Below are 121896 nucleotides of genomic sequence, written 5' to 3' on the forward strand. Positions count from 1 at the left end.
ACTCAACGAGACACTCTTACTTTTCAAAGATGTCAAAATGGGGCACACAGATTAATAAAATGAAAACCTGGAACTAAATATGGATGGCTTGGGGTTTTTTGTGTATAGTCATGATGCTTCTTTCCATTGCTGTGCACTACAGTAGCCTTTTCCACATTGAGACCCACCTGGATATAATCCTTGACTCCACTTGCCGTATCTACTAGGTTGAACAGTTCCTTCTGCATCTGTTCCACCCATTCTTTAATTCTGAGAGGGGAAGAATCAAGGGAGAGTCAAGTCAGAAAGAGTGCAAACAGATGACCCCGGCACCTTGCTGGCCAACCGCTGGGGTCCTAAAGTCAGTAGGCCTCAGCCCTGACCAACCAATCACGGGGACCCTCTCAGCCACTGGCTCGTCATCCACATTCATCAGCCTGAGTTGGCTTGTTTCCTTTTGGTGCCAATTATCTGCTTATTTTCTCCACTAATAAAAGTGCCACATCAAGGGGACGGGTAAGAACATATGGCAAATTAGCAAGCACCTCACTGGTAGATGCAATTCCCAAGGTGCAAAGCAGACAGATTTCCTGCTGCAGATCTGTGACTACAAAGAGACGGAGGATAACCAGGCATCTTATTTTAAGGTTCTGCTAAGTTTACTTTGTTGGTCTGGCATTTTGCCAATGAAGAGGGTGATTTCATTCTTTTGTAATATTTACTCTTCTGCATGGCATATATTAAAACAGCTCAGAAGTGTAGGAACAGCTAGAGAGATCCCAGTGTCTTTCCGCTCCATCTCCCTTCGAAAAAAGCGAGATCAGTGCAGCACAGCGATGGGACCGGCCGCTTTTGTTCACAATTCCCAGATCTCTCCCCTGAGAAATCACTTCTGAAATTCGTACCGAAAGCTCAAGCGGACCCAAAGAAATCTCACTGCTGGGTCTTTAACTCACTTCGACTCATTTCTGTCTCATTTCATCTCTGTCTTCGGGTATTCTGAGAGGAGATTACCATGGGACGTCGACAGACTCATGTCCAGACAGCAACCGATCATCCATCTCCCTCCAAAATCATATATTCCCCACTTATTTACTATTTTTAAATGCTACTTCTTCTCCAGCGGCAGTTCTATGAGGAATAATACAAACAAGAAAAAGAACAACGTCTCTCACAGAATTATTACCGCATAATACATAGAATATCCTGTTACCATGACCAAGCAATGCAGTCAGAAATTGATGAAAGTCATTCCGGACATCCACTCCTTTTTGGGGAATCCATGATCCTCGCAACCATATGACTCACTCAGTCACTAATTAATTTATATACAGACTCACACTGCATCCAAAGCAACGGTGACTCAAAAACAAGAGCGATATGATATTAATGAGCAGGACTCCTGTAAATGCACATTTCATTGGAGACAAACGTACAGTATGTGTGTCAGTATGTCAGACAAGGGGGGCTTTTGTGGCGTTTATGTTAGCGCCTTTGAAGTTAAACCAGCCTTGAATCAGCACAAATCGTGCCGAGGGGTCATGCCTCTGAAAACCACACACAGCACAAACCGTGATGAAGCCCCGCCCACTTCCTGACGTAACACCTGCCATGTTAACAAGTGACGCCTCACACTCCCGTCCCGGGCAAAAGTCACAGCCTTCTTTCCATTACGCGGACGTAACGGAGCGGAAAACGATATAATGGGAATGCAGGATGACAGCGAGAATAAACTCCTCCCTATTTTAAGCGTCTGTCCTCGTTTCGGTCAGCGTTTTTAGAGATTTAGAAACATGAGTGTCCAGAAGACCCAGAGCCTGCTGATGCACAAAGGCACTAGATCACAGACACAATCGTGATGCTAGTCACCTGGTGACTTGGTATCCACCAAAGCCTAACATGGATGGCATTTATACCCCTTTACTCAGGCAATCTGAGCAGCGACGATGTTTACCAAAATGCATTTGCTTGGGGCCCCTGAGCTTTAGGGGCCCCTGTTGGCCACAAGCAGTTACTACACTAAAAGCATATTCCACAATTCCCCAAATCAGGCGTCTAGCTATGGTCTTCTGACTCTACTTGGTAGCTATTTATTTAGTTTCTGAAACATTTGGGGGGCGGGGGGCATTTAAGTGGGAATTATAAGGAATGACTTTTTGAGTGGGGCCCCAGATACGAAAAACTGGCCCCTGATGCTCTGTCCATTTGCTCTTGATGATCAGCACAGAGGTAATTGGTGCTGCAGCATTAGGTGGACATGGGGCAGGAGAAGGAGACAGACATCTGCATCATTCTCCTTAAACTCCCGTCGTTCTCCAGGGAATCCTGTACTCAGCCAGCATTAGACATTAAATGACAGTCCTGTTCCTCCAGACAGCTTCATTTCTGGGAGAGCTGTGAACACCCACTGCGGAGTTTTTGGATAGCAGTGCAGAAAAGTAACCAAAAAGCACTTTCACACCTAATCACTTAGCTTCACAAAATTTCATGAAACCGTAACATCCTATCTCTACTGAGTTATTAGTTTCCTATTATAGCTGTAATTAATAAAGCTATAATTCCATCTTAGCTATGAATTTTAAATAAGTACAAATGGAATAAGGTCTATATAAATATATTTCTCATTATATCTGGAAATAGGCTACATAGCATGTTATACACAAGCTCTTACAGGTTATGTATGAAAATCCCTTAAGTGAAGAAACACAGTAATTCTTAGATATGTATCAGAGTAGCATCAGCATGACTTTGTGTCGTTTTTGTAAGTTAAGCATCGGCGTTAACCGTATAGCATTAAGTGACAGACGTCAGACAATCACTTGGACATGTGTGGCTTCAAAGGAGAAACCCCCGGGCTGTTTCTGCATTAACAATCAGAGAGAATACAAAAATAGCTCCTCATAAATTTCCCATGATTCCTTACTTCATATGTCGACCATCAGAGAGAAAAGCTAGCCTGTTAATAAGTTAACTAGCGAAACGAAAGTCATATTCGGTGGTGCCAAAAAATGTCTATCGCATCATATACGAAGTTACCAAATAAGGAAGGTTCAAAGCAAAACCACTCGTGCTATATTTTGGTTCCTCTCCTCTTCTGTCTTCTCGCATTCCTTCTTTCCCTTTTCCACTATTTCATGCACAATTTTATATAAACAATGCAGAAATTGTGGTGACTGTGAAAGGCGCTATATAAAAATAAATCGAACTGAATGTTCTGCCATCGTGACCATTATCTGCCGGTGGGTAGAAAAGGCAGCTCCGCTATGGACAGCCAGGGCAGTGTGAACAAAATCACTACTGACCTTAAGTCTGAGGACATGAACACGTCCCTGTAGGACTGATGTCCAGGCCTCCCCACCCCCGTGCCACACATGTGCCTCCCCCACCTTCCCGGGGGCATTGCTACTCATAGTTGGGGGTATCTCATCAATCGGGCTGTGCTACTTCACCCCACCCTCTTCGGAAAACTTCGTACAGATTCCCATCAGCTACACGTGCCACGATTCCTCAGATCTTAAAAAATGAAACGTACCATCATCCCAAGGGCGTGCGACGAGTGGGAGCTGATGTCGGCTTTGCTGTTCCTTAAAGGGAACTTTACCCTAATTCCACGATAGGGTGACTCCTAACAATTAAAGTGCCCCAAGGATTCATGGGAAACTGAAGATTATGTAGGGGGGAACCCTTGTTTAACATAGACATCTCAATATACTGTAGATGCACTGCCAAATAATTAAACCAATTAATAATAATAGTTGACAGCTATCACAGGTACAGGTTTTCCCACAGTCTGAAGGAAACATAATCCATACATTTTCTATAACCTCTTATCCACCTCTGACGGGATGCCAGACCAGGGCTGAGCACTCAGCCTCACGCACACAAACTATGGATGATTTAGCCACGTCAGTTAGGAAAACCACATAGTTCATGGAGGAACTGTGCAAATGTATCAACATGAGGCCACGACGATTATATAGCCTGGGAAACATACAGTGTGTTGGGAACTTACTGTAAAATTCTTCACAAAACAGGCAGCCATGAGAAATATGTGGTATGCTGTTTTGATGCAAAGTCTGTGAGATGATGATGAGCAAAAAATATGAAAATATGTCAGTTATGAAGCTTTATCCACACCACACCGGCACTGAAAGTGACAAATCCTAGGATGTTTTTAGCATGCTAACATGCTAATGCCACAGATATAAACCCGGCCTGTCAGGGCGGATGGAGCGGAGATGGTGTCTGTTCTGTCAGGGTTATTTCAGACCAGAGAGGGTGGTCTAACATCCCCTACCAAGAATGTGGGTGCATTATCATTATCATCATTATTATTATTATTCAAAACTATTTTTATTTTTTTCTGTAAATGCTTATATTAATTCCTTTCTTTTAACTGTCTGTGAAGCACTTTGTAAACCATTTGGTTAGAACAGTGCTATATAAATAAAGACTGATTGACTGATTGATTCATATTTATTCAATAAATATGTACCAATGCAGTTCCTTTGTGTTCTTTTTGCTGTCTAATTCTGCTATATGTTGCATGTTAGTGACTGTGTGGTGGAAGTACGAATTCCAATAAAAAGTCTTGAGTCTCGAATCTTGACGGGGTGGGAAGGACCCCCCTAGCCAGCGCTTGTTAAAGGTCTTCATACGCATGACAGCTGGAAAGTGCTTTCGAGAGTCACCTGACTGAAAGGGGTTCCTGAGCTGCAGCACAAATCCCTGACTACCCGGGGGGCCGCCGTCCAAAGTGGCCCTTAGGATGTGCCAGCCGCCCCCCCCCCCCCCCCGCCCCCCCACAGACAGGAGCTCTGCACTTCATTACCAGGCACACAGCCACAAGGAAATACAGCCCCAATCCCTAAGACTAAAGTCTCCTCAAAATGTTACAGGATGCGTAATAAACACAGCCCTCTCCCCTCTAAAGTCAGCAACCAGGGGCATGGTGGGGGGGGGGGGGGACAAGGTGAAAAAGGGGATTCGGAGCAACAAAAGATGAAAGGTGAAAGGCTTTAACCAGAGGCGTCGCAGTTACCGCTGAAACGTGACGCGCCTCGTTTAAATCATAATTGCAAAAAATAATTCAATCTCACTCAATTACATTCTAATTTCGGCCGACCTGGATTTGGGGACAAGACGGATGGTAGCAGCGGCTTGGGGGGCCACTGTGAAGCTCTCATCACTCAGGCATGTGTTAACGCTTTGCTCCCCACCCCCCCCGTACTGACTGCGGGAGGGTAAACGAAAACAACATCACTGCCCCACCCCAACCACAGCTGGGAAGTGCCTTTGTATAAAAGCGCCTGTATTAATATTGCATGGCCGGGGAGTAGGTAGTGCTGGGGGGGAGGGGGGGCTTTGTGCAGCATACGCTCACTCGCTCCCCCGCCCCCCCCGCGGTGGTGCATGCGTGACAGAGCCCCACTGAACATGTGTGCAACATCCCAGCAGCTCTCTACGTGTACGATGCATATAAACACCTGCATATAAACACCTGCATATAAACACAGGATTTTACATTACAGTCACATTGCACCCATTTTTTTTAGCCGTTTCTTGTGAGTACAGATAGTTTCTGCAGCAGTCTGGCCTCCTGATTACACACCCAGCAGAGTGCTGGGACTCTCATCTGATCTGAGCCTGCAGTCTGCTGGTCCGACGCGCAGATCCCCGGCCACGAGGGCATATAGTACCCAGACTCTGCAAGACAGAATAATTAGGTCTGCAGGGGAAAAAGGGGTGGGGGGTAGGGGGGGGGGTGCTTTCCCCCCTTGCGCTCCTCCTAATTAAACCTTCACAGCCTCCTGACGACAAACCAGCTTTTCCATATGAGACGGTCACGTGGCGTGTAGTCGGCCTTTCTGGGTATATCAGGACCGGTGAGGAGCGTGTTGAACGTTCCGATACTGTATCCACCCGCGATTCAGGGTGCCACGTTCCCACTCGAACCCAAGTGTCATCGGCTGTGGTGTGACCCAAAAGCAGCAACGCTAATGTTCCGGAGCGCTGGGCTGCCGGAGCACATTTACGATTTTTAAAAGCAACACAAACAAACAAATAAAAAGCTAGTGGGAATGTGGAACGGAAAAGCAGATAACATCTCATTTCCGGACCATTCTGCCCCCTTGGGTCATTTCCAGCACCCCTCCTCCAATGGAAATTAAAGAGAAACACACAGGAAAAAGTCATATGGACCAAAATTATTCACTGGAAGTCAGTGGCACCAGCTCCATCCCATCTTGCTCTCTGTGAGACACACAGACTGTTTGGGCATGCAGCACTGCGGTATTGGGCCTTGCTCAAGGGCTCAAACGGTATCAGTCTGCCAGCCAAAGGATTCAAACCCACAACCTTCTGATCACACACCGTCCCCACAACAACATATGAGACGGAAGCAGGTTAGACTGATTCACACTGAAGCTCAGTAGCTGGACGATGACTTAGCGAGATGCATGACCGTGGAGTCTCTACGTCGCTTAATGGCTTAATCTCGTTAACGGCCCCGTCGTTCCAGTAAGTGCAACATACCGCCCTCGAGCTACAGCCTTAAATAACTATAATCCCTTAAAGAACAACACAAGACTACAAGTTTGGCAGAACCTTCACAATGGTGTAAAATGCTCCTTAGGGCTCAACTCTCACACAGGGACAGAGAAACTGAAACATACATCCATCCATCTTCTGTCTGGCCATCCTGGTCAGGGCAGAGGGGGGCCTGAAGCCGAGCTGAAGCTGAGGACACGCAGCAAGCTTCACCACCCGCACCCCCCTACACAAACTGAAATTGACTGATTAAGTCGGCGCCCCCCTAAGAAGATGGCACCTAGGCAGCCGCCTATGTCTCCTGATGTGTTGTGTTTCTAGTCTGGGGGAGACTCATGATCGGTGGTTAATACTTGTTACCGGTTAGACTAAATTGATCAATATTTCCATAACTATCAAGAAACACGACTAAAATGGTGCTGTGTCAGAGGTTTAAGAGATTTTTAAGAAACAAGAACCCTTATTCTGTCATGATGTACCAGTATAGAGGAATCTATATTGCTTATGGACAAACAGCTTTGAGTGCTGGGTGGGGGATTTGGATGGACATACTGAGGCAGACTGTAGCGTGACACCTGGGTGTGTGAGGTGAAAGGTCACATCCAAGAGCGAGAGAGTGAGTCTTCAATGGGAGGGCCCTAAATTGCAGAGGCTTGCAACAATCTCATGTCTGTCCAAACACAGATATTAACGTTAGTGAGCAGAACGTTACTGAGTCTGAATCGATGCTCACTATAGGGACAAAAAAGCCTTGGGGAAATAAAGCCGATGTGTTCCAGCTTTGAGGTCAGCCCCTCCCCCAGTGCATCCGTGTCCAGAAGCAAGATACTCCAATAATTACTTCACCCGGCCGGGCCCACGGCCCAAGAAGAGGCACCGGTGTGGATGGAGAAATCGATAAGACATTAATAGAGAGGCGACGACTGTGCTTAATCGCTCATTAGCGGCGAAGGGCACATAGCATTTCCGAACACCAGGTGCATTGGCTCCGGAACATCGTTATTCCGAGCGGCATCAAGAAAATACAAATAGTTCCATTAAGCTGCAGATTTCGTTTTCATCCTGGCCCGATTAATTACCGCCAAGTGCCTCAACTAAAGCACTAAAGTGATAATGTCGATGTGCAGGTAGCTGAATCGCTTCAAGAGTCGGATTCTGTCTAAGACAGGACAAAAAAGTAGGGGACATCATTGACGGGATGCCAGATCATGGCTGGGCACTCACTCACACGCACACAAACTCTAGATGACTTAGAGACATTAACTCGACAAGCCGGATGCTCTCTGATACCATAGTTCATGGAGGAATTGTGCAAACGTGCCAGCTCTATCAGAGGTGGAAAGTCCAGGTCCAGAAAGTACAAATCCAGACCAAGATTTTTTTCCAGCCAGCCACTTGAGTCCTCTGTGACTGTGACTCGTAATACTCAGCTGGTTGGTTGGAATAAAATCTTAGTCTGGATTTGTACTTTCTGGATCTGAACTTTCCACCTCTGAACTCCATACACAAAGAATCGAACCTACAACCCTAGAGGTGTGAGGCCCCGACATTAGGAATAATCCAGCTTGGGAAACATACAGTATGTTGTGGTCAGCCATCTTAAGGGACTGACTGTAAAACTCTTCACAAAACAAACAGCCATGAGGTATATGTGGTTTGTTGTTTTGGATGCGATTCTACCAATGGAGACGACGTCACACTGGAGATGGAGTGCATCATCCAGCAGACACCGGGACCAGGATCCGCGGGTGCAGAGTGACTCGCCGCTCCGTTCCCGCTGCACTGCCTGCGTCTCCGAACATCACGTCTCTGCCACCGCCACACGCTGAGCACCCTGTAAGCCGACCCGACCAAAAGTGGATTCAGGGTGGCGCCACCATTGAGTCATTTTAATTATGTTACCATGGGATACCAGGTGAGTGTCACGATGCACGACAAAAGGGTCAGCTGAGGGCAGCTGGAAAGCGTTACACTAACGCAAAAAACACAGGCGGGGTTCCTACGGGATGGTTGTGAGAGTAGTTAGGTTTTGCCGATATAAATATCCACGCGACTGCAAGCCAGGCTGGGAGGTCTTACGTCTCATTGAATAGCCATCAGTCTGGTGACGTCCACACAGCTTTAAAGAAGCAGGGTAGGACACACCAGGGATCGACACGACGTCCTTTGTGAGATTAAAGCTTCGGTTTTTAGGCTGAAGGAATGAACACCATCATTCGTAACATTCACAATAGCGTATGCTGTTTGGGCTAGTGCTGATTATTTGGGCATAAATCAACTATATAAAATAAACTACGCATAAGAATTATCGGGTACGCACCAAACCAGCACGCGGCAACGTTGTATTAATTATAGAGAAGAAACTGGAGCTCAGAGGGTTATTTACGGACAGTGGTGTAGTATTCAAAACATTATTCCTTTCTTTAAGCTGTGTCCATTCTGGAAAGATCCACTCATGACCGGCTCAACCCAAAGGCCCACTGTGGCGGCCATTAGAGTGCTACTCTGTGCCTGTGGAAGATCGCCGGTTCAAATCTTGTGGCCGGCATAGCGATTTCACCATTGGGTCCTTGAGCAAGGCCCTTAACCCGATTCGCTCAAAGGATGCTGGTTGACCCTGCTATTTAATCCTCGGTGGTACATTGCTTTGGAAAATAAAGTGTCAGCTAAATCACGGTAAGATAAATTTATAGTAATCAGGAACAATAAAGGCTACAAGAACTAAGTCAGATTACGTAAATAAAAACCGAATTTGGGCTACACAATATGGACATCTCCTGCTCTTGTCTGTCTGTTTCTGAGGTTACACAGTTCCTCAAACGGCATTTATCTGACCTGACAAAGCTAACATCTCCCACAGTATTAACGTCTCTTGGTGCCACGTCCAATTAACTCCACCAACTATTAGGCGAGACATCTGAATTAAGGTCCACAGTGACTGTCAGTATAACAGGCAAGCATAAATGCTCCGTCCCTTGGCTGAAACACTAGTAAGACACCAAGGTCTGAGAGCATGAAGTATGCATGCGTTTCTGAAAAATCGTGACGTCACAGCGATACATTTACCAGGGTAGTGAGATCAACGTAGCGCCGACGTCTGCTCGCTGCTTAAACGAGGAGAAAGGCATTCGGCGTAACCCGGATATCACATGGAAGATGTCATATTTAGAACGGAGTCCTAATTTCACAGCCCCTGTGGCGTCAGATGCCTGACGATTAAATCTTATTAGCGACTAATCACTTCAGGTAACGAGACAAAAGTTTTTAATAGAAACTGATTTGTGTCAGGAGTAGCTGAAAGCCCCAGGAGATTTAACTTCGTCTTTAACAAAAACAGCGTCACGCTACCATAAATCCTGCAAAACACAGTAAATAATTTGGCAAAAGTTTTGTTTCAAGGATACTGGCTTGACTTATAAGAAAGGACATTATTTACACATAGGATCTCCCTCATGGATTCTGGCTGTCTCCACAAATCTTTCTCCCTGGACCATGATGAAAGGTGAGCTTAATTCAATCTGATGTCAAGGTGAGCACCCCCCCCCCCCACCCCGACAAAAATCAGTGTCACCCACTCTGCCCTCCACCCAAAACCACACCTTCATGACCGCAGTCTCTCCATGTTGCCCAGCGTAACCCGACTGCGAGAAGATTTTTTATAATAAAGACATCATCCGCAGGTGAGACAGCCAAGACAGGCTCAACAAATCAAGAGCTTATCACCATGAGACTAACTGGCATTTTGCTGCATGAATAGTATTTCAAATAGTATTTTCCCAACAGGAAAATAAAGAACTATTTTAAACAAAGACACTCTTACTGTGTGACAGGCCTCAAACATTTAATAACTGTGGATCTGCTTCCAAGACCCAAAAGATAGACGACGAAACCCTAACTAGGGTTCACCAGGACTGAATGTGATGCGCGAATTCAAAAATGATTCTGAGCTCAGCACTTCATCACAATAAACCTTACTAGTCAAACCCACGCCCTGGGTTTTTTATGGTGTTGGTGGTGACAGATTTCACCTGTGCTCCAGGCGTGAGGCACTGTGAAGTCCTCTAACAGCAGTACTATGCCAGTACCGGCAAAGCGAGTACTCAGCCAGCTGCTGGGGATTCTCCAGGGATGCCAGGGAAGAAGGCGGAGCGCAGCGTAAACGTTTGTTTGGCAAACACCGGCTCGTTAAATGCGTGATGCATTGTAGTCGTGGCGATGCTCGTATGTGGCAACAAAACCCGCAGCCTCTCGCTCGACTTTTGAGATGATATTCATCTTTGCGTTGGTACCGAGATCGACGGGGCCCTGAGAGAAACATTTCTGCAACCGCCGTTGTACATTTGGCGAGGATACAGGACACAGGATACATGGGGGGTGGGCAATCCTTTAAATTTCCAGCAGCACATCAGACAGCTATATAAAGTGGAAAATGAATAAGATGCAGCCGCTGCTTAGATTGACAGCATTATCGACCAATCAGCGCCGAGGCTTCATTGATCACCGTTAAAACCGCTGAGCGTCTGCATCATTATTCCATGCAGCTGCGGTCGATCACGCTTTTTCAAAATTCCGACATTTGCAGGCAGGACAGCAAGGCGAAGTGAGGCCAAGCCCCACAGACGGATCGATGGGATCTATATTTCATTCACTGAAACTGGAGCGTCTGCAGGGAGGCCAGGGACCAACCGGAGAGCCAGGTAACGGCAGATCCCAGGTTGTCTTATCCCAAGATTCGTATTAAAAAAAAAGGCAAACCATTGACAAAAGAGCAAAAGTTCTGCACATTACTTCGCAGACGCTAAAGCATACCAAAACACGAGGTACACATTTTGTAAACCTCCTTGCTCAGACCACACCCTAGGAATAACTGCAGCAAATCAAAGATGGCCAGTAGCTTGGACTACCACTCATCCAGATTTTTCTGGGACTTCCCAGGAGTGGGAAAGAAAAATTTCATTCTGGTACACAGAATGTTCCTATCAATGTCCCAATCAAACAGACTTAAACCTTTGAAAAGGTGTTGCTACGTGCAATATTTTTCGTCAATGACTGGGTGTCCAGGATTTTACAGGACTGAGGTGGCAACCCCCTTCGCCTTGGATTTACGGCTCCCAGACTCTGCTTCACTGTGCCCTGCTCCTTCGCCCTTCTCTCGATCGCAAAAAATTGGACCTAACGCTACCCAGAGTCAGGATGAACAGTTGCTCCAAACTGGACAGGTATCACACATACGACTTGCACCAGTTTGGCCCCAACCCAGATATGCCTTTTTGAGGGTGGGGTTGATATGCTGGGAAAGAAAATACAGCCAGCACTAGGTGCACCTGGTACACCTTGCATTTCAGCATCTGTCAGCAAAACCAAGTGGCTTTTTTTTTTCTAAAGAGCTGGGGGGTATATTAATAATGAAGACTACCCCGACTTCTGTTGGAAGGCCTGTTTACCGATTCTGTGAAAATCTGCCTCTCCTCAAGACATACATCAGTTATTGCTATTAATACAGATTAAACGCATTAATGACATGCATTAACAACTTTCCTCACTGTCCTCTTCATGGAAACCATCGATCATAAGGGTCACGCTGCCTTCTGAAACGTGACAAAATATATAAAGAGATTACATGACGCAAATCTGGTCGTATGCTGCATAACTGAGACATACAAAGCGACGGCCTGACCCTCATCCCGTTTCCTGCCGTGTTCAAGGTGTGTTCCTCTCTGGTCGTCTGTAGTAAACCTATCTTCAGAGACGCATCTCAGCCTTCCTTAGTGACTCACCCAGCAGAGACATTCTTAGTACAGAGAGTCCTAAAATACACACCAAGTTTTGACAGTTTTATAAATGGGTAGGAGCATTTTTTTTTAACGCCTACCAGGGAGCTGCCAGGTTTACCTTTCCCTCTTCAGGCGCTATCGTTCCTGCGTCGCAAGAGAGAAATGCGACCAGTAAAGGCGGCCATCAGCCTGGATAAATGCGACTGATCCGGGGGTCACAACAACGACCCGACATCGGACTGTTCTCATTCATCAAAAAACACACGGTAGAACATCCTCAGAAGTCCAGGGCTGTGGGTTTGATTCCCATCGCTGCCTCGAGGTGAGGAGTGGGCATGACCTCCACATGTTTGTGTGGGAGTCCTCCCTCGGCCCAGGAACATGTGGTTAGCTGGTTCTGTGCTCATGGCGTGTGACTGTGTGCTGTGATGGACTGGCACCCATTCAGGATGCCTTACTGTTCCTGTCCAATCTGAGTCTATTTGTATAGAGGTACTTTTTTGGCAGTTAAAGGAAATGGACTAATACTGTAGATTGTTGGATGCACATGCAAGTGCCAGCTCATGTCTCCATCACTTGAGATCACTCATTCATATACAGTACACCTACACAGGAGGCTGCCACCCCATCACCCCATATCATGTTGTTTATGTACATATGTTTTTTTTCCAGAGACAAGTACACCATTCCTTTCTTGCTTACTCCTTTCACAGTTAACTAGGCAGATATCTGCTGACTGGCATCCTGTCAAGGTTGTTGCCCCAGGCTGTGAGTGCCCCCCCCCCCCAACCTGACCTGGATAAGCGTTTAGTAGATGGATGGACGGATGGAAACCTGCTGAAACACCCACAGAAATATGCTGAAACAGAAGCCAGAGGTGATTTTTCTGAGACCTAACACCAGCACCCGACATAAAATGTAAATATGCAGGCTTCTTGACCCCAGGATGAGCTCCTACTCTGCTCTACACTGGAGGTCCCTTCCAAGCCAGCTGGCCCGAGCCCATCATAGCTGGCTTCCTTCCACCGGCACCCACAGATCCAAGACCCTGAGCCAGCCTGCGATGAACGACGCCTGAGGACCGCTGAGCGGTGTCCGTGGTGACTGGGACGCTGACCAGAATTGCAGGAGGCGGGACAGCCAGCGTGAGGCTGAGCCTTTGACCCAATGAAGATGGGGGGGCAGCAGTGGCCACACAGGTGACCGGCCTCATGAGGCTGGACCTCAGCAAGAGGGCAGGAGTCACACCGCAAAGGGCATGGCTTGTGTCAGATCCCCGAAATGATAAACTGTAATGGAGAGGTGGATTACAAAGGCTGCACTGCAGCAAGATGAAAGAAGGGGGCGCCGTGTGCAAAGCAAGATGCTGTGCCCAGGTGGACCCCTCCTGTTGTCACCCTTCTTGGCATCACCGAGGAGATTACAGCACCGTATCCGTGTCACGAACAACGTTATGGCTGGGGCGCTAATGACGCCAAGCGCAGGGAACAAGCAGTCCAATCAGTGTGCAGATACCATGAAGATTCCAGATCTTTCCGGCACGCTGGACAGTCATCTTCTGACTGCTGATTTCTGAGGCAGATCACCAATCAGGACCCTTTGACTTTTTATCTCAGAATCACCGTTTTAAGAAACACAATATCTAAGAGCCGTAAAATGCGTCCGAAACTTTGTTCCCCTCCCCCGCATAGTAAACACCTGCTCTCCCAGAGGGGGCTCTCACCAATGCACTGATTGGTCATACATCAGATTTCACAAACAAAAAGACGCCTGGTTTGGTCCAGCAGAATTAATTAGTCGCCAACTCCCCCCCATGCCCAATCGCCACAGACATACAAATTACTCACTGATGGGAGAAGCACAGTGATCATAACCCTCAGACAGGCATGGATAACAGAGAACAATCTAGACACTCAAACCTGCCCAAAATCAAAATCCAAACTGAATCCGAATGAATTTGTGACAAAACAGCTGATTACAGATACATTACAGCACCAATGTTTCCTTATTTCAATAATGGGTGGATTAGGGAAAGTACGATGTACTTTCATCCAAAAAGGCAAAATTCACAAAAATGTATTTTCCTATAGGTATGGTGTCAGTGCAGACAATTATTTATCTGCTGACGCAATTAAAGGTGATTATCTGTTTCAATCGATGACATGTACTGTGATTATCAGCTCACTTAAGCAGACAATTTTACAATAAAAAAATATGAAAAGCTGTAACAACACTGATGACATTTTGTTACTATTCCATTGCAGTTTCAGTACCATTCATCTTATTAATTTTCACTTTTGTCCTATTTTCATTGCTATGCGACATATCTGGAATTGCACTGTCAGATACCGAATCACACGGCTTATTTAAAAAGGGCGATACACGCTTGCAACAAGTTGAAGACACTGTGACCGTAAAGACACCCAAGTTTATGTCTGATGATGTAAGGTCACTTTATTCTAACGCTGTGATTTCATAAGCACTGAGTGTTATTTCATTCGCTATAGCTACCCAACAATCACATAACGGAAGTAAAATAGGCTACCAGAGACGTTAGACACATTACGCTGGATGTTACTGAAAAAAGCCTCAAGTCTGGTATCTGCTATATGAACAAAGCGTTACAAGCGAAAGTTACCTGCAAACGAAGGCGCTTCTGATTAAAGTAGTTAACTAATGCGCTCATATGGCGTTCTGTCAGTTAAACCGGTGTTTACACACGCCGTGTTCACAATAAGCGAAACAATGGGGCCGTCATTAAAAAGATATTTTATCCCGATCGAGTTCCGCATCCCCATCATCCCAGGCTGCGTTAATACGCCCTGACGGAGACCAACGCGTTCCCAGTTCATCCCCAGCCGCACGGACCTGTGGCAAAGCCTTTAACAAACATCTGGGATACACAGACTGGGGTCTCTCCAACACCAACCCACCCCACCCGGGATGCTCCTTACTTACATAGCTGGTGTAGGAAACTGTGCTGAGGAAAGGCGACTGAGAGCCACAAGGAGCAGCAGCGCGGCCACAGAAATCCTACAAGTATCCATGGCTGTCGGTGGGATCCCACGCAGAGCGCAGTACGCCCCGATCCCGGCAGGAAAAACGCGTCCACCTCCCGTAACCACACTTCGCTGCCCCCGCTAGCTCGTCTGATCCGCCGCCATCGAGGCTACTTTGAATCAAATGTCAGCTGGCTTTTTATCGTTTGCTTTTCGTCTTCACCGCCGCCTTTCCGATTTCCATGCGAGGGACCCGGCGTCAAGATTTGGCGGCTGATCTCCTTATCTCTCCAACCTCTGCAACGGGAAGCCCATCTGAGACAGCGGCGGATCAGTTTGCATGGGTACCTCCACCCCCCTTCGGCTGATGATGTTCAAGCACTCCCTTCCATACAAGGAAGAGAGAGCGGCTCCGCAAGTCCGTACGAGCGCCGCCTTATCTGATACAGCACCTCAGCCTCCTGTACAAAAACGTCGGCAAACTTGGAGGTGAGAAAAACAAGTAAATCTCCCTTCCTCCTTCCCTTCCGACGGGCACTGTACGTTAATACATCGTTCGAATAATCTTTAAATGACATTTACGTGCTGCAAGAAAGCCCCTAATTTAGGGTAAGATGTGCGGCTTTCGCTTTTATATTTATAGGGCTGGGGAGGGTGAGTGGGAGGAGACAATTTGTCGTCAAACTATAATGAATGCAGTGAGTTACTCTGAATGAAATTAATTTTAAGTCACAGGTGTCAGGCTCTTTTTTTGCATCGCTGCCTCACTCGAGAACATTATGAAGTCCTCGCGATTAGTATAACAGTAGTAGGATATTACTAAAAACGCCGTGGTCCATTCTCGCAGAGTAATATTTTTACGCTGAGTCAATAAAATGAGAAAGTGTGACATCCACTATACTCAGCTGAATCCTCACACGGCGACATCAAACACCAACACGCAAATAAAAAACGGGGTCGGCTACGGTATCTCACACTTTGAAATGCTTATAAAACAGAAATTAACTACACATTTAAGATATCAGGCACAGATCATTATTGATATTTCAATTAATACTATGTATGATTGTTATGTTTTACACAAGTAGGGCCATATAATATTTTCACAGAAAAAAATATTAAATCCAAAAAATTACTCATTAATGTTTACACCAGTCTTTCATCCGAGGCCACAGACAAAAAAAGAGAAAAAAACCGTAGGAATAACACTCACATTATATCTAAAACATTGCCAGCAGACTCCTTATTAAACAAAAATATTTTTCATTAGAAATAGGTAATAATAATGCACAGGCCTATTGCCTGTCAGATCCACTGGGAGGTGAACTGGGCAAGGAGAGCTCACCTTTTCAGCCACTGGTGACACACACCAGAAATACTATTTCAATACAAATTCTGTGTGTGCTCTTTGCTTGACAAATACCAGATTTCAGTGTCTGACTTGCTGAATAATCATATGCCTTTGCTGGGATCTCAGGACTCAAGGCCCATTAGACAGAGGTACGCTCTCAAACACTTTCTGAATTTCACAGCCTCTGCATGAACAGGAAGGTGCCATTAGCCCTATAGGTACCTCTTGAGGACTCTGTGCATAATAGGTGTATAATTCTACCCAGACCAGTGAGAGATGCTCCTGACATCTGTGGACACATTTTAGCGATTGTGAATGACTATACTGGAAATTGCACTGCCAAAAGTCTCGCAATGTAAATATCTGGCATTTAAACCACTAAACCAGTGCAATGAATAATGGCAATAAAAACAGGAGGACTTACAAAACTAAATATACCAGGTTTACAGTTACATTATATTGTCCGCATCTACAAAGGTAGAATATTAAGTGGCGATAGGTAACGAAGAAAACTGGTGAACATAACATAGGGTACTTAGAGGATCACGCAGATCATATATATTCGTAATCCTATGTATCATGTACGCTGTATTAACGCTGCATAACTAACAACTTCAATAAAAAAAAATGAAAACGTCACAGGGTATGGTGCTGACCTCATGCCGACTGCTTTTACGTCAATCACAAAATGCTTTGATTATTGAAATCGAGAACAGCGCCCCGGGGACACACCATCTGGGCAAAGTGGAAAGTTAAAGAAAGATCGGTCGGTCCGCGCGACACCCGGCTAGATGGCGCTCTGTCATGGTCGGGCGGGGTTAGCAGGTGGGGGCGGTATTTCAATAGCTTTATTGCTGTGTGAGAGAAGTCATATATTTGTGTTACTCGTATTTTGTACTGTTTTTAATTAAAAACTTACATGTAATTTGGTACTATAGAAAGTCAAATGCATGTGAATGCAAACACAACTGTTGTTCAACTAATTTCATAAGTATTATGTAAATATATGTAAACCTCTAACATTACTGATTTACAAACAAGACATTCTGCACAGCTCTAACCTGGAAGCGGATACGGTAATTAGGCCTATGTAATGTAATTATACGCACGCGCGCGCGCACACGCACACAGAAACGACCGACTTGTTGGAATGTGTAGCCAAATTATTTTCTTAGATAATCCGTTTAGGGAAGAGCTCTGAGTTAAGTGGGACAAATCTGGTTCACCGACAATATTACAGTTGTTTTATTACCTCTGAAAAAAATGACGTTTGGTACTTTCAATCTAAATCTGAATTAAAACAGATTATAGTATGGGACAACTGTGCACGCTGAATCCTTAACCTGTGAAGGTCAATCGACCCGGAAACATGGACCCATGAAGCATGCACTTAAGCAGATTAACGCACGCAATGAACAATCACGTCGGGAATGATGTGTTCTTGGGCGCGGCCAGCTCTGCGGGCGGCCCCGGAGCGCCTGTTTCTGTATCTGTCGAGCAGCAAATCACACAAGTCTGTAAAATAGCAGAAAATTTAAGATCGAAAAATCCACCTGTTTGCATTGGAAGCGAAGGCTCCGGGATTTTATGGGGTTACTAACTCACTCCTTTAATCGCAATTTACGACAATTTACCGCAGTCTCTCCCCAAAGCTACGGGCACGGGAACATCAAAGGAGCCTGCATTGTGCTCCGCTAAATCAATGACGAAGTATTAATCCTTTCATGATACCCCTAATCTAAATTTCTAACAGCCCTCTTCAGATTATTGAAAACGTTGAAAAAGTAAGATGATACAAAGGACGACGTTTCAGACTTTGCATCATCATGACAACGGTGACTAAGGTAAATCCCATTCATTTAATCAACGTGCCATTTAAGATTAGCCTAGGCATATATATAATGCAGATAGCCTACTTCATTTGGTAATAACTAACTTGTGTATATATATATATATATATATATATATATATATATATATATATATATATATATATATACACTGTATGAGAGAGAGAGAGAACACCACTGTTTTGGTGTGCGCCTATTAACTCATTTTTAATTAATTTTCATTAACTTTTCAATTCATGCAATTAGGCATTCTGTGGGCCTACTTTAGCATATACAAGAACAGCTTTAATGTAATATGCATTAAGCAGATACCGAATGGAGTTGCCCATAATTCATTCAGCCCAAGGCCCTGGCGACAGCATTTATAACCATACTGTAAAACGGAAGCCGTAAGGAGGACACCTTAGACGGCCCAGTAAGCCGCGACTACGACACTCTCCATTCATTTTCCCACTGTACGTTCTTAAAAGATACCAAAATAGGGAGATTAGACCCGATTTCATTTTATTTCAATTTTTGCCAAACGCACCGAGAATCCGTGCCTGTCGTATAAGGCGTGCTGAATGCACTTTCACGGCCGACGATTTAATTAAATAAAGAACGAGGCGGAGGCAGGTGGAGCTGGTCCGGGGTGGGGGGGATTTTTTAGTTGTTGCCTAGCGACGGCACACTGCCTCCTCACAACAGCGCGCGCACCTCGGAGACCCGCGGATGCTGATGCAGCCGCCGCCGCCACGCAGGTGGAGCGAGACGCTCGCAGGAAGCATGAATTAAAACAGGCAAAGATCACAGTTTTACTGTGACTGGGGTGACCGAGAGGCCGCAGCCATGGTTAAAAATACCCGGCATTGAGTTTGCCTGGACAGTACGATTTCAGTGCGCCGTCCGTCTAATGGTGGAAAAGGATGTGGAAGTTTATGACCTGAAAACGCATTAGTAAGATAAACTTACCAAAGGACAAAGGCTAAGGCTATAAGAGGATCACTACAGCAGAAAGATTTTGTGTAAATGGGAATATAAAGAAACTAACAGGGGCTTTAATATGCAGAACAAATGGAAAATACAAAATTGCATCACGTTACTAAAAATTAACCTTATAAACACATGGATGGAAAATACATTTCCTGACCACAAAGCGATTTGTATTTTATTATTACATTTTTGATTCAGTTCTGTATAAAAAGCTGCAGGCTTTTGTGAATAGAATAATACTTTTTAGGATAACAAAGCTGGCAGTTCTTGGCTTTCCCGTTCAGCGTGCCTCGGGGGGACCTTTGTCTGATTTTAACTTTAGGCTAAGCCATGTGAATTACTTTATATGTAAAACATTACACTTACAAAGATCGTACATTTCAAGGCCAGGAAAAGCCTTTAAATTGGCATTTATGTACAAATTAATATAAATTCACAGATTCCTTAAAAGATGAGTATCGCCTATAAATTTAAGGGGAAAAAAAATGCTTTTTAGGTTTTTTTTTTTTTTTTTATCCACTCAGTTCTCTGGCTAAAAACCGTGCAAAAAGTCTTTGGTCATTTGCTTTTTAGCAAGAATGTTTCCATGACAACAAGTTATTTTTAAAAAATATATTGAAAGTGAAATAACGGTGTCCATTTGGCAATTCGGATCTGCAAAATAAAGTGTGATGCAAAGATAATCATTTATACCAAGCATTAGGTCTGGATGAAAAAATAAATAAAATACAAAATAAAACTGAACAGAATATGAGTGACACAAAATGAATGCAGGGGGTGGGTGTGTGGGGGGGCTGATGAACAAGGAAGTGGGCCATATTCAAGCGTAATTTCACATCTGCTGGGCACACCTTTTTCCCTAAAGCATTCTTAAAACAATACCCCATACAAGCACATGAGAGCATCTATGCAACCACGTAAATCATAGAGTGTAAATTATTCATTTTAAAAACCACTAATTACACAGATACGTGAGGCTAAACATAAAAACCTTTCAAAATGATCTTACAAAGGCAACCACACCTTTATGACTGAAGACAAAAACGGCCGCATGCTCATTTATGAAACCGTAAACAACCGTAAAGTTCTCCGAAGACTGCCGTTTCTAAGGAAAGTCCTTTAAACGTGAGTTTATTAGTTTGACGCAGGTTACCTGGGTTTGTGACAGGTCAGTGCCACTGTATTGCTAAAAGCATGACGTAACCCAGAAAGGTAGCCCTTCCCGCTCTTACGAGAAACGTGAGAACCACTTTCCGTCAAAATGAACAGGGGAAAAAGCGTAACAAGATGGGAGCAGGCAAACATCAGTAGCCCCTCCACCCCTGTCCCTCCCCCAACCCCCCCGTGGCCTGTAACTGTGTCCCACAGGGTTCTCTGGGCTGAGGAATCGCCACATGTGCACAGACGTAATGGAGAGCACATCTCTTCTGTGACGATACATTGTATTGAATCGGTTTATCCAAGTGTTTTCCGATAACTGAAGAGACTAAATGTGGCGGCAGCAGGTGCTCCACATCAAAGACGATCACGTTCGGATGGAAACACAATGCAGCGCAAGTCCTGCTAAGCATCTGCTACGCTAATGACATGTGGCCCACAAATTATACCATGCTAACCCTATCAATCTTACAGTGGGAGGGTAACTGGGCCGCTCAACTCACCCTAACACCACTCACAAACATTGGCTACTTGTAACACAGGTGTGTGTGTGTGTGTGTGTGTGTGCGTGTGTGTGTTGGGGTCCTGAACTGCTGGTGATGTAGAGCAGAAAGAAGCAGAGGTCCTGTTAAGCATGTCTGGTCGCTGTCACTACAGGACGATAAAAACGCAAGCTTGTAAAGCCGCTGCTGTAATAAACGATAGCGTACATTCTCTTAAGCGCACAAGCGTTAGTAATGAGCCAGCCTTAGCAACAGAGAGTAAACAGATACAACGACAACGTGGGAGCGTCAACTATACGAGCATCTCCGTGATGAGAATCTTACGCTCTCTGTACTCCCTGCGACCCCCATACTAGCAGAGTACGTCTCACTACATAATTAAGATTTAATAAATAAATGATACTTCCAGATCCATTTATATTCTAGCCCACGTTTTTAATTAAGAATTCATAAACAAAAAGCCGTCCCTCATATAATGAGCATTATGTTAACATAAAGCAATTCCATTTTTTTTTTTAAAAAAAGGATAAAAATTTTAATCTGAATGAATTATGAGTAAATGAATGGGATGCCAGCATACAGAAAGCAAGGCATCGCAAAGAAAATTAAATCATTTTCTTAAATCATAAACCATTTAAAATCATAAACCTTTTTATTATGCAACGCCTCGGAGACATTGCTGTTGGAAAATAAGAATCATAGTATTTTATCACCCATCATAACCACTTAACCTGTCTGAGATCATGGGAAGCTTGGATCGCATCCCAGGAATCACAGGGCATAAGGCAGAGGGGGCACCCAGTCAGGGATGCCACCCAGCCGCTGGGCACTCGCTCACACTGTGTGTAATTTAGAGCCACCAGTTCATGTAACCACATGTTTTTGGACTGCGGGGGGAAACCCATGAGAGAGATTTTCCTCCCCCCACTTTTAATCATGTACAAGTATCACTTCTAAAAGAATGGGTCTAGCAGCAGAAATGTGCCACCTAGAGGTGAGGATATTCAGCTGTATTGTGTGATTGATTCACTTTTGGGGGGGTGGGGGTGTGTGGCTCAGTGGGATAGGCTACTGGGATCAGAAGGTCAGCAGTTCAAATCCTAGTGTCAGCAGAGTGGCTTCACCGTCAGACCCTGGAGCAAGGCCCTACCTGCTCCAGTGGCTGTCTGTGACGCACATGTTTGGAAGAACAGCAATAAATCTCATACAGGAACCTGCACAAACTCAACTGGCTTGAACCATAACCAATACAATGACAGGCCTCCCTTCCTGTGAAGGAAGAGTAAAGAGTGTACTGATTACATGACAGCCCAAGTCCCAGATACTGTGACAGGTTCTCAGAAGAACAGGACATTACGGAGATACGTGGAACTTCAGAGGAGTCATCTCTCACAAAGTCAATGCTAAATCAATCACCGCTTGGGCGGTGAATCACGAATATGCCAGATCTTGTTTGCAGAGGCACAGAAATATAGGAAGAGCAATGGAAATTGTTCCAAAACAGCTTTGATATAAACCCATTGAATGCACTAAGCAGAGGCACACTGTTTGTGAAATGAACAGATAGAAAGTCTGATTCATCTCGTTACATAATAGACTGTCCCCTCTGGCCAAACTAAGTACCAAGTACATCTAGTTTTTCTTATTACAAAATTGCAAAATATAAAAAGTAAGAAAAAACTGTTGTTTTCTTTTTCTGTTTGGAACAGATGGCATGTGGTTCGAGCTACAACCAGAGCCCGTTAAAGACGAGACAAAAATTGCCACTACACAGGTACTGCCAATGGCATAATTTATCATCTCCATCCTAATGCCATCCTTCTGGGGATATCACATGCATCTGTCCCTGCATGTGAGATCAGGCTGAAATCGGAAAAAATGAACCATCCTCTCTGTGTAGTCAAACCTTCCCCGTAGAATATAGAACAGTCGCCCCCTGCTGGACTGCTTCTAACCCCACAATGTCAACCCAGAAACATAAAAACCTCTTCCAATGTAAATATTGATGAATAGACCATAAACCATTTATCTCGGACTAACATGCAGCAGCCGCTCGCAGCTTTTTAATACTGTCCATTGTTTTTTTTATAGGCCGACAAGAGTTTGATATTTTTAAAGCTGGAAGATGATCACAAAGACTATAACGAATGAAAAAAACTGTATTGCGATAGTCAACACACAGGCGAATTGCTTTCAAATACAAATTTTGAAAACTGAATCCCAAAGCATAACGTCGTCATCTGGTGTACTGTCATATGACACTTTGTACCCAAGAAGCCTTTTATTTTAGGGAACGTCCTAAACTTCACTTAACCTTTCCGGCTTTTATATTAACTTCAGCTTCTGAATTATGATTCCAAGAATGGCTGCTTAAACGTATTTCTTCACAAGCTACTGAGCGGCAGGCGGTTCAGATTAGATCAGTCCTACACCTATTTTATGCAGCCTGAGAACTTTAGATCTGCTATATGGTGTCACATTTCACACTGGCTTTTAAAAAGGAACAGGCTGGCTGCGACTGTATAGCCGCGTCTCAGATTATCCGAAGCGGCTTACGTAAAGCAGATTACAGTTTTACACATTAACCCGCGGCGCGGGCGAGCAGGCGGTCACCAGTGGAAAGAGGAGGTTAAATGAGCGCCGGGGCACCAAGGAGCAGAAGGAGTTCCGGCAGGAAGCGGTGGAACGTGGGCAGAGGTCTAGTTCCCAGTCCCACGGGGTCAAACCCCTCTGCCAGTCACATGATCACTGCACTGTCCTCCATCACTGCACCCAAGCAGAAAAACGCCTCCTCAACCGATGCCAAGTGCTAAGACGCCGCGTGCGAAGACGATCTCCAGGGGCGAACACGGCTTTCTGGCTGAGCAGCACTCCCCCCCCCCCCCCCACGGAAGGCCAAGGCCACCCAAAGCAGTCAGGAGGCCTTTTATAAACATGCCGTACGCAAACCTGAAATACAGCTCCGGATAAACATCCCACTTCAGCGTTACGGACCCAGGCAGCCGCATCTCCTCGAAGAGAAATGTAACCTTCCTTACACTCACCGCACTAAAAAACTGCCTTGCTTTGCAGTTTTAGTGATAAGCCTGCTTACCAGACATTAATTACGGAGGACTCAAAGAATAATACAACCCACTTTTGTTTTGAAAGGGATATAATTTAGAGATGATTTAAAATGTATATTTCGCTGACTGTAATGAAATGCTCAGCGAAGCAGTCATAGGTTAACACACTATTCACATTGATGCTAATGCAGCATAATGTAGCAGAGCGCAGTCGGGGAAGGCAGGCGTGGTCAGAGCCCCCAGTGATGTCATAATGGTGACATAACCAGGCAGGGGTGGCGCCCAGATGGCTTAGAGTCGCACGAGCTCGCAACATGCAAGAGGTCTGACTGGACCCAGTCCAGTATCCATTCTCTTCCAGTGGCCATATTGCGCTTCTGTGATGCATGTGTGGTTGCTACCCTTCGCTACATCGGTTACATTTCAGCATTAGTTAAAGCTCGATCCCTCGGAGGAGTGTGCAGACGTAATTCATGATTATCCCCTTAGGCTCCGGACCCCCCGCGACCCTGAAAAGGACTAGCGGTTACAGAAAATGGATGGATGGATGATCCATCCCCTTTTAACTAATGTCTTGAAGCATGTCGACGCGAATCTGTCCAGTTTATCCTTTTCACATTTTGGCCTCCAACGCAGCAGATGTTACTAAGAAATACACCGGAGATTGAAAACCACAATTTTAACGAAACCCATAAATAGACCAGTTATACTTAAAAGGTGCTGAAGGAGCCCCATGTAGCTCATGTGATCCTAGTGGGCTGCAGCCGTATTCCCTCAGTCCACAGGGCATGTACGGCTGTGAGTGCATACGTGCCGTTGAAGAGTGAGGTGCATCACTCAGCATTGTAATATACCTGTAAATACACCTCGCGCAGTATTATTAAGATCCCAGATCTGACATTGACAAATGACTAAACTGAAAAGCGGAGCAGGGTCCTCTGTCATTTGTACCCATTGAGACAGGAGAAATTGATCACGCATAAGCTTAATTTTAAGAGCATGATGAACCAAATGTGGAAGGGAAACAGCGTTTTACTTAAATAAATGTCAAAAGGAAGAACACCTCATATTGAATTTCATCCTCGCGATAAATAGGCAGTCAAAGGTACCAGAGTTACTCGCGGATATCGAAGCCATACCAAATCACATATATGTATGTCTATAAAAAGCATAAAAGCCCACATAAGAAGTTGAATAGTAAGATTAATCACAAACAGCATTTCGGGGGAAAAAACCATCTAAGGCAAGGCGGATAGATAAGAAGTCTGGTCTCGACGGGCAGAGGAAAAACAAAGCAGAAAGTCACTCTTTAAGTGGCTTTTTGCCACAACACAGACAGCAAACTTTCGCAGTCTGCAAAGCAGGAAGGGGCGTCTACTTAAAATGGGTTTCATATGTTGTAAAGGGGAAAAGATGTTTTACTGTTTCGTCTGCGTTTGGCCCTTTACCACCTGGAAAACAAACGTCAAGAAAGGCCCAAAGAAGCAGATTTCGTTCGGGGCGTAGAGGTGGTGATAATGCATGCCGGGGAGACCTCGCATCTGCAAAAGATGATCTGGAATGTTTTCTTTCAAACCGTTTGATTTTACGCAGAAAAATTACTTTTAATCATTGTTGTTAGACGGACAGTGATAATAACAGAAGAGATTTTTTTGTAGTGTTGGTTGCTGTTAGGGGCATTCAAACATATACCTTTCTGTTTAAGTATCTGGATTCTGTTTTAAAAAATAGAAGCTTGGTGGCTTTGTGGCGCCCCCTGCTGCCAACATCGAAAATTTTTATAAATCTCACAACGTCGTCCGCCTTAGGCCAAGACTGTTATTATTTTGCATTATTTAAACCAAAGTTAACATACATTATGGGATTCTGGGTACATCAGTCACTAAAGTGCCTCAAAAATACCCTGCTTGCTCAGGATATGAGCATCATCTAAGGCACCAGCATAGATTCCAGGTAGGAGCATCATCCCATTTTCGACGCGATGGAGGAATCCGGCTCAGAATAAAGAGCAGGGCCAGCTTGAGGACCGGGTCAGCTTGACTGAGCTTTGGCTCGGCTGTAAGAGCGGAGCTGGTTTCCTTCCAGCGAACCCAATCCATCACAGTCTGCAGAAGCATGTTACACGCAATCCAGCCAGGACACAGAGATTAACGTAAAGCCTCCCTGAGTTTACATTCACATATTAGTCTTCCTGTTATGTGCAAATCAAGAACCGCAAGTACTGGCCACAGAACACAAATACCACACTACAAATTTTGAGAGAAAAAAAGCAGAACTCGTTATTAAGGCGACTGAGTGCAACAGTGAACTCTCCCCATTGGTTAGCTACTAGCCAAGCTACTGACCAGTAGGAATCAGGATAGCTGTCCATTAATCAAGGCTGCTTTATAGTGACAGGTGACACCCTTTATAATTTTCAGGACTGTAGCCATGGAGTCGACATTGTGGGGACCAAGGCCGTAATTATAATATGTATTGTGGGGACGTTGTGAGCACATCTGAATAGAGGAAGTGTCCCCCGAATATATAATTATGGCCATGCAGAAAGGTAATACTGAACACACTGAACATATAAAGGAAGGTGGTGGCTAGATATTAACATCATTCTTTCTGTAAATGTCCCAAAAACATGCAACAGTACAAGCAAAGAGCTTGGCAATGGTATGGCGCTGGATCAAAACACTCAATGTATTAGACAATTAAAAAATGAATGTTAAGTTTTTATAAAATTAATGTCACTGACACATTATTGTGCTGCACCACTCAGTCATGTAGATTAAGTGAGTGGAGGAGCCCCTGAAGGGATTAATCAGATGTGGGTTGTACATTTTTGTAAAAGGAACTTGGATCCAGAATCAGCTATCCCATAATGCCCGGAGCTGGATAAGTCAGGAGGGATTTGCGGCGTGGCATTGAACAAACGGAGAACGCAGCAAATGCTTGGTTCATCCTGTTTCGGGACACAAAGGCTCTTGACAGGCTATCGGAATTTCAAATTATGCGCGCATGACACTGCGCGACGTTTTAAATTCTCATACACATATTCATCTTAGTTTCACAAACTTCGCAGGCTTATATACTTTATTATTACCCTTTCGAGCTGACTACTTAGAGTAAATAGCATCTCTCTTTTCTGTGTATACTTGAGCAATCATTGCCGGTCAATCGTATAGGCGACTTAGGCGGCCGCCTAGGGCGCCAAATTCCAAAGGGGTGCTAACATGCCAGCCAGTTTCACTTTGCCTCTGACGTAAGGCGCCGGCGGTGATGCTCGTCTAGCACTAGCTTTACTGACAAAAAATAATCCTGGAGACAAATTAGCATTTTGAGCCAGTTTATTGTCCTCCTGTAATTGCTGTGTAAATGCACCAATTACCCGTTCACACTCTCCAAGGGAAGGTATTTGCAGTTGTTCACACCATTCACCTACAGCCCGGAACTCTCTAACTCACTGAGAAACATTCACAGCAGTGACTTGATTGTGTACCTTATTCACACAAAATGTCCCACACACGGACTAAACTGCAATTATGAAAGAAAAACTGTCACAGAATGTTTTAGAACAAGAATGTGTTTTATTTGTTAAAAAAATGAAATGAAAAAAACAGCCAAACAGATAACATTCAGAGTCAAATTGAAATACAAATTTATTTATGTGATTTATTTATTTGCACGCTGTACAGACCCAGTAATCCTGGTCCCTACATTTGGCGCAGGTGTACTTGTGGCACTTTGCACAGCGAAACTTGCTGCGATTTTTGTTGCATTTCTGCTGTGCCTGGCACTGCGTTGTCCATGTGGGTGAGGACATTGGCACAACAGCCTGAGCAGCAGCAGCAGCAACAGCGGCTATAGTAGCAGCAGCAGCAGCAGAAGCCTTTTCTTTCTGCATTTCCTTTTCCTGCATGAATCGCCCTCGGAGTTCCATGGCTAGACGATGCAGAAACCGTCTTCTAGTACCTGTGTACCCCGTGCATGCCTTGTAGAGCACATAGGCATTCACTGCCGCCAAGTCCAGCATATTATAGAACACTGCAACTGGCCACCTGCGTGTTGCTGCTCGTACAGAGTATTTGCTTGCCATTTTGTCCAAAACATCAACACCACACTTCATATAGTTGTAGTCTGTTATTGTGTTTGGTTTTTTCTTTCTGTCATCCCCGGGCACCACGTGTTGGTGCATGGAGCTCAGAACATAAACTGTTTTCTTCGCCTTTGGAGCATACACTGTCAATGACACACTGCCACTTCTGAACACCGATTTGGAGAATTGTTCCCGTGCTGCAGTGTCCTTTGCTGGAGGTGGAAGCTCACGCCGAACTTTGTTCATCGTGCCAAGAAGAGTGGTGTTACGGTGAAGCAGTCTGTGTGCCAGTGATAATGAGGTGAAAAAGTTGTCTGTTGTGACATTCCTGCCCACATCAAGGAATGGCTGCATGAGACGCATCACCACGTTCTCTGACAGCTTCTCACCCGTGGGACGACCAGGATCCTTTCCCAAGTAAGGGAATACATTGCAAACATATTTCGTCTCCAAATCTGTGGCCATCCAGAATTTAATTCCAAATTTGTCGGGCTTGGTGGCAATGTACTGTATGAATGGACAACGGACCTTTGTTGGGAAAAGCTGTTCATCAATTGTGATGTGTTGTCCTGGGCAGAAACTTGCTACACAGTTTGTAGTGAAGCGTGACCAGATATCAGAAATTGCTGCAAATCTATTGGTTTTTACACGCTCAGCACGGGTGTCCTTGTTGTCAAAGCGAAGGTTTGCCATAATTCTAATGAAGCGGTCTCTGGACATTGTCTCCTCGACTGCTGGCACCAGAAAGTCTTCCGACCAGGAGTCCACCATGGCACCAATTGGAGACATAACTGCTTTGAAAAACAGAACTGATAGAAAAGCCATCAATTCATACACTGACAGGTTCCATTCGGGATTTGTTCTGCGGCCTTGCAGGAGCGTACACTCTCTGATGGTCAGCAGCATCCCAATGTCAATCAGACACAGGAAGCTCTGCAGCACGCTGGTGACTTCACGCTTTGCATACTCTGTGGGTCCACTGCTGGCAGTGAAGGATGTGCTATGCACTGTCTCAAATTGTTGTCCGGCTTCTTGATGCACCCAAACTGAGCCATCTTTTGCAGTCAGGCTTGGCTTGGCATCTCTCTTCCCTATACCACGGCTCTTCTTTCGTGGGGGGCTGGTGTTTTCTTGTTCCGTCGTACTTGTAAAGTCGGTGCCTTCATCAGATGACAAATCAGAGCTATCTACAGCGAATGAAACATCGCCGCCATCAGACTCGCCGTCATCCATTTCCTGCATCAGAAGCAAAGCAGCTTGCGCAGTGTATCTTTTCTGGCGTGGCAGGTCTTGAGGGGCCATTCTGGTGTTGTTCTTCAGGAATCACGTTTAGAAATGATTCATGCAGCTCTGTGGCAGCACTTTTATGCACAGTACAGTCCTGCCATTGGCTGCTTTTGTCATTGGTGCATTTGCAAATGGCAGCACTTTTATGCACAGTACAGTCCTGCCATTGGCTGCTTTTGTCATTGGTGCATTAGCAAATGAGTACCCCATTTTCCTGTACATTATTCATGCTGCCTAATCAGCACCTGTGAGGTGGGATAGATTATCTCAGCAAAGGAGAAGTGCTCACTAACACAGATTTAGACAGATTTGTGAACAATATTTGAGAGTAATGGGTTTTTTGTGTATGTTGAAAATCTTTCAGATCTTTGAGTTCAGCTCATGAAAAATGGGAGCAAAAACAATATATATATATATACACACACACACAAACACTGCCCAAAGTTCCAATGAGGGTCAGACACAAAACCTTTTTCTTGCTCAAGCAAAGCCAGGCCTGTGCTTTCAGAACAACCCCTCCCCCACCTCTCTGTGACAGTGGCGCTAGCAGTCAAATGCAAATTTGCCGGTCTCTCAGGTGTGGCTGATGTGTACTGCCACAGCATGACAAACCCCAGGGGGTCAAGAGGCAAGGAATTAACGCAAATTCTCTCCGATGTATAGTAAAGCTAGTGCTAGGGCGCCACATCGACAGGGACCGGAACTGGGCTCACTTACTGCGCTTATACCACATTGGCTCCATCTACTGGGGAAGAGGAGAAACTAATCGGTATGAAAAAAATCGGTGTGATCTTAAATTGTACGTATTAACCGTATTACCATAACGCAGCAATTACTAAAAGAGGTTTTTTTCTGATAAGCGCACTTACAAATGCACGATTGTGATTTTGGCTTTGATTACATTTATTAAATACCCAAGCCGGTGGTTAATTTTTACATATATATATTTATTATTTAGACTCAGGGAAACCGTCTTTTTTACAGCACAATTTGCAGAAGAGCTCGATACATCCTGTGTACAACCACAAAACCATGACGTTAGATTTCTCTTTTTAATTTTTACATAGAGTGAAAACCCAGACAGATTTTACAAGCATATCTTTGTACAGTCAGCATACTTCTTTAAATAAATTTATACAATTTCCTCTCTTTTTAAATAGAATCTGGAAGCAAAAAATAACAAAAAATGTAAATAATAATAAATAAATTAACAACCACCAAAACATGCAACATCCAGTGTGAAAACATTTAAATTCTCTTGAAGCTACTCATGGTATTTATTTATTAATTCATTTATTTAGGTTAGGTCTGCTGTGCGGTTGATGGAAAAACAGCATACAGTTTGTTGCGCCAATTATATGATCACCTGATCACGTCACTGGACAACTATACATGTACAGTCAAATAGAACTTTTTATTTTTTCCCCCCACATTCACATGCTGAGTGTCAGACCAAATTAAATGTAAATCTCTTCTTGTAGAAAAAAAGATACGTATTTACAAGGTTACAAAGAAACCACATTCTCACAGTTCACTTCAAGATAGATTTGCGAGACTCTGCGTCTCCATATCAACATCAAACAACAAAGTCGCAATGAAAAGTTAAGGTTGAGTATGAGTGGACATTAGAAAAGACATCCTCCGAAATAAAAAACCGCAGTTTTTGATGCTTAAGCGTTTTAAACATAACGTTCAGCGATAAATAAACATTCACAACGATGATCACTTTAACGGTTAATGAAATGAGTTTTGTAGAAGGACATTGGAGCGGAGGCTGTAGGCCTATACCAAGATATTAATGCGTGGTAAAAAATAGATGCATTCACGACATGCAATCTCCATGTGATAAAACTAAATACACCAGTTAGAATGTATATATCCCCCGAACACTGTAAACGCATACTGTAGTCTGTGCTGCTTGTGCCAATATTCTCCTCCCAGCTTCGTTGATAACAAAACGAACAACTATAACTGCATTTTGTACAACGTTAATATATAACAAACGAGTACTCAAGAAAGACGTGGACAAAACAGAAAAAAACACGTGTCACTAATTTAAAGTGCGCTAGATAATTGGACCCCGAATCTGTCAGAATACAAAAAAATAACAATAAACAAAAATAACATATTTTTAGAACAATATACAAATGGAAAGTAAAATATCTTTAAATATTCATTTTTCAGACAAAATGTTAATATTTTATAAGTTACGAAAATGCATTCAAAGCACAAAGTTTATGTTGCATAGAATCACTTCAACTAAACTTATGAATTTGGTTATAAATCAGGTTGGCACGTGACAAGTATTTATTTATTTGTTTATTTACTTATTACCGTGGAACCAACCATTAAACTCTGAGCACTGCACGGGCAAAACTGCATTTGAACTCTGCAGCATTTGTCGACATAACGCGTTGTACCGCTTTAAGATACATCTGCAGGCAAAAACGTTTTTTTGTTTTATCTCATTCAGTTAGGTTTTCACGACAGGCTACAGATAGGTGAATATCCACTAGGTTAGTACTTATAAATCTAAATTGCACCGTTTGATTATTACGTGTTTTTAATTTGTTACTTTAAATTGTTTTTAAAAAAAAGTTAAATCGGAATAATAAACAATGCAATACCACAATCCCACAGTAGAGGGCAGTAAAGAAGATTTGTATCACGTATAACAATAGGTTCTCTGGGGCAATAAGAACGAAGTACACAAAATATGGTCTGCTCCGTCTAAAAAAGCGTCACACTGATTTTGTGACATCCATGTGGTTGGGTGGATACATGATACTTTTTGGCAATAAAAGTACATCTATTACAATGGAGGACTAGAATTGTAACTCAACACAGTGGAACCAGAACTGCAGCATTACAAAACGCTAAATCTCTTATTTGCTTTATCATTTTTAGGTGTATTTTTTAAGACACAAAAACGTAACCTACAAGTGACAAAACTGCACACACGTAACACCCATTATGGTGATACACTGACAACTGTGTGATTATCACCTTACATGATGCATTTGACACGAAATAGGTGACCTCTGCAGTTGTTATCTACAAGCTGAGAGCGTCGGCGGGCGTCGGACTCGCAGACTCTGTCAATAACTGCCAGTTAATGACCTTCTCTCTGCTCTCCAGGGCAAAGGAAGGCAGAGAATCTCTCTCAGAAGCAACCTGGGGCTTCTGCCTGTGGACCATGATCAGCAGAGGCCTTAAAGCATCCAACAGTGAATATAAAAGAGCACAACACCACAAACACTTAACAGAAATTAAATCTAGCACATTCCCATTATATCCCATGTAGATCCACAAGGCGAGTTTGTTTTGTGGTGTGTTTGCTCAGAACAGGCAGGTTTGTCGCCCAGTGAAATGTCACTGTAGACACAGCAGATACTAGCACCTTTAAATAAAGCAACAACTTTCTGAATTAAAATTATAAACATTTACACATCCTTTGACATCACATAGTGCAAACTAATCATTTCGGGGGGGGGGGGGAGTTATGAGTGAGTTTAACCACTCGACATTTTATGTCAATGATGGTATATTCTGACTTTTCTGAATGGCAGAACAGAAGATACAAAGTTTGTGCTCCATGATTCGCATTCAAAGAACATTTGCCCATAATTGCCAGTGTGCACTGGGAACAGGGATTGTCCATGATTCAAACATCGGCTTTTCTCAAACACCATTATGTACAAAATAAATACCATTAAGTGTGTAGCAGGAACAGCTAATAATGTAGTCTATCTGTTAATGAATTGATACCATGACACCATTAGTCCACTTTATACTTTCAAAATATTCTTTTATATCTGCTCTAATAAATATGCTCTTTCACACTGTACAATTTGCCTCCTATATATGACATTTTTGAAATATGTACAGCTAAGTATACACATGGTCCGGGGTGAGAGGGGATCAGTCAGTGAAGCAGGTAGATTCTTTGATTGAGAGGTCATTCCGGGCTCCGCACACAGGCCTGACTCCAGATCACGGGACTGCTGAGTAAATGCCTTTCCGATGTATAAATGTACTGAAAGCTGAAATTTCCCTGACCATATTTCCATATTTGACATCTTTCATTGTTGCATGAACGGTTAAATACAATAAAATATTCAAAAAATATATATACATATATTCATCAATTGATTTGTGTTCTGGCTGAGCAAATACAAGTGAAATGACAGGAAATTAAGATTTAATGATATGTATGTGTGTGTGTGTGTGTGTGTGTGTGTGGTGGGGGGGCTTGGGATGAGGAATATGAGAGCTGAATGAGTTTTTCTTGACATCTTGGGTTTTGTCTTGATTGGTTTGGGGTCTCGGATCCCCGCGGCAGTATTGCTTTGGCTATCCTGTCCCCAGTCACCCGGGATGCCGTCTTTTCAGCCAGAGCTCCTTCAGTTCCCATTGTTGTCCCATTTCTCCGTTTCACTTAGAACGGATCAGATTTCCTGACTCTCCACAAACACCTCATCCACCTCGAACAAACATGGTTCTAGCTAACTCTTGAAGGCCCACCCCCCATTCTCCTTAAGGTAGGTGTGGGGGGGTCACAAAACAACTTTGATGTCCTACACCCCCCACTCCCGTCCAGTGTGACACCAGCCAGGACCCTGTGGTCCTCCCGCCCACTAAGGCTGCGACTGGGTGGAGCTGGCGAGAAGCTTGTGCCAGTTGACCACCCGCTTCCGCAGGTCCACCTTGTCCAACCAGATATAGGCCTCGCCAATCAGTGTCTTCTTCATAAACTTCCCTCCATTGGACACCAGGAACAGCTGGTGAGTGAGAAACAAAATTATTTAGAGATGTAATCTAATAAATCAGTTGATTACCATATAGAAGTAAATCAACTCAACAATCAATTATCAGTATTTAGTTTCAAACATGAAACTATGAAATCTGGCAGATGCAAGGTAAATAAAGGAATCTGAGCTATGGAGCTCCCCCTGGTGGTCACCTGTAAGGAATGTCCGGCAGGATTCATGCTGAAGCGGAAAGTCTCGTTGAAGGAGGGCTCTCGGTCGTGGCGGCACACTCTCGTCTTCTTCTTTATCACCCTCTTCTGCGTCGCCACATTGACCACGTACAGCTTTACGTAAAGATCTGCAACGGAAAAATGCGTTCAGTGGCTAACGGGAGGGAAACAGATTTATGGAGCGTTCGTGGATGATGTTTGAAGATAATGTTCATGTAGGCCAAGAGAGCATCTGTATTTATGTAAGAGGGAGATATGGGTTACAGTGTCTCTGAAATGTGAGGAAGGGTTTACTGACCACTAGGACAAAGATCAATGACGAATCTGCCCCATTCACACAGTATGGACTACGTCCGTACAGCCAACACAAGGCTGGAAATGGCTGCCCACTGTTTATGGTTTTAGAAAACGACTTGGAAGGGTTTATTTTGTTTGTGAAAAGAAGGGCAAAACACATGCCAAGAAGCACAGACCAGCTTTCGTCAGAAAAACCTCATAAACAAACTTCATAAACAAAACTAAAAGCAGCAACAGTCCGTTTTTTACTGCCCTGGACTGCCTGTGGTTATGCACGGTGTCTAAGGCTGCCAGCCACGTGTGCTGCGTGTGCTGCGTGTGCTGCATGTGTTGAGTAACCTGCGTGTGCTGCATGTGTTGAGTAACCTGCGTGTGCTGCGTATACTGCGTGTGCTGTGTGTGCTGCATGTGTTGAGTATACTGCGTGTGCTGCATGTGTCGAGTATACTGCGTGTGCTGCATATACTGCGTGTGCTGCATGTGCTGCGTGTGCTGCGTATACTGCGTGTGCTGAGTATACTGCGTGTGCTGCATATACTGCGTGTGCTGCATGTGCTGCGTGTGCTGCGTATACTGCATGTGCTGCGTATACTGCATATACTGCGTGTGCTGCGTATACTGCGTGTACTGCGTGTACTGCGTGTACTGCATGTGCTGCGTATACTGCATATACTGTGTGTGCTGCGTATACTGCATGTACTGCATGTGCTGAATGTGCTGCGTGTCAGTGCCGAGTGCTCAGCACGGCCCGGGAAGCAGCGGTCACTGAGACTCGTGCCTGGCAGGTGGTCCGGAGACTTGAACTTGTAGGTGATGTTCCGGCACTGGAGGATCTCCACGATGAGCTGCTCGCCCTCCGTCTTCATCTCCTTCTTCAGGGCGATTTTAATCTCTCCCATCACCTGGGTTTTGCCTAGAGCAATAAATAATAAACAAACAAACAAACAAACAAAATGGAAAGGCATAGGGTAAAATTTAAAAAGCAGCTGATTCTCTGAATGCAACAACTTGCTACTGCTGCAGAGTGCTCATCAAATGATGAATAATTTAGTTCCTCAGCTACAGATTGAGAATAATGCAAAATTATAAATCTTTAATGTTCCCAGGAAAACGCAGGAGCTCAAGGCACAATACGCCACTACCATTCACAGGAAAACCATGCAGATTCCACCTCCTGACATGACCAGCCTATGTAATCTCAAACCACTTCATCAAACTGCAAAAACTGTATGTCACAAGCTTCACCAAGCTGGACCGTATCAAAGGGCTGTCATTTGGAAACTGCTCGCATCTAAGGCCGATGCACAGAAACACATAATCTGGTGTAAGGAGCACAAAACCTGAACTGCCGAAACAATGCAAACAATGCAATATGATCTGATGAGTCATCTGTCACCATTTTCTTAACATCGCCCATTTATATTTTGAGAAAGCTCAAAGATGCCTTCAGCCCACAATATGAGGGATCTGTAATGGGGTGGGGAGCCATCTTCTCAGAGCCATTAAATCCCTAAATTGTTCTGCGTGGTTATATAACGGCTAAGGAATATGAGGTGCACCATAAGGCACAAACATACTGCTCTCTGATGATGGCCCCATATTCCATGATCATAATGGCCCCAGAAAAACTGATAAAAAAATTCAAGGAAGGTCAAATGCCTTCACTGACCTACCCAATAACCAGGCCTGAACATGACTCAACCTTTATGGGATGTTCTGGAGCTCAGCAGGTTTCCACATCTTCCATCCCTTCAAGACCTGGAGGCTATTCTTGGATAATGAATCCCACTATAGACAGTTCTGGAAGTGTGTGACAGCATTCCAAGAAGAACTGAACCTACTCCAAAGGAAAATGTCCCTGCTCCACCATTAGAGCCCCGATATTAATATATTACGTGTTTACATTACTTTGTTCACCTCATGTTGCCGTTTTGTTCTCGTCTCATCTTCATATTGCCTCTAATGAAACACCGAATAAATGTTGACCGCTCCATTCTAATGCAAAATCCTTAAGTTCAAGAACATCCCAGTAGCACAGGAAAACTGAGGATGCTGTTACTGGATACTGCATATTTTCATCCGTCCGTCTTATAACCACGTATCGCGGTCAGGGTCATGACTTTGCTTCAAGAAGTTAAATCTAAAATACTCATACATTCTGCTGCAATCTAAACAAGTAAAACGTTACTGACCCCTGCTGGATAAACTAAAAAAAATACATGCAGTCACACGGGATTTAATAAGCGGCTGAAAAGAACTGGTTAACATGAAAGGGCATAATCATTAACGCCGCTAACCGATGCGTTAAAAGTATTTATTGTACCCTGTATCTTTTATGTGTGTAACGGCTGTAATACGGGTAGCACTGTGTGCGTAATTGTAGTTTCTAACCGCTCTTTAAAAGCTGGGTCAGCCATTAACATTTACCTATGACCCGCGGAAAGGTCTCAAAGCCCATCGGGTCATTATGCTAATATTGCGAGAATAAAGAAAAATATGTTTCTATCTCTTCGAGGGATGGGAGGTGCGTGACCCAACAGTCCGGGCGTGACCGAAATGCGAGGCCAAAATACCTCACAACCTGCGAGGAAAATGGAAACAAAAACCTAAAAGCAAACACCGTCAGGATCGCGGGGGCGTGCAAATATAAAAGCGGTTTCTCAAATTCACAAACGCTTTAATACTAATACATGATTTCCCGTTCTTCTTTTCACACTGAATTTTAACAACAGTATTATTAGCTCAGCCCTGTGAATTTCTCATTTGGCTCTAAATACGTCGTGAGCACTGTAGAATCAGGGATTTTAAAACGGTTTCTTCCGTAGGTAGGCTTACACAACACCTGTGCTATATATACCTTCTTATTCTTCAAAACAAAATAGCGTGTTCGTGGTGGGTAAAAAAACAAAAACTAAATGACAAAGATAATTTGGAGGAGAATAATTATCCTACGTGATAAAAACACGTAGTCACGGTACTAAGGCTCTCTCGGGGGCTGTGACGAAACGTCACCCATGTCTGCACAGATAATCCATCATCTTTGCACAATTAACCACAAATGGAGATTAAAAGGGAGAGAGTGGGGACTCTGGGGACTCCTCCCCCAGGAGAGAGAGGGCTCAGGCTGGGACGGAACGGGACAGCTGGCAGCTACGCTTAAATGCTCGGCCTGCAGGTGCACCCCCCCCCCCCACAACCCCTGTTATAAACCCTGATGTCGGATTGATAAACAATAAAACCAAATTCTAAGTGTATAACTTCATTTATTATTTTTACCCTCCATGTGTAACATACAGACTATTGACAATGGAACAAAACTCTTACTTAAAATAGGCCCCAGGACTATTTGAGTTGGCAGACCCCCCCCCCCCTATTATTTTCTTGAATTATGTAGCTATGGACTGGGATGGGACTTGCAAGGGTAAACGCGCCCCCGATGACTGGACAAATGAATCGCTTAAAAGGAATTTAGCGTTCAGATATGCTTGTTAATGTTTGGTGACTTACCTGCTATTTTTTATCAGAAGCAACCTAGAGTTTTTTTTTTAACTGCCTGCAGAGGGAATATTTTTACCAGAGAAATTCAGGTTAAGCGCTTCCCTCAAGGGTAGGTGGTACAGCAGAAGATCCAGGAAATGCACCACCGTCCGCTACAAATGTAACGACGATTTTCAGCAATGCAGAAAAACTCTGGCCGAATAAGCCGTCTTTCTCTTTTCCACCTGGTGACTTACGTCTGCATAACTGATAATTAAGTAGCCTGTCATACTGAACAAGTATCATTTAATATTGGGTGATTCCAGGTGGTCTTATCTAAAGGGTGCTGAAAATGCACAGTGAAACTAATACCGGATTTAGCATTAGTTTGCAGGCAAGTACAACCATTCAGTTGCACTTCCTGTAATAATGTAAGAGATATTAGCTCAATAAATCCCAGCAAGCATTATTGTCACTGCACCCTGGGTCATGTTGCTTGTTTCCGTCACACGCAGACGTTTCCTCTGGATCGGCTGTCTGTCACCAGGGCCGGGGGGGCAGTCGCGGGTGCCCAAGCCCTTCGCCACTCTGGAAGTCTGCCCTCCCTCCAGCAGCTTGGCCCCCCATGGCCGCAATGCGTTGGAGATCTCAGATGAGGGGATGAGGCCCACTCGGGACCGCATTTTCTTAACCGTTTCCAGTGGGCGCTGCCTGATTCCCCTCATCCTGCAAGGTGCCATCTGCACACACCTGCCTGTCTATTTATACAAACCAGCACCACCCCCACCTGCGCTCCCCGCAAACCACCCGCCCTGCACAGACAGCCACTGACACTGGATGAATCATAGATCAGGGCATTTGGTGCATGGAGGTGCAAAAAACAAACTTAAAAAGACCACAAAATGCTTGGCTCGTGCCACTACACTCCACCCTTAGCTACGCAGGCCGATCGGCTCGCCACGGCGCACAGAGTGTTTAACTCTCAGTGATTGAGTCCTCCAGGGTGAGGTGATGTCACAGCAGGCCTGCTGTCCTGCAGCATTTGGGGAGAGACGCGCTGCAGTGAACAGCATTTAAAAGGCACAGCTTGAACTCGGCGCACTTCTCTGGTCTAAGCACGCCTGGCACTTTTACAGGGGCTCTTCTCTAAAATCCAACTGCAGCAAACGGAAAGTCACTGCACATGTAGGCTATATGCTTCACCAGTAGATGGTGCATTTCAGTCACGACCGAGGTACGGCTCTCTCATTCAGTAGCCTATCAGCGTCTCCCGTTCACCGACTCCCTCACCACCTCGTTCACTCCTTCGGGTCTCTCGTTCTGATTCTGGGGTTTCCCATTCAGTTGCAATGTAGAAATACATTATAAAATTATAAATACACTGAATAACTTAAATGATATATGTGCACACATACCAATCATAGGTCCAAATATGGCTAAATCTGGCTGAATTATAAACGCCAAAAGTGGCAATGAACGCAGCTCACGAGGAACATGACGGCTCACAAAAAGCCGGAATTCCCATCACTAAATGAGACACTCGGTCATTCGTTCACTGTAGGTGTATACCTTCAGACCTAGGTTTAATTTCCAGCCAATCGCATGCTTGCTTACATAACGCCTTTACATGTCTCACTGGCTCTCACTGGCCATAGTCGAGGAGGGAAGCAGCATTTATGTCATATTTCGGAGGACGAAGCAGAAGGAATCTTTGCAGGGAAGTGAACATGAGAGTGTAGTTCTTGTAAGGGGCATCATTCGTGAACATCACACAATGAACTATCACTTAAACGGCTAGGAATGACATATCGTTTGTAATAAACGGCACGCGTTAATGTTTATACGTGTAGGCTGTAGTTTTTGTAGTGGGCAGCGCACCTTAGAAAGAAATTGTTCCCGTGACCCTGGTAATACCTGCAACTCACCAGGTTTTGCCACTTTTAAAAGTGTTAACACAAATGTGAGAAAAAGTGAAAACGCATTTTGAAAAGCAAATTACCATGCACGGTACCATAATCCAGCTAGTTCTCAAAAGCCGCATGATCCCCGTCATATCAATGTTGCAATCGTATGATCACGGACAGCCTCTCAGCGTGTGTATGGCGTTTGACCTGGCAGAGAGTGCGGAAATCGTCACCTGAACTCTGAACCTAACCAGCTTGCTCCGTCAAGGACAGACAACCGGGCTCCGAAAGACAAAACCTCACTTCAAATTACACATCAGTATCTATGACTGATAATAAACAACATGTTTATTTACGGGCAACTCTGAAACCTGCATTTTTTCCACATCTATAACATCATAGAAAACCTTCACACAGAGCACTGGAAAATTAACATTTCTTCACTTTCAATCTTTTAGTAACAGTTTTCGATTTATGGATGCTTGTGGAAACATGATATGTAAGCTGAATAATCTACAATAGTTCAGCACAGCTTACATAATGTGTCATGTAACAGCTGTCTGTACAGGCGGTCAGTGGATGGGCCTCTGATTGATGGTGGTCCGGAGATTCAGTACATGCAGTGTATAAAAAACAAGTGCCCAGAAGGAGCAGTTTTCACAGACAGAAAGGATGATATATTATTGTAAGAAGTAGTTTTCTGGTCTATAATCTCTTCAGAGCATCTTCTCTACAGCAGAATAAATCAGTTTTTCTTCTTAAATTACTGTACTGGAAAAGCTTTTGGAAATTAATACTGGGTATAGCAAGGTTTTGTGAAAATTCACAGAAATAAATCCTGAGTGTTTCCATGAGCGGTAAGACGGCCGCTTCAGGCAAATCTGTGGCTAGTAACCGGGGGCCAGGTAAAAAGATGCTCGATTACACCGATTAGAGATACTGGAACGAGCACCACACTGGACACCAAAGAAGGGGGGTGAGCTTGTAGCACCTGCAAGACGTTGAACAGGGAGGAAGCTCAGTAGATAGTAGAGAGAGTCCTGGAAGTCCTGGGTGTGCCTGACAATGACTCTAGCTTGAAGACCCATCACAAGGACCCAGACAGAACATCTGCCATCTTCTCATTTCCATCCTTCCCGTTTGACAAAGACAAGCTGTCTCAGGTGGCTTCTACCGGTAATTAAAATCCAGAGACTATGGCTTTGTCAGTCCTACTTAAAAGGACATCACATGGTTAAAAGAATAAGGCTGTAGGCATCTGGAGTGACAGAGCGATGACAATTCAGTACTTCTGTACTTGTCTGAAACTACAGGACCTGGTTTTGGTCCAAATAGAACAGCCTGTCAGAACAGAATTTTCAAGTGTGATCTCTGCAGCCTTATTCAAATGCATGGAGTTTGTCTGTAAGTTGAGGAACCAGATTTCATTCCCATGACTGCGAAGCTCAACACCGGACCATCAGCTGTGAGGACTGCATCAGCAATCACCGTTAAGGCTTTAGAGACACTTAAATACGCATGTACATGTTTATCGAGGTCTGTGTCATTGATGAAATGTGTTACGTGCCGTAAGTTTTTGTTACGTGCCGTAAGGGATATGTGCCGTAAGTTTCGGGTACGTGCCGTAAGTGTTACGTGCCGTAAGTTTAGGAGGATGCCTGCAGGTCCTTCGGACGTCCTGCCCACTCGCCGATTGGTCGCCCGCCCCCTCGACTCCGCCCTCAGGACCTGACCCCGCCTCCCTTGCCCTCGGAGCCGTTTCCGGTTCGCCAGCTGAAGAGTTCGCCGCTTCGTCCCTTCGTCTGCCCGCTACTTGCTTCTCGCCTGCTAGCTCGCTCTCTGTTCGCTTTTGCTTTGTTTGATTGATCGTGTATGACTGTTTTGCCCTTGACTTCCGATTCTCGCCTCGCCCTTATTTGTACTTTCGCCTTGGTCTCTGATTGCTTGATTGGTTTTGGACTTTCGCCTGTGTTTCGACTTCGCCTCTCGGTTTTCCCTTTTGATACCTTTGCCTCGGTTTCGTGTTTCACTAGGGGTGTAGGGAGTGTCTGCCTTTTTGTTTATTCGTTAACGTGGGGATTATTGTTTGTTTGGTCAGGGAGATAGATTTAGGCATTGTTGTTTCGTTTCACCATTTTTCTTTGTGTTCACTTAGATAGCTCAGCTTGGGTTACTCGGTAGATGTGCTTTTGTTTGTTTCTTTGGCCTTTGTCACTCCTGACGTTCGTTACACCTAGTGTTTGTACTGTGTTTGTGGAAAAACTATAAAAAAAACTATAAAAAAAAGACTCCCTCTGTGTCCCGTGTTCCCTTCTCCTAGCCCTAGTTGTCCTGTCCTCCCCAATCCCTCCTTCCCTTTCACTTTGTTGCGGTCTAACCCTAGACTGGATCGTAACAAATGGGCGATTGACAATGACACAATGAGATCCATCCAGAACGTTCCCAAAGTTCTGGATATGACGTTCACCCAGCTGTAACAAAGTACTATTGACATGACCTACTGCTTTTAGTACAACATATCTATAATCACATGCACGCACACACACGCACGCAGACACACACGCACACGTCCTGCTTCAGCCCGTTACCCTTCCTCAGTGTATGATTCTGACAGCTCCTGGACTTTGTTCACTGCGGACCATGCGGTGCCGGTGGAAGCCCAAGTGACATTGACTCTCTCAGTCAGTGTCCCCCACGGAGGACAGCATCCCGGGCAGCCGCCCGCCGCCCAGTGAACCGCACTGAGACCTCGTCATGCGAGAGACATGAAGCCCGCACGGTGTGGCACTCCTGGTAGGCTCCAGGACCTCGGTCATCCCTACCTTCAGTGTCTGGAAGCCCCAGGGAGTCTGGTACGCGCGTCTTGTCTGTACCGTTGGGTAGTGGCTTCCCTCTGGGACACATACAGACACAGTCATTTACTGAAATCGATGTTATTTCTGCATCAATTACAGCACATTACAGTAAACAAAGACAGTCCTGCCAGTATCCAGACGCTCCATTATTCGGAGCAACAACTGCAGCATTACAAAGTCTTCACAAACAGATTTTAATGAAGGTGGGGAGGGGGGCCAAAGGGTCAGTAAGCTAATAATTGACTTTTCAGACTTTTTAATTAACACCGGCCTTTTGGGGGGGGGGGGGGGGGGATATGAGCCATCGATTGGCCAGCAAAGCCAACAGCAACGTTTAACAGTCCGCCAACAAACAAAACATCGATACTTACATCGCTGCCGCTAATCAGAACACAAGGACAAGCCTGCCGTCGCTTTCGGTCAAGGAGTGTCGCGTGATTAAGGGCGGCTGTCGGCTGTTAGGACAGACTTAATGCCTTCTCTGGGGGGGGGGGGGGGGTGTTTTTAGTGATAGCAAAGTCTGGTTACCTGGCTGCAGAAATGCTGGGACTAACACTGCTTAAAATTGGTGAGTTCAGGTCAAGTCAGCACTATGAAAATGCGACAGTCACACACTGCTAAACGGCTAGGGGACTGACGAGTGAGTTTCTAACCATCCATCCATCCATCCATCTTCTAATCGGGGTCATGGGTGGACTGAAGCTTATTCCAGGCTACGTTGGACACAAGGATGGGATACACCCTGGACAGGATCGCATGACACACATACACTCACAGACACACACATTATCACACTCTATGGACAATTTAGAGGTACGAACTGTGTGTGTTTGCATGACAGCTACTAAACCGCTGCTGAGGACAGAGAACTGTGGTGCCCCCCTGTGGACGGACAAGAAACTGCAGCCAAAGGAAAGGCGGCGCACTCACATCCGGGGGACCTGAAAGATGGCGCTGTCTACGGCGTTGGGGCCGCCCGCGTCCCCGTCCAGGTTGAAGCCGCTGCCACTGAATCCACTTCCGGAGGAGGCTGTCGTCACTGTGACTTCCGGGGCCCTGTGGCCCGGCCTCGCTGCACGGAGAACAGAGAAGCATCCCCTTGAGGTCTCAACGCTACCTGCCCCTCTCTCCCCTCCCTCGACGAGGCCCCGGAGGCCTCCCCAGTTGGGAGGGAGGAGGAGGCTTCTGGCTGCACTGTAGTTACAGGACAAGCACACCTGACCAGCAGGGTGAACCCGCTTATAGAAAAACAAGCCCTGTTTTTGGCTCTCTGGCGCCCCGCTGTGTTAGGAGACAGCACAGTCAGAAAGGGGCGGGGGGGGGGGAAGGTTTCAGGCGCAGCTCACAGCGGGACACAGACCCATGGATGCACAGGACTGACACGGACAGCCGGTGCATGCACAAAGCACACGGGAGCGTGTGAGAGAGCTGGCGGGGACAGGGACACACTCGAGCAAATCCGGTAAGGGACGCCAAACAAACGTGACGACGTCTATACACAAAGCCACACATGTAAGCGTGTCGTTCTTGAACCTCATATCTAGGTGCACAGGACATTCATTCTGCAGTCAAATTATATTGTTAGAAGGACTTATTTTTAATATTAGGGAAACATTCAAATTTATTCCAGATTTAAAAGATTTAAGAAACTATTTAGTCCTTATTTAGGTCTGTGGATTAAGCCACACATAAATAAATGTACAGTGGTCAAGTTATGTATTTATAACTACAGGGACGGTTCTGGACATCAGCCCTATCATGACTTAACCCATCATCATCGTCATGTTTTGTGCACTTATGCCTCCGATGGGGCACTGGACACTTCGTACTGGAATGTCCACCCGCTTCCACAACCGCGCATTCCAGTATAGGGTTGTGGCGATGTCATTATGTCCCAAAAAAAAAAATACTGCCCCGTGTCAACATGGAGAGATGGCGTGTGGAATGTGTGGCTTGGTACGGTGCCATAATTCATGCACTTTCTCCCTTTGGCTCGGCCAGTGAGACCCAACGGGGGCCTGCTTCACTAATACCTCTAATTGGGGGGGGGCCTGATTGTGCAGCACGCTGGAGAACAGGGACCACGGGTGCCTGCATAAGGAAGCGGATGTTCCCAAAAACGCCAAATCGGGCCCAAGCAGACGACGAGGACACCCCGTCAGATTGGCGCCCGATGGCTATTTTATGGTATTAGCAAAAAACTGGGGAGCTTTTGGAGAAATGTTTCACGGCATGAATTAAATGGGAAACACAGTTATATTATTAGTTAGTTAGTTAGTTAGTTAGTTACTCCATCTTTTACCGGATCGTTTTAGGCGTATGTTAAGCCTGCCGTCTCTCAGCAATGAGAGGAATGCATCTCTCACCTCCGTCGGTCTTGGATGTTCCGTCTGACATCACTTTCCTGAGGGTCAGCTGACTTGTGTCTTTGCTCTCATTGGCTGGCGCGGGCAGAGAGTCAGACTGAGTCCTTTGAATAGTGAGGACTCCCTCTATGCTGTGCCTGTGCCGCTCCTTGGCACGGCCTGCCGGCCCGCGTTTATGCACCGCTGCCGCAACGTGTGGGTGAAATGGAAAACCCAAAGTATGTATCCTCGCATGGAATCAGCTTACGGTACACGTCAGGGCATGCACGACACAAAGGGCCCCCTCCCGGAGGCCTCTGGGGCTTGAAGTCTTTACCGAGGTGCGTCGTGGGTCCAGGGGGACGACACAGCATGCACAGCAAGTCAAAAGGACCGGGCAGTTTTCGAAACTGCCTGTTTAATTACATTTATTTATTTATTTATTTATTTTTAACTTGTCAGCTGATAGCCACACTATAGCGTGGCTATCGAAGACAAAAATTAAAGGTGAAAATCAAAACAACACAAAAAGATGGGCGCGGTTAGAGGGGGCAGACGATAGGGAGGGGGTGCGCAGCCTCCACCCGAGTCCAGAGAGGAGCTTATCAGAAAGTCCACAGCTCGTCATGTTAGCAACAACGGCTTTGGGTAACGAGAAGACGGACAGGGTTGGGGGTGGGTGGGGACGACTTAGGATGAAGACCACTGTGTTAGACCTCCTCTACTGGCATGTAGACATCTTCCCTGGTCTGGCACAGTGTGCAAGTTAGACTGACAATTATTCGTTAAGAATGATTTGTTTTGTTGTGTTTATTTAGTGCATGAGAAACAGTATGATATACTCAAAAATATGCTGCCTTTTTCTACTAACATTCCACTAACATTTAATATTATTTAAGATTATTTAAAAAAAAAATATTTGCTTCACTATATTTAAATATAGTTTTCATTTTATGTTGATTTTAACCAAACTTTAATTTAGCATTGAATGCGAGGTTAATGAAGTGGGTTTATATCTGATTTTGGTCGCAGTCTAATAATTACTCTGTGTTTTACTGGATGGTTTACAAACAGACAGTTACACATCCCCCTTTTTTTTGGGGGGGGGGGGGGGGATCGTCAAGAGGTGAACTCTGCAGTTACACAAGGAGGGACATACAGGAGCGGAAAACTGTATGATGGGTGGACCGTGTTTACAGCAGTCGAGAAGTAAGACGGAGGGGGTGGGGGGGTTGGGGAGGGAAACAGACGAGAGCGAAAGGACAAAGGTAGCAACGGATGAGAGGAGGTAAGCTGCCATGCGGAGCAAGTTATTTGCGTCGTTTACTTGGTTGGAGTCGGAGCTGATGGGCGGCACCTTCAGCGGCCGACATGGGGACGCCCGCGTCCTCCAGCTGGGCCTGAGTGACATTGCTTTTGCTCTGACTGCGTGACGGTCCATGAGAGCGCAAGTGTCCCTCGGAGGAGGACTTGGAACTGCCAGGACTACTGTGAGATTTCTCAATAGTGGGCACCTGCATGTCTAAAACAACATGGACGGTCATTCGCTTCGGCATCGCTGGCAAACGTAAGGCTCACACTGCAAACAAGACGGGCGTAAGGCGCCCGCCGTCTGGGCGTGGCACTGTACAGGAACAGATAAGGGAGAGCAGACCTCAGGGAGACCCTTCAGTACATCTTGAAAATCCCTTAGCAAATTAACAATGCGTTTAATGTTACTCATCTTTACTTGCTGCTACTTAAGATTTTTTTTTAATTGGACATTTTACAGTTTAATGACAGTAGCGCCTATATAAGTCAGACTCATTTTGTTGCTGCAAAATGTGCTACAAGGTTGAGCCCCCTGTGAACTGGCCCAGGTGGGCAAATGGCGCCACCCGCAGGCTGACTTTAAAACTACAGCCAAGTCAGTTTTCAGGGGGCACAACAGACATCACAGTAGACAACACAGCTGGACTGCTGCTGGTGGCAGCCGGGCCTGAAAGACCCCAGTCTGCCATCTCGCCCTCTCAGCCCTGGACAGCAGGGCTGGTGGCATCCAGGGATCAAGGACACATGGTCCGCTCTGAGTTCAGCGTATTCATGGAACTGACAGGAATGAAAACTGCATGGTGCGAAAGCTACAACGTACGATACAACTGAAAACAGAGCAGCGTCCCTACAGAATGGGGGATGTGGTGGGGAGGGCTGGCGGGGTGGGGGGGCAGGGTGGGGGCGGGGTGATGTAAAGACTCCCCTACCCTTGGACGGATCAGGGAAGATGCCGTGACTTCTGCTTTTGATGACCGACGGTTTTGGGGACTGCTGGGCCCCTGCCGGTCCTGAGTGTGGCCTGCCGTGGTCGATGTTCTCGCTCTGCTCCTTCAGGGGAAACCAGCGGGGCGTGTTGTCCAGCTGCCCCGTGTTTGACAGGTCGATCAACACCTGGGGATCCAGAGAGCCATTACCATAGAGTAGTGGCCTTCACTGAGGGGTGTGGACATTGACAGGGGGTGTGGCCATTGACAGGGGGTGTGGCCATCGACTGGGGGTGTGGCCATCACCTGGGGGTGTGGACATTGACAGGGGGTGTGGCCATCGGCAGGGGGTGTGGACATTGACAGGGGGTGTGGCCATCGACAGGGGTGTGGAAATTGACAGGGGGTGTGGCCATCGACAGGGGGTGTGGAAATTGACAGGGGGTGTGGCCATCGACAGGGGGTGTGGAAATTGACAGGGGGTGTGGCCATCGACAGGGGGTGTGGACATTGACAGGGGGTGTGGCCATCGACAGGGGGTGTGGAAATTGACAGGGGGTGTGGACATTGACAGGGGGTGTGGACATTGACAGGGGGTGTGGAAATTGACAGGGGGTGTGGCCATCGACAGGGGGTGTGGACATTGACAGGGGGTGTGGCCATCGACAGGGGGTGTGGACATTGACAGGGGGTGTGGACATTGACAGGGGGTGTGGCCATCGACAGGGGGTGTGGACATTGACAGGGGGTGTGGACATTGACAGGGAGTGTGGACATCGACAGGGGGTGTGGCCATCGACAGGGGGTGTGGACATTGACAGGGGGTGTGGCCATCGACAGGGGGTGTGGACATGGACAGGGGGTGTGGACACTGACAGGGGGTGTGGCCATCGACTGGGGTGTGGACATTGATAGGGGGTGTGGACATTGACAGGGGGTGTGGCCATCGACAGGGGGTGTGGCCATCACCAGGGGTGTGGACATTGACAGGGGGTGTGGCCATCGACAGGGGGTGTGGCCATCACCAGGGATATGGACATTGTCAGGGGGTGTGGCCATCACCAGGGGTGTGGACATTGACAGGGGGTGTGGCCATCGACAGGGGGTGTGGACATTGACAGGGAATGTGGCCAATGGCCACCAGGGGTGTGGACATTGGCAGGGGGCGTGGCCCTTCTGGAGTTAGCATCTAGCATGGTCGGACCTACACGTCAGCATCTCCGGCTGTCAGCTCACCTCTCCAAGGAAGTCGTTGGAGGAGGATTTGTCATAATCCCAGACAGTCACCTCCAGGGTCTTCTTCTTCAGCTGGGGTTAAAGACATATCAAGGGTTATGAGAAAGTGAATGCTGCTAACTAGCACTGCCTTGATACTTCTAGAGGAATCCTAACATGAGTAGGTTTAAAATGTCTCAAAATGAAACCTCTGATGGAACAAGATGAACCAATGTGAAAGGGCAGGCAGAGACGGCACGCCGGAGATGTTGCATTCGACCTCTGTCATCAAGACAATCCTGGATATCCCACATTCCTCTCTTAGTAGATTCTCAGAACAAACCCCCCCCCCCCAGGCCTCAGATTTAATTTCTACATCACAGCTGATTGTACTGATCCTCGTGCAACAGCATGGGAAGAATCAGGCAACATCTTGCAAGACTGCGACTAATTGCGCTGGAGTTTGTACAAATTAAGTGCGACTTCTAGCTCTGAAAGGAAGCAAAATGAGGTAGTACAGTTCTGAGCTGCCCTTCTATCATGCAGAATCTACAGATGAACTCCACAGCCCAAGACCCCTTTGAAGAACATCAGTGTAATTAAAAACTTAGCTACCAGGATGAGTGACAGCCGGGGTGGTACATTAATGACAGATCACAGGGCTCCACCAAGAGCCACAAAAGCTGTTCCAGATCACAGCCCTTCTGTTAATTTCCAAATCTCCCCAAAATAGGGGGCTTCCATTTCCTCCCAGTGACCTTTGACTTGAGACACAGCAAATTTTATGAATGATGAAAGCCTGTCTGTTTCACTGCCCGAGGGGGCGGGCAGGCAGTTGACCTTGGACCCCCAGTGGTTTGCTTCTCCTATCAAACTATGTCCGACACCAGTCCTGGGGGGCCAGAGCCCTGCACATTTTTGGGTTTCACCTCATTTAACACACCTGATTCAACTCCTTGTGCTAATTACCACACAGCTCTTTAGCGGAATCATTATTGGTGGAACAGGGAACGAACTAAGCTACACAGGGCTCCGGCCCCCCAGGACTGCTCTAAAGTCGAAGTGCTCTAATCCAATCCAGAGAGTGGTAAGGAGTGCACACTGTTTACAGCACGTTGCCACAGCAACCACATGATGAACCACCTCAGAGATCATGAGACCCAAGTGCAGCCATGCAGCAGGTGATACCTCAGCACCACGCTAGTCCAAATGCAACAGCATCAGGTTTTTTTTCTGTTGGCTGGAGTGCCAATCATGCTACAAATCCCCAAATTTTCCCTGTAAGCTGGAGGACCTCCTTGCAGGGCTGGGTGTACTGTAGGTTAACCTCATACCCAGGATGAAGCAGTAGCAGGTTAAGGGCCTTGCTCAAGGGCCCAACGGAGTAGGATTACTCCTGGCATTCACAGGATTCAAACCAGCAACCTTTCGATTGCTGGCACAGATCCCTAACCTCAGAGCCACTACTCCAGAGCGAAACGCAATGTAATTCAGACCACATGGTCGATACCACATGAGAAGAATTATTCTCAATACCCCTCCTCTTCCCTACTCGACAAACTTTCGACAAATATCTCCTCTGCAAGTTTTATCATCGCCACCCCATTCCCTCGCTTAGAAAATGGTATAGGAGGCAGTGCAGGCAAGTAGCTACGTAGTAAAAATATGGCTTTGAACCACCGCTTCCCCCCCCCCCCCCCCCCGAAGTTTGTTTGAAACCCCCCCCCCTCCAAGTCAGCTGGACACCTCATGAAATTCATTTCTGGTTATGGGCTTGGGCCAGTACACTTTGACTTCAAGGAAAGGCACTATATGAACATCAAGGTAACTTCATACCTGTTCCAAGTGGATGTTCTTGTAAATAACAGTCTGGTTCCACTCTGGATTCAGGCTCTTCTGAGCATGCTTGGTCCGTCGCTTGTTCTCAGCACTGTGGCGAAACACATTGTTACTGTTGGTGAGGACTCAGAAACTCAGTCCAAGTCCGTCGCAGCTCACAGACACCAAGTGCAAACAAACTGGTGAGTCTTTGACCCAAAATTCACGGGGTGGCAACACACCTAAAGACAGGTGACAGAGGGTAAGAATATCAATGTCGCGATGTGATCGATGATACACAAATTTCTCAGTAATTATTTCTACAGACAGGTTTATGCGTGTGTTAATTGTATATATTAAACAAGAGTGCATTTATGATACTGTGTGAATGATGAATGCAATGCATGTAGAATGAGAGCAAACGTGGAAATTAAATCACATATGAGGTGGCAACAGGGACCAGAGAAAGGGGAGATTCAGAAGTATGTCAGTATACTGGATGGATTTCAGCTGGACAGTCGATGAAGGCGATGGCATTGTCTAATACTACAAGGTCGTTTTTAATTTGTATTTTTGTAGCCAATTCATGTCTCAGTTTGGGTGTTTAAAAGGTTCAATGAGGCACAATTTTTTATTATTATTTTTTTTTTGCATTATTAGACAATCAATCGAAATTTGTGGGGGCTGGGATTGGAGACGTGGCCCAGCTACACGTACGGGAATGAACAACACCAAGTGGGGACAGGTGAAGCAAAGAGAAGTGCCACACTACCTGGCATTCTGAACAACCATGACCTGGCTGTAGGTCCAGGGGTGTGGGGGTTGGGAGGTGGGGTTTGAAACAATTACAGATTCGACAAAACATCAGTCAGAAAGCAAGAAGGCGTGTAAAACACATATAAAGACAAGAAATAGAACTCAGGTGCACAAGCCACAAAGAAATAAAAACAACATTTTCAATAATAAGAATTTATGCATCAATAAACAATCATAATACCGTCCCCTGGAAGTCTGTCATGTTATCAACCAGAATAAAGGCCATGCTGATTTTTTTAAATGTAATAAAACCATTTTAATTTAATCATGGACTAGCCTGAATTCCATATAGCATTTGTCTTTGGTTTTATTCAAATCACGTCAAAACCTTCAAACAACAGAATAATATTAAAATATATTAGCAAATGCATCTATTCATCATCCACCGCCGCTCGTCCTGATATGGTCTGTGCTATATTTCTCTGTTAAAATGCTGGCATTCAGGGCAGGTTTGCAAACATTTAAAAATAAATATTGCATCAGGAAATATTTACAACAGACACCAAGGAACAAACATTTCAGATTATATTCAGACGTCAGGTTATGTAGTCGTGTTTACAGAGTCACCTGCGGTGATATCCTTCATAATGTGTTTGGGGGAAACAAAATTTTATATAAAAGGAAAATAAACAAACAAGCAAGCTTAAGAAAATAATGGGATTTAAACAGACAGGCTGACTAACATGGTTTTACAGTATACATACGAATAAAGGTACTGGACACATAACTTGACCGTATGCACAAACTGGGGACAATACATTACTTTAAACAATAACTAAATATGAAATAGTGTAATATAATCTCTACAAGACCTGGGGCCTGTTTCACAAAGCAGGATTACTTGCTTAGCCAGATAACTTGCCAGATTTAAGGTAGTCTGGGCGAAATGTAAGTTGATGAAAATAAGGTCTATTTAGCCCATACTACCTTAAATCTGGCAAGTTATCTGGCTAAGCAAGAAATCCTGCTTTGTGAAACAGGCCCCTGTTTCCAGTGTCAAAGCTATAAATTGTATTTTGGGCTCCCCTTACATTACATAATATTACATATTGAAGGGCCTTTGTAAAGTGCTGGGCCCCCCCAACAGCATCTCTGCCTGTGTCCACCACAAAATGTCAGGAGTGCAAATGCTAAAGAACTTCAAATGAATCATAAAAATCAATTCAAAGACACGCCGCCTCAGTCTCTTCAGATATGATCTGAGCGCTTCTGAAAACACTCCCAGATGCGAGGTTAACTGCGTAAGATCTTCCCAAAACCGCCCATTGTTTAAAAGAGCACTTACTCAAATACCACAGTCATACTGAGATCAAGATCGAAGCAAATTTCACGCCTGAAATTAGGTCTTTTGAAACAGTCACCAAGTAATTTCCAAATCTAAATCTAACATTTAGCTGCAAATCCAAGGACAGGTTCCACCTGCTGAATCGTATCTATATTTGTATCTTCTTAAGTTCTCCTAGTGGGGAGTTAAATTATAGGCAAGGAAAACGGCATTTCTGCAGCGTTTATGGTACTTTAATTGCACTAAACCGTGTTCATCAAGGCCAATGCTGAAAACCCCAAAGGGGAAAGATGCAACTGCAGTGTAAGTAATGTAGCCGCCTGTGTGACACAGGAGTAACTGCTTACCCTCTTCCTGGCAGCAGATAGACTTTGACGAAGGGGTCGGAGTAGCCGTTATTGTCCCTGGGTGCCAGATTTCTGGCTTGCAGGACGTGGATGATTAAATTACCAAGCTGCTTGTCATAATTTATTTGGAGCTGGAAGACATTGCATTAGGAGATAAAAAGCAAAGCTAGTTATACAGCACATCTTCTTAGAAACGCTATTTTCATAGTTTAAGATGTATAGAAAAAGATTATGGATGTGTCCATGTAAATCTCAACAAAGTAATGCTTTTTGAAATATTTCCACTACAGCGAATTATGCAAGAAATGCATCTGGAATTCATTTAGGTACAAATGTGTACAGGGCACTGTTTCATTGCCACATTACAGGGTTCCCTAATTCTGGTACTGGAGGGCCAGTCTGCAAGACAGTTTGCAGATTTCCCTGCTCAAACGCACCTTAATTAGCTAATTACCATGTTTAGTAGGTGTGTTTGAGCAGGGAAATCTGTAAACTGTGTAGCAAACTGGCCCTCCAGTACCAGATTCGGAGAACCCTGCCATGTTATACAGTACACTACTGCTGTAGAACATTGTATCAAGATCATACGTGAGGAAGCAGGGGATTTGTACCTGTATTTCACCCGTGATGGGATGAGAAGCGATCTTTGCGGCTTCCGTGGGCTGAAAAACATTTAGGGTGTGAAAATGTGGCTGAAGTCTGGGGACTTCAGACTTTATTAATCAAACACCTCATAACCACATAGGGTACTTCAGGGTGGCAAACCAGATTAGAGCGCTGTAAATTCAGATGGGATGTTTTTGCAAATGCTTTAATTTTTTATCATTATTATTATTTTTTTTAATCTTCCGATCTTAGATTTCAGTGTTCAGGATGAAACACTGCAATGTTCTCACAAGGCATTTGCATTAAACAGCAAACCTCGATTTGAACGTCCAAGAAAGACACGGTAATCGATAATAAACAGACTAATGACTAAGTGAGTGTGTGACAGAGCAGTTCGCAACTATAAATTGGAGGGATTTGTATGGTCTTCCTGAGAGGGGTGTGGTCTTCCCGAATGAAGCGTGATCTTCCAGAAAGGGGTGTGGTCTGCACGGGGCTAAAGTCAGTGAAGACACGTTCCTTCACGTTACACATCACTAATAAATTTTGTACCGTGGTTTTACTTCTCTAGCTGCCTCTGCCTGTGTGTCCGGACTCTCACACCAGATTTTGCACCTTGGTGTAGACGCTTCCACAACTCCTGTTCATTTTGGTTTATTATTCCTCCTCGTTTATGTTACCTCCTGTACCTAAATAAAACTCCCTTTCCTTCATCGCATCCGCACGTAATCTTTCTTCTCTGTCTTTCTTCTAGAGGGGGGGGGGGTAAAAATAGGTAAGATTCAGAAAGCGGCAAATGCGCATAATTCATCTGAACTATTTGCAGGAGCTACGGCACATCGATCTTAGCCAAACATGCATTTAATTCCGGGCCCAGACTGGCTAGCGCTCCGGCACACACTAGAGGTTGGCGGTAGATCGCGTCAGAAGAGGCGGCCTGGAGACGGGTGGGGTGTCGGTGGGTGTGCGTGCATTTAACATTAAAAAAAAAAAAACATGCAGCACACACTGCGGCGTATTTCAGGGACTAAGTAATTAAGGGACTCCGCCGTAGGAGTCGAGAGAAAAACGCTATTTTTAAACGCGCTTAATGAAATATGCACCTTGTGCTTCCACTAAGGACACTGTACACCTTTCGCTATGTGGAGACAGACAGACAACAAATACAGAAATTATAACGCCTAAAATAGATGGCGGCTAATCTGACTGGGTAGCCTGAAAACGCTGACAGCATTATCAGCGACATGACAAGACCGCGTGAGGCAGCACGCGGAGGAAACGGTAATGGCGGAGCAGGGATCTGTGAATAATTCACCACAGCATTCCCCCTCTCCCTACCTCTCACTTTCTCTACTTCTCCTAATTTGATACAGTTACCTGTCATACTCTTCCCTGCTTAAGGCATCAGTCTGAATACATGCTGTATCATGGCGCCGTTTGCGTTTCCTGGGCACCGAGTCCTCTCCTATGCGAAGGTAAAGGCCTGTGAGTGACGCCAGCAGTTTGGAATATTATTCAATATTCACATTTATGGTTAGTAAAAACATGTGCGTCAGATCAGATCACGCCATTTGCTGGACAGGTGAAAAACGTGCTGTATTTCTCATGTCAGACACTGTAAATAATGTTTCATTATACAAAAGCAGGAACATAACCCCGCTTTACCGGTCTGCAAAGGGGTGAGGAATATTTCCAGCAAAGCTTACTGGCAGGGCAGTTGCCTTTGTGGCAATGCTCAGTGTTTAATCATTGGTACATTTTCTTCACACGTAGACAATGAGGTCACTGATCCTGTTAGACTGGCTGTATACTTAATGAAAAAATCGACGGTATCAACGTCGTTTTAGCAACACGATGTTGTTTGAGCCGTAATTGCCGCTGTGATGGCTATTCCAGCACACCGCCTGTGCAGGAGCCCCCAGGCGAACTTTTTCGTTTGTTCTGATCCCGCCCGCTATCCATGATTGCATGACATAAATATTGTATGACAGGGTTGGTTAACAGGACTAATAACGCAATTTACCAGCATACTTCGCACACTTTAAATAGCACGAATTAATATGTGTATTCGTGTATGTCTATTAATAGTAATTGTCATAACTCTGTAAAGTTTGCCGTGGAATGCGTTTGTTTCGTTAACATGTAACCGTAAGTGGCTCTCTGTACCGCTGCTAATATTAAGCCAATAGTGGCTGTTAAAGGGCTAATTCCATTTTTAAAGAGCTGTCAACTCCTCACACACTTACCACAATATGTTTATTTGTGCTCTGTATGTGGGTCTGCTGCATCAAAAGCATTCTGCACACTCTAGGGTTGTTTTGTGAACAAACAAGGTGTCAACATCATTTTAAGTATGCAACAGATTATTATCCCGGAATGTTCAATTTCATTTTGTCCAGAAGTCTTTTAAAGTATACAGCAGGCTTTAATATAGCATGGTGTGGAAATGAGATGGCAGGAAACTGTCTGCAGGTGATATGCATTCACTAAATGCATTTTGTCCACAAAAAGACTTTCTTCTGTCAAAGAAATGCAGAGTGCTGATATCAATTCTGTGCAGAAAGTGAAACATTCCTTTTGATTTCTATGCACGAAAGAAAGTGAGGTGTTTTCTTTTGTGGACAGAATGCAATGTTACTAGATTTCATCATTAAATAATGCTTTTTGTGGCACAGAATGTATTAAGTACACGAAAATGAGCGCTTGACACTTGGCGCCCCATAGATATGAGGACTTAAACACTTGTAGGTGATGGGATTCTTTTACAAAGCTCAATCAGGACTGATCTATCAAAGCTATCTGCCAGATCTTCCCCACTGGTCACACACATGGTTTGTTTATAACCAAACTGCATGTTAATGTTAAAGGGGTAGTTCCCCTGAAAACTGAAAAAATATATGTTTTAGATGCGTTTTAGTGCTGTCTGTTCATCTAGGTTGTTCTTTCGGAAGCTGCCTAGTTCTGGAGATATCGGGCATAAAAATATTGGTCTTCTCTCGCATATAATGAATGGCATTCTTTCTGTGGTGATTAGAGGGCCAAAAATACATTTGAAAAATGCGACAGCAGTGTCTCTTACCAGAAATCATGACCCGGTTACTCAAGATAATCCATAGACTTTGTAGTAACCAATTTAATGTATGAACTATACTACTGAACTCCACAAGCCAATAGTATCACTGCACAGAAGATAGTGCTCATGATTGTCGGAGTGAACTGCCTCTTTAAGGTAAAAGGTTTGTATCTTTTCGGCAGGCAGAGCTGAAGGCCAGGATCCTTACTTTGCCGCTGCTGTGGCGCTTTTTGCTGACAGAGGGGGATCCTGGCTGGCCCGGGCTGGGGACGGAGCTGGAGGCGGCCGACGCGGTGCCTGAGTGGGCGTAGAGTCCTTTCTCTGAGGCCGACATGGATGCTGAAGGTGCCTGTTGCTGCGAGACCTTCTGGAGCTCTGCGGCCAGCTGTTTAGGGTCCACTCCCGGGGACCTCTGTCTGTCTCCTACACACACGTAAGCATAAAACCTTTAGGATCTATATCCATGAACATTTGCTGTCTCTCTAAGGACTCCTATATGTCTCCTAAACACACATCAGCTAAAACCCTAAGGATCTGTTTTGGGGTCTACAGCAAGGGACCCCATCTGCCTCCCAAACACATCAGTTGATAAACTAGTGTACTTCTCAGACTATGACACGCTGAATTTTTTAAACTGAAGAATATATCTGCTTTGTTTCACAGCAAACCTTTTCTAAATTTGAAGGCTGAGATCTAACACTTTTTTTTGTTATTGAGATTTAAGTCTTTCTCGCTGAGTCTACTTAGGCGTGTTTGTCACAAGGTAAATAGGTCAGCTTTCATCAGGAGCTGCAAGGTTATAAAAAAGCATGCAGAAGTAACATTCCACAAGCCAGCTTCAGCGTTTAGCGCTCCCTGCATGCACAGGCCTCTGCCAGAGACCGCTGGGGTGCGCCCAGGGGATTGTCGATCAGTCATATCGTCTGTCCTTTGTTACCGAAAATCTGGATCGGCCCCCTCCCACCTACCGGCTTTCATCTGGTCTGGGAGCTCCAGCCGCTGGGGATGCTCTGGATCAGACAGCATGTTCAGGTCCCTGGAAAAGACGTGGGCGGGGCCCCAGGTGATTTTCCGCGCCAGCTGCCTGACGGTCATATGCAGACGGAGCACTGCTCACGCCTGCCTACTTAAATCACACTCCTGCTTTGCAGCGTAAAATGTACTTTCCCCAGGATCGAAACGTTATTTTTTTAGCTCATTATATTTAAGTTTTTATTAATAAATGATGTTACACAACCAAAGGAGAGTAATTGTTTAAATGCCAACCACTGCACTTAACATCGTTCAGCGTTAAATGAAGGAGCGGAGGGACTTGAACTCACAGTCGCACACATATCTCCGCCTCTGCACACTGCTGCCCCACCAGGCCGTGGACTTCCTCGTAGGTCTTCCCGTTCAGAAGGATGCCATTCCACTCCAGCACCTGCATTCCTGGAGACGGGCAGAGAACCACCCCTTCAACCCAGCACCTAAAGCCCACTCCTGCTGATAATTCACTCCATGCCAAGAAGAAGCTTCTAGGCCCGACCACGAGGTCACATGCTTCAGTACCAATCAGTGCAGTGCATGTCACCTGGATTGTAGATGGAAACGTCTGTGCGCCTTATCCCTAATCCCTATAAGAGCTATCCCTTTCCATGCGAAAGCCCTGACCACGACCCGGCGTCCATCATTTTTTCACGTTTCACCGCTCGTTTGACGTCAAATCCACTGTGTCTTCTCCTCCTCTCGTTACTGTTAAACCCATCCCTGCTCTGGGACCCAAATAAAGCTCCGGGCCCTTGCTCCCTTTCCTGCATGACGTGGTTCCGTTCGCCATCCAGCCGGGAGCCATTCTTACAGGGTGCCGCACGGTACCACAGTGTCACCCTTACATCACCAAAAAAGAAGCCCGATTCCCCTGCCCAGTGCCAAGTTCCCTTCCTTTCATTTCCGTGTTTTATTTTCTCCATTTCTTATTTGAAGTCATCCATCTGCCAGCTTCTCATCCTAGCCAGGGATAAGAAGGCGGAGGGGAGGGGTCTACAAAGATTATTTATTGGTTCATGTTGACGAAAACAACTAAAATAAGAAACCTGTGGTGTTTTTTTTTTTTTAGCAAAATGATTTTGCAGAGTGCTAGAGTAGGCTGGAACTTTATATCTGTAGCATGCCTGGCGTAAGAGTAGTGCCACATTAACCACGCTGATCAGCCGTTACCACGGCGAGGCAGGGCGGTTGGCGGGTACGCGCCCACCCACCGGATCCAGGCTGAGGTGCCAGAGCGGCGGGCTCATTACACCCACTCGGCATACCTGAGTGCCCGACAAGCTCTCCAGCCTACATGCCAGGGGAGAGAGGGGGAGGAGAGCCCCCTGGGAGCAGTCTGAGACCCCCCACCCCTCCGTCGCTTCCCTCCGTCGAGAGGCTGCTGTGGGATATCAGAGCACAAAGCAGACGGGGACTGTCTGATCTAAAAGGGTATACGGCTGGGAGCTGTCAGCGGATTGGCTGTTACCGCTGGGACAAACCAAGGGGTTACCGGGAGGGGGGTTTATCCAGTATAATCTAGGGAGCACGTAGCCTTGCCCAGAAATGGAGCCAGACAAAAGCACACAAGTAAAAATGGAAGGGGGTATTGCCACTGACTGCCTGAGGATTGGCTGAGGTTGGACCATGTGACTGCCTATGAGATCCCGGGGGTGGTCAGCAGGGGGCACACCATTATTCGGGCCATCCACTCTGCTGCACCACAGATCTGACCATACAGCCAGCTGGAAATGGCCTGTCCCTTTACACAGAGTGCAATCTCCCTTCCCTTCAATGTTTTTTTAAGCACTTCTCGGTAAAAAAATCTCCACTCACCTTTACACCACAAATTCTTTGCACTGCAGCTCGTGTCAGGTAAAGGTGGCTAGAAAAATTATAGTATAATATAATTCACTTGCGCAGGAATTTATCATTTTTTCCTATTTTGGTTCTGACAGGCGAGTGATTTCTTTCCCTAAGGGGGGCTTGAATCCCCGGTATAAATAAATAGTAACCGCAGTCTCTGTCATCAAAAGTTCAGCTTGCTGATCTCCAGGCCTTGAGCTATGAGATTGTGGGGCAGTGTGGCCTTCGGGGCATTCATCCATTTACAGGATTATCCGCTTCACCTCTCAGGAGACACAAGGAGGCCCCCGGACTCCTTATTCATTTGTGTGACTCATTCAAACAAGCATCACTCCCTCCCCCCTCAGTCAATAACAGTCAATAATCACTGCACTCGTTGAAGGCATGCTGGGAAAAAAAAGACAGGAAGTGTGAAGGAAACTCTCATGGCAAACAGGAGGCACCTGCTACGGCCTGAGCACTTACACAGCTGAAAGTGCGCCTCCGGTTGGTCGCTTCTGCGTGACGCAGATTGTGAGCTGCAGTAAACAGCATCAGGAGATTAACACATGGCAGTCACGTGGGATCAGCTCCTTCCCTGATTAGCACACGCTGACAAATCCAGAGCCTCATTTTGGACCCAAGGCAACACATTTTATATGATTTCACTTCATTTTTCCTCACTGCCCTTTTCTTGTTGTTTGGGATGCACGATACCTTTTAAAATGAGCCGATTGCTAAATTATTCAAGCTTCTGCTGTGTTTATCGCCCACATTAATGAACACATTCAAGCTGACATTCTGCCTTTTCACCAGAAATCTGCTCAGTCATTTCAGCCGTGTGAATAAGGACTGAGAGCAGAATTAAAGAGACTGTTTTTTTTTTTAGTGATGGTTAATTAAAATACTAGAAATTACCTTTAACTGGGACATTAGCTTCTAAAAGCCGGAATGTTTTTGTGCTCCTATGTATTTCAACTGAAATTAGGCTTGAAAAAATGCCCGGAAAATGCAGAAGCATGGTGTGTCTGACGCGCTCGGAGAGTGGGAGTTGCCGCGCGTGCGTCAGTGCCTGTTTCCTGTGATCTTTATCTCACGCTCCTTTGCTTTAATCACTCACGAGAAGCCACTGGGGCCCTTTAGATAGAGATGCAGCCTTTTGATGGGTTCGAAGTTCAACACGGCACAGAGCGGCAGAGGTAATCAGGAACAGGGCGATGAGGGAAAGCCGGGGGAGGAGAGACTCAAAAGGAATTTCAGGCTGCGTCGAACAAAGATGGCCGCCACATCTCAACAGCGAGAGACCTAAGCTACATCCTTACACTCAAAATCATCCTTTACAAAATGCCGACGCGTATTATAGTGGAAATGCATTTCATTTGAATATCTTCAGCCAAATTCTTTATAACAAGCAAAGCAATGTATTATCGTGTATATCGTTCCTATCTTCTCTTCAGCAAATGGGAAACAAAACCTCTTTACTAAACAGAGAATACTCTAAGTGATCCCAGCACTGAGAATATCAGACTAGAAGACAGTACTTAGCTTAAATGAGGAAAGAATGCATATATTAATCTGTCACACTCTGAAAGACATGCCAGTGTGCATCAGCCTTGGTATTAATGCACTGGGAGCTTCTGAAGGGTTTTCCTGTCAAGAGTAACATAAGGTTTGATGGGTACAACTCCAGGTCCAATTTAGGAAAATTAGGAAGGTTTTCACGGTATTTTCATGGCAAGGAGACATGAAATGAATTACATATCCCTCACTCTTTGGTGGTTATGGACTAATTGGGGTGCTGTCATTTATATACAGTGTTCTCAAGTAGGCAGACAACTGAGTTGTAATTTTAAATAAATTTCCTGGAACATGATAGATATAGAGTATATGAGGTTAACACCAGAAGGACTGTCACCTAGCTGAGGGCAGAGGGCCTATCAGGCCTGTTACCTGGCAGAGGGCCTATCAGGACTGTCGCCCAGCTGAGGGCAGAGGGCCTACCAGGACAGTCGCCTGGCTGAGGGCAGAGGGTCTATAGGGTCTGCCACCCGGCAGAGGGCCTATCGGGACTGTCACCTAGCTGAGGGCAGAGGGCCTATCAGGCCTGTCACCTGGCAGAGGGCCTATCAGGACAGTTGCCTGGCTGAGGGCAGAGGGCCTATAGGGTCTGTCACCCAGCAGAGGGCCTATCAGGACTGTCGCCTGGCTGAGGGCAGAGGGTCTATCAGGTCTGTCACCCGGGAGAGGGCCTATCAGGTCTGTCACCCGACAGAGGGCCTATCAGGACTGTTGCCCGGCAGAAGCCGTATCAGGACTGTCGCCCGGCTGAGGGCCTATCAGGAGTGTCACCCGGCAGAGGGCCTATCAGGACTGTCGTCTAGCTGAGGGCAGAGGGCCTATCAGGCCTGTCACCTGGCAGAGGGCCTACCAGGACAGTCGCCTGGCTGAGGGCAGAGGGCCTATAGGGTCTGCCACCCGGCAGAGGGCCTATCGGGACTGTCTCCTGGCTGAGGGCAGAGGGCCTATCAGGACTGTCGCCCAGCTGACGGCAGAGGGCCTATCAGGACAGTTGCCTGGCTGTGGGCAGAGGGCCTATAAGGTCTGTCACCCAGCAGAGGGCCTATCAGGACTGTCACCCAGCAGAGGGCCTATCAGGACTGTCGCCTGGCTGAGGGCAGAGGGCCTATCAGGACAGTTGCCTGGCTGAGGGCAGAGGGCCTATAGGGTCTGTCACCCAGCAGAGGGCCTATCAGGACTGTCGCCCAGCTGACGGCAGAGGGCCTATCAGGACTGTCGCCTGGCTGAGGGCAGAGGGTCTATCAGGTCTGTCACCCGGGAGAGGGCCTATTAGGTCTGTCACCCGACAGAGGGCCTATCAGGACTGTTGCCCGGCAGAAGCCGTATCAGGACTGTCGCCCGGCTGAGGGCCTATCAGGAGTGTCACCCGGCAGAGGGCCTATCAGGACTGTCGTCTAGCTGAGGGCAGAGGGCCTATCAGGACTTTCACCCGGCTGAGGGCAGAGGGCCTATCAGGACTTTCACCCGGCTGAGGGCAGAGGGCCTATCAGGACTTTCACCCGCTGAGGGCAGAGGGCCTATCAGGACTGCCCAATACTGCAGAATTTCTCTGCATTTCACATCAGTGATGGCTGTAATGGACATGTAAAAAAGCGTTTCTCAGGTCAAGGCAGAAGAGGATCCTGCTGAACGGCTCTGCGGAAGGCTACGCCCTCTGGTGTAAGATCTGTAACGAGGCCTCGTTAGTGGCAGCGAATCAGATGAGGCCGACTCCTCCAACCTCATTATTTAAGCCTCAGCAGCCCTGCAGGATCTGTACATCGACAGAGACGCTCCTTCCTGCCAGGAGCCTTGGGGGCTGGATGGCCGCCATGACGGCCATTTTGTTTTCCAGAAAGTGGCTGGGTTTGTGGTTTCCCGCCGTTACGCTGGCTTGGGCTCGCCGGGAAAATTCTCCAGTAAAAATAAAGACGTTCTGGAGGTGTGAATAGCACCAAACCTTATAGGAAAAAAGTTTTAAAAGACATTTCCTTAAATTATGTGAATTTTAAGCCATAATAAAACTAAATTTTTTTTTTTACAATATTTAGAATTTTCTTTAATTTTGCGAAAGAAAAGGATTAGGTATTTATGCGAATATTTCAAAAGATCAACAATGTTTAACGGCTAAGTACTTTGCGCACAGAATCATGTTTTTTCACGTGAAATGCACCGCATTTGCAGCATGAATTATAATAACAGCAGCAGTCTGAACTTGTAGGTCAACAAACCGCACAGAGATGCTGGGTGTGAAATGGTAAAAATCCTTCAGTGCTCTGGCTGACCCACTAATGCACTGCAGATGGAAGCATGAAATATTAAGCTAGCCTCTCGGCCCTGTGCTTTATTCTGCATTGTTTGTTTTTTATTATCATTAGGTAGCTGGGTAACTCATAACGTTGTTACCTCTGACTTCCAGGACTGGGGGTTCGAATCCCACCTTTGCAGTGTGTTGGTTTGTGTAGAGTTTGCATGTTCTCCCTGTACCCCACAACGGTTTTTGCCATAGTCTGAAGACACACAGTTAGGCTAAAGGGGGTGGCATCCTGTGCAGCGTGTACCCATGCCTTGTGCCCCCTGTTGGCTGGGACAGGCTCTGCACTATGTAACCTAACCTGGAGCGTTTAATCAGAACTTGCATCTTCCTGTCCATCCAAGAAGGCATCTGCAAATTGGATGTAGGCCTGCTATGGCCGAGCGACACAGGCCTTCATGGTGGACAGATGACCCGCATCGATTCAATGTCCTGCACCTCAGCAGGAATGCGCTCCATTCTGACGCAATTGTGATGTCAGGGTGGCAGGTGTGCAGGTGCTGTTATGCACGTGCTCTACTCGTGACTTTTTAAAAACTGACGTGCCGTTCCTGTCCTTCCCATTTATTTTACAACTGAACAGCCACCGTTCCCAGAATAATTCAAACGTTCTGGCCGGTAGAAGCAATGCAATTTTGAAAAAAATAGCACACCTGTTTTTTTGTGCGTTTGTTGAGGAGGTGGGGGGGCCTGGGGCCTGGGGCCCGGGGCCCATCCCAGGTGACAGAAGGTTCAAATTACACAATAGCAGACTCCACATACTCAGAGCGGAGGCATGAATCCAGCCCTCAATCAAGCCCTCAGCTGTGAAGCAGTAGGACATCTCACTGAGCCACCATATAAGCCCATATATCTACATAAATGGAAAAATTAGATTTTTGAAACATGCAACCATGGCAGCCCCATCCTGGGTTGCTCTCTGCCTTGCACCCATAGCCTCCGGAATAGGCTCCGGACCCCCCGCGACCCTGAATAGGACAAGCGGTTTTAGAAACCGGATGGATGGATGGAAACCATGGCAACGCTGTGTCCATTTCTGATGTATTTCTATTACACTGTAAATAATAAAAAATAATAGCACACGTGGTCTCATCTTCACTGTGTGCTGTGAAAAATGTCACTTGCAGATACAAAGGGCACGACAGTTTATACCGAGTGTGAGTCAATAAAAATCTGGGGGCAAAAGAAAAGTCGTAAATACGAGTCTTGGAAGTGCAATTCTGAGGCACGCATTGTGTATATATATATATATATATATATATATATATATATATATATATATATATATATAGTTGTGTGTTTTCCTCAAATAAGCGAAGTGCTTTGACTCTAACAGCGGCTGAGATAAAAAGGCTGAAGGGAAATGCATTACCCATGGGGAGCCATGCCTTTAATTCAGACTGCGGGGGAATCAGCAGAAACAAACGGGGGCTGCTCTGACTGTGGAGGGGGAATCAGCAGAAACAAACGGGGTCTGCTCTGACTGCGGAGGGGGAATCAGCAGAAACAAACGGGGTCTGCTCTGACTGCGGAGGGGGAATCAGCAGAAACAAACGGGGTCTGCTCTGACTGCGGAGGGGGAATCAGCAGAAACAAACGGGGTCTGCTCTGACTGCGGAGGGGGAATCAGCAGAAACAAACGGGGTCTGCTCTGACTGCGGAGGGGGAATCAGCAGAAACAAACGGGGTCTGCTCTGACTGCGGCGTACGCTGCACCCTCTGCATTTCTGACACTTAAACGGCTCGCACAGCGAACCCTCCATCAAACATTGATGTACCGTCAGCCAATCAGAGACAACACAGAGGATCCGGGACACTCACCTTCCACAATCCTTCCAGTTTGTTCCGCAGCTCCCCCTGGCAAAACTTTGGCGATGTATGCTCCAATATCCCCGCTGTTCCCAGGAATCTCTTTGCCCCCCACTACTCTAATTCCCAGTCCATTTCCTATGACAAAAAGTCAAATTAAAAGACAGGTCATAAAAAAAAGGTTTTTATCCAAAGTCCAACTGCCAAATTGACTTCACGCAATTAAAGCTATGCTTAGATAAAGGGTAAATGAATTTTTCAAATGTTTCAAAGCAAAATTTGATGAAATGAGAAATGAAGGGCGTGATTTACAATTTTATATGGTAATCGGACATGGATATTTGCTTCTTAAGGACTTAATGACTGCGCTGTGGATAACAGCCAGAATAGTCACAGTAACACGGAGGAAGCAGCGTGAAATCTGAGGTAAACACGCGGCTCTGGCGGCTTCGTGTCCCGGCCGAGAACCAAGGCGGTCTGCTGCTGCATAAATAACGTACATGCGGTACACCACCAGTGCGAAGCATTTTAAAGAAATTGCATATTTTTTTCCCTAAATATTTCTATTTATACCCATTAGAAGTTAATTTTTTTCCCTAAATATTTCTATTTATACCCATTAGAAGTATCATGCGTATTATGAAGCTACTTTAAAATAATTAAGTAGACAAAAAAAGGCGTGTTACGTTTACCTGATACACTGTGATCTTTGGAGTCCCTCTGCAGTTTGACTCTGGCGTGTGGGAACGGATACTGCACCGGTTTTACCTGCGGGAAAGCAGACGCGTCAGCCATTCGCTGTGACTAAACCGTGACTCTTGTCAGTAGAATCTCACTCAAATCTGTTAAAAATCATATGCAATATACCTGTTATATACACAGATATAATGTCTCAGGGACATAATATCTGTCGTGAAAACTAATTACTTGGGCCTAACAGCACTAAAATGTTCACGTGGTGCCATTAAATTTAATAATTAAAAACTAAAAATCAAAATGCAAGACCAGTTCTAGTTTTCTGTTGCATTCGAATGCGACGGTACAGAGGACAGGTGCTATAAGCCAGCATGATAACCCCCTTCCCCCCCCCCCCCTTACGTCTCCTTGCTGGTTTCTGTGTGGCCCCTGTCTCCGCTCCCCGACGTGCCCGTCTTCCTGCCGCACCTCCCGGGGCTTGTCGAACCAGTCAGTCTCCTCCCTCCGCAGGTGGTAAGCTTTTGGGAAGCAAGTCAGAGACATCACTGGTCCCGACCCGGCCCAGAAAAGCCATGGTTTGCTGTGTTGAGTGATTATGCATGCACAGGTCGCCCCCCGCCCTGTCTGGTCTCCCACCCCCGCTGGGATATTTACTGCTCGTTTCGACAAATCATGCACAGGACGTGGGACAGAAACACACATGAGGCACACACAGAAAAAAGGTTTGTGACAACGCATGAGTGGAGGAAGAGAGGCTCTCCACAGCTGGGTTATAATCTGCCACTTGTGCTGGCTAAAGTATCGCACCATCTTAATGACATGCTAACATTTTGTCCCCCAAAATATCAGCTATAAATAACCCAAGCAAAAATAAACTCTTAAAGTGGCGCATTGTGCTGCCATTTACTGATAGTATATTGCTTCTCACTACAACATGTATTTAGGTTTTATTATCTTAAAAAATATCTAGGCCTATTTTATTTGTGATGATGACCTTCCAGAATAATTTCAAAGTGCTTTTCTCCCGTCGATCTCAGGAGGTTTGGTTTGTTACGATTTGTGCTTAACAGTAAAAGCCAAATCAGCGGACAGACATGAAATCAAACAGCTTGTTCCAGTAACAAACTGTAAAGAATTAGCGGTAGCATTATTTTAATATTTGATGGGTAAATCGAATGAATTAAACATGTCTTGCCCCTGTTCTACGAATTTCCTTACCTCTGAGATATATAAAAAGGCAACAAGTTTAAATACATAACGTCTGAAAGGCTGTTAGAAAATTATTTTCAAAGGGAATTAATTGCTTTAATTATGCATCTTCCCTCTTAATTATCAGTCTACTGTAATGATCTGTCTGCTTTGCTTTCCTTCAAAAGCGAAAAGGAAAGGCAGCTCAAGGACACACAATGTCAACAGCCTCCATAATCAGTACGGGGGTATGTGTCAGTCATGGCGTGATCCGATGGTTTCGGGTGGATTGCGATGGAAACCACCGGGGAGACCTTGAAGACAGGTATGTCGCGCATTCACACACGTCCTGCTGCAGGGACAGACGTATGCATGACTGCACCAGGTATGTAAAAATGCCGGGAAATTGGTGATTTCCGGGGTGCGTATGAATATGGATATCGATGAGTCAAAGGTGCTGGTTCAAACCATGAGACATACAGGGGAGAGTTATGCCTTATGGGTTTGTAAATTTTATCGAAACTCTCACCTTCTACATCCCAGCTAGCGATTCCCGCTGTGATGCAAAGTTATATCAAACTAAATAGCAAATTTTCTACCACAAAAAGATTCCCGTAGCGTTTTAATACCAGGGCTGGACGGCTGTGATCTGTGACCAAACTGATGCATTATTGCGTGAAACATAGGGACCCGTTTTAAATGAATGAGTATGTTATTGGTCTCTCACAGCGCCATATAAAGGCTTTACCAGATAATTCAGATCAGTAAAAGGCACATTGGGGGAGGGAATTAAAGAAACAGCAAGTGAGGGCAATATAGCATTTTTTCTCAATGTCAAAACCCCATTTACAGGAGCTCTTTACAGTGTATAAACATTATCTTTGGGAGATTTTCAGTAGCGCTGATACTGTATATTATGGAAATGCAAATCAACACTTAGTGAAATATTAACTTTATCACAGATGATTATTTGGTGAGAGGTAATGGTCCAGTGGTGTATAATTCAACTAATACTCTACCGTTTTTGATATTCTCATGAGAGAGTCTTGGATCATCTCTGTTCAAAGTCACCAGGGAGTCACTTAGTGCTGCAACCAAGGCAAATTAGCACTTTTATATACCTTGTATGACATTTGTTTTTAATCTACGTTACCAGCCTATAAGTTTCTCGTCCTTTCCTTTGCAGGGCTCGAGCAGTGGACGCTGACACACACGTGATTATCTGGCATGCATCGGCTAAGATTATCTGATGCCATATTGCAAGTTAAAGTGGAGGATCTTCTGGGCTTCAGAAACATGAAAGGGAACATCAGCGTTACATGTATAACGACAAAAGAAAGAAGAGTCAATCGAAAAGGAACAAAACGAATAAGCACAACAACGTGGCTTCATAACACATTTAGACATACTGCCGACCGATTACTATGTGCTAATAAATATTGAGTATGTGAGTGAAGGTATTGCTGCTGTCAAGTTACAGCTAAACGCAGCCGCAGTGCAAATCGTAAGATTACTGGCTATTCGCTAAAAGCTACTTGTGTGCGTTTAATTTCCGCACTCTGCAGGTAAACTGCATGCTTGTAATGCATTTTTTGCCTGCGCTCCCATGCAACGCGCTGCTCTCACATTTTACAGACACAAAACAGTAGCCATTATGAACAAAATTAGACATTGGAGGAGAGGATTTCAACACACCAGTAGTGAGAATTTAGAACAGCGCCTCAGTTACCATCAGCAAAACCACACTCAGTATTTCAATTGGATTTCATACAGGATTTACATATTTGCATATTTAAAGTAGGGCTGCAAATACTTTTACATATTCAGTAAGTATAATTAGTATTAATAACTGCAAAAATGTAATTTGGAAAATGTTGTGTACTAGGTACTTTAACAGCATAGAATAACAATAACAGCCTACTATGGGCCTATTTAATTGTATGTGTAGAACATATCAGTGGAAGGTAATAAAAAAGATTATTTCTTTTCTAATTATTTCTGTTTAGCCAAAACCCTACCATGGAGAAGTCACTTATACAGTAACTATGCAGCAGCACTACTTTAAAATCCAAACTTGCATCCAGTTCTAGGAGTCATCAAAAAGACCATGCATTCAGATGAAACAGAAGCATTCCATACAGACAAAGACATGCAGGTCAACGTCGCTTTATTGTGACATAGACTGATTATGAACACCGACATGCATTTGCAGGAAACAGAACGGGTGAAGGATGAACGACAGACTGGAACCATGCGGTTAATGCACCATCATTGGAGAGGGTGATAGAGAAGACAAATATTTTGACGTCCCCATTTTTTACGAGTGCTTATGACACAAAACATCGAATGATCGTGTAAAAAAATACAAATCTATTTAAAGACAGATGTGTCTTCACAGGATAAAAGTCAAATCTATTAGCTTACACGTTCAGAAATGCTAATATGCAAGCCAGAGAAGTACATCATGGCATGGAAACGTCAGAAGACGACTAATCTCACGTCAGCAGTACTAAATATACAAATGGGATATCGCTTAATGACAAAAGATTGATTAGCTCAGACACTGGCAAAAAACCAGTTAGTTGGACACATAAATCAGTTTCACTGACAAAAAATATTATACATGTTTTTGTAGCTTACCATATCTTCATTCAAAACACACAGTTTACAAAAATATTGAAAATCCAAAATCATTACAGCAACAGCTTCAGCCCAGAGTCTTCCATAAATGTCTATTTTTTTTCTTTCCAACATCACAAAAGGTTTTCTTGAGGTTTGGAGGCACTTAATTGTTTTTGTACGTTGAACTAGCTACCTATAGGTATAGTTAACCAGCTATGTAAATATACAGTTTATGACATATCAAAGAGGCTAGTTAGCTGAGGAAAAGAGTAAGTGTTAAGTGTGCAGGTCAAGGCGACGTGGAAAAGAAAAATGAGAGTGCTTTGTATCGATTTGCTTCAGACATAAAATGACAAATATCGTTTAGCACTAAGGGAAACCAAAGACACTGTGGCATGCATCAAAGGCACACGACAGTAAATCTGAAGACAACGTTTACAGTAAAAACGCACAGATAAAAGCAGACGCCAATCAAAGCGAGCATAGAGGAAGTCAAAGCTTACACACGCAGACGTAGACATGGTCGGGAACATGCACAAAATGCAAATCCACAGGACTGCAGTGCGACAGCGCTTTGAGACCCAATTTACCTTCGCTATCGGACATAGCACCTTGTAAGTCGTCCATTATGAAGGCTATGTCCCGGTCATAGCCCCGGGTTCGAGACTCCTCTCTCATATGCTGCTGTACTTCAGGGAGAGAATGGCTCGAACCAAACTGATCCCTTGAGTCAGCAGATATGGGTGGGAGGGGCCCAGCGGAAGCCCGGGCCATGCCCATTGGTTGACCGACCGGACTTAGGGGACTCTCCTCTTCGGAGTTCTGTGCCACAATGGGAATTCGTCCCCTGCTTTGGCTTATAGGTAGACTGGTGGGCTTGTTCCTGACTGCAGAGGATGTGTATGAAACATCCAATGGCTCGCTCTCCGTCTTCAGTCTTAAGGATGAGCTGGACAGATCTCTTTTGAGGGAAAGGTCAAGTCCATAGACAGACGATGGTCTAGAGGAGGGTCTTGACCTGCTACCGCTTGGGTACGCAGTGTCATCCTGTAGTGAAGATCTCATGCTGGGGCTAAGGTTTAACGTCTGCCCTAAATTCAGAGACTGCGCAAGATTTGCCCCGAGTGTGGAACCAAGATACTTCTGCTGCTCAGAGATGTTTTTTCGCAGCCCGAATGTAATGTCATCTTGAATGAGTCTAGCCCTTGAGGTGAGGCTGCTTACCGAGGAGGCACTTGATGCCAAGTAGCTACTGTAATCTGGTTCAAGATCCCTGCTTTCTTGAATACCGGAAAACTTGCCAATCTTAGGATCCATGAGTGGTTTCTTATGTTTAGCTTGTTTCTGATAGAGCACTGATGCAGGAAGCTGTTTTGCAGCCTGCTTCTCTAATGTCAGCCTGCTGATGCTGTACTTTTCTGTTTTGGGAAAATGTCTGTAACTGCTGTCAGTTGGGTAGTAGTGAGGAAGACCCGTGAGGGGATCCAGACCCTCAGTGCCCCGGCGGAACTCTTGTTTTATCTGCTGCTTCAGGAGCTTCAGCTCATACGGTTCCTCCATGGATTCCTCTTCAGCCTTTCCATAGGGGTGCAGCCTGGAGGTCACCTGTAGGGGCCCTAGGAAGTCTGTCATCTCGGCAGAGCGTCGCACCTCAGCGGCACGGAGGAGCCGGTCCGCCTTAGTAAGGTCCTTGTCAGAAATGCCGTAACTCGATGAGAGTCCGGTGGAGCTCTTGGTGAGGTCCGTGATGTCATCAATAAGGACGTAATTCCTGGGGGTGTGGTGGTCAATGTCTGCATAGAAGGAGTCAGCAGATATGCTGGACATGGGGCTGCTTGCCATGCTGCCTCTCTCTTCCATCCCTATCCTTAGGTCAAGACTGCCATACTTGCTGCCGAGGTGGGCGGTGTATGTGCTGTCTGTGGAAGAGGGCACGATCATGATGGGCTGGTTGCGGATGACCTCGTAAGTGGTGGTGATCTTTGGTTCCAGTTCGGAGAGAGTCGTCTGCCTGGGCTTCTGCTGCATCAGGAGCATCTGAGAGGCATGCTGGTAGTTCTGTTGCTGAGACTGCTGGTGAGACGTCTGGGGATAGGAAAGTGTGGGTACAGAGGAGTAGATGGACTGAGTCTGGTAAGGAGAGACCTGCTGATGGTAGAGGGACTGTTGCTGATAGAGTGTCTGCTGGGGGTACTGAGTGGGAGCTTGTGTTTGGGCTGCATACTGGTACTGATTGTAAGGATCTGTTTGCTGGGCATACTGGGAATCAGGCTGGGTCTGTGGTGGGATGAACTGGTTGAATTCTGACTGCGGAGCAGTTCTTGGCCTCTCTAACCCGTGCCCATTTCCCCTGCCCTCTCTGATGTTGCTGACCTCACTGTCAGACATGTAGTCTCGCTCCTCAGCTACCCCTTGCAGGTATGCCCTCTCCCTCTTTTCCCTCTCTTTGAGAAGGGCATCTTTCCTACGGTTGATCCCCATCTCCAGGTACCGCAACTTGGCGTCAATCTCCTTCTCCTCCTCGTCGAGCTCCGCCTGCTTCTTCCGGAGCTTGGAGGACTCTCGCTCGACGAGATCAAGCTCTCGGTCGATGTCTTGGAGGATCTTGGCCCGTGCCATGGTAGTGTTCCGGCAGAGTCGGCGCCGGGCCGAGCCTGTGCTGTAACCGGTTTGGCCCGTGTTGGCCTCCTCTTCGGACGGCGGGTTGGGCAGGGTACGTTTCACCTTCTTCTGAGTGCCTGATGGGGTGCTGGTCTGAGACGATTTGCCCTGGAAACAGGAAATATATGTAAATTAGTTCACAAAACTTTACTTCACATTATTCTAAAATAATATTTTATTTAGCGTACATTAACTTCACAAAGACTTCAAGCTGAAAATTTAAAGTAAATCATGTAAAAGCACTGTATTATAAGTGTTGTGAAGAACCATAACTGACAGCCTGTACACAGAATGATGACTGTTTGAGAGTTGAAGTACTTCATTCAAAGGAACCTTTTACCGATCAAGAAATAAACATTAAAATAACCTCTGCATTTTGTGTTTCTTACAACTACTCCAAAAATAATACTTCAAACAATGACTATTATAGTGCTTTCAAAACGTCTCCGTGTCAAATTTTATATGAGTACAGGGTTTCTCTATTTCTGTACAGGTGAAAATGACTGCTTATGTTTGGGTATGCTGTATATCGTAGCTTAGAATGGTCAGTTACAGTTTGTCAGTTAAGCTTTAGTCTTAAATCTATTTGTCACACACAAGCATGTCATTAATGATTCAGAAGCGCATTGTTTGAAGTGTGGGAAACATCTAAAAAGGAACCCTAGCAGCTGCTGGGGCTGGTATCTGGAGGGGGAAAATTAACCACCTGGGAAGCTAAACTCTGGAGGTGTGGACGGCCTCCCACACAAACACTAATCAATACGAATCCATCCCATTGACTATCATGTGCCGAGATTAAATACTCTATTTACGTTCATTTCCCCCAAATCTCAGTCACTTTCGACTTGTTCTGTCTGAAGATTGCAGGCAGGAATTGTAAATGAGATCTAGCGGCTGTGTGACTGCGCTGTGAATTTCTGCCTTCGCAGGAACGTCTTCGCTCCTGTTCCGTCTGCTAAACCATGAGGGAGGAAGGCGAGATATTAAAATTAGACACATCACAGGTGGGAAACTCTAAATTCAAACCAGCAAAACTAAAATGAGGTGAGTACCCATCTGTAATTGTTATCTGAAACTGTGAAATATTCTTATGCAGAGTTCTCGTTTATTTGTTTTTAATGCAACAAGCTTTATTTTATTTAAAAAGCAGCAATACTAATGTGTGCCATTTTAGCATTTTTATGTACCTTTTCTTCAAGACACAACATTTTGTATAAAAGTACTCACACTGTATCCTTCTGAGTACTGGAAGTTGGAAGCTGCTCGGTCCTCTGCTGTTGGACTCTGTGACTTGGGTTCCGACATGGAACGCTGCATGACCTTCAAAGTTCTCGGACTTGGAGGAGTCTTGGATGACTCAGTGACCACCACTTTCTGTGGGCTTGCATCTCCAGACTTATCATATTGCCCGAATTCTAAGTTTTTGCTTGGTGACAGGGGTGAGATGGGAGAATAGAGCACCTTGGGGGACTTTGGAGGTGATGGCACCACCTGCAAAGAAGAGTCTGCTTTTAGGTGAGTATTGTAGTCTATTTCCAAGGGGGTTGGACGCCTTTTGTCTTTTGGTGGAGACATCTTATCGCCATCCATCCCTGTCTGGCAGCTCATACTACCCCCGGTATACGTTTTCTCTGGCGCAGAGATGATTTCAATCTTAGTATCCATCTGAGCCTTGACGGATGGCTTCTTGATCGCTCCAGAAGAATCGGTCTGGACTGAAATCTCAGCCACAGTCTGGATTGCAATGCTGGAAACTTTGGAGGCCTGCTTGCCTTTTTCACCATCAGCATATTTGCTAGAGCGTGACTTGCGTCTGTTCCGGGTAGGGATGTCCCATTCATCTTGATCCTCATCATCTGTCTGTACGCTACTGTCCACACTCTTCTTATTCTTCTTCTTCCTTCCTGTGTAAGCCCTGTCCACCCCATCCTCATCATCTGTCTGCACGCCACTGTCTACTATCTTCCGATTGGATAAGTCTACGCTATTATCATCGTACTGCCATGGAGCCCTAGGAATTTTGTTGGCAATCTGGAGACTTTCTGGCCCCTCTGAGTCTTTATGTGACACTTCAGAAGCTGTTACATTTGGGATGTACTGGGCAATACCCTCAGAGGGCACAGTGTACCATGTTGCGTTTTGTTGCAAGTCTAGGCCTGTGACCGTAGTCGATGTTGTGCTGTCATCCTTCACTGGCCAGTATTGACCATTTTCTCCCTGTGTATACTGTGTATCCAAGGGGATTTGCTCTGAACTGGTCGGAGGGGAGGTGCCCTCAGAGGCATCATAGCCATATGGGTACATCTGTCTAATTTTCTGCTCCTCAAGCTGCTGCTGGAGCTGCTGCTGCAGTTGATGGATTTGCTCCAGCTGTAACTGTTGCTGTGCATATGTCTCCTGTTGCATCATCAGGTGAGCCTGACGTTCCTCTTCCTGCTGGAAAAGGATCTGGTGCTTCATCGTTTGCAGCTCCTCCAGTTCCTTTTGGACTATCAGCTGCTCCTGCTCGCGGAATCTGTGGATTTCCTGCCGCTCCCACTCGATCTCTTCAGCTAGACGCAACTGCTTCATTTTTTCCATTTCGAGGAATTCACGCTCCATCTGATACTGCTGCTGCTGGCTTTCATCTGCTGCTGAAATGCCTGGAGAGGTCAGTGCTTCCAAAGATGCTGCAATGGCCTCGAGTGATCCATCTGTGTATGAATCTTGGACTGTTGTTACTGAAGGAGTACCTTCAGAGAAGGTAGTCGGAAGTCCCTGCTTTGAGACACCCGTTTCTAAGCATATAGGTTCTTCTTGTTGTGTCATTGTGGTTGATAAGAAACTGTATGACCGTGGAAGTGGCTGATTTTGTAATGTTGACAGAGATGGCATAGTGTCACTGGCGTGCATTCCTGATAGATCCTTGTAGGTTGTGCTAAAAATTGACCCTGGTTGGGTGGTAATAGCATAGGTCGAAGGGACGGGGGCTGCTACTGATGAGTACACAACTCCATTTGAAGACCTCAAGACACTACTGACACCAAAATGAGTTCCGACAGGAGGAGTTACTGTGGCTTGAGAAAATGGAGGCATGGTCATGCTGGAATATCTGCTCTTTCCCTTCTTTGAGTAGTCCATTATGACATCTGTAATCATAGTTCCACAAAGATGCATCTCAGTCCAAATTGTCATTTGGTACAACTTTTAAGTGAAGTCATGCTCAACCAGGTGAATAAAACACAAAAATGAAAAGCATGCAAAGACCTCCAGAACGGCTAGATTATCCCCATGCGAAGCCAAAACATTCTGGAACAACACGCAGGCACATGCATGCATCTGCATATAAAACAAGAGGGGGAAAAGGGGAATATTAAATAATATGGCTAACACACAATACTGCTGGAAATTCAGCCAAAAAATAAAGAAAAAACTGAAGAGAAAAAATGAAGAGCATCAACAAGGAAGAAGTACAGACCACTTATATGAATATTTCAATAAAGACTTTGCTGGAATCAAATTATACTGACCTGAAGATGTTTTTCCTGAAGTCAGGTCTATGGCACCTTCTGTAGTTCCATTATAATCATAACTATTTTTGCTTTTATAGAAAAACATTCCAGCTTCAGCTAAATTAGTATCAGACATAGATGGTTTCATACCACCAAAACTTCTGCCATAAGGTCCAGAACGGTCGTACTGGTAATGGTCATCTCTGTAGCCAAATCGGTCTTCAGGCAATGTCGTTGCTACCTGTTGTGTTGTGCAACTTCCAGTAAAGGGCAGCTTGTACACAACATCACAACAAACAGCTCGCCGTCCTGCTGTAAGGTCTACAGGCTTGCCATCGTCTTCACGGACTGCAGTGACCACCTTCGAAGACCCACTGACAGTTACCATAGTTTGAACTGGTTTTGATGTGGTCAAGTCCACAGCACCATCTGGCCCTGTCTCTATACGTGCAAGCAAAGCAGGAGTGCCATTAGCGATGCTTGGTGGGATAACTTGCACAGGGGACTTTGAAGTTTCTTTGCTGGTAGGAGATCCGAAAGACAGATTAATAGGACATTCTGCAGTGGAAGTGGTTTTTGGTTTTGAGTCGATGGGTCGATATATTATTTGGGCAACAGGCTCAAATGACTTGGATGTTGTCAGCTGCAGAGGTGCAAATGTTGTCGACTGAGCTAAGTCTAGAGGCTTGTCAGGAGCATTGTCACTGAGAGTTATTGTAGTAGTACAGGTAACAATAGTTATACTGCTTGTTACAACTGACTGAGTTAAAGACGGCAGGGCCTCTGGACTTAGATTCACGACTGTAGAATGCACAGTACTCATCTGTCGTCCATTGCTGTCAGTGCATGGTTGTTTTAATTCTGGTGCAGTTAGATCCACACCTTGGTTAGCCTTTTCATTGATCTTTAAGGTTCGAAGATCAACAGCATCCCCAGAGTAGAATGCCTTTCCATTTTCTTTTTCTGTTACTGACTTCTTTGTTGTTTCAGGTGAAGTAGTAGCTGTTGCACTGGCTGCTCTTGGTGCTGGTGTAGGGGGTTTTGAGGGTAACTGTCCGTGAACAACAGGCATTGTAGTTTTTTGTAGCTCTGTGGCCACAACGTGAGCTAGAAGGTTAGGTAAAGTTACAGTAGGCTGTGCAGATGCTGAAACTGAAGAAAAGGCATTACTCATACTTGAAACTAGGTTCTCTGGTCCAAACACTTCTGGATACTCAAGTGATTTTGTGTGCTGAGTTAAAGCCAATGGAACAAGAGGAGGTGTCGCGTATGGTGTGTGTTTTGTGGGGGAAGGTAACCCGGGACTACTAATGGGAGCTTGGGTTGAAATTCCCTCAATGGGAGTGCTAGGTTCTGATGGCAGTGTAATGACTACATAAGTTTCATGTAAAGAATTTGAATATCTGGGAGACAAAGGAGATTTTGGTGATGCTGCGGCTAACCTGCACTCTGCTGGGGCACTTAGATTCAGTGTCATATCGATGGTGCTTGGAGGAGCTACAGGTCGTGGTAGCGTCATTGCTATGCTTTGATTACTCAATGCCGGCTGAGTAACCATAGGTTTTGGAGCAACGGGAGGTTTAATGACTTCCCCTGGCTTGTGACTGAACATTAAACCAGCTGGTAAGGATGATGGTTTCGGTGGTACAGGTGGAGGAATATGTGGCCTACAGACTGGAGCCACAGAGCTCCTTAGTGCTGCATTGGAGTTTGCAAGTGCTGCAGTTGAATATGCCATTGTCACACCCGTCAAATCTGGCAATGCTGTCACAGCCGACACTGCCGATGGGGTGCCAAAGGGAAGCTTCTTTTTTGGATAGACACTTGGCTTAGGCATGGTGATAGGAGGTAAGGGAGGGGGTGGAGGTAGAGGTGGGGGTGGTAGTCCAGAGGCAAACATATCTACCCTCTCCAGGGATGAGCCTCTGATCAGTGCAATAGGTTTGGGGGGCACAGGAGGAGCAAATGTTGGCGGTGCAGCCACCAAAATAGTGGTAGTAGCAGCTGTTGATATTACACTAGGTACGATGGATGTATACTGAGGCACGGTGGATAAGGGTGAAAAACTAACAGCAGTAGGAGGTGTAGAGCTGGAAAATGAATAAGGAATAGAAGAGGGGTAACCACTTGTCCTGGCTATGGGGCTTGCCTCCTTTGACATTCGGGCCATTGAAGAAATATTATCTAAGCTGGACGCTGCAAAAGTAGTCCTTGAAATAGGTTCTGGTACAAAAGTGGCATCAGGAGAAGACTTTGACACAGTGAGGTCAACTACTGTACACTGTAGGTTTACAGCTGCAGACTGCGATGTGAAATCCAAAGGAGTGGAATCTGGAGGAGAGGCATAAGAAACACTCGTATCCAACTGAGTTGTTGTGGGAACCTGCCCCACTCTAGCAGACTGAGGAAATGGTGGTAATGGTGGTGGCGGAGGAGGAGCTCGGGGTGGACTGGCTTGTATTAGCGGAGTTGGCACAGAACCTGAGACTGTACTGGGAGTGGGGATGGGAGATTTAGTAGGAGCTGAACGTGGAGCTGGTGTAGGAGGTAAAGTCGGACCTTGAACTGGAGGTATCCCTGGCACTCGAGATGCAACTGATGCAGGAGGTGGAGCTGAAGTTGCCATTGGAACTGAAATTGGAGGAGGACCTACTTTTGGCATTCGAACATCAGCAATAGTTGGCTGTACTTCATCTGTAGGCCCTTTGGATGTATCTGGTGCTCCTGTGACAGATGCTTGTTTGTCTTTTTTAACACGTTGAACGTCTTGTGGAACGTATGTTGAGGAATCAACTTCCTGTACTCCAATACTGTACTCTTCTTCCACATCTTCCTCCCCAGAAGAACACTGAGTTATTTTTAGGTCAGGTATGGGATAGAGTGCCCTATGGAGAATGCCATCTGATGAAACAGAGGACGCCAGAGGATCAACCTGTTTAACAGAGGTTACAGACTGTCCCTGAGTGTCCTCAGTACCATTTCCAGAAGAAATCACAACTTCTGGTGAAGCTCGCAACCCTGGAACTGACTGTGTTGGACTTGTTCCTGGTGTCAAATTAACTTTTTGCCTCTTCATCATTTCTTCATATGCAGCTTCAGCATCTAATAACGACTTTCCATCCTTTGTGGATGGAACTGGTTCACCTGTGGAATCAGCCACATAGTGAATCTTGGCAGTGGGAGGAAGCTGTTTCACTGGGACTTTTTGTTGAGGTACTTCTTTAGGCATCAAGCTTTTCTTTTTCTGCATCATGTCTTCATACGCCTCATCTGGTGATCTTAGTTTCTTCAAAGGTTTTTGCATGGACGTCACACTGGGTTCTTCCTGCTTTGTGGAATAGTTCTTAGCCACTGTTTCGTCACAAGTTTCTTCAACTAATGACTCATAAATGTAATCTTCAATCAGCATGCCTCCATAAAGTGTCTCTTTTTCGGTTGGTGCTTCCATGTCTTTGCGCTGAATGGTTTTTGCCTTCAGCATCATTTCCTCATATGCTTCATCTGCACTTTTTAATGCCTTTTTTGTGATTTGCTTAGTCATATCATGTTGCTCATCAGTGGGAGAATAGAGTGACACTGAAGTTGGTAGCTGGTACACTTTCTGAACAGCGACGATCTTCTCTGGATTGATCTGGAATCCTTCAGGTTCTGACTCTATGCTTGGAGAATACTCTGAGCAAGATGACTTATGGAGCTCCTCCATCTCTGCTGCCTGCCGTAGCTCTTCAGTCGGGGAAGCGTCCTCAATAGGAGAGAGATTACTTGGAGGTGTTTTTGGGTGCTCGCGTCTCCTCTGTGCCCTTAATTCCTCTTTATCCTTCTTCGATTTTTTGCTGGAGCTCTTCTTTGTCTGCTGTTGATGATCTACATCTCTCTGCATCTCCTGTTCTTTGAGGAGCTCTTCTTCCTCTCTCATCTCCTCCTCCTCTGATGAGTCCTCAATAGTCGGGAGCATTTGTCCATGCTGCCGGTGCCTGGCCTTCCGGTGTTTGCCCTCCCCACTCGCTTTCTTATGACTCGGACTGCTGTCACTGTCTTCATCTAGAGAGGACACTGAAGTTGGTGATGTTCCTGGTGTGAAGCTGGATGCATGTAGACTTGACGAGCCCTCACCTCTTGATCTGTCCTCGGGAGAATCAGTGAGACTCTCCACGTCTTCTTCTGTACTATGTTGCGTAGGGGCACCTTCTTTATATGGTGTTGCCGTGGTATTGTTAAGTTCAATAGTCTTAAAACGTCGAAGGCCTCCGACAATTGACAGTTCATCCTCCATTTGACTCTTGGTTTCCATTGTTTTTTGATCAGAAATGTCCTTTTGTCCTCGATCTTTGCTTTCTTCTTCTGGGCCAGTGCTGCTCTTTTTCAGCGAACGCTTCGGCTTTCCTGATGCACTTTTCACTTTACCCTTTCGCTCATCGTGCTCCCATTGCTGACCCTGCTCCCTGATCTGCTTCCGCACATAATTATCCTCGTCGGAGGCGTCTTCATCGGCGCTCATCTCCATAATCTGCCTGCGAATGTAGTCCTCATCATCCCCCCCACAGTCCTCACTGCCAAAGGACCCTGCACCGATGTTTCTTCCCCCTTGCGGGAGGGGCGAGAGTTCACTTCCACTGCTATCCTCCACTGAGTCTTGTCGCCGTTTCCCATCTAGAGTAGTGCTTTTCAGTTCAAGTACCTTTCTGCGATCATTAGATGTCTCCTTTGTGGGAGAAAGATCCTGTGGGATTTTTCCCCCTGCAGAGCTGATTAATTCAGGTGAGACTGGCAATAATTTCCGTCTGTGTTTTTCAGTGGTACTTGTGTTAGACTCTAATATTGGAAGCACTGTACTCTCCAACTTAGCCAAGTCTGAGGGGCTTGTAGGACTCGTCTCTTGCTTAGGAGCTTCTTGTTGGACAGGTTGTTTCAACAGTTCCTTCTTGGTGGTTGAGCTTGTATCTCCTTTCTCCTGTGAAACAGAAAACTAAATGTTATCCTCTGTTAGTGTAAAGATCTTCTCTTAAGTACAAATTCAATTTCATGCCTTATTCAGAATTATGAAAAGAAACAAACATATTACATCACAAATTGTGCATACATAAACCTTTTTCTCTACATAATGTATACAATAAGTTCATAAACTACCCACTTTTGCAAAAGTTCCTGTGTTACAGGTGATTTATCCATCAAACTTTAGTAGTAGCAATACCTTTCTTTGGTAACTAACCACATCAACCACATCAGCATGCAGTTCTACAAGAACAGGTGGAAAGACACTTCCTGTCAAGTTTTGGTTGTTGCAATTCATGTGCAAATAGGTCTGGTAGTACCTTGTTGGGCTCTACAGCTGTGATTTTCCCCTCTTTCTTTGTCGCTTCAGCTGCCTTTGCTGTTTCTGCCTGGGTTGTGTCTTTAAGCTTCTGGAATAGTGGCAGGTTGATTGTGGACACGCTTGTTAGGGCCGCGGAGAGAGAGGTCAGAGAAGGTGAAGCCTTGGGCTGTTCCGGGGCAGGCTTGGGTGGCGTGGACTGAGCTTTGACCGTGGCGTTTGGAGGCGGAGCCGGCTGCTTCGCCGGGGACGCCTGGCCTTTGGGACCAGCAGGCTGTTGGCTTTGTGCTTTTGCAGGCGTTGCCATTGACGGCTGCTTCCTGTCCACGTCTCCGATCTGTCCAGCAATCGCTCTTTGCGTCTGGCAATTCAAGCAAAGCCACTCTCCCTGCAAAAAAGGAGAGATGCTCCCAGTGGAGTAAATATTGACATAACTGCTTGTTACTCTGAGTAGAATGGAGCAAAAAGCCACGTAAACTTCATTAGGAGCAATAAAAAGCCAAATATATGTGTTCATTCATAAATTTACGTTCTCTATAACTTTTCTTTTTTTCCTCTTCATTTGATTAAAAATGGACAGAGTGCAAATCCCAAAGAATCATAACATTGAGTAATTAGAAGTAATAATGAATAATTACATATTATTAAAGCCTAATTGAATTGTAAGTCTTTCTCTTTACCCCTTTTCTACCGGGAATAGACATTAGACGTGCTTATTGACGGACAGGTAAGCAGCTTCGTATAGGTCATGGAGCACAGCACAATTCAGACCTTAAAAAAGAATCCTTCAAAATGATTAATTAATAAAAACGATCTAACAACAGGCTTCAAATACATTCATCAGGGTGGAATGAAACTTGATTTACGTGAAATTAAGCAGAGCTGAGCGGTGACCTACGGAGTCAGCTAACAAACCACGTCATATGGCAACATAATTATTGTTTTCTTTAACTGTTTATCCCATAAGTATGCTAATTTTGGCTCCACCTACTTTCTGGGCCAGTCTTGAGCAAACACATCTCTGCAAGGAACCAGCTGCTGTATACATGGATCCACTGTATCACATCACTAGTCACACAGTCTGCAGTGTGTGCTGGGCTTCTGGATAGATTTCATGGATCTTAATCCTGTTCGGCATGTGCTTGTCCTGCGAACTCGCAAGCCCCCTCTGCCAGCTGAGGGGGGAGGAGCCATTCGCTCTACATCCAGCATCCACATGCCCCCCCGAACCCCCCCCCCCACCAACAACCTCAGCACCACCGCCTGCCTCCGTGTTCACAATCACTCCCACACGCTCGCAGGCACGATGCAGGAGCAGCCGATTGTGTCGTTTCCATCCAGCACAAACAGGAAGGGTAACCGACCCTCACGATACGTAGCCCACTTGCCAGCCTTCGGGGGTGGGGAGGTTGCCCCTGTTTTCCCTCAGAGCTCCACGTGGGAGGTCACAGATGGGAAGACGGCTGTGGCGACATTTCACGGAAAAAGCTCAGAGAGGAAAAAATCCCGCATGGTGGGTCACAAGGAAACATTAGCTTTACGCACAACTAAAGATGACAGCCACTCACACAAGCCACCAAGCCCTCTGACAGGAGGACAAAATTAACATAGAAAGACACCCTTCGATTCCCTTGAATCTCTACTTACGATGTAAAGGGCACCATTTATTCAGACTAATATCTGCCAACATTGTTTTAGTTACCCATCAGCCCCCTCGGGCAGATCAGTCTGGTATGTTTGTGAAACATTAAGCAGTTATCTCTGACCTCCAAACGGCCTCCGGCAGAGCATTAGGTCCAGACCCCCCCCCTCCCCCCTCCCCCGTCAGACCCCTCCAGCAGAGCAACACCTCGCTGTCTCTCTGACTCGCTAATTGCATTCAGCCACTCTTTATGCACTGATGTTTAAGGCAGAACAAAGGGTGTAACATCCTTCAAATGCAACCAGTCAGCTTGACGATGGAAATCTCTGTCCCCCATTACTAAGAAGCTCTTAGTGACTTTAACCCCCCACAGTGAACACACAGCCAGCTATGTTCCTTTGCTGGTCTCTTAGTAGATACCTTAGCTGTTTGCACTTGGTGTGAAGACTTGTGAGGGAGGACTGAAGTAAACCATATTACCATGGTGTCCTTCCCTGAGCAGCGAGCAGCAAAATTCAATTATTGCTATATAAACCTGATCTGCTGCCGGATGGGCAACTGGCTCACAGATCCTTCCTCTCTGCTATCATCACACCTTCCTCAATGTCCTCTCTGACCGGAGACCACCCTATGAGAGCAGTCCTATATGAGAGCGGCTCACGCGGCTAAGCTGGGTTTCAAAAGCATCTCCAGATCAGGATCCGGCTCCTCCTACTGAGAGTGTGTGAGAAGTAAGAAGTGTCACATGCTAATTTTAGATAGCATAATTTTGCAAGTTAATTAATCATTTACACCTTGGAGATGTAAATATTAATTATTTGGGGCATTACCATTTTTGGGTATGCCTTACTTATCCCATAGGAGCTAGGGGCATGCAGAGGGTAACGTAACAGTCACCTGACTCCGGTTTCACGACAAGTGGGTCATGTCAATGGCACATCACTCAATGGCACATCACTCAATGGCACATTGCTCAATGGCACATCACTCAATGGCCGCATCACTCAATGGCACATCGCTCAATGGCACATCACTCAATGGCACATCACTCAATGGCACATCGCTCAATTGCACATCACTCAATGGCCACATCACTCAATGGCACATCGCTCAATGGCACATCATCGGTGATTGATTTCACCACAAATACACCTTGGCAACCATTCAGGTAACCATTTCTGGCAGACGGCCCGTCAGATGCACCTTGACAAAGGGGAGACAGCGAAGCACCTCCCACTGGGGCTATCAGGTTTGCTCTTGTCTGTAAACTGAGTCTGTGGCTCCCCTAGTTTCCTGGCCCTTATGGCGGTGCGACCGTGTCCACACACGTCTCTCGTTGATCCGGTGTCCGCCGTCCTTTCGAATGCACCGTCGCCACTGCTGTCCAGACCACTCGTGGCCATCAACAGAAAAACGTCATGAGTATTTCCAATAGCCGCTTGCGTTTGGAAGGCCATGTGCGAGACGGGGAGAGGTTTACGAAGCCAGGCGTGTAAAGTCATTTCGCTTGAGGGAGCCGAAAGTCAGTCCACTGATTCGCCGCCTCTTTCCTGCTTCCCAGGGTCCCCTTTCAATCCCCCACCCCCACTCTTTATTTTCACTAGCAGTCACATCACTATAAGCCTCTACTTTAGAGTCCTCCTACTCTGTACCATCAGCACACCGGCTTATATGTCCCGATTCAGGGGTGTCCTTTAAGGTCAGCCACATGGTGCGGCTTACTTTCATTATTATGACGATCTATATATATATAAATATATATATTCTTAAACTGTCCTAAATCACTGCATGGAGATTTATGCGGTTTCCCGCAAAGCCCAGCCACTAAAGCTGTTCCCTCAATCGGTCCCTTCCCGGAAGCATGACTTCCATTTCAGCTCAGACCCTTGTAGCTTTCTGCATAGTATGCACTGTCAGTGAAAAACTGAGCAAAGGTGAATCTGCCTGAGGACACTTGGACTTTTGTTTCTGGGGCCACCTTGTGAACTCTGAAGCAGATTGAAGCCCATTTGTCCCCTAATTTCCCCTGAAGCTCTGGAAGCTAACTCCCCATGACCGCACTTTCCCTCACTGCGTTCCTGGGTGTGCAATCAGCACCGAGGTGGCGTCAGAATCTCGGCAATCTGTATTCTAATCGAGCGAGGTCTCGTATAGTCCATTCAGCCTGACAGTAATAAGAAATTGGTCTTTGTGATGAAACAAAAACAAACATCCGCCTTTCCTGTTAAAAATCGCATGTGACAGATGCATATAACAAGAGCGCAGAAGTATTGAATCTCATAACCAACTTTAAATCCCCATCAACACATCAAATGTCAAGGAATTAAGGTTCATGTTTGGTTTGAATCGAGGACCAACTGTTACAGCTGTGACTGACAGAGATTATAATGATACATTGTTGGTTTAGCTGCCTTTTTTACAGAGGGACAACCATAAGCCGAAGCCAAACGCCACACAGGAAGGTGATTGCACCTTCAATCAGCCCAGAGCGCCTACAGGCAGGACAAATCGGCAACGCTCAACAAACGCCGGGTGCCAATTATGGTTCATTTTCTTTGCCATTTTTCTCAGTGAGCTCAGTGATTAAACTCGGGTTATGCGATAATTTACCTCTTGACAGATTCTTCTTTTTAAAAACTCCCATGACACTGACACCAAAAAAAAAATCACTGGAAATGCAACAAAGATCAATTATGGTCATTTGTGAAAAAATGTTTCATAAAAAACAGCAAGCGCAATGGAACGGACTACTGGATGATATGTAAGTTACTTTTTGTTCAAGCAAGTCAAACATAATGAATTAGGCTATAACTGGACCTCCCTCCTACTCAAGTACTAACCAGGCCCATCTCTGTCAGAGGAAAACTGCCATATTTGCAGGAGATAAGATGTCTCAATAAGAACAAAAAATCAAAAACAAATTAACATTAATTGTGAAGGAAATCTGTCAAGACACATTAGCGTAAGGCAAACTTGTCAGCTAACATTCTGATGGTCTCATAAAAATCCCATAGGTATCACCTTATTTAATTAAAAATAATTTCCTTTTGAATGATTATATTATACTGGACAACTGAAGACATCTGAAGGTTACTCAGGCCCAATAATTATAGTTCTGAATCCAGTGAGGATTTCTTATCAGAAAATATTAGCGCAACCTTGAAATATGACTGAAAGGCAGATGGAGCACGATACTTTCACGTGAAATGGACCACATTCTCCTCCATATCGATTTCATTTCTGTCACTGATCAACTCATTCCACAACAGGAATACTGGTACGATTTGTGGTTCGTAAAATAGAATGTACATGTAAACATATATGAAATGCATTTTCAAGACAGATTATTTTTCCCAGTAGGTTTTAGGTAAAAATTTACCTAACAAACGTAACTGAATAAAAACATACGTACATTTAAAACTGGCTTTTAGTTCCAAAAATATATTACATATAGATTTAACCTATCATGACAAATAAATCATGATTTAACTGATTTATAACTAAATAGTAAATATTTCATGGGATAGCACTACTATGTATTAGCCAGCAGAGTAAACCGGCATGACGTGCGGGAACATGCTTCCAGAACATGCAGCTAAACAGAACGAGCAAACTGGGCACACTCCCTTACAGTCCGGTTCTGCAGTCTGTGCATTTAAAATGTCTAAAAAAAGGCATGTGCTCGTGCCAGCAATTAAACATAGGAATGAAGCGTACAGACACTGACTGATGAATTATGGAATACACAGAAACCTCTTTCATATATATCTATGCAAAATTTATATTGGTATTTATATTTTTGAATTTACTTTTAAGTAAATTTCAGTTTTTTTATTGGAGTTTTTAATTATGAAAGTCATGCTTTGTTCAGTTTAATAAAGGAAAAAATAAAGGAAAAAGAAGCTATTTATGTTTTGTTTTTACATGTATAGTGTAGAGGCCTGCCGTTTCTTTAAGACTGGGTAAAGGAAAAACAGCAAACTGACACTAATACCCCCCCAGATAACTCAACATCGGCAATTAAAATAATTACGATAAGAACATGTAGCTGCCTTCATTTATTGCGTTATTGGGTTACTTTTAGGCACTGGGTTGCCATGGGAACATAAACAATCACCCAACCTGCACCCTGAACTGTTACTTCATGATAAGCATTCATCATTTATTAATTAGTTATTTGTTAAATTTAGAAAAATTTAATTAAATATATTACACATTTATTAAACTTATTTTTTACCTATGAAACATTTATGAAACACTACTTAAATATTTCTTAAAATTATTAAATGAATGAAATCGTCTATTACTAGCACATGGCTAGAATGTTTTTACTAATCATGAAATATCAGACATAAGTGTAAATTCTTATTAAATTCTTCAATTGGCTTGCTGACCATTTTCAGTACAAGATATTTATTCTTATTTTAAACAGTAAAATCAAAGCATTTTTTATAAGTACTTGCGTAAAAACTGCACAATAAATAATACTATTCTTACTTCATACCTGATTCTGCTCATTACCCGGCGCAGCACGAGAACAGCTTATTGATTTTATTACAGAATCATATTCCCATGATAATTTTTTTCTCAAGCTTTAATAATTTAAGATTAGCCGCTTCTAAAGTGGGTCACAGATCAATGGCGAAATACAATAGGCTTTATGTGCATCTGAATGCTCTGCCCGAAGCGGCAAATCAGATTTGCCAAACAATACAATACAGTATAAAATAACACAAAATACATAATTGTAAAATATATATTTTATATAAACTATCTAAGACACTATAAAGAGGGAACTTCAAACGGAGCAGGTAACGTTTTCTCTGGATCACATACTGTACGTGAATCTGTTACCATATCTCCAGAAGAGTCAACAAGCCTGGTCTGCCTAACAGATGCCTGGGGCCGGTTCTGTGGAGTTCTGCAAGCTCAGACTCGGCCAGGCTGTCCACTGGGATGACAGCAGATAAACAAACTCAGTTTATGACAGATTAGCAGGCCCTGCATCAATGTTCTGGAAGATACCAGATCTCTAATCTTCAGACCGTTGCCTAAATATAGACTTACTTATCATGTCTGCACACAAAATCGACCTTTATGATACAAGAACATCCTGTAAGGACAGAGGAAGTGGGCCGTGTAGCTCCTCCGCTAAACAACGTTGTATACCTGCACGTGGCTATCAGGATGTAGAATGTCTACTCGTATGTTTCTCCACTAGGAAGATCTGGAGCAGCTTTCGGTACGGGTAGATGAAATTGGGAATGTGCGAGTGAAAATACAGCCGGCCTCCGTGACAGTGAAGGAATTCTGTTACAGAAGAACAAGGAGAGATGAGAAGGTGTCAGGCTAACACGTCCTGACCTTCATGACAGAATCATGACGTTTCTTATCCTATTTTCCCAAAGTGCATCTCGTTAATGCTGAATAACATACCATAAGAAAATATAAGCTCAATGTATGAAAAAGCCATCGCTTTTACACCTAATGTTTGCATAGTATGCACTGTCAGCGAAAAACTGAGCAAAGGTGAATGAGGACACTTGAACTTTTGTTTCTGGGGCCACCTCGTGAACTCTGAAGCAGATTGAAGCCCATTTCCCCTGAACCTCTGGAAGCTAACTCCCCACGACCGCACTTTCCCTCACTGCGTTCCTGGGTGTGCAGTCAGCACCGATGTGATTACCGCGAGAGGTCAGTCAGCAGAAGGTTTAACAGGAAGCACTAAACTGGCCAATGGGAAACAGGTTAAACCTGTGATTGACAGTACACAACAATCCCACCCACCAGGGCTGAGGAAGCCTTGTTTCTCCAAGTGTTAATTCTAAAACCCAGCTGTCACCCACCCGCTGGAGGCTCTGGGTCTTGCTCGGAGGAAGTCCTGGGTAAGCTGTTCGGTACTGGGCCGTCAGTGACCACAGCAGTGCCATGTGCAGGGTGTAGGGATTGGTGCATGAGTGACTATTGGTCACCCATAAAGCATGCTCTGATTCTGATCCTTGGGTCCCTACACAAACCTCGATGTACTTCCCACGCGCTGATTGGCTAAGAATCTGGGGCATGGGAAGATTTAGTGCTGTGACCACTATTGCAGTCATCCAGCAACGGATATATGATATACAGCTGTGTCACCAGTATTCGATTCTGGGGCTTTACTCTAAGCGTAAAACACACAGAAAGAAAACCTATGACGTTAGACTATCGTTCAGGCCTGACTGAAATGTATCTTCGGCATTCTTTTTAAAAGCAATTTCTTGTACCCCTGGGACTATGATGAAATCAAATGCGGTATAATTCTGCTTTGCTTTTTAATAATTACTCCTTGTGACACATTTTTTGCTGGTAGTTCGACTAATAATGACAGGAAGGTCTTATTATCCAAAGGGAGATCCTTCCAGGAAATAATAAAAAAGTATCGCCCCATCTGTCTCTTTTTCCAAAGGACTATCTGCTTCACGAGGCTCCATTTCCAGCAAAATCGTCTCTCATTATAATAATCCAGATACTGTCTGTTTAAAGGTTGAACTGACTGTACCTGCAATTTTTGACATTTGTATGGTGTTTATGTTTTTATACCCTAAGGATTTTCACCTGAATTTGCTTTCCCATATCCCACTCCTACCTGCCGCACCTCCTACCTGCCACACCTCCCACCTGCCACACCTCCAACCTGCCACACCTCCAACCTGCCACAACCTCCTACCTGCCACACCTCCTACCTGCCACACCTCCCACCTGCCACACCTCCCACCTGCCACAACCTCCTACCTGCCACACCTCCTACCTGCCACACCTCCTACCTTCCACACCTCCAACCTGCCACAACCTCCTACCTGCCACACCTCCTACCTGCCACACCTCCTACCTTCCACACCTCCAACCTGCCACAACCTCCAACCTGCCACACCTCCAACCTGCCACACCTCCTACCTGCCACACCTCCTACCTTCCACACCTACCTGCTACACCTCCTACCTGCCACACCTCCTACCTGCCAGGAGATGAGAAGCATCGACAATGTCCCCTGACTGGTTCCCCTGTCAATCCCCTGAAATTTCTTTCACACATTTCTAGTCACATGACACCATTCTGGAAATTTCAGTGCTTCTGGCAGCCCCAGCTTAGAAGAACCTGAGAGAGACTCAGTATCTGTGTCGTTCTTTCGTTTGGAACCAGTCCTTCAAGTGCACATGATCATTGGGGTTCGCTGCGCTGATTCATTCAGTCATTTTGTTCAATTTGTTCAGTTCCTTAAATTCATTGGCCAGGTTGCTCAGTTCGTTCACATGATGGTGTAACGATGGTCAGACTTTTGGAAGATTTAGGACCAAAATAACATATGAAATAAAAGAAGAAAAATGTAATATTCTGAAATGTATATGTACATGCATAATCAATATAAGTAACATAAAATAATAAAAATGATAATATATTAATTTTATTAAATTACTGTATTTTTTGCATTTGTATTTGTAAATTTCCTATGGGGGCCCTCTGGGAACGATATTGAAGGGACTATAAGTCAATGAATCATGATCAATTCTGACACTCTAGCTCCTCAAGATATCCCTTTTGCTTGGTCGAAACGCAATAAAGCGCCATTCTCCTAGTCAGAATCAACGAATGACACCACAGAGGCTGAGCCAATCCTATGACCCCTGCGGCCAGGGCCACTCTGATTGGCTATCATTCTTATTGATGCTTTGCACCTTACAGCCATTCAGGAATATGTGACCTCCAACCCAGGCTTCAAACCATTCAACCGTAGCCGATTAAAGGTTAATCACAAAATGTCTCAACTTGTCAGTGTGACGAGCGCTATTAACATTGCTTTTTTAGATATACTGTACAGCTAATCAACACAAAAGACAGCTGCAGATGATTTACTTTCTAAAACACAATGAGGCTCTTTCTATAGCTGTGCTGTATTTTGAAAGCCCTCTTCCTGTGGATAATACTGAACTCCGAGGCGCCAGGTTAGGCCAGTCGCCTCCGAAGCATTTCTGAGCTGATGCTTGAACACAAGTAACGCCGAGGATGATCAAAGCTCAGCTCGGTATGTCAGCCGCACTCCCGCGCTAATTGCCCCCTGCCCTTTGCCCCGCTGGGCTGTCCGTGTGGCCTCCCCTCTGCCCGGTCGACCCCGTCCACAGGGAGAGCAGTTGGACTGGGTGCCAAAAACAGCGGAACTGGCAGCCGGTCCCTGGCATCCGTAAGTTACGGCTGAAGGAGGACGGCAAAAGCAAAGACGGCACGCTGGATTCCGTGCCCGTGGGGGCTGCACCGCAGGTCTGAATTCTCCCAACGTGGTTCACACCCTCCCCCCCCCGGCCGGCTTCTGGCCCATTCTGCAGATGACCAAAGGAGGAGACACGGGCGAAAGATTGCTAATCTTCATCTCACTGTGTAGATAAGACATTCAGAAAAAAAGCCATGCAAAATTCGATCTTTTCAGAAGGTTTGTTTTTAGTTCAGGCACAATACAGCAGACCGTGCAAATGAGATTAGCTGTGTTAGATAATAACACCAAGGAAAACAAGTAAACAAGTAAACGAGTGCGGTAGTTAATCTAAACAATAACACACCAAAGGGTCATGTGACTTTCTTTGGTGTACGTCACACTAGCAGTGGTGATTCTACGATATTTGTGAACCTATAATTCATGCATAAGAGCCGACCTTAACATTAGCCAATGATATGTTAGAATGGGTGAGTGACAGGGGATGTGGCACTCTGGGGGCCAATCAGCTTTTAGCTGGGGCCAGTGCCCCTATGGCCCCACCCCTAAATTTGCTCCAGCACATTAGCTTTGTGGCACCGTGGGTGTTCTTCTTATTTGGAAGCATCGGGTAAGCTGCAGTCTAGAGGTGGGCAATCGATCTTGAAAACGTCCCCGATCTACTTCTCATGCAGATCGTAGGGATTTTGACCTTTTGTGCCTCCCCCCAATGTTTCGAAATTTCACATACAACTTCGATTGGCAGCAATAACACGGATCCGTGCCATGTTCACCAACCAATAGAATGACTTCCTGCTAAGTGACTGCACTGATTGGCCAATCAGGTGTCCCTATCACAGGCGCTCTTTCATGCGTATGTGAAAAACGATTCAATGTGAGCTACAGTATCTGCATAACAGATAACGGAACTGGTGTCAAAAAGGGGCTCGACTTCAGTCCTGAGTATTAATTTTGTTCTATAGTAATCTGACTTAGTATTGGACAAAACACAGGGACAAGAATGACACATACATGTCTGAAGGATGTCAGGTTCCTGCTGTTGTACCCTCGTGTGTGTGTGTGTGTGTCTTCTTTTGTTGATGTAATGGTCCCCCGTTTCCCCCGGGGTGTGCACAAAGGATTCGGGTTACAGTGGTTGTAAATGAACTTCATTTTAATTTCCAAGCAAAACACCATTGGGCATCTAGCTCAGCTTCTCATTGAAAAAAAAAAAACAACTGACAATCGCTCACATTAGTTCATCTGTCAACAAAGTTCTGTCCTAGAAACTCAAACATAAAAAACAAATACCCAAACAAATTATCTGTCATATTAAATGCAAACACAATACAAGTTCTTTCTGCTATAATAAACACAATAAAACACATTGAAACCGACATATGTAACGTACGTAATATGTAAGTCCAGACCTCATAAATTATGGGACGGATCTGATATCACATGGGAAGTGATTTAAAATAATGACTGGGGTTTTATAAGAGAGGAGCGGGTTCAACAGAATGGCGCTACCAGCCTTATTGATTTCCTGGCAAGCACGCGGGGCGGCGGGGGCTGCTGGGTGATATCGGGGGCTTTCAGCGGTCCGCACAGCAGCTGGGCCACCATAAATCAGGCCTTTTCATAATGGGGAATCTCGACTCACTAATCGGTAATAAGCAGAGGGTTCGGGGTGAGAGACGTGGCCTGGCATGAGGGCTGTTACTCTGAGCTATAAAGGCAACCATAAAGAAACAAAAAAGAGAGAAAGAGAAGAGAAAGAGGGAGAGAGGGGCCAGCAAGGATCACTGCCAAGGTCAAAGTCCAGGGAGTTTTACTGTTACCTGAATTATCTACAGCTGGGACATGTCTGAGAAACGCTGTTAGCGGATTGGCCAGCCGCTCAGTGGGGGCCTGGAGAGGGCCCAGGTGGGGCTGTTGTGTGTCACGGGGACCTGGAAGAAGTAATTTTGTTCCAGGCCAGATAATTATTTGCAGTAGTTCTTAGCAGGGCTACATCTCAGCCTGATCCGCGGCTTCGCGTCCCTCGGCCTTTCCGGAAAAGGTCATTTTCCTCACATTTGGGAAAGATTAAAAACCGGGTCAAAATGCCACGAACCGGAGTCGTGCCTCCCGTCTGTCTGTCAGACGCCAGTCTGGCCCGATACTAATTAAAAGTGTTCCCGGTGATTAACGTGAGACTCGGGCCCCCGTGGGCCACTCCCCAAGCTGCTTCGGCAGACAGCGGCTGAACCACTGCAAGGTAACCCCCCCCCCCCCCCTAAATCCACCAGTCTCCTCCCGGGATGATAAATCAGCATATGGGCCCTGCTCCCGTCTAAGAAGGCCATCGCCAACTGACGGAAGCCACGACATCGAGCTCCATCTCTCAGATCCATCACGGCTCATGGCTCCTTCCTCAGCCGTTATGTAACCGACGCCCCCGAAACGCCCAGTAAACGCTGTGACACGATTTATAACTTTAATACTCGGCTAATTTCGCCCGCAGAGAAAATGTCGCAAGGCGGCTCGCCCCATCACCCCCCCCCCCCCCCCCACGGCTGTGTTATGAGGGCAATCTCGGAAAAGCTGTAAATATCCCAGACGGCGTTTGCCTGCTTTTTTCGACTCATAATTGTCTTCAACAAAGAGGAAGATGCCCGATAAAAAGATGCTGAGGCTTTAATGGAAGGAGGGGATATACCGGCATGATGGTCGCCGGTGGGAGACGGCATAGATCGACGCTAAAAGCACTTTGAGGATAATGACAGTCACATGATCCGTATTATCCGCCAGGCTCCTACGATACAGGGTTTCCATAAACAAGAAAAGGGAAGGACTTACATCTCTTAAACGCCAAGGAGATTCATTGCTGCGAGGATTGCTGGGATTGCTGCGAGAGAGTGGTGTTGAGCTGCAGCGATTGTTTGGGATTGTTTTTTTGGAGTGTTTTGAGTGTTTGTGTGCTTTACCTGTTTACGTGGGTGGCTGTTTATTTCTATTTATTGTTCTTATTTCGGTCAGCGTGAGTGCTTGTCTGTCCTGTCTGTTAATCAACAGCGCGATTATTACCGACAGAGAGCTGCGGGTGTCGCGTGCGCGGCGTTTTTCTGTCCGCGTTTAAACTCCGTAACAAACACCCGCGGGGCGATTATAACTAATAACATCTAACGTCGGTATCGCTACCAAGCGTCGGAAAAGGACAGTTGCTCCTGAGCTTTGCTCGGTCGCCAGTCGGGGCCGGGAGGACATTTTCCACTTTTTTCCCGCTCCGGCAGTAGCCTGCTGTGAGGGGGTTTTTGTGGTTTTTCGACCTCCCAAGAGCAACTTCGATTTCGCCTTGTTTTTAGTTCATACTTGGTTCAGGCAGAAGTTCTTCTGGTAAGTAGTAGTAAGTTTATCAGGTTTAAAATTTTTAATAAAATAATAATTAAGTTCCGTTTTAACACAAGTAATAACTTATTTTAGTGTACTCCGCACGTTACTGCATTTATTGTTACGCAAATTAATCTTTATAGTTAAATACACTATATAAATTTACTGGGCTGGGAGTACGGGGTCATAGTGAGTTAGTTAATTATGGGGCCAGCTCAGTGTTGCGTTTGCAAGATGTTTGCCCTTCTGGACGTTAGTGTCCAGTCGGACTTCATCTGCGAGCGATGTAAGCTAGTGGACTCACTCATGGTCAAGGTTCGCGACCTTGAGGAGCAACTGGCTCGCATCCAATGCAACAGTGAGTTAGATGAGCTAGTTGATACGCCGTTTAGGGAGACGGTGTGTACGCCACTAACGGGGGGGAGGGAGAATGAAGAGCAGAGAGGTCGAGAGAGCTGGGTGACCGTAGGTCGTAGACGCAGGAAAAGGCGTACACACGTTACAGAGGCGGCATCACCTGAGGTGTCTGTGTCTAACAGGTTTCAGGTGCTTCCAGCTTTAGAGCCGGAAGGGACTGGGGAAGCAGGTGGGCCCTTGGGCACTGAGGAGCCCCCTCCCCCCAGAAAGAGGGAGGTTGTGGTAGTGGGGGATTCAATTATTAGGGGAGTAGACAGTTATGTGTGCACGCGTGATAGAGGGTCCCGTACGGTGTCTTGCCTGCCTGGTGCCCAGGTAGGAGACCTTCCAGATCGTGTGGACAAGCTTTTGGCCCCAGCTGGGGTGGATCCAGTTGTCGTGGTGCATGTTGGCACCAACGACATAGGCAAGGGTAGAAGGGCTGTTCTGCAGGATAAATTTATAGAAGTCGCCAATAAGCTTAGAAGCAGAACGTCCATGGTGGTATTTTCCGAAATACTCCCCGTGCCACGCGCAAGTGAGGCTAAGTTAGCTGAGATAAGGAGATTAAATGCGTGGCTAAAAGGATGGTGTAGGAAAGAGGGGTTTAGGTTTATGGGGCACTGGAGGACCTTCTGGAACAGGTGGGACCTGTTCAAGCCGGATGGGTTGCATCTGAACCGGAGGGGAACCAGTGTACTGGGAAGGCGTATTTGTAGAGTAGTTGAGGAATGTTTAAACTAGGGACTGGGGGGGCAGGGAGGTTAGTTAAGTATGTAACTGGGGGGAAACGGAAAGCCCAAAAAAATCATATTATAAGTAGGCACTGTAATAAGCCTACCCTTTGTTGTCTGTATTTAAACGCCAGGAGTATTAGGAATAAAATTCATGATTTAGAGGCTCTTATCTCATCGGACTCTTATGATATTATAGCAATAACTGAAACGTGGTTGAGTGATAAGGATGGACAAGAATATAATATGGATGGTTACACATTGTTCCGTAAAGACCGTATAGGTAAGAAGGGAGGTGGTGTTGCAGTATATGTAAAGGAAATCTTGCAGGCAAGGGAGCTTACTGATATAAGTAAAAGTACGGAAGCTATATGGGTAAAATTAGATGCTACAAACTCAAATAGCCTAATTGTCGGTGTTTGTTACAGAGCACCCAATGTAGCTGCTGAGGAAAGCAGATTGTTATACAGTGATATTAGGATTATGAGCAATAAAAATGATGTGGTAGTTATGGGTGATTTTAATCTACCGGGGATACAGTGGGACATTGTTGCTGGCTCTTCTGAAAATGAACTTGAGATGGTGGAATTAGTACAGGATTGTTTTTTTACTCAGTTTGTTAACACCCCTACCAGGGGAGATGCCATTCTTGATCTTGTTTTGTCTAATAACCAGGACAGGATTGGTAAATTAGATGTTTTAGAACCACTTGACAGTAGCGATCATAACATGGTTAAATTTGAGGTTAAGTTTAGTGCCCGAAGAGCAAAGTCCAAATCAAAAATATATAATGTTAGGAAGGCTAACTTCAATTGTATGAGATTAAAACTAGAAACCGTGAACTGGATGGAGTTAAATAACAAAACTGTTGAAGAGGCATGGGAATTTTTTAAAAGCACATTATTGCAAGTACAAGAGGACTTCATACCTGTTTCTAGCAAGAATAAATCTAGGAAATTGCAACCTAGGTGGTTTAATAGGGACATAAAGTATAAAGTAAGGAGGAAAAGGGCTTTGTTCCAGAGATGGAAAATAACTGATGATGACATAATAAAGCAAGAGTATCTAAATCTACAGGCTGAATTAAAAAATGACATTAGACGAGCTAAAAGGAATGTCGAAAGGAAGATCGCATTGGAGGCTAAGGATGACGTTAAAAGTTTCTTCCAGTATTTTAACTCTAAAAGAGCTCTAAAAGCTGAAATTACTAATCTGCAGGATAGTAAGGGTCTTATAATTGAAAACGACATTGACATAGTAAATGAGTTCAATGATAGTTTTGCACGGGTATTCACTGTCGAGGACACTAGTAACTTACCAGTTCTTATTACTAATTCAACATCGTCTATAACTAATATATATATAACTGAAGCTGATGTTTTGCAAAGCCTAGCTAAGCTCAAAATAAATAAATCACAGGGCCCTGATGGCATCTTACCTATAGTGTTAAAAGAGATGAGGGATATTATTTGCCGACCCTTAACATTACTGTTTCAAAAATCCTTATCTGAAGGTGTGGTACCTTCTGATTGGAAGCATGCCAACATAACGCCCATTTTCAAAAAAGGGGATAGAAGTAATTTGTCAAACTATAGGCCAATCAGTCTAACTTGTATAACTGGTAAAGTTATGGAGGCTATAATCAAAGAGAAAATGGTAGATTACCTGGACTCAAATAACATTTTGAGGGATAGCCAGCATGGATTTAGGAGAGGTAGATCCTGTTTAACAAATCTGTTGGAGTTTTTTGAGGAAGCTACTCAGGAAGTTGATGATAAGAAGGCCTATGATGTCATCTATTTAGATTTCCAAAAGGCTTTTGATGTTGTTCCCCACAAGAGGCTCTCACTTAAACTCAAAGCGACAGGTATTTTAGGAACTGTAGCGACTTGGATTGATAACTGGTTAACGGATAGGAAGCAGCGAGTAGTCATAAGAGGCTCGATGTCACAGTGGGCCTGCGTTCATAGTGGGGTACCGCAGGGTTCAATTTTAGGACCACTTTTGTTCCTAATTTACATAAATGATATAGACACCAATATATACAGTAAACTGGTGAAATTTGCAGATGACACCAAGGTGGGTGGTGTAGCAGATACTGAACTAGCGGCTCAGCAGCTACAGCGGGATCTTAATTTAATTAGTGACTGGGCTGACACCTGGCAGATGAAATTTAACATAGACAAATGTAAGGTACTCCATGTAGGGAGCAGAAATATAAAGTACAGGTATTTTATGGGACCTACTGAAATAAAGGTAGCTGATTATGAGAAAGACCTTGGTGTGTATGTTGATGCTTCCATGTCTCATTCTCGCCAGTGTGGGGAAGCAATAAAAAAGGCCAATAGGATGTTGGGGTACATCTCCAGGTGTGTGGAGTTTAAGTCAAGGGAGGTAATGCTAAGATTATACAATTCCTTGGTGAGACCTCACCTAGAATATTGTGTACAGGTTTGGTCACCATATCTTAAAAAGGACATAGCGGCCTTAGAAAAGGTGCAGCGTAGGGCCACAAGAATGATTCCTGGTCTTAGAGGAATGTCATACGAGGAAAGGTTATTTGAGCTAAATCTGTTCAGCCTCAAGCAAAGGAGACTGAGGGGGGACATGATCCAGGTCTATAAGATTCTAACAGGTTTGGATGCTGTTCAACCGAATAGTTACTTCAGCATTAGTTCAAATACAAGAACTCGTGGCCATAGGTGGAAATTAGCGGGAGAACATTTCAAACTGGATTTAAGGAAGCACTTCTTTACACAGCGTGTAGTCAGAGTATGGAATAGTCTTCCTGATAACGTAGTGCAAGCTGAATCCTTGGGTTCCTTTAAATCAGAGCTAGATAAGATTTTAACAACTCTGAGCTATTAGTTAAGTTCTCCCCAAGCGAGCTCGATGGGCCGAATGGCCTCCTCTCGTTTGTATAGTTCTTATGTTCTTATGTTCTTATGTTCTTATCAATAAGGTAATGATGTCGGGGGGGGGCTCACTATAGCCCCATGGACAAAAATCTATCACAGAGGGAGGAGGAAACCTGAGCCGAGGCCTCGTTACCCGAAAGGGAAAATCAGACAGTGTGTAAAAGCCCAGCTATCGTGCTTTAGCTAACAAAAACATGCCTGCGCGGCTTTTGGCGAGCGCCATTTTCGCTGACGACTTAAGAGCCGCCCTAATGGACGGGCCCCAGCTCCTGCTGCTTCTCACGCCGTGCTCCTGTGCTTCTAAAAATACAGCACCTTTTATGTTTCCGGAAAACAGCACACTTGGGCCTCTGAAAAGGCTCTGAGAAGCAGAATGAGCCCCACAACCCAGGTAGCTCATACTTTGTTAATTCAAGATGGGCCCCTTCCATTTCATCTCATGCCCAGTAGAGGCACTTACGTACGTCTTGGGTTGGCGTGGGTTTTCTAGACGCATGTGAAAAAATCAGTGACTTTTTTCGGTAGTGCCGTGCCTTGCCGTGGATTCGTAAACATCTTCAGAGGGGGGGCACATTATGCATCCTGCCTCATATCTGTCGCAAACCTTAAACACACCTTGGCGCTTTGTATTCTCACGCTGAGCAGCAATACGCTCGCCATATCGTCTACAGTACATATTAGCGGAGACGATCTGTATCGGTCTCGCCACGGTAATGCAATCGTTACCAGTCTGCGGAAGTGCAGGTGATGTTTAGCTAGCCAAAACGTTGGGCAGACCTGGATAAATTATTCAGATGACATATTCCAGGCTGGGGAAGCAGAACAGGAAGTATAACCCATAAAACAGCTGCCACCCCCCACCCCCCCTCTCGATGAAAGGGGGACGTGAAATTCCCCGGATAACTGCTGGACAAAGATTTATTTTAAATAAATGGGGGACAAATCACGCATAGTACCTGCTGCTGAAGGGTGCAGAAGAGAGGCATGGGCCTTTGCTGTCATAAACGCAGAAATCAGAACTTACCAGATCAAAACCAGGGAACTGGGGATTTTGTGATTATTTTTCTTTTGGGTTTTTATATCAGAACTTAAATCTTTATTTGTAGTCGGATCATAGCAAATATTTAAAATGACGCTTCAAACAAATTTGACAATAGGGTTATAAACATCTTGAAATGTTATATACTGAATATTTAAAAAAAATGTAAAATTCCATTCTGTGATAAACATGTTGAGTGGCATTTGTCTGTCTGACCACCTTCTACGGCATGCCGATCATCTTCTACGTTGGCACAGGTTGGCATCTACAGCTTTGTCACAGTGTCACATGATCCACCTCCTCCAATGAGCCCAGGCTTCTTAGTTTGACTTGCAGTACAGCATCTTAAGCTTGGCACCCAAAAGATAAGCACTGATGCATCACAGAGATTGTAAATCTTTTTTCCATGACGTTCCTGCCACATTCAGAGTCTAACGGTGCTTTCCTACATTCTCCTACAGCTAAATCCATGCACACTGCAGCTGCCTCAGGTCCCTTCAGTCTCCACACACAGCATATGAGGCCTCCCAATAGGCTTGTTCCCGCACCACCGGTGCACAAACGTGCCCCGGAGATCCTTCTCTGCGTGCGTGATTAAAAATGTGCCCTATTTGCTGTAGCAGTCAGCCTCCCGAGCCTGTGTTTATGTATGCTTCGCCCCCCGGGGGTTAGACGACGCAACAGCACACCAGCTGGAACACTCGACTCTTTCTGGTCTTGGCTGACGAGCAGGATTTTTTATCACTGCAGGATCTCTGGTGCCGCCCTGCCTCCATGTCTATACCAGGGCGCGGAAAACAATTGATCCACTCGTCCGCATCACAAGCCTACAACGCGGACAGACGTAGAGCCGACATTAGCTCGCCGGTCGCTAAGCGCCACAGATGCATCTGCACCTTCATGGACCAGCACCGCTAGCAGTTACGAAATGTATCCCTGTCCCCACGCTTCGCGTCAGGTTCAGCGGCTTGACTGCGCAGGCGAGACACGCACCCCCGGAGAAACTCATTTTCATGAGATGGCGGCGGCGGAAGGTAGCAGAGAGAAAAACAATGAGGCGAAGCACCAGATCCACTGGACAGGCACACAGATCCGCGTGTTGCCGTCGGCGATGGAGGTGGCTTGGCGACGGAGCTCACCTCATCTATTATGTAATTAGCATGAGCTGCTGGTGACCCAACATGAAAGGGACAGCTGGAGCCAGGGAGGGTGACAGATAGAGGGTGACAGAGGATTCTGCTCGGCCTGGAGGAGGGCCCCTGTCCCAGGTGGGCCTCCATTACCGCAGTGTGTTTACACAGCCGTGGCTTTCTGCCGATTTTCTGTGTGTGACTAACAAACACTTTCAGTGGCTGCTTTATAACCAGTCCTCACTATTTGTGACATACCTCTGTGTGGCTGATAGGTCTCCTAACCACAGATACAAGCACATAACTAACAGCAGTTAAGCAATTACCATCAATTCCATATGGGATCATTATCCTCCAAATAAAAGAGCCACTTCCTGTTATCCGTTAGATTACCACACATGTGGTAAATACATCTTATCAAGTCACAAATTAGCATAATTATTTTTCATTGTTATGATCAGTTTAAATACAATATGTAATTTACAATATGCAAGCAAAGACCGGCGGATGCCATACTCTTAAACATAAGGGACCAAACAGCCTTTGGAACAGCTAGCCGATCACACCGACGGACAAACTCAAAGCTGCCCTCCTCAGAGTTGATCAGGCGCTTTGCATCACCCTACGGTTCTCTATACGCTTCCCTGACCTGTTCCCCCTGATGGCATTCCTGTCACGGACAGTGGAGGATGCCAAAACCGCTCTTCTTCTGAGGCAGGAGCCATCACAGGACAAGGCCGGAGAACTGGAACACCGTAGTGCTGACACACACCGGGACTCAGCGGAACCTCATTAGTGTATCTGAGAATAAATTCCCAGGACTAGGACAACTCTCATTACTACTACAGGAGGCCATACTAAATGGTCCTGAGAACATCCTACAAATAACAACAACCAGCGCAGGAGGAATAGCCAGGGGAGTGACAGTAACACCCTCTCTCCAGGCTCCTTGTTCCTGTCTGGTGGCCTTATCACTTGGCAGCAGAAGCTGTTAGAGTCACCTCCTTCCATCAACCGCCCCGGACTCCTTCCAAAAACCTCGCGTCTCCTCGTCTCAAGCCGCCGCCAGCACGTTCGGCCACCAGCACTGCGGTGTAAGGAGCAAGAACGAGCTCTGGTCCTGTCCAGGCGGACCTGGGCTCTGTCGTAATTATCCGCGGATTGTCACACGGGGGCCGATCGGAAACCCGGGGCTTAGCGCCATTCGGTCTCCGAGGCGCCCCCGGCGCAGGTGGTGACATTCCGAGCCGTACGGAAACGGGGGAGGTGTCAAAGACCGAGCTGGCAGCGGCTCAGCGGCAGGAGGAATACGGCCGGGGAGAAGCGGCTTATCCGGTGCGACAGCCCTAATCCGCCTCGCCGCCCCCTCGCTCACGTGGTCCCGTGAGGTTCGGAAGCAGTGAGCAAGCACCCAGCCAGCTGGGGTGTTAACATCGGTGCACCAGTACCAGTCCGTTCCCAGAAACCGTGTTTTGACTCGTCAATGAAAGATCCCCTTGGAACCGGGAAAAGAATCCACCATTTGTTGACACACAAAGACCAGTCGTGGCCGTAACGTGAGAGTGCAAAGCGTTTCCTTGAAGCCGGAATTTGTTTATTCATGGTCTCTGGGAGACCAAATGGCATGTTTACCAACATGGTAAAGAGTCGGTCTGTCTGTCGAGCATCCCCCCCTCAAATCCTCCCCATGTATCAAGACTTATTTAGCAAATGGCACATAAATATATTCTCCATTTCAGACCTTCCATATCACGCTTCAATTATATTTGCAAAATTACCACAGATATATATATATATATAGATATGTGTCAAAAAGCCACACAGGCAACAAAAACAGCAACAGCTTCCTAAAACTAAGTGGGTCATAGAAAACGTTTCTTTAGCTTTACCAGGCTCTATCGAGTCAGATGGGATTCATTGGCCCACCCAGATGCCAATCACAGAACCTGCCAATCAGTGCCGAGCCTCTGTTCCCTTGGGAACACTAAAGCCATTATTGGCTTTAGGTTTCCCTAAGCCCTCCTAATACCGCATGTAAACAGGAGCATTACTCAAGAGCACTGGAGGAGCTGTGAAGCAGAATGATGGAAGATGTGTGTTGTTCAGAAGCTCCTCTGCCTTTTCTCAGGACTGTTAACCACTGGAAGCCTTCGACTGGCAACAGGGAGGTGACTGCGAAGCCTTTTCAGACCTGTGACGGTGATGAGAGTCATTTATCACTCGCCGCTTTAGTGTCTGTTGACCGTACCTTTTCAGTAACCTAACACCATCCTTGAAACACAGCCCTCTCAAGAACAAATATAAGGTGTCCAGTTCAAAGTGGAGAAGTAAAATGTCATTTTTGAACCGTTACCGGCGGTGGCTCGGAGGAGAGAATCACAGGCCGTCTGCTATATCTTCCCTTTTGTTTTCTAGAAGCTTCAGTGTCCCAGCACCAGTGTGGCAGGATCCGCTGTTAATGCAAGCCCATTACAACCTGTAACTCATAGGTAATGAAATAATCATACTTCATGCAGGCACGTTAATGCTGTGTTAGGTACCTAACTGGCATTTAAAGCACCCCGAGTGAGAACAAATATTTACAAGAAAAAGACATAATTTGGAAGCTTGTAACTAAATGGAGAGCTAGATGGGAATGTAATGTTTCTGCTTATTGTCATTCATTATGTATTGTTATGGTTTATTATTGACTAAATGTCCTTTTTACTGTGTAAATGTGTGTTGTGCTACAATAAGCGTCCAATATCTATCTATCTATCTATCTATCTATCTATCTATCTATCTAATCAGGTCCCCATTATAGAGGAGCTTTGCTAACATGCTAACATTAGCTCCGCTGTGCTACAATCAGCACGTCATGGATGTAACCCAGTAAACGCCTGCACGCGCTCGGGGACAGCAGGGACGTTCCACCATCGCCATGGCGCCACTGGCCTGCTTCCTGGAGCCGCCGAACAATGCAGGGAACACAGAGTAGTGGAGGAGGCTTCATTTTAATGCGACGGGAGCCGCGCAACGAGGGCCAGAGCTGCTAGCAGCTTAACATAGAGCCTCGTGGTTCAAGAAAATAGAATATGAGAATTCAGACTCTGCAAACTCTCCCCAACCAACAAACAAGAAAACAAGCAGATTTTCGTATGTTCACAACACAGATAATTACCGATCCGTGGTATAAACAGAAAAACATAGAGGGGAAGCTTCTAGCTAGCCAGCAACCCTATTAGCAAGACTGCAGTCCATTGACGTACACCAAAAGAGCCACTTCTAGGAATTATCACGCTGGTTAATTTCATTTTGAGGAAAAATCTCTCGGCTTTCCCTCTTTCCTGCATCAAAGGCATCGTGGGGGGGGTCCTGCAGACTCGTGGGACTGTGCGGACAGTCGTGCTGCAATTTAGTCGAAACACTGTGGAGGATGCTCTCTACAAAGCTCTAGTCAAATTAACCGTCGGCAGGCCGTGAAGTGGCAGAGAAATAAAAAGAGTTTCTAGCAGATATGAAATGATTTGACACAACGGGGTGCAATGAAAACGCAGCCTGTAGCAGAGGGAGGACATAACAGGCTAACCGCAGGCAGGACAAGGCAGTTTGGTCTCTGGTCTATTTTTGGCTGCAGCTTGAATCAGTGGGACGTGATGGAAGCGATCAGCTTCTGGGACACTGGTGTTAATCTTAGTTTCTCTCTTCTGGTTAAAGCAAACACCACCTGTAATAATATTGTGCTGGTTGAACACCTGTTGACATTAATTACCAGTTACCAATTCCTTTCGTTTACGCCTGCACAGAACGTAAAAATGTTATAAATTTGATTATATGCCATTTTTCATTTTCTGCCTATATTATAGGAGTGCACAATTTATGATTGGGAGGCAATATTTGCATTTAATTTATGTAGCAGATGCTTTTGTTCAAAGGGACATATATTTTTGAGAAAGCAGGGTCAGTCAGCCAGGCTCTGGGGAAAATTGGGGGTAAAGGGCCCGACGGTGACATCACCCTGGGATTTGAACCGACGACCTTCTGATACCAAACATTGCACCCTAATTCCCCAAGCCACACACCACCCACGCTGACAGATGTTGCAGAGAAAATGGCTATTTTTCTTGCTATTGTAGATTAAATTCGATTGGTATTGGGGAAGGAGATAGGGAAGCAGCCAAAGCGATGTGTGTGAGCAAGGACCCTGGCCAGATCTATGGACACCGGAGATCCCACACAACCCGAAAGCAGCTTAGACACCGCTGAGTGGGTCACTCCACTGAGGTCCCCTTTCTCCACGATGGCTGAGTGCCATGAGGGATCAGGTGAATGACTCTCGACGTAAAGCTGAGGTACTTGCACGTGGAGATGTGCTCTAGCTTTCACCAGTCATGCTCTGACTGAGGTGATCTGAGCAGGAAAAGGCCATTGCAGAGTGGGAGAAGGGGTAACATTACAGGGTCATTGGGGGGGGGGGGGTGCTGGGTCTAGTCCCAGGAAGCATAGGGACAGAACTGTGGTATGTGGTACACCTTGCACAGGAAGCCAAACCATCACAGGGCACAAACATACACACACATACAATATGGCAATTATACAGACTCTGATTAGAATAATGGCATGTGGTTCGAATGTGAGAGGAAGCCAATTCAACACAGAGAGAACATGCAAATTCCACACACACACACACACACGCATGCACGCATGCACACACGCAGACCTGTAATCATATCTTTGTGGGGACCGTCCATTAATTTCTATGGGCAAAACTCTAATCCCAACAATGACAACCTTAACCCCCTACCCAGTCATAACCATAAGTAACTATAAACAAAATACAGGAATTCTGGCATTTTTAGTTCTTTGATTGCAGTCACAGATTTTTATAAAAATTGAATTTCCCCTTGTGGGGAAATAACAGGTTTTTATCAAACTGTGGAGATATTTGGTCCCCACAATGTATATCTGACACACACACACACACACACACAGGTGGAGATATTCGGACCACCAACCCCAAATGTGTAAGACAACAATGCTACTTGCTGAGCCACCACGTCACCCATAATACAGCATAATTTGATAAAACTACACTAAATATAATAAAAAATCAAATATAATCAGCAGCTGAAAGTCTAACTAGAACAGGAAACAGCCATACCCTTGACGAGAAATATTTAATGACATGGAATAAAGAGCTCGCTGCCCTTCGTCATGCTACACAGACACACCGAGCGACACGTGGGCTTCCAGACGAAGTCGCAGGACGTACGGCACTCCAGAGACTCACTAATTACATCGATCTGAAGCGAGATCACTGAAGGACTCGCCTCGTGTTTATGGACTGCCAGGCTGCGGGACCGTGGCGTCGAGTGGAGCACGGGCAGTTTGTGTGGGTCATGCCCTGAGGGACAGATCTTGCCAGCTGAACATGGCACTGCCTCCACGCCGGGGCCAGGGGATTGTGGGAAAAAAGGTGATCGGGGGGGGAGGCCCACCCTCCCAGCCATCTCCATGATGCCAAAGCTCCAGTGCAAAAAAAAACCCCATCTAATTATTGAGCAAGGAAACAAATACTAAAGAGCAAGGAAATGAATCCTCAACAAGCGTAAATCTGTCAAGTAACAAACTTAGGCACAAGTGCCGCAAGGCTGAGCTTCCAGTGAGAGACGGGTAACCAGCACAAGACGCTTACGGGAACCAGAGCTAAATAAGAGACTGCAGAACCAAATATGAGCAGAGCTGTTCAAATAAAAATCCCCAAGAGAGTCTAGCAGGGACAAAGACTAAGTGAGACAATCAACAAGGCATCCAGAATTGCTAAGATTCACTATTTCAAAGGAACAGACCGCAAAGACAGATAATGAAAGAGGACCAGGGGTAGGGTGAGATCAGTTTAGGTGTTCCATGAAGGGATGGGTCTGTAGATGTTGCTGGAAGGTGGTTGAGGAACCAGAGAAATTGCACAAATCCTGTTGCCAGCCCACGGCAGGCAGAGGAACACGGATGGTTTCAGCTAGACAAACCCGAGCTGTAGTGGATTACAAATAAGGTCCGATACTGTCATTTCCTGCCCTTAATTATATAAACAACGTCACTGCCTAATACATGCATTGCCACTCAATCCTCATTACTGTTATTACTAATTATGCATAATCACGAGTGAAACGCAAGCGCACGACGGTGCCGTGATGAGGGTGCACCAAAAGGTATTCATTACAGACGGAAAATCACCAGCATCATGGGCAAATGGCAGCCGTTTCCGAAATTCCGGCTGCCTACGACACTCATGCTCACTGACGAGTCCGGAGAGATCCAGAAATAAACATTTGTCCTGTGGCCACTCTCACCTCTCTCCCTTTCACAAAGCTGAATCTATCATAAATTAAACTGACACGCGTGGCTACGGGATCATTGAAATCATATTGCAGAGCTGTCAGTCATGCTGCCGTTTAGATCAAGAGGTCAGTGTTATCCCAACAAGATCAGGGAATTATCAAGTTTCTGGATGAGATCCTTTTTGAAAAATCACAACCTATACAGACATCTGATTTCATCCAAACACAAACATTTTTAATATTAACATATTTTCACTGTAAAACTGTTCAATCTCCGTGACCCTGAAAGAGTGGTTTGATACCTATCTGCTTTTGGGCTTTTTGTTTGGGCTTTTATTCATTGTATCAGTGAAAGATGCCTGTAATCATCTCCTGAGCCTTTCAACTCTGGTAGCCAATGTTTACAGTAAGTAGTTCATTAATGGAAAGGTTCGAAGCCCACAGGCCAGCCATACCCAGCATTCACCGAGTCTTAGAGCAATCAATTAGCAAGATAAATGTACATCTGGAAAACTGGTATTACACCCCAAAAAAAAAACCCAACTTCAATTTAACAGATGAGAGCCCAGGCAGAATGTAAGCCAGCCAACCCAGTGACCCTCAAGAGGTGAAAATTGTAAATCTCTCCAGTAAAACGTGAGTTATCCCTGCATAACCGCAGGAACCAGGAGAATATCTGGTGAAGCATAATAACACAAAAAAAAACACATTATATCACACCCAGGACGCGAATGCAGCCATAACACAGTTTATGACACCTCAACAAATGTTTCCAGGCAAAACTTGGGCTCCACACATAAGAAGATAATGTGAGAACCTAACCAGCAGACCACAAGAACCCCAAGCAAGTCATCTCAAAATCCGGCAAGGCTCACTGAGCTTTTTAAACGGCAATTTACACGTCCCAACCAGTTTATGCATGAGCCTGGCGCACAAAAGCGGAGGAAGCATTTCATCAGCAGTAATGAAGTCATCTTTGTGTCTTACCTCAGCGAGATGAGGCATGGGATTAAATCCACAGAGGTTGCAAACGGTGTTCCTGCACTCGGTGCAGGTGTTGTAGTTGGGGGGGCCCTCGGTTCCCACATTGAGCGCTGTTTTGCAGAGCGGGCAGACAGCTGCAGAAGCTTTTCGGGCTTCTTTTGAAGGCTCTGGGACAGGTTGGCCTGCCTTGATTGTGTCGGCAGGCTTCTTTTCCGGAACAGGTTGAAGGCCTTTGGCTACTTGGGCCTGCTCCTGTTTCTGTGTGGTCTCAGACTTGGTCTCTGCTGCTGGGGTGGCCTTGGCAGAAGGTTGGGCCGGGACGGCCTCTTTAGGGGCAGCTGTCGCCCCCGGCCCTGGCGGTTCTGCCGGCTTCTGGGCCGCGGACTCTTCCTGAACGGCAGACGAGATAAGGTTCGACGCTGAACTGAAGATGGATGAGCCGAAGCCAAACATCTTCCCCGAGACAGATTCGGTCGGCTGCGGACTTGTTGCTTTGGGCTTCGCGGGCTCAGAGAAGCCACCTAAGCTCAAGCCGAAGAAGCCGGACTCTTGTTTCGGTTTGCCGGTGTCCTGCGCCGGTTGGCCCGCTTTCGGATCGGCAGCCGGGGGCTGCCCTTTCTGTTGGGCTGGCTGCTTGGGTGGGTCTTGAGCCGGACCGGCAGGCTGAGGTGGGCGAGCATCAGTACTCATGGTGGGCGGCTTGCCTCCCGCCGGGCCCGGCTGTTCCGCAGGCTTCTGGGCCTCCTGCTTCGAGGTGGGCTTGGCCTGCTCCGGCGTCGGTCCAGAGGGCTTGGCTGCAGACGGAGGGGTCGCCTCCATAGTCGACTGCTGCTTCACCAGTGGTGAGGGCTTCTTGGACTCTGTGGTCCTGGTGGGCTCGGACTTGGCTAGCTGCGCAGAAGCAGGGGATTGATTCTTCTGAGGGGACGCAGGCGGCTGCTTGGAAGGCTGAGCCTTCGCCATCGGTGGTCCAGAGGGGGTCGCCCCTCCAAGGGCTCGTTGCATCTGGCAGTTCAGACAGAGCCATTCCTCCACCTGCAAGATGTTCCCGGTGTTAAAAAAGAGTGATGTCATCCTTCCTTACTATTTCCTGCTAATATCCAACATTCATTCCTAACAGCTAAACAAGGGAAACTTGCCTAAATAATGTGATTTTTTTTTTATGCTCACATATTAAAAGATCATTTACATACAATGTGACTCGTAGCCGTACGTCTTTATAATTGCTTTTGTGTTTATCTTTCAGAAAGCTTTCACTGTACTTATTAGGAATTTATGATCTCATTATGTCTGCATCCACTGCAAAGCAGGCAGAGAATTATGGGATGCGCAGCTATCACACTTCATTTAACCAGTAAAGCAGACTCTTTTTTTGGGGGGAGGGACAAAGACTTGGTAAAGGAGCAGGCCTTTGCAAAGGAGGGAGGGAGGGGTCATGGCTCATCTGTTGATTCACTGCCCCCCCCCCATTTCCCCACCCCGGTCCAAATTTTATGGCCGTCAACACAAATGGTTTGCTGGCATTTCATACTCCGTCACCACAGAGATTATCAATATAGCGTGCAGCAGATGGCTATGGTTACCAAGGCTACGCCGTGCCCTGGAGGGACAGAAAGTGCAGGTGGACCCCAGCATGCCTTCGTGTCAGAGTTGCTGCGTGTGTAGTAGCTGCAGTCATCTCTATCCCGAATGCCAGATACGCCACGACGCAGCCTCAGAGCCCCGTTCCATTATAATGTGCTGTGGCGACCAATTATGTTTCCATAAATGCATTCATGGAAAAGTAATTAACTGATGATACTACAATTTCTGTGGTGTAAAATTTTAAATCACACTTTAAAAGCGCTGTCATTATCACAGACCACATTAAGATAACTTGAAACACTAACAGCTCACAATACATTACATAACGCAATACATAAGTCACAAAATATATATAGTCAACACAGGTACGCAGCTGGACGGGTCTGACAGCACCTTAACTAAGGGACCAGTATGTAGTATTTGTTGATCGGTAGATTTTGAAAGACACAGCTTTCTTTCATGGAATCTGGCAGCTCAGAGAAGAACTCCCACGCCATTTCGCATCTTAATAATTCATCGAGTGTGTATAAACTTCACAAAAGACGCCCAGAGAGCCGAAGCAAATTCTCCAAGATAGTGTAGCTTCAGTCCGCAGCTCGTGCATAATCGCAATCTCTCCGATCCCACATGATCCCGGCTCTTGCCCACCAGGGAGAGAAACAAAAACTGAATAAAAATATGAAAAGACGCTGTAGCGTTATCAGCAAAAAAATGTCTCCAGTTAAACCAGTGTCAGAAAAAAACACCCACGGACCAGCACAGAGTCCAGATAACGCTCCATCAGCACACAACTATGCAGAAACTCTGAGATATTACATTTTACCTCACGGGGCAGATAAATTTGCTCCTTACCTGGTGACCAAAGAATCCAATATCTACCTGCCCCACCTCCAACTAACATCAATTATACACTCAGATCTGGGAAATCAAAAATAAAATGGCAAGAAATTAACAGCATTGAAACTCATTACTAATCCTGTAGGTGTGTATTTTGGAAATTACAGAATACACAGACCTGCAGTTTACAGCAGGTCGTGGAAGAGCAATACCATTGGTATGACATCGTATGTGTAGATGATGTTGATGGAGTGCGTCGGCATGGCAACGGGAAGCGCGAGTGTGGGAGGGCTGAGGCTTGCAGATCCGCGATGGGTGGGATTTCCACATGTCGACGAATGCGGACCACGTTAGCCCAACAGGAACCAGCGAGGAACTACAGGTCTGTGGTGGTCTGTGGCGGTCTGCGGCAAGCTAACGGCAAGCACTCAGGTCAATTTTTGTTGTTTCTGACACGAGAACAGTACTGGAAAGCAAAACTCACCCAGTCCTCTTGCAATCCAAAGAAGAACTCCAAAAGTCCACCGACACTTTCTTGAAAATGTATCCAGTGGACTGAGTGAGTTTTACGAATTTGCTCTTCAATTTAGCACATCGCTAATTGCCTTCATCTCAAGAAAAACGCGCCAGAGCTCCACTGCCACAACACAGACCGACGTACCACCAGGCAGGAGTAACGCGGGAGCCTCTTACCTTCGAGTCTGGAGGGCTGAAGCCACACAGGCTGCAGACCACGCTCTTACACCGGGTGCAGGTCTTATAGTTGGGAGCTTCCTTGGTGTGCAGGTTCAGCTGCGTGGTCTTGCACAGCTTACAGAGCTTGTCAGAAGTAGGTCCTGAGGCTGAAGCCCCGGCCTTGGCGGGCCCAGTCGAGGGGCCTCCAGGCTTCGGCCCCTGCTGTTGGCCCTTGTTCGGTGAGCCCTGATGCTGAGAGTCTGCAGCCGGTCGGGGTGGCTGGTCGGCAGGCTTGGCTGCCTGCTTCTGCTTGGCCTCCTTCTGCTTCTTGGCCTCGTCGCTCTCGTCATCCCCGAAAAGGCTGAACTTGTTCACGGCGGAGGATACTGCACTCAGGGGGTTGGCCCCGCTCAGGAAGCCTGAGGAGAACATGGTGGAGCGGGGCTCCTCTTGCGCCTCCTGCCTGGAGCGGGACTCTAGAAGACTGAGAGAAGACGGGCTCCTCCCTGGAGGGACCTGGCGGGCCGTGGGCCTCGTCTGGAAGGCATCGACGGTCCGGCTCTTGCTGATCCCAGCAGGTGCCTGGGCGGGAGGTTTGACTACCTGCTGAGCCTGATGGTTTGCATCTATATCCGATTTCCTTAAAGAAGGACATTGAAACGTTTTATCTCTCACAATATTTCACAACCTATCATTACATAATAAATTCATTACACAGAATTTTTAAAAATATCACACCTACTATAAAGTGTCAACATGCTTACACTACCCATTAAACAGTGTCGTTTTTAATCTTTTTTCCCCACACACACTACACACTAGACTCAAAGGTTTAATTTCTGCACGATTTTTTGGATTGGTTATTTGGAGAAGAATGTGTGGGTGTTGGACCTTTATAGTAAGATGACTCAACTTCATCAACAACAGGTGACAGGCCTGGTCAACCACACACCTGAAATACTGTACGGATATTTCACTCAAATACCTGCCTTGTAAATACCCAATCAATGTTCTCCTGCTACTATAAACCTGTACATGTTCTCGGTTGTTTTCCCATTAAATTCAAACTCACATTTATTTTATCAATAAACAGAAGTTATCTGTTTAAGCCCAGTCAACACACATAGTACTCTCCTCCATGGAAAAATGGATGGTAAAAAATTATTTAATGCAATTCAATTTACATTCAGGGATCAACAGGAAAAAATCTGACTCGTGCTGCAAGGGTAAGCCCATTTCAGCTAGCAGAAACATCTGATATTGTTCTTCCACCCCACTATGAATCATCCTCTGCCTGTTTAAAATCCATTTCAGCACCTTGGACAGAGACCCAGTGTCTGGAAGTGGTGCAGATCAATGGAATGCATTTTCTCCATGCAGACGAGCACTCCTGATCAGCTATATTTAAAATACTTATATACATTTTATTCTACTTTAAGTTATCCTACCCGCACCCCAACTCCACTACGACCGCACCTACGATATAGTGATTTTCATTTAAACGTATAAACGTTTGGATTAAGCAAGATTAATTAAAGAAAGTTAGATTTTACGTTGAATACACTTTTACGTTAAATGCACCTGTTTTATAACTTAATCACTAAGGTGCTGGCCTAATTATTTTATTACTTCGGTTGACTTCGCTCCCCTTGATATCATCCATGTGCCGTCGATGATCAACAGAACGGTAAAATGGTAGACGTTTAAAAAGGCACGGCCTGCAATAATATCACAGAAAGGGGAATGTCGGATTTTGATAAAATGCTGTCCTATATACAATCTATATTTAAACAAATAACTTGACATTGGTATTTCCCCAGAATTCAGGCCGATTTCTTCAACATGCCGCTGAGGTAGGAACATTTACGATAAAATATTAAGAAGAAAATGCTTGATATCAAAGCAGATACTGTTTTTAAAAATAAACTGCATGAACACATTATAAACGAGGCACCGATCTACCGCCGTTCATTCGTTACAAATCCACTGAGATAAATAATTTCAGAGATTTGAGAGGAGAAGGGGGACGCTATTTTACTACCATAATCACCGTGAATGCCAGCTCTAATTTTTCAGGAGAAGAGAAGCCATTAGCAATCATCGCTGACAGTCCCCGGGATCTCAGCGTGTCCCCTTCGCTGCACCCAGCGATGCATTTAATCAGCATCACAAAACGTATAAACGGGATGAGGGTGTGAGCCCAGGCGTCTCGTCTTGCACTACTGCCATTCTGCAACACACTAATCACGACGTTACTAATCACGACCCTTAAGGGATAGAGGGAGCGAGATGGAGGATGCAAACTGCACGAGAAACAGCCGAGCGACCCATGCCTTGGCGACGGAGCATCCTTGGCGTTTGCGGGCGGCTTCGCCTGCGCCCTCGACATCACGGCGGCGATCTGCTTCCTCTCCTCCTCACTCAGCTTGCTCAGGTCCGCCTCCATTCCTGTGGGGACCTGGATGTATCCCCCTTTGCCATCGGGAGCGATCCCTTCTGGTAGTCCGGAGATCCCCCCTTCCCCGCCCTCGAGGCTTGCCTCATTCCCCATGATCGATCCCCCTCCGAAATTAAGTAAGATTTACACAGAAGGTGGTGCTTTTTTCCCCCTCCTCCACCCCCGTATCAAAACGCCGCCGTGCCAGTACGGCTTCTCCGCTTGTTGAGCATGCAGGTTAGCCCTCCATCTTTCCTGGGCAGCCTTTGTTGATCCCTCGCATCCCTTCTGCTGGGCATGGAGGTCTGCCGAGCTACTCGACGCCCCCCTTCCCCCGCATCCACGGCGCATGTTCCGCCCCTGACAAGGCGATCAGCGCTCATCGCCGCACGAATTCAGGATTTAAAGGAACACGCCGCTCGGAAACGCGACCGTGAAGGCTAGCAAATGTACACAGAAGCGGGACAGCATGGTCAAGGCACACCGTGAAGCGCATTTGTAATGTAATCTTCATGTGCAGGACACGTTTCTTCAAAAAAAAAGTCCAAAAGGTTCTGCATGTTTACACTTTTTAAATATTTACTTACAAAAGGGTTATGTAATTCAACGAACGCAAAGCTCAACGTGTTGTTATGCATGCATGTTCTGTGATACAGACTTTGTTATGCCAAACAACCCATTATTTCAGCACAACAGACATCCCTATTTTAAGATCTTTATCAACATATCATGAGGCTACATCCATCCACTCATCTTTTGATTCAGATGCAGGTCACACTTATTGTTATCCATATCAACAGATCATCTGTTCCAGCAAAAGTCTGTCACCCTCCTGCACCGAGTCCGACCACGTAAGCCAAGGCTACCCAACGCATGAAAGATGAGGCTTCTGGGCAAATGCCTCTCTTGGCTCATTCTGATAATCTCTCCATTCTGTTGCCAGGGCCAGCACTACTTTCCAAATTAATTCTGCTAAAACGCTTGTTTTCAGCCAAATGACCAAGCCCAAGTAATCCTGTCTATCAAGCGTACAGCTGAGGGCCATCAAAGGTTGCTCCTTCAACGTGGGGAAAAAATGCTGATCCATGGCACAGTGGTGAACCCAGACAGCAGTGCTGGTCAATGAGCTCCACATGCATTATGGTTACCTAAGGCCTTTAATCCTGTAACACGGCAAACTAATTTTTGGCCATTGGAAGCTGTTGGCTCTCGATGAGAGTTGGTGTCTACCTGTCGAGCCAGTATGTGTGGCACGGTTGGAAACGATTGGTCTTTGTCGGTCCTGTTTGGCTCATTTCACATGTTGAATCAACGTCGGAGATAGTCCGTGAAACTGAGTTCTCTGATTGGGCGGTAAGGTACCAATCAAAAGTCTGCACACAACTACTGAAAAACAGTTGTTTTTCAACAGGATAACGACACACCTCGAGGTTATATAGTATGTATTATCTTGTGAACAAGCAAAGTGATGGTGTGTTGTGACAGATGACCCGTCCCCCAGCTAAACCCTACAGAGCTGGTTTGGGATGTGTTGGATAGTAAACTTGTGCCCAGACCTCCTTCAGGATTGTTGGAGAAGCATTCCAGGTGGCTACATCTGGAATTAGAATTTAGAATTTAATTGTCATTGTTGACACAGCACACAGTGCACAACAATGAAATGTGTTCTCTGCATTTAACCCATGTGACAATGTAACATAGCAGGGGGCAGCTAATTCAGCGCCCGGGGAGCAGTGCTTGGAGGTGGTACCTTGCTCAGGGTACCTCAGTGGTGCCTTGCTGGTCAGGGATTCGAACCTGCAATCTTTCAATTACAAGTGCGCCTCCCTAACCACTGGAAGCTGGCTGAGAGAACACCAAGAGTCTACAATCCTGTCATTGAAGCAAAAGGGGGCTATTTTTAATAGTCTATAATTTGAGACAATTTTGAGATGATGAACATTTCTCTTGGTCGTTACAGTATTTGATATGTATCACTTCATTGCCTTTAGGCCTTTCACTATAAGGTGAATAACATAGCTAAAACAGGTGTGTCCGGACTTTTGACTGGTTCTGTATGTCAGTCGTCACCTCTAGTTATGCTGGTGTGTTTCAGTACAATATTTCACAATCAATGGGAGTAAGACTAGTAGCCAGTGGCTAGAACATACAATTTATTACTTCTTTTCTCTAGCAAAATTGATACTGTACACAATGGATATAGTGACTGTGGTGAATTTCGAAGCCTGTCACTCCTCTCTCTCCATCTCTCTCTCCCCACTGGACAAATTCCTACCTGGCTACCAGTCTAATCTCTAGCAATTGCTGTCCAATTTACTTAACGAGAAAAGTAGCTCTCTCACTGTTGCCCAAATCAGTCACTGTAGCCGTTAGAACTTTTTGTGTACATTTACATTTTAATTTAGAATCATATGATAGATACTTTCTAAGCATTGAAAGTATTACTGATTAAGATTTTTCACCAAAACATTATTACATTGGGAATATGCATACTGCCTTCTCACTGGTTTTAAGATATTTAAAAAATGAATACTGCTAATGATTGGGTATTTCTTGTGAATCACACAGAGCTGGCATCCCATAATAATTCCCAGTGCTATAGAGTGGACTGAGTCATTCATAGCTTTAGCTCCCCCTAGTTCCACACTGTGTGGGTGGTGTGTCTCTAAAGACCAGCAGCAGAAAATCAATATATAAAAAAATTATAGACAGATCAGATAGACAGATAGATAGATAGATAGATAGTGAGGGAGGGAGAGACAGGGATGGCAAGGTGGTGCTGCTCACACCTCTGGGACGAGGGTTTAGGTTTCTGCCAGGGTTCCATGTGTGTAGAGTTTGCATGTTCTCCCCGTGTCATCGTGGGGACTCCTCCAGGCACAAAACATGCTGAGGTTCTTTAGAGTTACCCGCGGGTGTGCATGTGTGAGTGAAAGGTGTGTGAGTGTGCCCTGCGTGTCAGTGTCCCCCCTCCGGGGCTGTTCCCCGCCTTGTGTCCATAGCCTCTGGGATAGGCTCCGGTCCTCCACAACCCTGAACAGGACAAGTGGTTGCAGAAAATGGGTGGATGGATAAATGAATATCTGAAGTAGCAATATCTGCATGAAGGCTCACAAAGGAAACAGGCACTTAGCCAGAGGCAGAGCACCCTCCCCTGTTTGGTACAAGCAAAGTGGCCCCATATAGAGTGGCATGATCAGTGCTGGTCAACCCATTAAGTGGCAGAGGCAGCTGCCTAGGGCGCCACCTACTGGGGGGCACTGACTTAGCAAGCTAAATTCACTTTGTCTCAGACAGGGGGCGCCGGTGATGAAGCTTGCTCAAGGTGCCACATGGGCTTCCGGCAGTACCAGGTTAGATGAAGGTGATGGCATAGCACAATATCACAAAGGGAATTTCACCCTATCAGTTTGACCAGCACTGTAATAAGAATCAACACTTAATTTTAGGCAACATCAACCCACTTAATATGCCTTCTATACCCCTGATATCATACAAGGTGAATAAGATCGCCACGCATCCTCAAATGCATCTGGTTCCATCCGTAAGGCAACAGCAGAAGCAAAACTTGCTTAAGAGAGTCAAAAGCTGTCAGTCGTGCTTAAGTCACGTCACCATCAGTGCCGCTGCCGTTCAGCACGCAGCCAAGTCCTGGGGCGAGCCATGTAAACAAAGGCCGCCATCGAGTGGCTCAGCCACCGTGACTAGCAGTTCTCTCTGAGAACAGTGCCCCCGCAGGAGAAAACACGACCTGCGACAGCTCGCTAAATCCCCTTCATCTGCTTCGGCTGAGATAACACTCTGAAGGAGGGGGTTGGGGGTAGGGCGAATTTGTCCTCCTTCCCCTCTGCGTGGATGGAATGAGTCAGGGGGGCGTGGCCTTGAATTGCATCATACCTGTTGTGAAGCCAGCGGGAGACCTGGAGCTACACCCGGCCCAACAGATTGTGCTCGGAGCCTCGCAGGCTTTCAACCGGGGCTTGAGAACCAGGCCCTGCACCCCTGACTCTCACCTGCCCTATGGGAGACGCCACACAGCAGATGCACCCGTTTGATATCCACTCGCTCACACTCCACATCTGGCTGATGGCACCCGACCTCGTCTGCAGCAGGGCGGGTCACGGACAGCCTTGTGGCATCTCCCCGGTATTTAATGTCAGGATCAGAAAGCTAGCCAAAAGACTCTAAGTGGAAAATACATATTTTAATATTCCACTGCACGTTGTAATAACGTCCTCCATGACCCCTTTCATATACTACACGATGTAGTGTGATTTTATTCCATCTTTTGATGTGTACACTGTCTTCGCTGAGCTCTCTTAAAAAGAAATCAGATCTCAAAGTGTATTTTGGATGTCTTTACTGATGAATCATCACATCGGGCTCTTGGACTCACTCCCCTTGTTCTGGTCAGCCAAGCAAGAAGAATTTATTTGCTTTTTTTTTTTTTTTTAAAACCCCATGATGCAAAAATGACTTGCACTCTCGTGCTCACGGGCAAACTCATAGCCAGCAATTATTTGTTTAAGCAATTTTTCACTCCTTGGTGAAAAAATGACCATATTAAAAAAGAAGAATGATAAAGAATGAAATAAAAATGAAAAATAAATATATAAAATGTAATCTCTTCTTAACCCAGATTTCTTGTGTTTGCTCTTTGTTATTGTGTGGGAGGTGCTGTGTGACCATACACTACAGGACTAGAGAAAAGCACTTCATATGGGGAGAGGGATATGTCCCAGAGTCACATTTTTTTGTGACACCGTCTGCACCTCTGGGAGGTAATGAATATGGTAACTTGATCACACAGGCTGTGCCGGATTCATTAATTTTAAATATCCCTGTGAGAAACTATGGGTAATGAACTTTAGCATAAAAATGATAAATATACACACATATATAGCGACCAACTACAAATGAGTAAAAAACATATAAAAATGGACAATATATAGACTGCATAATCTGCAATGCTTTTTTTTTTTTACAAGAAAATGGGCATTTCATTGGTGCCTACACATCACAGATCCCCACATCATCTTTTACAAGATAAAAACTAATGGTGCATGCACACACCCACACACGCGCACACATGCAGAGTAACAAACGCATAGATAGTGAATGAGAGAGAGTGTGAAATCACAACTGTTTGTAATTTGAATAAAAGCTTCATACCTTCAGATGGTCTCCACAGCAGCCTTCTTCCTGTCTGACACATGCTAAGTCCACAGTGAGGCAATTCCACTCTATGGTTGCAAACCACTGTTTAAATTGTGCTGTTTTAGCTGCTCAAACCCTATACATCCTTATTAGAGGTCTGTAGGTCTAATACTGGCTTTAACGTATTTTCCTGACCAGTGACCAGGGATAACTGTCGAACTAAAAATACCCTTAAAGGGACAGTGTCCCTTACCGCCCTCTGTGTAGTCCCAGGAGATGACTCCTATCAGGAGACACCCCTGAGGTGCTTTCTGCGAACCAGCCAATCGAGAGCCTGGAAGGAAAATACAATGCATTCAAACTGCCCCTCCATGCCAGCGAGAACAATCCTCCACCCGCTATTAAATGAAACATGAACTCATTTTCTCCCCCCTGTGCAGACTGAGAAATGCATAAGGGCTGTAATTCAATTTACTCAAAATATGCACCATTTCTGGTATATCCAGGGTTATCTTATATATGGTTTATTCAATGTCTTTATAAAAACATTATGAGAAGAATTCAGCAATAGCCAGATAAGCAAATATGATAATCATCACACTTCAATTCGGCATTATAAAAACACGGGTTACCAGCACATAGGATGTTAGCATTAATTACCAGAAACCTTGACAGAATGAGTTGGATTATGGGTTAAAAAATAAAAAATCGTTAAATCTTTTGCTTTTGCCTTAAGATTGTCAAAATGCTGTCTAAAGTAGTTTATGTAAATTCCTGTCGGTGAGTAATTGAGTGTGTGTGTTAGAAATGGGGGTTGATACATCAGATCCCCTTAAAACGATAGAAAAATCCATAATTCACTCACTTAGGTACCACCTCCAGGACACTTGAATAACATTAGAGAACTCAGAGTGATATTTATGTGTCATTTGTCTGTGCCAGAAAATTCCAAGCAGAGGATAAAGGCAGGTATTCAATGTGAGGATATTGATATGCAGGACAGTGAGGACAAAAACACTTCTCTAGATGCCTGAATGAAGGCGATATTCCGAAAGAGTGGGTTAAATTTCTGTTCAGAATGAGCTTGGAGGTCTTCTCAGTGGATTCATTTAGGCCGGGATTCTCCCGGAGCACACCGAGAGGTAGAGTCTCATTAAAACGTGTGAAAGGCGGTCACATGCTCAGCCAGGCTGTCGTGTCCTCAAGCACCTTTTTAAAGTGATGAAAAACAGTGACTCCGGAGGTGTGTAAAGCACGCTTACTGACGCAAACCGCGTCACGAACACTGTGACTCAGCCAGCTGCTGATTCAGAGAAAAAAAATAATCACCACTCTCTTTCATAGGTACCTGACGCATGCGGTTGGTTAGCTGGCTACGCCTCGCTCGACAGCGATCGCAGACAGAATTCCAAGTTTGTTTGATAGAGACACAGTGAGCTTTTTTTCCGGAGGGCAGATGTGCTGTAGTTTCAATCTCCAAGTCGAATAGCCACAGCCCAAAACAAGACTTCCTAATGAAGGTCTACACCTCAACTACAGATACCCAGAGGACACAGCATTGCCCAAAATAAAAGGAACATCTCAGGCTCTTCTTAAAACTGAACAAGGCACGTTCAACTGGGACAAAAATGCACATTGCACTGCTGGGACCAGTGGTAGACTAGATATGCAGTGTAAACCCTGGATTTTTTTTAAAGAGACAATTTTAAAGACTAAATAATATTATTGGTAATTTTAGTATGTTTTAGTAAACTACATGCAGACAGTCAAAGGCTTGGACACACCCACATAAAATCATTTGTTCTTCAATAACATAACAACCCTAAGCTCACCTCACAGATGAAGTGCCGTGACAGATGACCCGGCCCCCACACCCCCCCCTCCAACCCCCATACAGCTGGTTTGGGATGTGTTGGGTAGTTAACTTGTGCCCAGTCAACTTGTGTAAACTCCTTCAGGACTGTTGGATTTTCATTCCAGGTGAATGTATACATCAGGCTGAGAGAATGTCAAGAGCCTGCAATGCTGTCATCGGAGCATAAAGGGGGCTATTTTAAAGAGTCAAAAATATGAAACAAACCTGAGATGGTGACAGCAATATCTGATATGTATTACATCATTACCTTGAGGCTTTTTACTATAACATGAATAACACAGCTAAAATAGAGACAAACGCATTAAAAGCAGGTCTAAAATCTAAAACTCTTTAATATATTATCTGGCCAGGAAATATGTATAACTACTGTATTGTTAGGGTGACTTTGCCTAAAGCAGCACTCAGTGCTCTTCCTGCTTTGGTTGTCTTCCAGAGAAAGGCAGCAGTAAGATTTATGCGATTCTCCGTGTAAAACAGGATGAGTTATAGAATAACTGGAGATATAATGTGATATAACACGATATAAGAGTCCTGCTTCTTCTGCAAGATGGGCTGCGTGCAAATTGGGATTTTTTTCTCCGTCTAGGTTTGACGGATAGGTGCCCAGTAACATCTCCACCGAGTTTTATAACTAAGAGGAGCGGGTGGAATGAATCACTGCAAGCAGCCAGAGTCACCGTGATGAGGCCCCTGGGAAATGATGGATGCCCCCCCCCCTCCCCAATGTCCTCACACATATCGTTAGAAAACCACAGCTTCTCATGTGACTGCATTCCAGGTATTTTGTAGGGGATTTAGACACCTAACCACCACACAGGACTGTGAGACAGACTCTTTTACCTTGCCAGGGCACCTGCGGATACATTGATTAACCTATCAGAACTTGCAACGTCCTTGACTTCATGCATGAGGTCATGGAGGATCTGAGAAGCCCATAGTAATTATTCAACACGAAACCCAACATAAACAATAGAGGCATCGGTTTCTGGTGTGGCTTTCAGCTTGGGGAAGATACACATCAATAATCATCTTTACCGGCTCCTGGTGACATTAGTGTGTATGTCACCAAGACCGTGCTACTTCTGGGTCATCAATATCCCAAGAAACCAAGGGGTTCCACAAAGGCCAAGTGTATCCCGCTGTAGATGATCTTGTCCTATATCAAATATGTTGACACGGTGTTAGTCAGTACAACAGGGCAGAGTCACAGAAAGGTTAAGGTGTTCATGGCAAAATCACACGTCCTTCTTT

General features: G+C 45.5%; 2 protein-coding genes and 1 long non-coding RNA gene across 10 annotated transcripts in view; 1 reads left to right on the plus strand and 2 right to left on the minus strand.

The window, feature by feature from the left end:
- LOC111833289 (voltage-dependent calcium channel subunit alpha-2/delta-1) overlaps positions 1–15932 on the minus strand; it is a 107555-nt gene extending 91623 nt beyond the window's left edge. The window contains exons 1-2 of the mRNA XM_023791427.2: positions 15261–15932; positions 168–249 (exon numbers count right to left, since the gene is read on the minus strand). Of these exons, the coding sequence (XP_023647195.1) occupies positions 168–249; positions 15261–15349 (171 nt within the window). The 5' untranslated portion in view covers positions 15350–15932. The remainder of the gene's footprint in view (positions 1–167; positions 250–15260) is intronic.
- A 2250-nt stretch (positions 15933–18182) lies between these two features.
- LOC140578610 (uncharacterized) lies at positions 18183–23311 on the plus strand. Its single transcript, XR_011982859.1, has 3 exons — positions 18183–18496; positions 22845–22909; positions 23227–23311. It is a non-coding gene; the product is annotated as an uncharacterized lncRNA (long non-coding RNA).
- A 7186-nt stretch (positions 23312–30497) lies between these two features.
- On the minus strand, positions 30498–118930 carry LOC111833280 (protein piccolo-like). 8 transcript variants are annotated; one of them, XM_023791411.2, is made up of 28 exons: positions 118785–118930; positions 111194–111815; positions 108083–109114; positions 81331–81717; positions 76037–80969; positions 73755–75655; positions 70457–72635; positions 68264–68332; positions 67774–67800; positions 66459–66574; positions 66053–66128; positions 65373–65498; positions 58150–58258; positions 57796–57863; positions 57036–57250; positions 53760–53810; positions 53149–53279; positions 51473–51499; positions 50719–50812; positions 48904–48975; positions 47671–47854; positions 46758–46952; positions 45452–45634; positions 44016–44157; positions 43053–43123; positions 35628–35762; positions 34535–34680; positions 30498–34352 (listed from the first exon to the last, which is right to left on the minus strand). In XM_023791411.2, the coding sequence occupies exons 2-28, from the start codon at positions 111605–111607 to the stop codon at positions 34209–34211; spliced, it is 13227 nt and encodes a 4408-aa protein (XP_023647179.2). In that variant the 5' UTR covers positions 111608–111815; positions 118785–118930; the 3' UTR covers positions 30498–34208. The 8 variants fall into 8 exon arrangements, with proteins under 8 accessions (XP_023647179.2, XP_023647170.2, XP_023647174.2 ...); XM_023791402.2 differs by lacking the exon at positions 118785–118930 and adding an exon at positions 113509–113933; XM_023791406.2 differs by lacking the exons at positions 68264–68332; positions 118785–118930 and adding an exon at positions 113509–113933.
- Between the last annotated feature and the right edge of the window lie 2966 nt (positions 118931–121896).

This window comes from Paramormyrops kingsleyae, chromosome 1 (assembly GCF_048594095.1).
Source record: "Paramormyrops kingsleyae isolate MSU_618 chromosome 1, PKINGS_0.4, whole genome shotgun sequence".
Lineage (NCBI taxonomy): Eukaryota > Metazoa > Chordata > Actinopteri > Osteoglossiformes > Mormyridae > Paramormyrops > Paramormyrops kingsleyae.

Coding starts and splice junctions, on each gene's coding strand:
- LOC111833280 (XM_023791402.2), bottom strand. CDS start 113,726: ATGGGGAATGAGGCAAGCCTCGAGGGCGGGGAAGGGGGGATCTCCGGA. Junction 72,636..73,754: donor AGTACTCAGAAGGATACAGT/GTGAGTACTTTT, acceptor TCCTGTTTCCAG/GGCAAATCGTCTCAGACCAG. Junction 34,681..35,627: donor GTCTCCGGACCACCTGCCAG/GCACGAGTCTCA, acceptor TTTCCGTTGCAG/ATCTTTACGTAAAGCTGTAC.